At 38.8% G+C, this 144,179-nt stretch overlaps 1 long non-coding RNA gene across 1 annotated transcript; it reads right to left on the reverse strand.

The window, feature by feature from the left end:
• Window positions 1-9,870: 9,870 nt before the first annotated feature.
• LOC134479371 (uncharacterized) lies at window positions 9,871-94,797 on the reverse strand. Its single transcript, XR_010052644.1, has 3 exons — window positions 94,591-94,797; window positions 40,922-41,001; window positions 9,871-10,430 (listed from the first exon to the last, which is right to left on the reverse strand). It is a non-coding gene; the product is annotated as an uncharacterized LOC134479371 (long non-coding RNA).
• Window positions 94,798-144,179: the final 49,382 nt, after the last annotated feature.

Below are 144,179 nucleotides of genomic sequence, written 5' to 3' on the forward strand. Positions count from 1 at the left end.
CTCATCTAGCACAAGTTATTGAACTGTCACAAACAGGAGCAGTTAGTCTAAAACACAAAGCTGCATTGCCTGGAAGAAAGGTTCTTACAATAAAAACTCCCGTCATAAAGTCAGATGAAAACTCTTCAACTGTGTGAACATGTAACCCATTGACAGTTTATTCTAGAGAACTCTTTGGACCAGTAATTCGATTTAAAAACTACTGAAGGTAGAAGTAAAAACACTAGGATATTTAGTGAGGAACATAAGACCCTTCGTAGTGTGTTCATTACCTGCCTCTGAGACTCATTCAATATGTTTGCTTTCAGTTACTCATGTTCACCCCCATTTTATATAAATACAAACCAGAACTTCTTTCTAAATTATTATTGGTGTTCTAATATGTTGCAGCAAATATTAACAAAATGGATAAACTTTTATCCCCCACTAGCCTCAGCACTGGTGCGGCTGTATGGCACTGCAGGGTACTTTTATTTCAATGGCTCCACACTGCCCCCAAGTACTCTCTGACCCAGACAGTCCATGAGCTCTTCCAGCATGGCACCTTGCCATGCTGATTCCTAGAGTCATTTCCAGCACTCGTGGGCCATATGGAACTAACCATAATTTATCTCTGGTTAGTATCTCTCCTGGCAGCTCTATACTAGTCATGAACTCTCTGGTTCCAGCTACCCAATTAAATCAAGACTCAACAAACTGCAACCCAACAATCAGATTTATATGTTAAATTCTCAATTCACAATACATCCAAACAATGAACTCCCAACCAATTGATAAGGTTATAAACCACCCACCTAGATAAGATAAATTGACCTATAGAAATCCATCCCTTAAGAAATATGCATAACTACCTAGGGTCATACAAGACCACCCAGATCTTCTCCATCTCAGTCTTAATTCTCCTTCTCCTTCCCCTTCTCTCTCACCTTACAAAAGCTTTGTCCCTGCCTTATTTTTTACTGTCCAATCATGGCCTTGACCTAACTTGTGCCAGCCCTCGTCTGCATATAGACATCAACCTACACTAAAATATTTAGCATTTAGCAATGAATCCTCAAAAATCCAGCTTGTACATGTCTTCATGTAAGACTCTATTCATGGCCTCATGCCATACCATTTCCCTTTGTAAACTTTCTGCTTATGACACATTTGCACTGCATGTTTTGCCTATTGCCATCACAAACTCTGGTCTCTTAGGGGAAAGACATATTTTTTTTTTCCGGAGCTGGGGACCAAACCCAGGGCCTTGCGCTTCCTAGGCAAGCGCTCTACCACTGAGCTAAATCCCCAACCCCGGAAAGACATATTTTATTCTTTGGGAATGGCTCCATCTTCTAAAAGAGCTCCAAGTATGGAACAGTTATTCATGATGTATTTTTCAAAGGAATCATTTGAAAACAGATAGGCCCATAATTAACTTATAACAATATATTGGCTATTAACAAGAAATTGAGTAATTACCCTTAAAACTATTCTTACCTAATTTTGACATCTATTATTTGGAAGTTTTCTTGTGTACCAGGCATACCTGTAAAGTTTTCTTAAAATTAGGAAATTTAAGCCTCCAGTCTACTGAGTCAGAATCCCTGGGGCTAAAAGCCCTGATGTCCACAGGCTGTTCAGGTGAGCCTAATGCACTGTAGCCTCAAGATTTAACCATAACAACTTTTTGTCTTGGGACAAGTACTAAGTGTGCATTCTTATTTGTTTCCTCTTTGTGAGCATAGACATTGAAGTGCATTACAATGAGGGCAGCAAAAGACAATCAATGTTGGTCACAACTGGCATGCTTCCTTTGATGATGGAGAAGAAATGAAAAAAGCACTCAAAAGTGGAAGGTAAAAGGAGGTCCCGGAAGTCATTTAGACCAGTTCCAGTTGAAAAGCAAAGCAAGAAAATTAGCATCCTGCTGCCAAGAAACTTTATTTTCACGTTTCCTCAGGGCATAAATAATTTATAAGTCAAATAGAATTGTTCTGGCCTTAGTGATTTTGCATAATGGTGCTTAGCATGGTCTATGTGGCTTGTGTTCAGTAGTATTTTCCTCACATTTATTTCCATATTGCCTCGACAACACTATTCCCTAATCATCCCAACAGCTCTGGCCCAGGCCAATATCCTGTGAAATGACAAAATTGAGAAGGCTGGGTATTAAGACAGAAATATCCCATAAGATTGGCCTGCTCACAACTTGAGTGCTTGTTGCCAGTCTACAGATTTTCTCTTAGGTCAAGAAGAGAGTGAGTTTAACTCCTGGATTCGCTCTTTTTCTAGACTGTTATTTACTCATGAATTTAATTCTTCTTATTATTGCCTTTATCTTCCATATTTTGTTTATGTATTCCTTACCTCTGTAAATATCCTAGCCATGGAAGTGTCTCATTTGCACAGAGATTCAGTGGGAAATACTGTCAAACACAGAGCTGATTGACAACTCTACTTGCTGCCTTTTTGATTCATTGTCTTCCTGCTCTCAGACAATGAATCAGCACTTATTTCTATCTTGAAGGGTCATGTTCTCCACAGAGCTGAGACTTGTCAGAATCTCACAGAACTTTTGATATTTTTCTATCCAAGTCTTCCCCAACTCTTTCTGTGCATGCATGTTAAACTCCAAGGTGGTGGGAGGTCACTCTGACTTACTTGGTTTTTAATCCTTCACAAATATTTTCTCTCAATAACTTGAACATCCAATTGCATTGACCTCCTGAGGGGCCTGTTTTTGCTGTGTTAAAGCAAATTCACCTGGGTATGGCTCTTCACTCCTCTCATCCCACCATTAGGAAGGCTAAGTCAGGAGGATTGTCATGGACTCAAGGCGTGAGCTACATAGTGAATTTCTGTCCAACTAAATTACATCACAAACAAAAGATTAATACATATTATTCATAGTTCTTTGAAAAAGGTATAAATGCCAGAGGTGACCTTTCAGCCATCCACATCAGGGGTTTAGAAGTGTAAATGTAAATGAAACCTTCCAAACCCTTACATCTGTCAGCTGAATTCTTCCAAGCCATCTCTTTCATCAGTGCAGACATCCAATACAACCAAGCTTCCTCTGATTCTTTTTTTTTAAATAGGGTCACATTTTAATTCCTGAATTTTACAGTTTAGCAGTAATACTACCACATGTATACAAATGGTGTAAAACAAGTACAGTGGTATTTTTAATACAAAATAAACATCTGTTTTATGGAAAAACTATACTTCATATCTACACAAGTTTCCTCTGATTCTTAAGTCATATAATTTAGAGGTGAAATGTCAAAGCAGTCTTTTTAGACACTCATTGTGGAGTTGTTAAAAGCAATAGCTATCTAAAATAGATGGTCCTTATTTTATTTCCTTGATGTTTCTCTCCTATTTAACTGAATCTAAGTACCTTGTTCCAGGGAAATGGTTCAGTGTTTGTCACCAAGTCTGATGACCTAGGATGAGAGCATAACAATTTGGCAAGTAATTCTTTGATCTACACACACGACATCCACACAGACACACAGTAAAAAATTATTTTAAAAGTTATTTTTAATACTCATCATATTATTTATAAAATTTCATTTCAAAATGGAAATGTTTTAAAGCCCATCTGAGAGTTTTCTACATTCTCCCCTGCTATGAGAAACGAATGTAAAATTACAAATTTTCAGATCTGACCTATTGGGTGAAATGGAAGCTACTTCATGACTCCAGGTTCTCAAGAGTTCCTTTTAATAGTTGCCCTGCCTTGCATCTTTAATTTATTGGCTCGTTTTTCATCTTTACTTTATAGAAACCAACTCAGTAATCTCCCAGTTAGTACCTAATTCTGCAAGAGCTTAAATGCTTAAAGAAAGTGGGGGCAGTACAGTGGGAAGCCTTTCAAACATTTGAACTGGTGGGGGAAAAAAGTATGCTTCTACAGGCTGACTTGAAATGGAACACTGATTTTATTTTGATCAATAAATCCAGATAACACAAGGGATTACCATTCTCAAACACTGTGGTTTTTGCTTCATTTTAACTGAATATGTCTGGTGGAATCTTCCTTTAGTTCCATAAAACAGAATGACAATTTTTCCCCAGCCTATCTGAAATCAATCTTTTAGCATAGCAAACACATTGTAAATTGTAAGGCAATGTGTATACTAAAGCAAGTGTCATAGTTAATTTTAACAATTATTTAAAAGCTTGTCAGGATTTTGATAATAGTAGAGAGATGAGAACTTCTTACACAGTATGCCAGATCAGCACAGTTTCCAATTTGGGATTATAGGCCTTCGACTAACATCTCATCAAGTTCACACACTATTTATGGTCAATATGCTCAAGAAATTAAAAGCACTCAATCTTACACACAGCGAATGACTGAAAGAAAAGAGCTGAAGATACATCAATTGTGATAAATATGCGACTTCAATAGATATATCAAGTCTTTTCCTTGTAAGCTAGCACCTGCTGTTAAGTCATATGCTTCTGGAAACTTCCCCTACAAATATCCCTTTGAGTTAGCAACAGTCCAGATCATTCCAGTAATCTTATCTTCTACCTAAATTAATTGATCACATAAGAGTGTATAATTATTTCCACTTATTGTACCTTCTTTTAAGATGTTTTGTTAATTTATTTACTTAGAATGGGAAGAGAGAGAGAGAGAGAGAGAGAGAGAGAGAGAGAGAGAAACCATGATACATGTATGTATGTGTAGAGAGCAGAGATATATGAGCGAGTCATTTCTTTCCGATCAACATGTAGGGATTGAAGAGACATCAGGGACATCAGGTATGGTAGCAAGTGTCCTTACTCACTGAGTTACCTCAATGGACTTATTTAAAACATTTTTCCATTGCTATGTCTCAAAACTGAAGGGACTCTACCAGTCGTCAAATGGCAAGCATGGCTCTGGCATGCCTTGTCCTTCTTCCCCATTCCCTTCCCCTTGCTAAGAACTGTTAGATTACATTCCAAAAGCTAGCCACTAAGGTCTATTCCCTTATTTGGCCACTTCCTCCTCCTGACTGCCTACAAAAGTCCACCTTCCAAAGTACTGAAGTGCAGCAATCAAAAGCCCCCTCGGACTTAACTAACACGCTAAATTAAAATTAAAGATCGCATCCCAGCACGGGGTTTCCCCTTTTACCTTAATAAACTGCCATTTGTCTATGGGCCACATCTGTTCTTAAATATAGGGGTAGTCCTTTGTGGTCTCCCTCTATCCCACCACAGTCCCCTACCCCTCTGCCCCTAAGACAAAATCACTTTGCCTTGTTCCTTTCCTCCTTCTCCCTTGCCCTTTATCTCCTGTCTTTGTCTCTTATTCTCCACCCTTTGTCCTTTTGGGGATAAATAATTCTCCTTTATGCTGACAAGTTGGCCTTGGGGTGTTCTGTGCTAATACTGTTCCCTATAAAATCCCCTGTTCTTTTAAAGTGTAATCCACACATTCATATATTCACACATCTATGCATCCCATATGTTTGAAGAAAGCTTTAAAAAGTAGAAGACAGTGACTTAACCGGTATAAATTGTTTTATTTTTTATATGGGAGCAATATAGTATGATTATGTCTTTGATAATGAGATTTTCTTTTTTGGCCTAAGAGTGGTGCTATGTTGTCGCACACCTAATGTCCCGCCAGCAAGAACGACGCGCGGCAACAGGATTCTTCTGCGAACAAGCCTTTACTGTGTTACAGCTCTTCTTAGTGTTACAGCTCTTCTTAGTGTTACAGCTCTCTTGAACAGGGACTTCGAGCAGCAAAGTCGCTCGACTTATATACACAACAGTATGCTAATTATCTCTCAGGGATTGGTGGGGCTTGGATCACCCCACTACTTGTCCTCCAGGATTGGCGGAGAATGAATCACCTTATTAGCATATTAACGGTCAACTAACACCTGGTGCATAAACCGCACATGTGCAGTACCGCTGTTCACCACTAGAGAGAGCCCTAGCAAGGGGACAAGCCTGCACATGCGCAGTAAGTCATTTATATCCAGACAAGGCTGGATGTCGGCGCCATCTTTGTTTCGCCGCACCGCTCTCTACATCTCCCCCTTTTTTGTTTAATAAAATGACTGGTCTAGATCTGGGTGTCACGTCAATCTTGTCATTGCTCCTGTCTTAGGTCGTTCTCATCCAAACTCGGCCTTACCCATCAAAGAGTTACCCTATCGCCACCGGGCCCCGTGTCTTAGGTTGGTCCGAGTTCGAGGAAAGTTGCCCGTCCCTGGATACAATGACCCCACATGACTGTGACAGAAATGATCTAGGGCGAACTCTTGATCTTTCAAAGAGGCCAGCCATATGTTGGGAGAAGCACCTTTTTTAATGGTGGTCATAGCCTGGTAAACAACCACTTTGTGTCTGGCATGTTCTCTTTTTAAACGGCCAATAAGCCAGAGACCTACTCCGCATCCCAGGAGGACAATAGCTCCCCGGGACAAACATGCCCACCCACTCCTTAACAAGGGAGAAAGCATTGGTAATCCATGAGGTAAAGTCTTCAACTGTGATGGGGTCCAGTCTAGTGCTGTTGAGGACAGCAATCTGCATCAGCAATTGTCTTGATAGTTACTCTGCTTTCATGGACCAGTTTCCTTTCAGATAATTCGAGATTTCTTTGTTCTGTTGAAAATTCTGAGAAAAGTTAGCTCGCAAAAGAATAATGCCTAAACCTCGAAGGGAGGAAACACAAGATAGCTGTGTCATATGATACAGTGCTTCAATTGTTCTTGAACTAAATCTATCCTTTGATTGGCTAATAAAAGGCCAGATGCCAAATGGGTATTAAATTCTTCTTGTATCTCTAGCGCCACTGCAGTTCTGATTGACAGTCTCAGCCGTCTGTATTTGATTGGTCATAGTGATTGCAGCTGTGGTAGCTGTGGCAGCAGACAGCACAATGGCTGAAATTATGGCTGCCATAATTCCAAAATCTCTTTTGGCTCTCAGCAAATTAAGAATAGGAAAGCTATCTGGGTTTGCCTCCACTGGGATTGGCACAAAGGAGGGAATCTTAACCATCACTGTGGTGTCATTGGTGCCATCCCAGCATTCAGCTAAATAGCAGACCACATCAGAGCTATTACAATTTAAAGCACCACTGCTTACATTAGTGCTTATCAGAAAAAAGGTGATCTAGCACATACTGAAGTACTAGTGGCAGTATTATTTACCAAGAGGTTATTATATTGAATATTGATCAACCTGGTATCACCTTTTTCTGGTAACTGAAACATTATACAGCACGAAGTTCTCTCCCATCAACCTAGCAAAGGGGGTCAGGGATGTATATGCCCCTTGCTCATTGGACAGCACCCATAGAAACCAAGGCCAGAGATTATGTTTGCCAGTCTTATTCTCAAAACAGTAGAATTGCTATGAACTGACATGGGTACTGGCCAGGATCTGGCAATAGCCCACAGGGTGAGCAAATTAACCTGTATTACCATTTCCAGTAGTAATAGTAGGGTTCGTAGTCTCATCTTCAGGAAGAGCAGAAGACAATCTTCGAGTCAAACGCTCAGGTACCCAAATTGGATTTTCTTGATTCTGCGGAAAAACACAAATCGCTCCCCTAGATCTCGAAATCACGGGATCTGGGCCACACCATTCATCAGTTAAGACATCCTTCCACTTTACTTCTGCATTAGTTATAGGTGTAGTAGCAGCATGGCAATCCACAGCAGAGCGGCCATGCGCATCCAAAATTAAGAAATTTAGAGTAAAAAGAGCCAAAGAAAGTTGTCCTTTTGGTGTTTGGCCACTGGCAATTCCCTCTTTTTGTTTTTGTATAAGATCTTTTAAGGTACGATGTACTCTTTCCACAATTCCTTGACCTTGGGGATTGTATGGTAATCTTGTAGTATGTTTGACCTGCATTGTCTGGCAAAATGCCTGAAAGGACTTTGCAGTGTAGGCAGGCCTGTTGTCTGTCTTGAGACTATCAGGCTTTCCCCAGGCTGCCCATGCCTCTAAGCAATGGCTAATGGCATTATGAGCCTTTTCACCAGTCATCAGAGTAGCGTGTATAATACCGGAACAGGTATCAACAGAAACATGAGCATATTTTAAATTTTACCAGTTTTATGTCAACTTTCTGTTATCAATGTTACATTTTTTAAACCATATCCAATAACTTAAAAGCCAATAGTCCATAACCAAGGCATGTACAGAATATTTATACATTTAAAACCAATCAGAAAACAAAATTGAAGTGGCTACACATATCTTAGCTACAGGTGCAAGGCTCCAAGGGCCGATTGAAACTGCTTTTTTAAGAGAAGCACCTTGTCACTTGCTAAATCTCCTTGAGACTAGGAATCCAAGTAGGCACACTCAAGTTTATCTTTTTGTTTGATTCTCCTGAATAAATTTTCAGGCGGTCTACCTCTATCAAATCTGATCAGTATGACTCTGTGAAGTTTCCAGAGCCTAATCACATACCTAGCAATAGCCTCAACTTGAGCCACAACAAAAGCTGCACTGACCCCATTTTTTATCTCTACCTTCTCTCTGTTCCTTTTATCTCCTTTTCTTTTCTTTTTTTCTTTCGAGACCTTTTCTCCCTCTGACATACTTTCTTGTTGCTCTGCAAGGACCCTCTGACCTGTCCTAACAGCTTCCTCACATTGTTTATCCTCTAAGCAGGCAGGGACCATTTGCCAAAGAGGTTTTGGTCCGGGCTTAAGCTTGCTGTCTGTGGCTTCTCTATCCCACACAAAGAAAAAAAGAAACAAAATTACCAGCCTTGCCCACAAAGGATCCATAACTTTAGGTTTCTTCACAGTGGCTCTCCACCTAGGCCCATATCTTTCTTCCTCATATATGGCTGCCTCTTCCTCTAATTCCTCTTCCTCCCACTCTGACAACTCTTGCTCAGAGTCACTACCAGTCAGTTCTAAGGCTTCTGATTCTTTTAATGGATACAAAGTATCCTCTCCGGATGACTTGTACTTCATCCTCTAGGGCACACTTATTTTTTCCTCCAGCAGCATTTCTTCCGCCTTTTGTATCTCTTTCACTTTTGTTTTAGTAACCTTTTCCTTTTTTGCGCGCTCCTAATTTCTCACTCTGCTCCGTTTCTGACATTCTCTCTTGAATGTTCTGTCCTGCCTTGACTATGTCCTCACATTTTAACACAACTAGTAAGAAGACAACAGTCACTATAAAAAAGAGCAACAATCCCTCCACGGCAAGACTAAATCCAAAAAGGGGCATGCCTCTTGGAGCTTGCCTTTTAATTTACCTTCTCGCAGTTGTGAATCCTCTTCAGCACACTGAAGGGTCCCCTCGGCACTGGCGATGTTGGTTTCCGGGTTTCGGCACCACTTGTCGCGCGCCCAATGTCCCGCCAGCAAGAACGATGCGCGGCAACAGGATTCTTCTGCGAGCAAGCCTTTACTGTGTTACAGTTCTTCTTAGTGTTACAGCTCTTCTTAGTGTTACAGCTCTCTTGAACAGGGACTTCGAGCAGCAAAGTCACTCAACTTATATACACAACAGTATGCTAATTATCTCTCAGGGATTGATGGGGCTTGGATCACCCCACTACTTGTCCTCCAGGGATTGGCGGAGAATGAATCACCTCATTAGCATATTAATGGTCAACTAACACCTGGTGCATAAACCGCACATGTGCAGTACCGCTGTTCACCACTAGAGGGAGCCCTAGCAAGGGGACAAGCCTGCACATGCGCAGTAAGTCGTTTATATCCAGACAAGGCTGGATGTCGGCGCCATCTTTGTTTCGCCGCACCGCTCTCTACACTATGTGCCTTTATTCCCAGCTCTTTGGACTCAGAAGAAGGAGGATTAGGAATTCAAACCTAGTCTCAACTACATATCATGTTTGAAGCCAGATTGGACTACATGTCTCAAAAATCTATAAAAAAAAAGTTGTATGACTATTTTTTATTGGATATTTTATTTATTTACATTTCAAATGTTATCCTCTTTCCCAGTTTCACATCTGGAAACCCCTATCCTTTTCCCCCACCCACCCATTGACTCCCACCTCACCACCCTAGCATTCCCTTACACTGGTGTATCGAGCCTTCACAGGACCAAGGGCCTCTCTTTCAATGATGCCCAACAAGGCCATCCTCTACTACACATGTGGCTGGAGCTCTGAGATGTCTAAATGGTTGATGTTGTTTTTCTTCCTACAGGGTTCCAAATCCCTTCAGCTCATTCAGTCCTTTCTCTAACTCCTCCATTAGGGACCCCATGCTCAGTCCAATGATTGGTTGTAAGCATCTGCCTCTGTATTTGTCAGGCTCTTGTAGAGTCTCTCAGAAGATAGCTATATCAGACTCTTGTCATCAAGCCCTTCTTGGCATCAGCAATAGTGTCTGGGTTTGTTGTCTGTACATGGGATGGATCCCCAGATGCGGCAGTCTCTGGATGGCCTTTCCTTCAGTCTATGTTCCATACTTTGTCTCCATATTTCCCTAAGGCAGGAAAAATTCTGGTTAAAAATTTGGAGATGAGTGAGGCCTCGCCTAACCTCTGGATATGGACTGTATAGGCTCTCCCTCCCCTTTGTTGGCCTTTCAGCTAATCCCATTCCTGTTGTGTCCTGGGAGCTTCTTGCTTTCCTGGCCTCTGGGTCTTGCTGGTAACTACCTCAGTTCCCCATCCCCCAGTGCTACATAACTCTGTTCAACTTCCTAACCCTCTGTATACCATCACTGTCTTCTCCTATACCTGATCTTGCCCATCATTTTCCCTCTCCCCCTCCTCTCTTCTTCCCAAGTCCCTCCCACCTTCTCCTCCTGTGAGTATTTTGTTCCCCATCCTAAGAAGGACTGAAGCACCCACACTTCCATCTTCTTGAGTTTCATGTGGTCTGTGAATTGCATATTAGCAATTCCAAGCTTTTGGGCTAATATCCAATTATCAGTGAGTGCAATCTCCCTCCACTCCCCCCAGTCCTTCTGTCAGCTCCCCAACTAGGTTCCCTGAGTTTAGTCTGATGGTTAGCTCCAAGCATCTACATCTGCATTGGTCAGTTGTTGGCCAGACTTCCTTAGAAAACTCTATACTAGTTTCCTGTGAGCAAGTGGTTCTTGACCACAGCAAAAATATTGGATTCGGTATCTGCAGACATGATAGATCCCCAGGTGGGGCAGTCCCTGGTTGGGCTTTCCTTCATTCACTGTTCCATTTTTTGTCTCTGTTCTTCTTTTGCACAAGAACATTTCTGGGTTAAAAACTTTAAGATGGGTGGATCGATTTGCATTCTTCTACATGCTGACCTCCAATTGAACCAGCACCACTTGTTGAAAATGCTATCTTTTTTCTGTTGGATGGTTTCAGCTCCTTTGTCAAAGATAAAAGTGACCATAGGTGTGTGGGTTCATTTCTGGGTCTTCAATTCTATTCTATTGACCTACTTACCTGTCTCTGTACAATACCATGTAGTTTTTATCAATATTGCTCTGTAATACAGCTTGAAGTGAGGGATGGTGATTCCCCCAAAAGTTCTTTTGTTGTTGAGAATAATTTTCGCTATCCTGTTTTTTTGTTATTTCAAATGAATTTGCAAATTGTTATTTCTAACTTTATGAAGAATTGAGTTGGGATTTTGATGGGGATTGCATTGAATCTGTAGATTGCTTTTGGCAAGATGGCCATTTTTTACTATATTAATCCTGCCAATCCATGAGCATGGGAGATCTTTCCATCTTCTTCAATTTCTTTCTTCAGAGACTTGAAGTTCTTGTCATATAGATTTTTCACTTGTGTGGTTAAAGTCACACCAAGGTATTTTATATTATTCATGAGTATTGTGAAGTGTGTTGTTTCCCTAATTTCTTTCTCAGCCTCTTTTTCCATTGAGTAGAGAAAGGTTACTGATTTGGTGTGACATATTTTTAAAATTGATTTATTCTTCCCAAATCTCATACATTTCTGAGACCTACATAATTGACCAAGCTGTCCCAAAAGGAATGACCTGGGGCAATGGAACATGAAGAAATGATATACATACATACATACATACATACATACATACATACATATGTACAGACATAAAGAAAATCTGGAATTGGGTGGGCCATACACTCTGATGGAAATGTACTGGAGCATCACATATATTTTATGCATATGAACAGAGGAGTATGTTTATTGTATACAGATAAACAAGGAAGCAAGTTTAGATAACCTAGGTAGAGAGTCTCTATAAGGTAGCAATGTCAGGCTATAAACATCCTAGAGAAGAAAGCTTCAGCTGACATTTTCTAGAAACAAGGTCAATCTGCATGTGGACCAGGAGAAGGCTAGGTCTGAGGTACTGGTTCCTTGAACGACCTTTCCCATTTCAACAACACACAGTCAGCCAGGGCTTCCTCTGCACTCCATAATACATATGTAATATACTTTGACCATTTGATAATGTGAATTACTAAAAACTCTATTTTATTGTACTAAAAATATTAGATTTACCCAATTTATTAAAAATGGTAAGTATGCCATGGTATCTTATTGTTTAATATAGGTACAATGTTATATGAAAAAACTCTAATGTCATGTGACTGTATCTTCATGTCAAATGACTGCCAACTCCCTATTCTATTTTACTTCTCATTACCAGTTTGTCTAGCCATCAGGTTTGAAGACTGATAATTCCTATTTAAAATGCACAGACTAAGGGATCAATTCTCCTATCCCGTTCATGCTCTCCCTCCTGCTGCATCCTTTACCTTTCAATTTACATGCCCTAGCAGATGACACCCTCTTGTTTGCAACTCAAACTTGGACATCATTTCTAAGCCTCAATCCTCTTCAGTCTATGGCCATTCAACACATAGTGCTCATTACCATCCAATACCCAGGAAATAAAATATTCAATATACAAATTTTATTTTTCATAAGTAAAAACTGAGTCCTGAGTAGCTTAGTGGATGTTTTATCACTGTCTGCTAGAAACAAAACAGTAATTAAAACTGTTTCTCTAGAGAACATCATGCCATCAAAGGTATATTCTTTGAGATTACTAAAAAAACTTGAAAACTCTTCGATTTACCAAGAAAAACAAAGAACAACCAAAAGGGTACTTCAAAAATGATTGCTATTCGAAAAATGATTAATTTTTAGTTCTCAAATTCCCATTAAGTCCTTACTTTGGATTCCAGTTTTTAGTAAAGTATCATCTTCTCCTCTTTTTTTCCTGAATATAGTCTCCAGCATAATTTTCGCTCATAGTAGCTGAGTCAATAGTGCACGTTTGTGTTTTTGTGTTGTTGAGTTGTCCCCATGGTCATCTCCAGTAATGGATCAAGACAGTGTACATGAACATCTTGGTTAGCTCTCCCTTTCCACAGTGAGGTCTGGGGCTGCTCTTCTGCTTTGTGTAACAAATGCTCTTCCCTTATGGGTCATCTTACAGGCCCCAGTATATAAGCTAGCTGTTTGAGCTGCTGTCTTGACTTCCCTAAAATGACAACACCAAAACTTAAAACCATAAACATAAAAAAACCCACTCCAACACTGTCTTACTTTTGTCAGCATATTTTACACAGAAAAAAAAAAGAAACTAGAATGCTCTGAAGGCTCTTGTGTAAACAGAGATACATGAAAGAAAACTAGAAATTGTGTTTTGAATAAGGGAACAATGAGGACTGTCAACCAAGAGGTGGTTTGGTCTCCAAATAACCACCATGGCACACTTTTTTCTGAACACACACACACACACACACACACACACACAACTTGTAAATAATGGAGGTTCCAATTTGTTATACAAATGGTGATATTGAGTAGATAGTAGAATATAGATATCAGTGGTTCAAATTAATACAATATGGAGGCATGAGTTTGTGGGTAGTTTCCTAGACATTAGAGCACCATTAACCTCCTTTACCATCCTTCCTCACAGAGGACTCTGTATGCAAACTGAAGTCTGATATGTATATCTTAAAATAAATAATATGTGGGTGCAGTTATATGAAAAAGGTCCCCATCATTACTAAACCCTCCACTCTTATATCAATTCAGGTGATAGGAAAGGATTTAAGGACAATAATGAAAAAGGAGAGGAAAGTATGAAATACACATTAAAAGACATTCAAAGGATGTGTTTGTAATATTAACTCATTTCTAAATGGACAGACAAATCTATCAGGAAGCTATGCATGTGGCTCTAACCTTCATTGTATCCACAATTTATCTTGTTAACACCTATGACCTTTATTTGTTTAACTTACTCAAAACCTTATGAAGAAAAAGGAATAAAATTTCTTTTATAAACTTTGGGATCCCTAAGTCTGCTTTAAAAACTCATTCCTTTCCTATGCACTCCCATTACTCTCTCATTTATTATTATATAAACATCATTTTACAGGATTCACTCAGGACAAAATCACAGTCACAAAGGTTGAAAACTGGGTAGCTGTACCTTTTAAACTTTTCAAAGATTCAAATCACCTTTGTGAGGAACAATGCTGAGTAAAATTATTTTTATCTTCTTACATTATTCCCTTATCTAGTTTCTGATCAAGGGTAAGCCAGAGCCAACACTGTCTCCACCATCCCTGTGTGATGCACTTTTGCTTCAAGCCTGGATTATCTCAGAAGCCTCTGTTATCACTTTTCTTGATTTTTATGTAGCTCGTTGCCAATATCTGTATAACAGGCAGACTAATCTTCTAGAACACATACTAATCACATCACTCCCTGATGAAGAATCTACTTTGATCTGCCACTATATAAATTTATTTTATTTTTAACACTCTGTCCTTGTCTCTAATTCCAATTTCCCTAATGTGTTATAAAACAAAACTTCAATCTTGCTTATATTTTATTTTATTTCATAATGCTTTCATATGACTTATAATGCACCTTAATGCTTGTGTATAATGTATGGTGTGTTTCATACCAGTTTCCTAAAGTACTAACTTACAAATATTGTCATTGAGACCACTCAGGTGAGTCTTTAGAAAACAAGCACTTATTTCATAACTCCAGCATTTCTCTTACTTTCCTGTGGCATGACCATGGGACAATCATTTCTTTTCTTTGTACTTCAATTTTGTCATTTGCAAAAACACAGGGTTGAATTCAATAGTCTCTCTGGTCCTTGTAATTTTCATGCTTTTTGAGGCCTTTGCATCTCCAGTAGAAGAACAAATGAATGACTAAAGATAATAGCTTATAGGAAGTCTACATTTGAAACAATCTAATAAACTAGATGGCATAACACTCAACAGATATATATAAACTAGCAGTGTATCTTGATGGAGATTTTTGTTTCGCCATTTTGTAATTTGTGCAAAGTGTTTTGGTTTTGTTTACCAACTAACACAGTCCACCTCTGACTGCTTTACACAACCCTAGTGTTTTTAGACAATCCCCCTTGCTTGGAATCTTCTCATATCTGGTTACAATAAAGATAAAGTTGGGATAACATTCCTAAAAGAAGTTAAAATTACCCCAAAAACAAAAGACAGTGACATAATAATAGAGATTGCTGCATCTGGTAAGGAAAAAGTGCAACAAATTATGGTAGATAATCCACATCTTGGTCATTTTTCGCTCTAAACTTTGCCCAGACTCTCACTCACCTAAGTTGCTTAGTATCATGACATCAGTTCAAATCTATTTTTTTCTCAAAGCCAGGTTACAAACTCACTTCATTAGCCCAGCCTTCCTATCACTTCCTTATTCTTCGTGGAACATAGGTCTCTGCATATTTTCTGAATTCTTGCTTTACATTCAACATCTGCAATCAAAAGCATCATTCCCGGTTATTTAGCAAGGCTTTTAAACATGATCACTCTAACACTTCCAGAGCCACACTAATAGACTCTATAACTGTATACTGGTAAATGAGTCTAGAGAGCAGGTATGTATATTAATTACATCAATAATTTACTATGAAGAATATATAAGCTATAATGAAAGTCCATTTATTGAATCCCTAAATTAATTCAATTTGTTGGCACATGGCATAGTGTTGGACATTGTCAACAATAAAATGAGGGAGGCCTCATGGGGTTTTGTAAGGAATACATTATTCACTAGAACTGACTATTAAGTAGCTATTACCACTTAACTGTTTCTCTTAAGAGAATCCTTATGTGAGCACACAATACCTCAAACTAAGAAGTTATATGGCTAATATCAAAACCTATGCTTAGTGAATTTTTATTCAATTATACTTATACAAATAAAATAACCAAGAATAAGTCAATCAGCATATATTCAAATATATTATAAAGAAAGATAATAGAAAACATGGAAGATTATCCACAAAATTTAAAAAAAGAAAGAAAGAAAGAAAGAAAGAAAGAAAGAAAGAAAGGAAGGAAGAAAGAAAGCTCACAACAGATCCAGAATAGAACATTCCCTTGGCATCCAAATCCTCAGTTCCCACTCATACAGCGTATCACATTCGATTACTTCACATATTGACATAAAGTATATTTAATATGATTAACATTTATAATTCATAAATATTGGCTCAGATACTCAATCTTACTTAATGATGTTGTTTGTAAATCTAGATGAATGGGCTGTTGTATGACAGTTTCCTCCAAACTGAAACATTCCTTGCATGGAAAAAGGTTCATGAGACCCCGGGGGATAAAATAGATTGACATGTCTAAGAAAGCTAAAACTTGCACAACGCATAGGTCCTCTCACCAGAGTTATAGAAGCAGTAAGCAATTACTGGGAGTGGAAACTCTAACGAGCAAAAGTACTGCAAGGATATGTCTCAGACATGTAGAGTCTACCTCTAAGCCAAGCAAGAACTCCAAAAATGCAGCTTTTGAGAAAGGTCAGCCATGATGGGCAGGCTTTTTGATAATGCAACTGCATTTGAGTTACCCCTGTTCCTATAGCAACCCCTTTCTCTGCACTTTGATACCTATAAGTTCTCCCAGTAAAAAGTCATTGGTTAACTAAGCTGGACTTTGGTAAGCTCATTACCTTGGTCTGTGGTGAGTTTCCTTTCTGGAGTGAATAAGTCTCTCTCTGTCTCTCTATCTCTGTCTCTGTCTCTCTGTCTCTGGTTCTATCTCTGTCTCTGTCTCTCTGTCTCTGTCTCTGTCTGTCTGTCTGTCTGTCTCTCTCTCTCTCTCTCTCTCTCTCTCTCTCTGTTTGTGTGTGTGTGTGTGTGTGTGTGTGTGTGTGTGTGTGTGTGTGTTTCTGTTGGCATTTCCATTGGAAAAATCTTTCATACAACACAGAGGCACATAAATGAATCTTTTACAATCTTATTAGAAGTACCATTAGAAGCTAGGATTAGAAGCTAGGCTGACAGATAAAGGCATGGAGCCTTCTAACAGAATAGTGTTTCAACAAGGTTCATTGCCAGTTGTGCTTCTTATGCAAATGCACCACACTCTGAATGTCCTATGAATAATGACAGATGCACTGGAAGACATAATTTTAAGGTGCCAGCCTATTGGTTCACATATCCCACTAGTCTCTTTCCAGATTTCTGCTACTCTCTTTATCACCTTCCCTGTGGCAGCTCCAAACCCTCTTCTTGTTCACTAATCAGAACTCACAGACTAACTATGGAGTCACTGGGGAGAGCTGTCATCTTTGAAAGAGCTGCCTTTTTTCTGTCTTGAAGGCATAGATGACAGCTTATATGGCCCCTACTTTCTGCCTTCCTCACATATATTACAGTAATTCATTGTCCTGATTTTTCTCTTGTCTAAAACACACATTACAATGGTTAATTTTTTACCCGTCATCAGCTTGCTTGGATTCAGAATCACCATGGAAACGTAACTCTCTGGGTGTATTCAGAAAGGTTTGACTGAGGAGGAAAGGCTTGCCTTAAATATGGGTGACACAATTCCATGGGCTTAGGCACCATACTGAAGAGAAGGGATAAAGCAGGCTGCACATTAGTATCCATCCCTTTCTATACCTGACTGTGGATAACTCATTCTTCTACAACCATGCTCTCCCAATCACAATGGGCTGCTTTTTTAAAGCTATAAACAATAAACTTTTTTTTTTCTGGTGGATTGCTCCGTATCAGGTATTTTATAGCAATAAGCAAAGTAACTAATACAAAGATATTGTTTTACTTCTATGCCTTGTTTACCCTTCCGTTCATGCCATATGTCCTCAATCATTAGTGTTAGGCATTAACATCGGGGAAATGTGTGTTCCTGCTACTTATTTGATATATGAATTAAAAAGTCAGCTAAAACTCTACAATTTAATGATAGTACTAATCGTTAAATTGTACTAGTTATGAGAAACACTGGAATTTTTGTAGAAAAGAGAATAAATATTATTCTTATTTTTGTTCTTTATAAAGAAGGACCATGAAACTGACAGCAGACTTTACCTTATCATCTTCATCACCACTTCTGAGCTTTAGAAAAGACAATGAGGATATTCCCCACAGTGTTCCTTTGCAACTTGACTAACCATCTCATAGAAACAAGAATAATGAAAATGTAGTCCTTAGGCTATAAATGAGTAAATAAGTCATTTATACCTGGTGAGAAGTCTCAGCAGCAGGCATTAGCACAAGGATAGACTCCTGAAGTAGTGTACTCTGATCTATAAAGAAGAGATTAGGCTATCCAGACTGCACCAGAATCTGAACGAACCGGTCAAACAGCTCCTTGCACCCAAATCCTGTGGGAGGGAAAGCTAGACTTTCAGAGGGGCAGACATGACTGGGAAACCAGAGGAGACTATTACTCTTTGCCCATATTTCTGATTGTAGAGGAAAACACTTAGCACCATCTGAGCCCCCTGCGCACAGGGACCCAAAGAAGTAGGGGCAGACCCTTGTGGTTGCTGCCCTCATAGAAAACTGAAACCCAGCTCTGAGGAGCGACTTCAGGCCCAAGACCAGAGGTAAGACCAACTTTTCTGCTCCAAGTGACCTGCCTGGTGGACTCAGGACACAGACCACAGGAACAACTGAAAGCTTGTGGACAAGAACGACTACGTGCCTGAAAGCAGAACATTCTATTCCTATAACTGGCTGAAAGAAAAGAGGTCTACAGCACTCCTAATACATAGGCCTATAGGATAGTCAAGCCACTGTCAGAAATGGCAAAACAAGGTAATACCAGAGACAACCTGATGATGAGAAGAAGCACAGAAAACAAGACTACATGGCATCATCAGAGCCCAATTCTCCCACCAAAGCAAACACTGAATATGCAAACACACCAGAAAAGCAAGATCTAGATTTAAAATCACATTTGATCATGATGATGAGGAACGTTAAGAAAGACAAAGAATTCCCTTACAGAAATGCAGGAAAACACAAGTAAACAAGGAGAAGCCCTTAGAGAGGAAACACAAAAGTCCCTGAAAGAATTACAGGAAAACATAATCAAACAGGTGAAGGAATTGAAAAATGGAAATATAAATGATAAAGAAAGCACAAAGGGAGAAAAACCCTGGATATAGAAAGGCAAAAGAAGAGACAAGGAGCCATAGATGCAAGCAACAACAACAGGATACAAGATATAGAAGAGAGAATCTCAGGAGCAAAAGATTCCATAGAAATCATTGACACAACTGTCAAAGATAATGGAAAATGGAAAAAGCTACTGGCCCAAAACATACAGGAAACCCAGGACACAATGAGAAGATCAAACCTAAGGATAATAGGTATAGAAGACAGTGAAGACTCCCAACTCAAAAAACCAGTAGATATCTTCAACAAAATCATAAAAGAAAACTTCCCTAACCTAAAGAAAGAGATCCCCATAAACATACAAGAAGCCTACAGAACTCAAAATAGATTGGACCAGAAAAAAAAAAAAAAAAAACTCGTGTCACATAATAGTCAAAACACCAAATGAACAAGACAAAGAAAGAATATTAAAGGCAGTAAGGGAAAAAGGTCAAGTAACTTACAGAGACAGACCTATCAGAATTACACCAGACTTCTCAGTAGAGACTATGAGAGCCAGAAAATCCTGGACAGATGTCATACAAACCCTAAGAGAACACAAATGCCAGCCCAGGTTACTGTATCCAGCAAAACTCTTAACTAACATAGATGGAGAAACCAAGATATTCCATGAGAAAACCAAATTTATACAATAACTTTATACAAATCCAGCCCTACAAAGGATAATAAGTGGTAAAGCCCAACACAAGGAGGCAAACTACACCCTAGAAAAAGCAAGAAACTAATCGTTTTGCAACAAAACAAAGAGAAGACAAGCACACAAACATAATCTCACCTCAAAATACAAAGATGACAGGAAGCAATAATCACTATTCCTTAATATTTCTCAGCATCAATGGACTCAATTCCCTAATTAAAAGAAACAGATTAACAAACAGGATATGTAATGAGGACTCAGCATTTTGCTGCGTACAGGAAACCCAATTCAGAAACAAAGACAGACACTACCTCAGAGGAAAAGCTGGAAAACAAATTTCCAAGCAAATGATCTAAAGAAGCAAGGTGGAGTAGCCATTCTAATATCAAATAAAGTTGATTTCCAACCAAACGTCATCAAAAAAGATAAGGAAGGTCACTTCATATTCATGAAAGGAAAAATCCACCAAGATGAACTCTCAATCCTAAATATCTATACTCCAAATACAAGGGCATCTACATATATAAAAGAAATCTTACTAAAACTCAAAGCACACATTACATCTCAAACAGTAATAGGAGGAGATTTCAACACCCCACTCTCATTAATGGACAGATCATGGAAAAATAAATTAAACAGAGACATAGACAGACTAACAGAAGTTTTGAACCAAATGGATTTAACAGATATTTATAGATCATTCTATCCTAAGACAAAAAGATATACCTTCTTGTCACCACCTCATGGTACTTTCTCCAAAATTGACCACATAATCAGGCACAAAACAGGCCTCAACAGATACAGAAAAATAGAAATAATCCCATTCATCCTATCAGACCACCACAGGCTAAAGCTGGTCTTCAAAAAAATAAGGAAAGAACACCCACATATACATGGAAGTTGAACAATGCTCTATTCAATGATAACCTGGTCAAGAAAGAAATAAAAAAAGAAATTAAAGACTTCTTAGAATTTAATGAAAATGAAGGTACAACATACCCAACCTTATGGAACACAATGAAAGCTGTGCTAAGAAGAAAACTCATAGCTCTGAGTGCCTGCAGAAAGAAACAGGAGAGAGCATATATCAGCAGCTTGACAGCACACCTAAAATCTCTAGAGCAAAAAGAAGCAAATATACCCAGGAGGAGTAGAAGGCAGGAAATAATAAAACTCAGAGCTAAAATCAAACAAGTAGAAACACAAAGGGCTATACAGAGAGTCAACAGAACCAAAAGCTGGTTCTTTGAGAAAATCAACAAGATAGATGAACCCTTAGCCAGACTAACCAGAGGACACAGAGTGTGTGCAAATTAACAAAATCAGAAATCAAAAGGGAGACATAACTACAGAATCAGAGGAAATTCCAAAAATCATTAGATCCTAATACAAAAGCCTATATTCAACAAAACTTGAAAGTCTGGATGAAATGGACTATCTCCTAGACAGATACCAGGTACCAAAGTTAAATCAGACACAGATAAACCTCTTAAACAACCCCATAACTCCTAAGGAAATAGAAGCAGTCATTAAAAGTCTCCCAACCAAAAAGAGCCCAGGTCCAGATGGGTTCAGTGCAGAATTCTATGAGAACTTCATAGAAGAACTCATACCAATACTATCCAAACTATTCCTCAAAATTGAAAGAAATGGAGCACTACTGAATTCCTTCTATGAAACCACAATTACTCTTATACCTAAACCATACAAAGGCCCAACAAAGAAAGAGAACTTCAGACCAATATAACTTATGAATATCAACACAAAAATACTCGACGAAATTCTTGAAAACCAAATCCAAGAACACATCAAATTAATCATCCATCATGATCAAGTAGGCTTCATCCCAGGTATGCATGGGTTTAATATACATTGATGGTCTAATATACGGAAAACTATCAACGGATTCCACTATATAAACAAACTGAAAGATAAAAACCACATGATCATTTCATTAGATGCTGAGAAAGCATTTGACAAAATTCAACACCCCTTCATGGTAAAAGTCCTGGAAAGAACAGGAATTCAAGGCCCATACCTAAACACAGTAACAGCCATATACAGCAAAACAGTAGCTAACATTAAACTAAATGGAGAGAAACTTGAAGCAATCCCACTAAAATGAGGGCCTAGACAAGGCTGTCCACTCTCCACCTACTTATTCAATATAGCTCTCAAAGTCCTAGCCAGAGCAATCAGACAACAAAAAGAGATCAAAGGGATACAGATTGGAAAGGAAAAAGTCAAAATATCACTATTTGAAGATGATATGATAGTATATTTAAGCGATCTCAAAAGTTGCACCAGAAAACTACTAAACCTGATAAACACCTTCAACAAAGTGGCTGGGTATAAAATTAACTCAAATACATCGGTAGCCTTCTTCTACACAAAAGAAAAACTAGCTGAGAAAGAAATTAAGGAAACAACACCCTTCATAACAGTCCCAAATAATATAAAATACCTCAGTGTGACTTTAGCCAAGCAAGTGAAAGATCTGTATGATAAGAACTTCAAGAAAGAAATTGAAGAAGATCTCACAATATGGAAAGATTTCCATGCTCATGGATTGGCAGCATTAATATAGTAAAAATGGCCATTTTATCAAAAACAATCTACAGATTCAATGCAATCCCCATCAACATTCCAATTCAATTCTTCATAGAGTTAGACAGAACAATTTGCAAATTCATCTAGAATAACAAAAAATCCAGGATAGCTAAAACTATCCTCAGCAATAAAAGGACTTCCAGGGGAATCACTATCCCTGAACTCAAGCAGTATTACAGAGCAATTGTCACAAAAAAAAAAACTGTATGGTATTGGTACAGAGATAAACAGATAGACCAGTGGAGTAGAATTGAAGACCCAGAAATGAACCCACACACCTATGGTCACTTGATTTTTGACAAAGGAGCCAAAACCATCCAATGGGAAAAAGATAGCAGTTTCAGCAAATGGTGCTGGTTTCAACTGGAGGTCAGCATGTAGAAGAATGCAGATCGATCCATTCTTATCACCCTGTACAATGCTTAAGTCCAAGTGGATCAAGGACCTCCACATCTGGGGAAGCATCTCGAACACATGGGCACTGGAGAAAATTTCCTGAACAAAATGTCAATGGCTTGTGGTCGAAGATCAAGAATCGACAAATGGGATCTCATAAAACTGCAAAGCTTCTGTAAGGCAAAGCACACTGTTGTTAGGACAAAATAGCAACCAACAGATTGGGAAAAGATCTTTACCAATCCTACATCTGATAGAGGGCTTATATCCAAAATATACAAAGAACTCATGAAGTTAGACTGCAGAGAGACAAATACCCCTATTAAAAATGGGGTTCAGAGCTAAACAAAGAGTTCACAGCTGAGGAATGCCGAATGGCTGAGAAGCACCTAAAGAAATGTTCAACACCTTTAGTCATAAGGGAAATAAATGCAAAGCAAAACAACCCTGAGATTCCAGCTCACACCAGTCAGAATGCCTAAGACCAGAAACTCTGGTGACAGAGGATGCAGTCGAGGATGTGTAGAAAGTGGAACACTCTTCCATTTTTGATGGGATTGCAGACTGGTACAACCATTCTAGAAATCAGTCTGGGGGTTCCTCAGAAAATTGGACATTGAACTGCCTGAGGACCCAGCTATACCTCTCTTGGGCATATACCCAAAAGATGCTCCAACATACAACAAAGACACATGCTCCACTGTATTCGCTGCAGCCTTATTTATAATGGCTGGATGCTGGAAAGAACCCAGATGTCCTTCAACAGAGGAATGGATAAAGAAAATGTGGTACATCTACACAATGGAAAACTACTCACCTATTAAAAAGAGTGACTTTATGAAATTCATAGGCAAATGGATGGAACTGAAAAATATCATCCTGAGTGAGGTAACCCAATCACAGAAAAACACACATGGTATGCACTCATTGATAAGTGGATATTAGCCCAAATGCTCGAATTACCCTAAGTGAACAGAACACATGAAACTCAAGAAGGATGACCAAAATGTGAATGCTTCATTCCTTCTTTAAAAGGGGAACAAGAATATACTTAGGAGGGGATAGGGAGGCAAAGTTTAGAATAGAGGCTGAAGCAATGCCCATTCGGAGTTTGCCCACATATATATATATATATATATATATATATATATATATATATATATATATATATATATATATATATATATATATATATACAGCCCGTAAATATACAGCCACCAAACTAGATAAGATGGATAAAACAAAGAAGTGCAGGCTGACAAGAACTGAATGTAGATCTCTCCTGAGAGACACAGCCAGAATATGGCAAATATATAGGCAAATGCCAGCAGCAAACCACTGTACTAAGAAGGGGACCCCTGTTGAAGGAATCTTAGAAAGGACTGAAAGAGCTGAAGGGGCTTTAGACCCCATACAAACAACAATGCCAACAAACCAGGGCTTCCAAGGACTAAGCCACTACCCAAAGACTATACATGGACTGACCCTGGGCTCCAACTGCATAGGTAGCAATGAATAGCCTTGTAAGGGCACCAGTGGAAGGGGAAGCCCTTGGTCCTGCCAAGGCTGAATCCCCAGTGAATGGGATTCTTGGGGGGCGGGCCGTAATGGGGGGAGTATGGGGAGGGGAACACCCATATAGAAGGGGAAGAGGAGGAGTAGGGGGATCTTGGCCTGGCAACCGGAAAGGGAATAATATTTGAAATGTAAATAAGAAATACTCAATTTAATAAAGATGGGGAAAAGAGATTATAGTTTCAATGTAAGAAATTCCTTGATAGGGAGGGGAACACCCATCAGGAAGGGGAGGGAGGAGGGGGATGTTTGCCCGGAAACCGGGAAAGGGAATAACACTCGAAATGTATATAAGAAATACTCAAGTTAATAAAAAAAAAGAAAAAAAAAAGAAATTCCTTGATGAATTTTGACAAACATACTCAACTCTGTTCCTCATAATAGAAATATATATCACTGCCTCTCTCAGAGCTCCTGTAACCTCTTTAAGTCAGTCTAGATCAACCATGGTACAACTCTGTTCTAATTAATATCACCATGAATTACTTTAATTCCTCATTAGTAGAATTAAGCAGTGCAAATTCATGTCTGAATACTAACATAAGGTTTCAGATTTGAATATATTTTATTAATATTCTACCATATGGATTTATGTATGGGTATGTTACTCTTTGTTCTGTATATCCAAGCACCAATTGTCTCACGCGGCTAATGCATGGGATTTTACAAGCCTGGGTTGAGAAATAGGGAACGTATTTTGTACTGAACCTGAAATAATAGACCAGGTCAAAATTATAGCATGTGGCTCCTCAGAGACCTTAGTCATTTTTATGCTAATGGCAATAAATAGCAAATGAAGATTTCCAGGGTTAGGAAGCATACCAGCAGGTATGGATACCCAGTAATCACTTAGAGTTCATATTTAGTTCTGTGCCTTTAAAAGTATTCTTTAGAATATCCGATGACTCTCCTCTGCAGAATAGCCTGATGGTCTTGTTGTGAGTCCAATGCTCTGGCTGCCTTCTGATAAGAATGACAGATAAACATTGAATGTCTTAAACATTTGCTCTGTTTATGAAAATGTTATGTTATGTTTATGGAAAACACAAATGCCATGACTAGAATCATAGCTAAAAGCAGGTCTTCCCACATGATGCATGTTCACAGCTGTAAGAGATAGAAACATTTAAACCTTTTCTGCTCACTGTGTCAGGAACTGCAGGTGCCCATCAGACTCCCAGTTGTAGTGATTCTGAGAACTGTTTGACAGATGATCTGTGTCTTTTCATGGAACTTGATCCTACAGTGCAGTTGCCCATTATAGCCTGGACTCTATTTCCTCACCACAGCCCCAACATAAGAAACAAAAAGAGTACCAGCTATTGATTTATCAAGCATTTGAAAACATCCAAAATCACTCTCTTGCTTTATTCTCCTCTATTCAAAACTAACAATTTTTCCCTTGAATACAATTAGTTCAGGAAAAAAATCAAAGTTTTGTGAATACAATTATTTTATTTCAGAAAAATATCCCACTCTGTTAGAGGCACTGTATGCTTCATAAAAATGCTTTGTGAGTTGAGTTTTATGTCGGGGAATTTTGGAACGTGGGTTGATAAGAGATGCCAGACATCGGGGAAGAAAGAAAAATAGTTCTGCTATTGTAATTGAGAGAAAAATTGCCATTCTCTTGTCCAAAATGTAAGGTATTTTCTTTTTGCCAGTCCTGAGAATCCTGGAGTTCAAGGAACAAAGAACACAATGAGCATGGGAGAAGCTGACGGTCCCCAGAGGAGAATCTAAGCAGATTTCCTCACAGCAGAAAAAAGCTGGAACCATGAATGCTCAAAGCCTGGAAGCAAGGCAGGTGGCCAAGGCTTCTCTGGTTGGGTGGAACAGAGCAGAAAGACTCACCAGCCAGGCTACCACTGATCACAAGGCAGATGGACATTCAGAAGATGGAATGCTTGGCTAAGTTCTCATTGGCTGGTTCTCAGCCTACAAGTAAAGTGTATGTGATGTTATAAGTGGAACACAATCCTGTAAGAGTATAATTTATGGCTCACCATAAAATGTCTTTGTCTTCATTACTATTGAAGCAGAGGACAGGATTCACGTTGTTTACTGCAGCTCTTTGTTGCCATCCTGACAGTTTTTATAAGCTCAGCCCTTTGAACAAAATAAATTTGAAAGGAGAAAGATATCCCCAAAATGTTCCCTCAGACTAAAAGGGGATTGGGATCTACACTCAACTTCCATTTTAGGAAATGGATTTGTGACTAACCTGCATCTCCAGGATTGCAGAGAGTCCTATCTTCCTAGCACAGCCTAAGAAAAAGACTTAGAACTTGATCAAAAGAGAAAAGCAGATGCAGGAATGGCGTTTAATGATTTCCCTTTCCTTACATCTAAAATCTACTTGAAATCTGTAGGCCAATAATGAAGAACACAATCAATAGTTACAGATGCTCACTGCCAACCCTCGGCATGGTAGCAGCTAAGGAGGCACAACGGATTTTGAGTCCAAGATGTTTTTTATGGAGGTGAATGGGAAGCACAGGTTGATAGCCACTGAGATGTCATCATGCTTTTGGGCACCAGCTTTCAAAGTTTTAAAATCAGTGTAATCCTTCTGTAGTTAACAAGTCGTGGGAGTCATTTCACCTTTTCTCTGCAATGTGAATCAATTTTCCCCTGGACTTCTCTGAAACTGTGATACCATGTAACCCTCTACCTTACTGTTTGTTTTTCTACAGTCCCCTTCCTACTCCCCATTCAGTCTTTAATGGGTTCTTTTAATGTAGAGAAACTACCAGCTTTCAAATCCCATAGAGACTTAGTTTTCACAATAGAAACCATAAAGTCCTTTTATAAGCTTTCTCACCCAAAAGAATAGCAGATCCACTATTTTCTTGAATGGAGATAAAAAAGGAATTTTCCTCATCATAAAACTCCTATAAGATAAAGGCCTCTTGCCAGGTCATCCAAGAATAGAAAGTGTGTGGTTTATAGCATTGGAACGTGAATGTTTTCAGAATAAGCCAGAACAGTGTACAATCTTTTCTCTTCCACTGTAAAGAAAGAGTGGCTTAAAGAAGTTTTCTGCATCTCACATGTCTCTTGTAGAAACAAACCCTGGCTTCATGCCTAGGGTGTCTGACCACAGAAACAAATGTTCTTTAATAAAGTCTAGTGCTTTAGCCCACCTAACTATCTCACTGCCATTGATGGCACTTTGTATGGGAAACAATTGCTGTGAGGAAAAGTTGCATAATGGTAGTGTGTTTTAGTATTGGGGTATCTAAAAAGTTTCATTGACCCTCCGCAATGCTGTTAATGACATTTGTTAATACTATCCATTTGCCAATCATACTAAAATGAATAAGAGTTTATAACTTTACTTTGTCTCTAAGATAGTCTCCCTAACTATTGCACATGCAATTTCCAGGCTAGAATCCCCTCTTCAAAAGGATAAAAGCAAAAGAAAAACAGATTGAGAAGCTGCTGTCACTGAGAATATGAAAGTAGGTTGATCTATTAGATGAGGTCACCCTTAAGGTTCTATGGGAAATTTGTGGACACCCACAATGCATCCAGAAGTGCCTGGAAGCAGCCTGGTGAATAAAGCAGGGTACCTCTAATATACTCCACTTGGTGAATAAATTATTTCATAATTGTGGCAAGTGTACCACAAGGAAATTGATATATTCTAGGAAGCAAGGTGAATCAGACAAGAGACTGGAAAAATATTATTTTTTAATGAATTTAACTTCTGGTAATTAGGATTGGCAGTAGAAATTACCATAAACACACCATCCAAATGATAATGTAACTAGAACACTGTTATAAATTCTTAATGCCTCTATTAAGAATAGAAAATGACAACTCATCAAAGAACAATTTATCAGGGTTCACTGAGCACTGACCCAGCTCTTCATTGCTCTGATCTGCAGGACCCATTCCAATTTTACCAGGCAAAATGCTTAGTGTAGTTAAAGAGAAATTTCATATAATAATAGTAAAAATTGGTAGGGTTCAAATTTCCTTAGCTGAAGAAAATTATTTTTTTTCCCAAAAAGAATGACTAGGCAGAAATATACTGCAATAACTACTAGTAGCAATAACAACAGTTAGCACATTTGCACACTTGGAACTTTTTAAATGTATGTATCCGTCTATTCAAATGTCACATTATAACCTGACGGTAGGTGATACTAGTATCTCTAGTGTCACATGAAGAAAGAGACACTGAGCTCAAGTCAACTGCATGTATGAGCAAGTGTGTGGTGGAAGGGCTCAGATTCCAGGAGGTAGATCTCAGCATCCCAGTCACACCCTACCTACACCAATGCAAACTGGTTAAACGGATGCGGTAGAATTGCTTTGGGTGGGAAGAAATGATTGGGATAGACAACTCCCAAATGTGGTCTTCTGTTCTGTGTGAAATTTCCTTTGGAACCTGTCATAAATAAACATCTATAAAAGCACCTTTGCTTTGATTAACTAGGTGGAATTCTCTTCTTTCATCAATTAATATTTTTAAGTTCACATAACCTTTGTATGTTTAACTTCCTCAAGTTGTATCTAAAATGCACATGTGTCTAAATGAGATAAAAATCAGTGTCTTGACATTTCTATTCTTGAGCAGAAGTACAGTATCAAACATAAACAGCCCTGCGACAGCAAGAGATGTTCAGAACTATCACATATAACTGCAATAGAGGTGCCATGATGGTGGGGAAATATGATCACGTGACACTCCTTTACATAACCAAGAAATGCCTGGCAATCACAGTGGACAAAAGCATGCACTCAAGAGGCAATGAATTTGGTTTTCATGTGGTAGGTACCATGACTTATGGTTTTTTCCAGGACAACGTTTGCATTTTTAGGCACAATAAACTCCCTTACACAGGAACGGCCCTTTTCCCCTTCTGAGGGTCTTTCTTTTCATATTATTATGAAATAAAGTATATTGTGCTCCTTATCCCAGCCTTCTCTCTTCAAGCAATGCAGGCAACCAACATAGAAGAGCAAGAGAACATAATCTAACCATCACCAAATCCAACTGCCCTGGGAGATGCTTAAATTTATGACACTACATGTACCACACTAAGATATTTTCTTACTAAAATCATGGCATAATTTTTCATAAACAGAATTATAGACCTCATAATAGTAGCAAAGAAACACCAACATATATTTTTAAATTCCTTTTATAACATAACTGTCTATCCAGCTCCTCTCTTACTAACACATACAAGAAAAAGGTGACAAACTGCCCAGTGAGACTGAGGTGGCAAGTGTATAATATCATCTGCTCAGAAGAACACTTTTGATCCTTATTGTTCATTTAGAAACTATCTGTCACTCACCTGTACTCTGATAGAGATGAAATTATCCTTATATACTCATCACACCACAAGGAGCTACATCCATGACTTCCTCAAGGAGTCACTGTAGGGAGGAAGTTACCAGTCATTTCATCCCCACAGAAACAGCTCCAGAGGGGTACACTATTCCAGGATAGGCCTAGATTAGTATTTAATCCAGCAGAGAGCTAAACAACTTTACTAGCATTTGTGGACAAGTTTAGAATACTAACTTTAACAATATCCATTTACATATGTAAAGGTTTAATAGGGAAAAATTGGCTATCCTAGAAGAAATTCCTCTATTGCAGGAATAGTATAGAAATAAAATAAATTAAATAGGATGAAGGCATTGAAGGGAGATCTCTATTCAGGTTTAAATCAGCAAAGTTCTATGTTTGCAGTTAAATAGACAGAAAAGTAAAAATATTGGAGCAGAAAATGAGGTTTCCAATGCTAAAGATCAGTCTTTTATAAGAAGTTCAACTTATTAACAATCTTTGCAAAAAAAAGAAAAAAGCATAAACGAGGAACATGCATCAGTTCATAATGGCACTGTTTGGTTTGAGATTTTTAAAGCTTATTATTTAAATATGCAGCTAGATAACTATTATCCCTGCTGTGATCAGAGATTATAAAATATGCAAGGATGAGATTGCTGTGCTTCACTGATTACCTTTTCTTACGTTTAATCTTACTTTTCTTGTGCAAAAACAGATGCACGTTCAGCCCCTTGATCAAATGTAACTAACATAATGTCAGGAGTTCATAGAAGAAAGTTTATAATTGATGACAATAATCTAGTAGCACTTTTTCTAAAAGTTGATGAAATTGCTGCACAACAAGAAGGCGCAGAAGATGTAAGATTTTGCAGTCATTTACAGAGGAACATAAAAATAAAGTACCTATTTTTCCCAAGAGAAATGGAAATGTAATTTCCTAAGTAAAATCTATTCATGGTGGAATTTTTATTAGCTTTCTATAATGGAAAGGCTATTAAATATATATTGTTTTGTTCTTCTGAATAGTTTCCATATCTTTGTAAGTGAAGTCAGGATCAGCAATGCATTATGAAAAGCACCATTCATGAATTGTAGCCAGTTCCCAATGCAATGGTTGGATAAGGCAAAATAATTTCCAAAACCTAAATGGAGAAAATGTGTTCCAATGAATGATAGCTCCATTACTTACTCCATAGATGCCATGGAGAAGAACACAGAAAACTTCAGTTTCATGATAGCCTTTAAGCCAATGTTCTTTAAAGCCATTTGTTTGAAAATTCAGTGACATCCTGTGGCTGATACAGCTCATCACCACGGGCTCCCTTGCTCAGGGAGAGACCCCCATTTTAACACACTCCAAGATCAGAGAAGTCTGGCATTTTTGGTGGACCTGAAAATTCTTTATGCTATTAAGAAAACCTACTCATATTTACTAATTCAGAGCTAACAGAATGAGAACAGAATGGCTATCTGAGCATAGAAGAGCACGGTCTTCCAATCTTTGTGTTTCTGGGTTACCTTTTTCAATGACCCTAGACAGAAAGTCTTTAGAATCTCCCCCATTTCAGTCAGGATGAGAAAATAAGTCAAACTTTGTATTTTTTTCTATGCTCTACCATGTGATCCATAAAAATTTAGTCTTAATCCAATCCCATCCCAGGTGAAATAAAAAGCGGTAGCTACAGTATTTTCAACTCCCTCCTCTTCTCTAAAAAGCTCATCTAGTAACAGTCTGAAACATTTAGTGAGATACGTTTAGGGTACTTTCTAGGAAGCTACTAAGAAGCCTATAAACATATATGCATAATTTATATTAGCTGTTTAGTCTAACTTTAATGTTAAACAAGTCATCTACTGAGTATGACACTATAAATTCTATTTCGTCTATGGGGGATGATTTAAGAAAATGTGAGATTTCATCTAAAACAATGATTACATGGTTTTATACTTGGAACTGGGATTTTTTTATTTTGTGTGTTTTTGCTCTGATTGTGATTATGTATATGTGTGTATCTGCATGTAGGCTTGTTCAAAAGAGGCCATAGTGGCCCTGCAGCTGTTGATTTTAAGACACCATGTGGATGCTGGGTACTGATCTCAGATCTTCTTAAATATTATCATTCTTTTTTTTTTTTGGTTCTTTTTTTCGGAGCTGGGGACCGAACCCAGGGCCTTGCGAAATATTATCATTCTTAACCACTGATTTTCCAACCCCATATTCCTCACTCTTAATTCTTAGTCAACAAAGTCACTCAAAATTCTTAGTGTATAATACTAAATCTCAAACACACTATTAAGCACAAAGGAATACAAACTCCAAATATGTCAGAAATTATAATCTTGTTCTTAGTCTGATAAATAATGAGGATTTAGAACAGTTCTTCGGCCAAGGCAAGGGATATGTAAATTTTATGAAAAAAGGGATAAAGAACTAGATAGAAAGGGAGGAAAATATTATCAGTGAAGAAAGCCTTCCCTAAACAGGTGACATTGGCACTGACCTAGAGATGGTGGGTACAGAGGCCAATGATGGAAAACTGTAGGATGCTGGGGACAGGAGAGGCTCAGGGAAAAGCATGGGGAGTAGGTAAAGACAAGTGTGGAAAAAAGTTACAGTTCATTATGTGGAAAGCGAGTCTTTCAATATAAATTTCATACTATAGACATACTTAGACACTTTTGAAGGCTTTTATAGAGGAAAGTATAATATTTAATTGGAATTTTTAGAAATATTGCCTTCTCTAAAGGATAAGGCAGGGATTCCCTGAGACCTGCTAAAGTTACAGAAAAGTTTCTAGAATACAGAATTCCATTCTGTGAAGATTAAGTAAAACCCACCTATTTTTACCTCATATTGGGGAAGAAGAGTCATGTCCTTCTTGAGTATCTCACAAGGAAATTGATCATTTTTTAGCATCATAGCATCACTTCTAGTATTTTTGGGTCTTTCCAAGGAAACATAAGCACTTTAAGAGAAAGAAAATGGAAATATAAAGCCAACAGTGGTAAGAATTCTCTAAGTTTCCCTATCCAATTGTCCCTAGCAATCTAATCTGCCGAGATAGGGTTTCCCCTAGAACTACAATCTCCAGGGGTTAAGAAGGTACACGAAGTCCACAGTAAGACAGCTATGCCCAGCATGTGGAGAACTTTTAAGCCATATAGCAATCCTGCTAGGCACGTGCCAATGGCTTTTATTCTTTTAGGACATAGAAAAGAAGAAAAATTCCTCAGATTCCCACTGTGTTCTACTCAGAATCATGCTGACTGATCTTGCTGAGAGAGTCTGAAGATGTGGCCATTCCTTCAAACAAAACAAACTCAGAAAAGTGAGCACAAGGCTGACTGGACCACTGAAAGACTGTCAGAAAGACGACTTTGCTTTTATTTATTACCTGTATGTACACATAGCAGGAAGGCAGGAGGGGGTAGCCTTATACAATAACAGTGTAAGGAAGTTATGATAACCAAACCAGTTGCAATTTCCAAGAGAAGGAGAAATTTTGTGGGCCTACAGAATGGAATGGGAAATTTTAACTCAACTTTATAAACATCTAAGACAATATGTTGAATAAGGCTCAGTGACCTATGAGTAAGAGAATGCAGAGACCTGGGAAAACATAAAATGCATCCCACACATCTAGCAAAGAATAAAGCTTAGTAATGATAGCATCACCAACTTTGTAAGTGCCAGAGGAGCAAAGCAACAAATGCAAGGTAAAAGAAAGGAGATTAATTATGTTCAAAATAGACTGAATTTTCTGTAGGATAATTCTGTACAGCTAATTTTCTGTAGCTGCCATGTAGGCTAGACTCTCTAGGTATAAGAACAAAAGCTGAGCTGGCGACCTGAGGTAGCTTTTGAATGTCAAATCAATCTCAGAGGATATTGAACAAAACGGAAGAAATGCCCAATGGTCTTATTTTTTTAGATTCTACCTCCTCCTTTAAGAAGCAAGGGATAAGGAACAAACCACCATATGCCATAGATACTTTTTATTTTTCTTTCTATTTTCTTTTTCTTGCCTTAGAAAATTCCTCTTTTTAAAATTAATATATATATATTTTATATCCCTAGAGTTTCCCCCCTTTCCTCTCCTCCCAACCCATAACCCCCAACCCCTCCATTCACTCCTCCTCTGTATATCTCTTTAGAAAAGGCCAGGCCTCTCATGGACATCAACTACTCATGGCATATACATTTGCAGTAAGATTAGGCACCTTCTTCATATTAAGACTGGATCCAGTAAAAGGAAAGGTTCCCAAAAGCAGAAAACAGAGTCAGAGACATCCCCTTCTCCCACTGTTAGGAGTGCCGCATGAAGACCAAGCTATACAACTATAATAATATATGTGCAGAGACCCTAGGTCAATTCTATGCATGTTTTCTTGTCACTTCAGTCACTATGATCCCCTTATGAACCCAGGTTAATTGACTTTCGTAGGTTTCCTTGTGGTGTTCTTGAACTCTCTGGCTCCTACAATTTTTTCCATTCTTCTGCAGGATTCTCCAAGGTGCACATATTTGGCTTTGGATCTCTGCATCTGTCTCAATCAGTTGCTGTGCAAATACTCTCTGATAACTGGTCTAGGTGTCAATCTATTAGGATAGCAGAATACCATAGGAATAATTTCATTAATTTTTTTTGACAGTCATGTTTGGTTCTATCTTATGTCTCTGGGCTATCTAGTCTCTGGGCTCTGGCTCTGCAGGCAGTGTGAGGGTTGCATCCCTCTCATGGCATGGTCCTCAAGCTAGAGCAGTCACTGTTGGCCACTCACAATTTCTGCACCACCTTTACCCCAGCACATCTTATAGCCAAGATAGATTGGAAGTCAAAGTTTGTGTGGCTTGGTTGGTATTCCAATGTCTCCACTGGAAGTCTTTCTTAGTTATAGGAGATGGCCTGTTCAGCTCCATATCCCCCATTGCTAGAAATCTTAGCAAGGATCACCCCAATACATCCCTGGGAGTTTCCATTGCACTAGGTTTCTAGCTCATCCCAGAGATGGCCCCCATTTCCAGTGTTCTCTCCTTCCATGAGATCCTTGCCTGATCCTTCCTGTTCCCATCCCTACCACAACCCCTCCCAGATATCCACATGCAATATCTATTGTATTTCTCCTTCACAGTAAGACTCACGCATGTCCCTTGGTCCATCCTTGATACTTAGTTTCTCTGAGCTGTGAATTTTAGCGTGGTTATCCTTTATTTTATGGATCATATCCATGAATCTTTGTCTTCTCAGTATGGAGTTTATCATCCTGGTAAACATGATCAGTCATACATGCACACAGTCCTTCTCGGAACCTATTTAGAGTTTTTAGCAGAGGAATCCAGCTGTGATAGGTACATTCTTAACCAAGAAGGCAGCTTTGGGGAGAACATACATGAGAAAGGATAGAAACACCTACCTAGCAAGCCAGATCAGTCAAGTCAACTTTGATGACCACTGGGGCAATAAATGCTGTAGCCTGATGCCCCCACACCCCACATTTTCTCTTTTGAATGGACCCTGGAGAAGCTTTTCACTTTGTTCTGCTCTATAAAACAATCTTGAGAAGCAGAAACAATGACAGTCAGATTTATGTTTCTACTTCCACATCCTGTCTCTCATGGTAAAAAGCATCAAGGTAAAAAGGATATGTGAATTACTAGGAAGCATTGGATGGCAGATAATTATACTACATCCACAAGTTCCTTATCCTAAATCAGTCTTGCATCTTCTACATGACTTCAAAAAGTCTGGAATATTCTGGATTTTCACTAAATATTTATTATATGGTTATCAAATTCAAATTTTGACAGTAAATGTTAATCTAGACCATATAGCCTTTCTGATATCATTAACATCAAATTAAGCAATCAAAAAAAAATCACATAACCTGTTGAGATGAGGCAATGCCCTACTCTGAGTCACTCCATATTATATAATCACAGTGTTTTTTCAGGCTGTATCTTGCCCCAGGAGACTCATTTTAACAAGCAGCTTTGACTTCATTTTGAGAGAGAATAATGACTAGAGAAGCTGGATGGACCCCAAAGAAGCACATTCTGTCAGGCACCAACCAAACAAAAGACAGATAAATGACTTATCCTTGGAAATAGAAAGGAAGCTACACCACAAATGTAATGATGTTATTGAGACTCTAGGGTCACATGGGAATTTTAAAATCTCTCTGTCCCTCTCCCTCCTGTCTTCCTTCCCTCTCTCTCCCTTACTTCTTAGACCCCTTGAACTATCTACCACCTTAAAGTAAATATATCTATAAACTTATATGTACCAATATGGTTTACAGATTTGTGAAGGGGTGAGAAATGAAAGTCATAGCTGGCTCAGTTTCCACCAGGTACACCTGCAAAGGAATCTCACTAAAGTATGGAAGTGCAGAATAGGAGAATAGCTAAGAAAGAACAAGAGCTAGGTATGTGACCTCTTAGACAGCCCAAGACCAAGAAATGAAGATGATATTGAATGCTTAGTCCTAAGTCTGTCTGAGGATAGAGTTCAGTGGAAATCAACATGGTTGCCTGCACAGCAATGGACATGGAATAGTACTAGCCATTACATACCAGTATGATTAATATCAACTTCTAAAGTCCTCCGAAAACAAAGAAATTTTGATGAAGATTGAAAAACAATGGGCCAAAAAAGTCGGAGTGCAGTGACCGAAGCCATATACTGCTTGGCAATGGTAAATACCACCCAGGACTTCAGAAGATTAGCAGCTGGGACATGGCAATGTGGGGCTATCAAGAACTTTCAAGACATGGAGCTTTGGCAGTAAAGAATATGTGAGTCCTGGGGAGGTTGAAGGAGTCTGAAGTAGTGAACATATATGCATCTTTATAATTTGGCTACAGAGAATATTGAGAAGTATGGGCCTGGGAATCAGAAAGTGCTGCAGCTTTTATATATTGACAAGCTGATAAGGGGCTAGTGAAGAAGAAACGTCCAAGGATCTCAAAGAAGTAGTGAAGTGGATGAGTGTGGAGACAGTAATCACGACTAACAGGGCTTGAGTTCTGCATATGGGTTTTCCTTTTGTTTATTTCAATCTCTCAGTATCTTCCGAATACCTTCAATTCACTTGTGCTATGAGCCAGTGCTAAATTCTTTTAAACACATAGATGATTCTTCCCAGGCTGTCATCTTGTATGGTCCCTTCAGATACACAAGTCACTGTTTTTGCAATGTCAAGTAACCCACGTTCCCAAATCAAGGGGTTTGGCAGATGGTAGTTACCTAGTTCCAGAGCATGGCACCTGCCTAAAGCCCTCCCTCCTGCTCTTCTTGCCAGATCTTTTATTTAAAGCTGTTTCACTTGCTGTATATCTTATAAAGTGCTTTCAGAATAAAGCACTCTCTTGTTAATTCCCTCTTCACATAGTTCAGGATTTATCCCACCCACTCCCAATAAACTGGCATGATTTATGGCATGTAGTCAACTTTTTCCCATTATAGACATCAAATGCTGGCTCTGAAGGCTTTCCAATCCTTGTTAAAGCCAAGCCCCTCTCTGTTCCCAATTATTTCACAAAATACCTTAGAATGGAGAAGTAACCCAATTTTATCTCTAACAGTTCCAGGCTTCCCCTTTAAAATGCTCTATTCACAAAATAGAGTACAACTGTTTCATTTGTTTGCTTGCTTGAGCCAGGATTTTGTGTAGTTCAGGTTGGCCATAAGCCTGCTATAATGCCTGAGAATAATCTTGATCTGATTCTCCTCCCTGTTCTCCAGAGTGTTGGAATCGCAGACACGTAATTCACATTCAATTTTGTGCTACATTGGGACCTGCTAACAAGACACTCTACCAAATAAACTAAAACCACAGACCTTGTTTTACCTTTATTTTGAATATGTATCTCATATTGAGTTGGAATGGAGTTTTCTGTGTATCTTTTCACATACAAGTCATAACACTTCCATCAGAAAATGCATTCCAAATAACATCAGAGACTCACTTCTCCTAACAATTAGAATTTAGGTGTAGTTAGTGACTCAAGGCAAGAAGGAATACTCAATAACTTTTAATTTCCTTCCTAAAGACTAGAAGAGCCAGAGGGATTTGGTGTGAGATTGTGTCTCCTGGTAAAATCAGAAGCAACACCTATGAATGCTCATCAACACGACTGATGAACAAATGAGAGATGAACAAGGATGACACCAATGGACAAAGAAAAGTTCATGAAGCCTCAACCCTATACAAAGAACTATAGGCAAGAAGGAAAACTGGGAGAGATGGTCTTCCCTAGAGAACAGCACACCAGTTGGTTGTTCAGTACCAAAAGGATAGCCCTGCAAATATTTGCAAATAGCATTAAATGTCTGAACAGGTTATATTTAGAAACATATATGTATATACATACAGGCATGCCATAACAATTAGTTAAAAAAGAAATCATGAATTTAAAAGAGGGTGGGGAAGGCTATAGTGGAGGGTTTGGAAGAAGGAAAGGGAAGGAAGACATTATTATATTTTAATATTTATAATAAAATATTAACAGGGAAACAAAAATATGTCCTAGATGTACCATAATTAATACAATTATGGAGAAATGTAGGATAAGTTTCTAGGTATTTACTGCAAGTCTCAACATTCATTCTTAAGTACCTCCTGGTATTCCCGTCTTCCAAATTAGGATCATATTTCCATCAGACTAATAGGAAAACATGTCAGTAGAAGTAGAATTCCTGTACCAATTTACTATTGTAAGAAGTATTTTAGATAACAATAATCCTTTCTTCTTATGACAATAGAAATTAACAGCTTTCTCCAGACTAAAGTAGGGCCACTTCTGCTGTCCTATGATGAAGGAAAATAATGATTATTCTTATCTCACAACCATGAACTCATAATATTTCCTTAACAGAAATTTTTCTTATATCACAGTTTGTCAATGAATATAGACATCTGTATTCAAACTCTTTATAAACAATGTATTGTATGATGTAGCAAGATTCCTCGCTGTCTTCAGAAATCATAACCCCACATAAATAGCTCTACTTTATCTATCTATCTATCTATCTATCTATCTATCTATCTATCTATCTATCATCTATCCATCCATCCATCTATCCATCTATCAACTATCTATCAATCCAATCATCTATTTTACCTATCAACTGGGCAGGGGTCCTTGGGTGCCATTGGGCATGTGTGGAGGTCAGAAGACAGTTTTGCAAGTGTCTGTCCTCTCCTGCAGTGAAGGCTCCTGGAGTTGAATTTAGGTCATCAAGCTTGAGAGTAAGTTGTTTCACCTGTGGAGCCATCTAACCAATTCTAACTAGTTTTGGATGATACCTTTTAACATGAGAACATGCTATTGAGACAGAACACAATGTGACAAAGAATTTCAGGAGTAAAAATCTAGATCTAGGCTCCAACACTGCATCCAACTCTATAAAAAATCAGTTTCTTAATTTATGATAAAAAATACATTGTCTCTAAATTTTTAGAGACTTGCTTTTCTTGTCACAAGAGAATTTAACTTGTTCATAAATACCATAACTATTTACTAACACTTCCTTCATGAAAGAACTTCATCAAAATTAAAACAACATGCAGAAGTGTACTAATAACTTTTCCTATTTTTAAGTTATCTTTAATTGCAGCCACAGTCAGACTGTTTAATAGAAAGGGTGAATGGTGACAGTTCTGGTGTTTGGAAAACTGAATGTGTTCTGATGTCTTAATTTGCATAAGAATTATATACAGCTTCTTGTATCTGTCCCACTGCAGTGTCTTTCTTGAAGCACATAGGTGTGTTGACATTAAGAGCCACAAAATGTACAGAAAGACAAATACCGTCTCAGTCTACTCCAGTCACACAGCATTTCTTCCTGTGGTGAACATTTTCTGAAGAGTCATTAAAACACTATTTTCACTGCATAACTAATAGCATCGTGGGGTTAAAACCAATGAATAAATGACTACATGGAGATCATTTTCTCAGTGAAATTGTTTTCTTGTATTTATCTACAGCTTGTGAATTGTCTGGTATTTGTCTGACCCACCATCGTTTTTTAAAAATTAGGAAGAAGACAGCACATGCACACACTCGTACTCATTTATACATCACACAGAAGAAAACGGGACATGAAATAGAAAGACAAAGATGTGAAACTCAAACCTGGAGTTCTTGTAAGTAACATAGATAATTAACCTCATGCTTATCGTATCCCATCCTCACTGTGACATTACCATTCATTCATTCAAGTAGCTAGAATATTGTTTTTCTGGCAAAATACTAAGACCATTTAATGCCAGCCCCTGTGGTCAAGGGCTTCCTGACTTATAACAAAGTAGCTATGACCAGCACTGCATGGGAGCATTATAACAAAGGTATGTTCTGGAGTTCAACAGAAGCATCTGGGGTGAATGGCCTTCAGTTGTCCTTAAGAAGCTCCCTTCTCAACCTCCCTGGAGTGCTTAGTGTCCCCAAGAAGCAGATGTTATGCAGCTTTAGCCGCTGTAAATTCTATTTCCATATTGGGCACAGACACAGGGAGAAAGATTTACCCCCAGATCCTTCTTAAGGGGAAACTACAAGTCATATAGTAGGCCATGTCTCTTGTAAGGAGAAATCACAGGCACTACTCTCTCCCCAGCAAAAGAGCTAATAATGATGCTCAGTGTCTGCTCATGTCAGCATCCTAATCTATTTGTGATTCCCTTAATTTGATATACATCTTTATAAGTAAGCTCAATACTAAACTCTACTCAAATTTCTAACTGTGTTATTTTCTACTGACACTGTTCTTTTTTAAAGATTGATGTTTATTATTTTAAATCTTATATATGCATGTGTTCTTGTATATATGTTTGGGCAAGTAAATTCAGATGTTTGTGTATGCCAGTCTGAGTTATGAATGGGTTTCAACTACTCATTCTAGGAACTAGAAATCTGACTCTGCTTCTGTTCAAGAGCAACACAAGCTCTTAATGACTAATTCATCTTTCTATCCCCTCCTCTGAATTCCAAAACTATTACCTGATTTAGAGTAGGTTGGGAAATACCACAGGGCTGAAGAATAGTGTGGAAAACAGTCTTTGTGTTGGGAGGAACTGCATCTACAAAAAAATGTAGAGAATGTTGAGTATCAGATGTGCCTGGGCATCAAGAGACACAGAAAAGCAATAGAACAAGTAGCCAAAGAAGAGGATAGAAATGCTAGTCAAGGAGATCGAGTCTTCTTATGAGCATGACATTATGATTGCCTGAAGTGTTTCCTCGGGCAGTCCCAAATTATCACAACAGTAAGATATGGGAGTCAGAGAAGAAGTGAAATTGGAGATAAGAAGAGTCTCAATTTATAGTCTCAATGCTGCCAAAAGTTAATAAGCATCTGGACTAAAGTTGTTATAGATAGATGGATAACACTGAAAGCAGGTCATAGAGAGGTATGTATTTGATAGCTCTGTGACCAAGTATTGGAATAAACCTGATTATGTTTGACAACATCAATTGGGGGAGGGGTTATATGAACTGACTTGCTTGTGCTTCCAGGTAAATCCATACATACTTAGCATTTTATTGTTGTAATAAAACACCACAATCAATGGCAGCTTGGTGAAGAAAATATTCATTTCAACTCCTATGTCCCAATCACAGCTTATCATGAAAGGGAATTTGGGCAAGAACTTAATCAGAAACCTGAGGCAGAAATTGAAACAGGGGCCAGAAAGGAAAGTGGTTGACTGACTTGCTCCCCACATCTTTCTCAGTTTGCTTTATTATACCATACAGGACCACCTGCCCGCGGGTGGCACAACGCAATGTGCTTGGTGCTTCTATATCAATCATCCATTAAGTAAATGGCCTACAGGTTTACCTAGAAGCTAAAATGAGGGGGGGTTTTCTCAACTAAGGTTCCCTCTTCTTGAATGACACCAGCTGTGTCAAGTTGACAAAAAGCTAACTATCATATGCCTGAAGATATTTTATCCTTCTTTTCCAAACACAGCAATTAGAGTACAAAGAATAACATGTGTGTCACCCAGGTAATAACATAGGGTAGAAAAATTATAGAAGGAGCTTTTATAAAAACAAATGTATAAACTCAGACTGGTATGTCTTATTCTTGGTAGTAAGATGTTCAAGTGATCAAGCATGATAAGAGGTTAGATATACTAGCCTGCAGGCAATTCAGGAAGAAAGTGGCTAGAGAGAAAACATTGTCAACACATTTTTCATAACTGAATATTTGAAAGAGTATGCATCTCTGGGGAAATTATGCAAAAGAAATAGTTAGAGGTTATAGACTAAAGCAGTGCCAATATTTGAAGACTGGGAAAAGAGAGATAAGAACAATAGAGGCCACATGCCCGTCATGTCCTCAATCTCCTATCTTCACGATCACCAGAAGCCATTATATATCTTACTCCCTATTGATATCAATGATTTCATTCTAGGAATGAAAAATGTCATTTGTCTGTATCATATGGTGGGACTCTCTGTTTCTTTAATCAATATGTATTTTTGCTATTATCTGTCTTTGCTCTGCCACCACTCAATATCAATATATCTCCAAACATATAAAGACCATATATATATATATATATATATATATGTATATATATATATATATGTATAATATATTCTTATTTTACATTTCATGGTTTCTAGAGTAGTGCTGTGGCCATGGTGGCTATTTTGTAAATGATATGCATTCCCTGGTTTGGTGTTCATGGGACTGCATGCTACATATGTTTATGAGTGCATTCTTTATGCTCTAGAGACTAAAACAGTTCCTTTAATATTCGTGCCTTCATTTCTCTCAGATGATCAATGTCATGTAGGAGCACCTTCTCCTTGAGAAAGTATTGTGGCTTCTGTATCTTTTCTGGCCTATTCCTAATCATACTCTTCTGGCCACAATCCCACCCTTGCAAAATCATCATTTTTTTGTGAATTGATGTCAGCTTTCATCTAAAAGCAATGTACTAACGCTGCAAGGGGCATCGCTACTATGAATTTAGATACTTCAGAACACATTTCAAAAAAGATAGGTTTGTTATTTACTTAAACTCTTCCATAACCTAACTACTTCTAGGATTTTGAACTAAAATCTATCAAAATGTTACCATGTTAGGAGAAGACATTTCCCATCTTAAAACTCAACACAATAATTTTCCACATTTCTTTACCTGACTTTGGACAAAAATTAGGAATAAAGTGCAGTTCACATAAAGCGTACACTAAAAAAGCATGGGCCATCACATATGTTTGGTATAAATGAACCATCCACTTGTACCAACTTTAAATCCTATGGGTCTAATGTATTCAAGTTCAAATTGATGTTGGCTTTCACATAATGTTCTTGCATCTTGATAATACACCACTGTTTATGGATTGTTAAAATGGTATGTGTAAGTGATGATATTAATAAAATAGTGATTTGTGCTCTAAGTGATGTCCCACTGATAGACAAATGTTACTTCTTAGCATCTTGACATTATTTGCTTATTGCAAAAATTGTTTGATAAAATAATCGTATAAAGTTATCTTTTTCATATTAGTCTAAGAAAATAATTGTAACTGTATAAATAGATATAAATGTCTAGAACTAATATAGTTTGTTTTAAATGTCACTTTTCACTAATTAGCTTTCCAACTGAGGAACTAAACTTCTTCTTAACTCCTCTTTACCTTTTAGGGAATAAATGTAACACTTAAGTACTGTACATGGCTTTGTCTACTTTAAATTGCTGCATGGGTGTGGAATTATCAAAAGCTCTAAGTGCTAGGAAGTAGGTTTGAATTTTATTTTTATTACTTTACCAGCTCTAGCTATTAAATCATGATTTTCTCACCTGTAAACTGGGGACCTTAATAACATATAAATTATAACCTTTGGAGATTCAATTAGCTATTAAGTGTAAAGCTAAAGTGTTCCTAACTGGAAAAATCCTGTATAAATGTAATTTACCAGCATCATTCCAGGTCTACAAAGAGCTCAATAATTCAATGAGGGAGAATTGAGGGAAGTTAAGTTTGGAAGCTCAACACGACTTCCCAGCTATGAAAGCTTGAATCATTTACTTCTTATGTAACTTCCAAAAAGTCTCAGGTGTTGAAGTGACTTTCACCAAAGATGGAGAAAGGTGCAAAATAGTATCACTTCAAAGCCATCATTCCTGCAAAAAGAGAAGAAAATGACATGAAAACACTTACAAAATCATAACGTTTTATGAGTTAGGAAAAAAGTCAAAGTCACTGGGCCAACAAATGAAATGAATCTCAGGCAGTGACAGCCCCCAAAGGGAGCAGGACACAGAAGCTGATTCAACTTTGGCAGACCTGGAGAAGTTCCAATAGTAGGACATTAAAAACCAAAGTGACCATTTGGAACAAATGAGAAGCATTCACAATTTAGAGCACACAAATGTCAGAAAAGGCAGGAAGGAGAGTGCACCTCCAGAGAACAGAGGTATGTGTGAAAAGACCAGTAATTCTTAGATACAAGGCTGAAATCCTACCAGCTTCCCTAATACCCTTCTCTCATACCAAGAAACATCCTTTCCTTGCCTGGGAAGGTGGTACAGCAAGCCCTAGGAAACTTGTATCCACACACAGAGAAGGCCCAATTTCCCTCCGTCCATAGGTCTGCGGCAGCAATCAAGGAAGATTTTCTAAAGAAATGTTCAACATCCTTAGTCATCAGGGAAATGCAAATTAAAACAACCCAGAGATTCCACCTCACACCAGTCAGAATGGCTAAGATTAAAAAAAAACTCAGATGACAGCAAATGCTGGCAAGGATGTGGAGAAAGAGGAACATTCCTCCATTGTTGGGATTACAAGCTGGAACAACCACTCTGGAAATTAGTCTGGAGGTTCCTCAGAAAATTTGGCATTGTGCTACCTGAGGACCCAGGTATACCACTCATGGGCACATACCCAAAGATGCTCCAACAAACAAAAAAGACACATGCTCCACTAGGGTCATAGCAGCCTTATTTATAATAGCCAGAAGCCGGAAAGAACCTAGATGCCCTTCAACAGAAGAATGGATACAGAAAATGTAGTGCATTTACACAATGAAGTACTACTCAGCTGTTAAAAACTGTGACTACATTAAATACTTAAACAAATGGATGGAACTAGAAAATATTATCCTGAGTGAGGTAACCGAATCACAAAAGAACACACATGGCATGCACTCACTGATAAGTGGATATTAGCCAAAGAGCTCGAATTATCCAAGATACAATTCACAGTCCACATGAAGCTCAAGAAGGACGACCAAAATGTGGATGCTTCAGTCCTTCTTAGAGGGTGGAACAAAAATATTAATAGAGAGGAAATACCAAGACAAAGTTTGGAACAGAGGCTGAAGGAAAGGCCATCCGGAGACTGCCCCACCTGGGGATCCAGCCTATATACATACAGCCACCAAACACAGATACTATTGCTGATGCCATGAAGTGCATACTGACAGGAGCCTGATATAGCTGACTCCTGAGAGGTTCTGCCAGAGCATGATAAATACAGAGGGGAATGCTAGCAGTCAAACATTGAATTGAGAACAGGGTCCCCACTGGAGGAGTTAGAGAAAGGATTAAAGGAGCTGAAGAGGTTTGCAACCCCATAAGAACAACGATACCAACCAGAGCTCCCAGGAACTAAACCATCATCCGAAGAGTACACATGGACAGACCCATGGCTCGGGCTGCATATATAGCAGAGGGTGGCTTTGTGGGCAACAACAGGAGGAGAAGCCATTGGTCCTGCCAAGGCTGGACTCTCCCCACCCTGCACACAGTGTAAGGGAATATCAGGGCAGGTACCCGGGAAGGGGTGGGTGGATGGGTTGGGGAACACCCTCATAGAAGAAGGGGGAGGGGAAGGGGATAGGGGGTTTATGGAGGGAAAACCAGAACAAAAAGATAACATTTGAAATATAAATTTTAAAACCTCAATAAAAAAATGCTGCAGAGAGAGGCAGAGGAGTGGTCGAAGAGAGGGGGGAGGGGAGGGGGTGTCTTTTCTACCTTGTGGGTTCTTTTTTATTCCACCCTTCTTCACTCCTTTTCTTCCACTCTTTTAACACCCTGATACTAGATAAGAGACAAAAGGTTAGAGACAAAAGTAGTAGGTCTGAAAAGGGCAATGTTATCATTAGACTGATTAAAGGTATCGAATTCCTTTGAGAAAGTTTGATCTTCACCATCAGAATATCTAATTTCTTCTTGTTATTTCCTCTTTGCACACTCCTTAACAAACAAGAAACAGGGGCCAGCAGCAACCAACAACCAACTAATATACAACCCCAAATGCCTCTCAGAGCCCTAGCATTTACATTCACTTTGAAAAGCCCCCATAATTTTAAATGTCACACAATTGTAGAAACTATCTACAGCTGGCAAAATCACATCCCTGCTAAAGCACGAGGCAAATCGTAACCAGCTGTTGTGGACAATCTGGAGCAGCCCTATTTCTGTGTTTTTAAAGCAACCAACCAGAACTGTCAACACACACACACACACACACACACACACACACACACACACACACACACACACACACACTATTCTGGGTGTCTGGAGTATGGAAGAGTACATAAAAGGTTACATATTTAGCTTAGGTTATAAAAGGTAATTACATGGAAAGTCTAAGCTATCATAAGGTTGGTTACACTGCTTTCATAAAGGATAGTTAAATTTAAACAGGCTGAATATACAGTAGGGAAACTGACTTGAGTACGTAGTTTTAAATGGTCTCAAAGCATATTGTTATCTTTGTTACAAGGTCTGGTCAAAGCTCAGTTTCTGAAGGGTTTTTCAGAAAAGTCTATTCTCACCACAAAAAAAGAGGAGATATTTTTATTACTGACACAAATTTATTGCCAGAACTGGACACATAATTACATGTATAATTCTTGCTACTATGAACTCAGGGTTACTAGAAAGTTAACAAGTGCCAAGAGATTGTTACAAGTAGTGACAATTTCTTGAGGTCCTGATGTATACCAGGAACTGCAAGGTTTAATATTCTTACAAAGAATATTATTATTTAATAATAAAATACATGATAGAGTAGACATTGTCAGCCTGATTTTAGAGAAAGAATTTGGGGTTGGAGATATGAGGACATAGTTGCCAATCACCTGTACCTTTAACCTAATACTTTTTTACTTTATAACATTGCTTGGTTAATGCATTTGAAGTTCTTAATTCACATTAATAATTTATAACTACATAATGAAGTATACTTTAAAGAGCTCATAGTACCCTAGACTAATAGTCATTGATATACACAGCCTCCTAAACTGTGTCTTTGTATTCCTCCTTCTTAGTCTCCTCCAACCAAGTGGACTACTGTTTACATTTTGAGATCTTCATATCATAGGTGTCCCTCACTTCTCAGTGCAGGAAACTCCATCTTGATATGAGGCACACTGCTTTTCAAGTGTAAGTCTCCATGCATATGGCCCTGGACCACACAGTATTTCTAATTAGTCATACCCTTACCTTCTAACTCAGAGAGCTTTCAGTCCCGAAGGGCTGTTGACACCTTTGGTGATTACCTCCCCTTTCCTTGGCTAGGTATGGCTACTAGCCTAGAGCCTTCATCAACCTCAAACAATATTCTTTTCCAGAAAGATTGTTGCAGCTTTACAACAGTCATATTATAGACACAACTTTATCTGCTTCCAGAACTAACTTAACTGAGTGCAGATCCTATCTGTGGCCAAATATTCCCTTATATAACTGATCTTTTCCCTCATAAAAGCCAAACCCCTTTCAGTTGGTTCCCAGACTGTAGAGAGGAAGGCAGTGATACCTGGAAGGCCATCATAGCAGTACACTAATTATTTAATAGAGGAAAGGAGTATGCAGCTGAGGATTTTACAAAAGGAGCAAAACTTGTTTATCCTCCGAAAAACTACATATGCATTTTATTTAACTCGATAGAATTTAGAATACTAGCTGAAACCCTTTGGTAATCTGCTTCCCCAAGATACCAAATGTTCTACCACATATTGTTTATCAAAGATTCTGTCTTTCACTTTATCCAATTTTATTCTACAATATTCTTGAGGAAACATACAATTAAAATTGGTGGGCTGTTCAAGAGAGGTTAATCACCCCAGACCCTGTGAGAGAGAGACCCAACCGCCTGGTCAGGTGGGCACTCCTGAGGCTGCAGAGCGGGAGAGACCACCAACACTGCTCACCCCTGCCCACATCCCTGGCCCAAGAGGAAACTGTATAAGGCCTCTGGGCTCCCGTGGGGGAGGGCCCAGGAGCGGCAGGACCCCTGCCTGAGACACCGCCGGAACCTGAGGGAAACAGACCGGATAAACAGTTCTCTGCACCCAAATCCCGTGGGAGGGAGAGCTGAACCTTCAGAGAAGCAGACAAGCCTGGGAAACCAGAAGAGACTGCTCTCTGCACACACATCTCGGACGCCAGAGGAAAAAGCCAAAGACCATCTGGAACCCTGGTGCACTGAAGCTCCCGGAAACGGCGGCACAGGTCTTCCTGGTTGCTGCCAATGCAGAGAGCCCGTGGGCAGCACCCCACGAGCGAACTTGAGCCCCGGGACCACAGGTAAGACCAACTTTTCTGCTGCAAGAAAGCTGCCTGGTGAACTCAAGACACAGGCCCACAGGAACAGCTGAAGACCTGTAGAGAGGAAAAACTACACGCCGGAAAGCAAAACACTCTGTCCCCATAACTGACTGAAAGAGAGGAAAACAGGTCTACAGCACCCCTGACACACAGGCTTATAGGACAGTCTAGCCACTGTCAGAAATAGCAGAACAAAGTAACACTAGAGATAAACTGATGGCGAGAGGCAAGCGCAGGAACCCAAGCAACAGAAACCAAGACTACATGGCACCATCGGAGCACAATTCTCCCATCAAAACAAACATGGAATATCCAAACACACCAGAAAAGCAAGATCTAGTTTCAAAATCATTTTTGATCATGATGCTGGAGGGCTTCAAGAAAGACGTGAAGAACTCCCTTAGAGAACAAGTAGAAGCCTACAGAGAGGAATCGCAAAAATGCCTAAAAGAATAGCAAAAATCCCTGAAAGAATTCCAGGAAAACATAAATAAACAAGTAGAAGCCCATAGAGAGGAGACACAAATATCCCTGAAAGAAATCCAGGAAAACATAAATAAACAAGTAGAAGCCCATAGAGAGGAGACACAAAAATCCCTGAAAGAATTCCAGGAAAACACAATCAAACAGTTGAAGGAATTAAAAATGGAAATAGAAGCAATCAAGAAAGAACACATGGAAACAACCCTGGATATAGAAAACCAAAAGAAGAGACAAGGAGCTGTAGATACAAGCTTCACCAACAGAATACAAGAGATGGAAGAGAGAATCTCAGGAGCAGAAGATTCCATAGAAATCATTGACTCAACTGTCAAAGATAATGTAAAGCAGAAAAAGCTACTGGTCCAAAACATACAGGAAATCCAGGACTCAATGAGAAGATCAAACCTAAGGATAATAGGTATAGAAGAGAGTGAAGACTCCCAGCTCAAAGGACCAGTAAATATCTTCAACAAAATCATAGAAGAAAACTTCCCTAACCTAAAAAAAGAGATACCCATAGGCATACAAGAAGCCTACAGAACTCCAAATAGATTGGACCAGAAAAGAAACACCTCCCGTCACATAATTGTCAAAACACCAAACGCACAAAATAAAGAAAGAATATTAAAAGCAGTAAGGGAAAAAGGTCAAGTAACATATAAAGGGAGACCTATCAGAATCACACCAGACTTCTCGCCAGAAACTATGAAGGCCAGAAGATCCTGGACAGATGTCATACAGACCCTAAGAGAACACAAATGCCAGCCCAGGTTACTGTATCCAGCAAGACTCTCAATTAACATTGATGGAGAAACCAAGATATTCCATGACAAAACCAAATTTACACAATATCTTTCTACAAATCCAGCACTACAAAGGATAATAAATGGTAAAGCCCAACATAAGGAGGCAAGCTATACCCTAGAAGAAGCAAGAAACTAATCGTCTTGGCAACAAAACAAAGAGAATGAAAGCACACAAACATAACCTCACATCCAAATATGAATATAACGGGAAGCAATAATCACTATTCCTTAATATCTCTCAATATCAATGGCCTCAACTCCCCAATAAAAAGACATAGATTAACAAACTGGATACGCAACGAGGACCCTGCATTCTGCTGCCTACAGGAAACACACCTCAGACACAAAGACAGACACTACCTCAGAGTGAAAGGCTGGAAAACAACTTTCCAAGCAAATGGTCAGAAGAAGCAAGCTGGAGTAGCCATTCTAATATCAAATAAAATCAATTTCCAACTAAAAGTAATCAAAAAAGATAAGGAAGGACACTTCATATTCATCAAAGGAAAAATCCACCAAGATGAACTCTCAATCCTAAATATCTATGCCCCAAATACAAGAGCACCTACATACATAAAAGAAACCTTAATAAAGCTCAAAACACATATGGCACCTCACCACAATAATAGTAGGAGATTTCAACACCCCACTCTCATCAATGGACAGATCATGGAAACAGAAATTAAACAGAGACGTAGACAGACTAAGAGAAGTCATGAGGCAAATGGACTTAACAGATATTTATAGAACATTCTATCCTAAAGCAAAGGGATATACCTTCTTCTCAGCTCCTCATGGTACTTTCTCCAAAATTGACCATATAATTGGTCAAAAAACGGGCCTCAACAGGTACAGAATGATAGAAATAATCCCATGCGTCCTATCAGACCACCACGGCCTAAAGCTGGTCTTCAATAACAATAAAGGAAGAATGCCCACATATACGTGGAAATTGAACAATGCTCTACAACAAGGAAGAAATAAAGAAAGAAATTAAAGACTTTTTAGAATTTAATGAAAATGAAGGTACAACATACCCAAACTTATGGAACACAATGAAAGCTGTGCTAAGAGGAAAACTCATAGCGCTGAGTGCCTGCAGAAAGAAACAGGAGAGAGCATATCTCAGCAGCTTGACAGCACACCTAAAAGCTCTAGAACAAAAAGAAGCAAATACACCTAGGAGGAGTAGAAGGGAGAAAACAATCAAACTCAGAGCTGAAATCAACCAAGTAGAAACAAAAAGGACCATAGAAAGAATCAACAGAACCAAAAGTTGGTTCTTTGAGAAAATCAACAAGATAGATGAATCCTTAGCCGGACTAACCAGAGGACACAGAGAGTGTGTCCAAATTAACAAAATCAGAAATGAAAAGGGAGACATAACTACAGATTCAGAGGAAATTCAAAAGATCATCAGATCTTACTATAAAAACCTATATTCAACAAAACTTGAAAATCTTCAGGAAATGGACAATTTCGTAGACAGATACCAGGTATCGAAGTTAAATCAGGAACAGATAAACCAGTTAAACAACCCCATAACTCCTAAGGAAATAGAAGCAGTCATTAAAGGTCTCCCAACCAAAAAGAGTCCAGGTCCAGACAGGTTTAGTGCAGAATTCTATCAAACCTTCATAGAAGACCTCATACCAATATTATCCAAACTATTCCACAAAATTGAAACAGATGGAGCCCTACCGAATTCCTTCTACGAAGCCAGAATTACTCTTATACCTAAACCACACAAAGACACAACAAAGAAAGAGAACTTCAGACCAATTTCCCTTATGAATATCGACGCAAAAATACTCAATAAAATTCTGGCAAACCGAATCCAAGAGCACATCAAAACAATCATCCACCATGACCAAGTAGGCTTCATCCCAGGCATGCAGGGATGGTTTAATATACGGAAAACCATCAACGTGATCCATTATATAAACAAACTGAAAGAACAGAACCACATGATTATTTCATTAGATGCTGAGAAAGCATTTGACAAAATTCAACACCCCTTCATGATAAAAGTCCTGGAAAGAATAGGAATTCAAGGCCCATACCTAAACATAGTAAAAGCCATATACAGCAAACCAGTTGCTAACATTAAACTAAATGGAGAGAAACTTGAAGCAATCCCACTAAAATCAGGGACTAGACAAGGCTGCCCACTCTCTCGCTACTTATTCAATATAGTTCTTGAAGTTCTAGCCAGAGCAATCAGACAACAAAAGGAGATCAAGGGGATACAGATCGGAAAAGAAGAGGTCAAAATATCACTATTTGCAGATGACATGATAGTATATTTAAGTGATCCCAAAAGTTCCACCAGAGAACTACTAAAGCTGATAAACAACTTCAGCAAAGTGGCTGGGTATAAAATTAACTCAAATAAATCAGTTGCCTTCCTCTATACAAAAGAGAAACAAGCCGAGAAAGAAATTAGGGAAACGACACCCTTCATAATAGACACAAATAATATAAAGTACCTCGGTGTGACTTTAACCAAGCAAGTAAAAGATCTGTACAATAAGAACTTCAAGACACTGAGGAAAGAAATTGAAGAAGACCTCAGAAGATGGAAAGATCTCCCATGCTCATGGATTGGCAGGATTAATATAGTAAAAATGGCCATTTTACCAAAAGCAATCTACAGATTCAATGCAATCCCCATCAAAATACCAATCCAATTCTTCAAAGAGTTAGAACAATTTGCAAATTCATCTGGAATAACAAAAAACCCAGGATAGCTAAAGCTATCCTCAACAATAAAAGGACTTCAGGGGGAATCACTATCCCTGAACTCAAGCAGTATTACAGAGCAATAGTGATAAAAACTGCATGGTATTGGTACAGAGACAGACAGATAGACCAATGGAATAGAATTGAAGACCCAGAAATGAACCCACACACCTACGGTCACTTGATTTTTGACAAAGGAGCCAAAACCATTCAATGGAAAAAAGATAGCATTTTCAGCAAATGGTGCTGGTTCAACTGGAGGGCAACATGTAGAAGAATGCAGATCGATCCATGCTTATCACCCTGTACAAAGCTTAAGTCCAAGTGGATCAAGGACCTCCACATCAAACCAGACACACTCAAACTAATAGAAGAAAAACTAGGGAAGCATCTGGAACACATGGGCACTGGAAAAAATTTCCTGAACAAAACACCAATGGCTTATGCTCTAAGATCAAGAATCGACAAATGGGATCTCATAAAACTGCAAAGCTTCTGTAAGGCAAAGGACACTGTGGTTAGGACAAAACGGCAACCAACAGATTGGGAAAAGATCTTTACCAATCCTACAACAGATAGAGGCCTTATATCCAAAATATACAAAGAACTCAAGAAGTTAGACCGCAGGGAAACAAATAACCCTATTAAAAAATGGGGTTCAGAGCTAAACAAAGAATTCACAGCTGAGGAATGCCGAATGGCTGAGAAACACCTAAAGAAATGTTCAACATCTTTAGTCATAAGGGAAATGCAAATCAAAACAACCCTGAGATTTCACCTCACACCAGTGAGAATGGCTAAGATCAAAAACTCAGGTGACAGCAGATGCTGGCGAGGATGTGGAGAAAGAGGAACACTCCTCCATTGTTGGTGGGATTGCAGACTGGTAAAACCATTCTGGAAATCAGTCTGGAGGTTCCTCAGAAAATTGGACATTGAACTGCCTGAGGATCCAGCTATACCTCTCTTGGGCATATACCCAAAAGATGCCTCAACATATAAAAGAGACACGTGCTCCACTATGTTCATCGCAGCCTTATTTATAATAGCCAGAAAATGGAAAGAACCCAGATGCCCTTCAACAGAGGAATGGATACAGAAAATGTGGTACATCTACACAATGGAATATTACTCAGCTATCAAAAACAACGACTTTATGAAATTCGTAGGCAAATGGTTGGAACTGGAAAATATCATCCTGAGTGAGCTAACCCAATCACAGAAAGACATACATGTTATGCACTCATTGATAAGTGGCTATTAGCCCAAATGCTTGAATTACCCTAGATCCCTAGAACAAACTAAACTCAAGACGGATGATCAAAATGTGAATGCTTCACTCCTTCTTTAAATGAGGAAAAAGAATACCCTTGGCAGGGAAGGGAGAGGCAAAGATTAAAACAGAGACTGAAGGAACACCCATTCAGAGCCTGCCCCACATGTGGCCCATACATATACAGCCACCCAATTAGACAAGATGGATGAAGCAAAGAAGTGCAGACCAACAGGAGCCGGATGTAGATAGCTCCTGAGAGACACAGCCAGAATACAGCAAATACAGAGGCAAATGCCAGCAGCAAACCACTGAACTGAGAATAGGTCCCCCGTTGAAGGAATCAGAGAAAGAACTGGAAGAGCTTGAAGGGGCTCGAGACCCCAAAAGTACAACAATGCCAAGCAACCAGAGCTTCCAGGGACTAAGCCACTACCTAAATACTATACATGGACTGACCCTGGACTCTGACCCCATAGGTAGCAATGAATATCCTAGTAAGAGCACCAGTGGAAGGGGAAGCCCTGGGTCCTGCTAAGACTGAACCCCCAGTGAACTAGACTATGGGGGGAGGGCGGCAATGGGGGGAGGGTTGGGTGGGGAACACCCATAAGGAAGGGGAGGTGGGAGGGGGATGTTTGCCCGGAAACCGGGAAAGGGAATAACACTTGAAATGTATATAAGAAATACTCAAGTTAATAAAAAAAAAAAAGAGAGGTTAATCACCTTGAAAAAACAATGTTTACTGATTTTTTTCCCTATGACAGCACAAAAACAACATTGTGTTTGATGTACCACTTTTGGTGGAAATTATGAAGAATTGAATCAATACCAAAGGAAGTATAATCTGCTTCTGTATTCAAATAGTCATTATCTTAACAGAATTGATCAATTTTAACTAAGAACACCAAAATTCATTTACTAAACTAACATATGGACTTCTTTCAAAATATGACTTAAATTATTTAGTTTATTATTCAAAAGTAAGTTATTTCTTTTATCATCCATATTAATATTTCATGACAAAAAATGGCCTTTCATTTAATGAGCAGTAACAAACAGCCTAATTGGTTTTATTTTTTTTACAGCAAAACACTGTATTGGACCAAAAGGTCTAATGTCTCAAAAGAGATCAGAAGAACTTGAAACCAGGTCTTTGAAGAATGCTGCAGCCTTAACTTTTCAAGTATCCATGTCATACCTCCTATTTCATCTCAAATATCAGATTCATGCGGGTTAAATGTTAGAAGTCTATAAGTAGTAAGATAAAGGTCTTGCATCTATAAATGCATTAAGCAGCCACACAGAAAAGAAGTATTTTTTTAATGTTAAGAAAAAATGGGAACCTTAGAAAAGAAAGCAATAGCCGCCATTGCCCTTATGCTGACATGGAAATAATTGAACCCTGAATCTTTTTCTAGTCAATACTTAAGACTAGAATGTATTTGACTTGAAAGAAGGCATTCTCCTTCAAATGAGCATAATTCACATTCCAAAAAAAACCCTTTAAATTCAAAAATGAAAATATGGGATAACTCCTTATGGGATGCTCACACTGTCCTTGGTACAATACCAAGGCAAGCAGTGAAATGGTTTCTACCCAAGGGACTTACTAAGAAATACAAAGCCATTTGCACACAGTCAAAAAAACAGTGTTTTAGTTGAATGTCATAGAAGCAGAGAATATAAAGTGGCTTTTGACTTTTTTTCCCTTTTTTTGTCATTTCATTCCCCTATGCTTTTATTTTTCTCTGTTCTTCCTTTAGGTTTTTTTTCACCAAAGATTTTCATACAAATACAAAAACTGTAAGGACACAAAAAGAAAGAAAGAGGCTAGTTCTACACCCAAAGATCTTCCAAAAGAACTCAATAATACAAAAGTGTATAGGAAAGAATCCTTCTTGGACATGAGAGACTTGGAAGAGTCAAGAAGCCTAAGAGGTGGAACCAATTTATTTGCTTGTTCTCTAATCCTAAAACAGACATAGATATTCAGTCACGTCTAGTCTTCTTTGGGGCATTGGGATGACTGAAGGAAAAGAAATTGTAGAAAAATAAGTTCGACACTACATTCTTTAAACTCTTTTCCACTGGGACTTTGTATAACATGTATGAAGAATTAACATGACCACTTATTAAATCCATTCTTCCACTGATTTGTTTTTATAGAATGGACTATATTTTTAAAATTCAGCCATTCAAAATCTACCCATAGACAAAAATAATCCCATAATAGTCAGCATGGACGGAAAGTAAATGAAGAGAAAGTACAGAGGTTTCTTGATTTGAATCTGAAACATCCTTCAGAAGTTCATGTGTGGAATCCTCAGCCCCAAAGGCAATGTCCAGCATGGAACCACTGATTGGTAATTGGAACAATGAGGACCCTAATTCTATGAATAGATAAGTCCATCAATGAAGTAGGTCATAGGAAACTTGTCTCCAAACTTTCACTTCCTCAGCACCATAGGAAACCTACCACACTTTATTTTCTATTCATTTGCTAATATGCTACACCTTTTAGTCTTAAGTAAACATCAGAATAGGTGGATACTCTTGTCAACATTACTAAGCCAAACACATGACTATGTCGATTCCTATGACCCTGCACAGTGTCTTCAAATGCATAGAAAGGAAGAGGTAATTTAAAGCAAATAAGGCAAGGTTGTCTTAGAGAAAACAGCTAGAAATTGCTTGGAAACACAGTATATAGCTTTCCATATGTTAACATATATGGATGGGTTACCAACTAAAACTACTTTTAGTTATCATAAACTTTTATAATTGAACAATCCTACAGAAGTCAATTAGTGCAACCTTAACTTGATCTCTGTGTTAAAGCTCAATCTACCAATGGCTAGAGAATCCACTTATTATCTTTATTTATCTTGAAATGGACATTTATTTATTTTAAAATGTAACATTATCCTTACTTTTCACGAATCATACACAATAAGACACTCTTAAGTGCATGAATTTTGCTAGAGTAGCTAAATTCCTGGTCCATTCAAGAGATTGTATATACAGCCCACTTAATTTATTTTTTATAATGTAATCCAATTGTTTGAAGCCAAGATATAAACATATGAGCTGATATGAATAATTGGTTCCACATCACAGTTAGGTCAGGATGTGCAATCATCCCATGTCCTCAGAATGCAATAAAGATATAATTTCAAATGTTATGTTTCTCCCTGCTTTGAGCTATATCCATATTAGTGAATTTAGGCACATTTATATGTTTGATAAGTAGTTATTTCTACACATTTTTCACAATCACATGTACATTTTTCATATTTCTATAAAACACAAAATCACAAAATACTTTAAAAATGAGATTTTTTTCCATTAAGATGGGCTGTAGAAATTGACATTAAATCAAAAGCTAATTGGACTTAACCCGGCCTGTCCATTAGAAACCCAAATAACTGAATCCTCAGGAAAAGAGAAGAAGCTTCTTTATTAAGGGCACATGCTTGATGAAATTTACTTTCTCTTAGAAAACAGAATTGTTAATCACAGACCCTTTCAACTACTCCCAAGCCTCTTTCTCACTCCTTTGCACTTGATGTTCACAGTTCACCGAGAAACTTAACCTGTTCTAAAAGAAGCCCTGGGTCCTGCTAAGACTGAACCCCCAGTGAACTAGACTGTTGGGGGGAGGGCGGCAATGGGGGGAGGGTTGGATGGGGAACACCCATAAGGAAAGGGAGGGGGAAGGGGATGTTTGCCCGGAAACCAAAGAATTATTATTAAGTATTAAATAAATTTTTAAAAAAAAGGTGTATGCAAAGGTAGATGTCAGAGTGGAGCAGATTTGGAGAATGCTTGCTAGATTAGGATTAGCATTGGTTTTAGGATAACCTTCACAGATTTATTTATGTAACTCTTATACTATTGCATCCACTAGGAGTGGTTGGATTTGAAAGGTAGAAGTTAATCAGCCAAATGTGGAAAATATTTATTATGCATAGGAATCCCAGTAGAGCTCTGTGTATCAAGTCATAGCTGAGTTTCCTCACCTTAGTCCATAAATCCTATTTGTGCACATGAGGAGTTTGCACCTTAAATTATTTTGTTTAGTTTTGTACTTCATTTTCCATGCCTGCTTAACAAGAATGAAATTCTTACCCCTGAAGTGATGTATATGAGATTGAAAATAAATTCCAATTACTATAAAAAAAATAAAAAATAATAAAAGAAGGCCAAATCTCAGTGTCTCTCTCTCTCTCTCTCTCTCTCTCTCTCTCTCTCTCTCTCTCTCTCACTTTCTCAAGAAAATTTATTCTGTACATTTTTTCAGTGCCTTTTTCTCTCAAGTAGATTCTTATCAACATAAAAAAGCCTGCATTATAATATATATAAAGAAGAAAAGGAGAGAGAAAGACAAAAGAAAATTTAAAAGTGTGGGGAAAGATAGAGGGTGAAGGAGGAAAAAGAAAGGAGAAGCGAAATTGGTTCAGAGATGCTCCCTGCACCTGTACGTGGCCTCTCTCATTTACAAGGCTCACGTTTCCCATACTAACTTCCTTTAGGCTGAGCACCAGGAAAAGGATTGCTGTCCTCCAGAACTCTTTTAGAACTCAGGATCGAGTGCATGTAATCATTATTACCTGCTCAACAAAAGGCTTGACCCCCAGACCTGTTATCAATCAAGGAAAGAAGTGAAAGAACCTAGGCCATGACCAATGAACTCCAACATTCCCAGATTATGTCAGTCCCTGCGGGTTCCAGTGCCAGTCCTGGAGTCCAGCTGACACTAAGACCGAGTAGATCTCTGTATTCTACTTTAAATACAGTGGGCATTGTGACTGGTGGTTGGTTGGTTGGTTGGTTAGGTGGTTGGTTGGTTGGTTGGTTCGCTGGTTGGTTGGTTGGCGAATTGGTTTATTTTCAGTGCTGTGGTTAGGCATCCAGTCCAGGGGCTCACACATCCAAGTCCTCTCCATCAAGTAACATCTTCTAGATAAAGTGACTGTGTACTTTTGATACTGTGTGTCCCTTTATGTTCCCTTCAAGAGACTGACCCGGGATACTTGCTATGTATGTTACCTAACTATTTACTCAATGGTACCATTCCAACAGTACCATTGTTCCAATAGTGCCATCTTCCTGTTTATAAAAAAAAAAACCTTAAAAGATATGATCAAAATTTGCTGTGTATTTTTAACATTATTCCCTTCTTACTACACAACAGACAGGCCTTACAATATGCTCTCTGAACGAGTCGCAATATGCTCGACAATAAGCCCCATTTCCGGATCCCATCCTTTTTCATAAGACCACCAAGGGCTTATGACTTTGCATATCCCTTCCTCCTTCTAGAAGAGTTATATCACTTGGCCTTTAAAATACTACTCCTTTTGGTGGTTTTTGTACCTCAGTCATCTTACATCTTCTTACTCTTCACTGCTGAGCTTCCAACCTGCGATTTGCCAAACAGTCCAGAATTCAGCTCTCTGAACTTCCTCAGGAGGACTTTGCCTGCCTTGTTCTGTGTTGTACCCCAGGATCTAGGACAATATCAACTATACTATAAGTGTTCATTGCATATTTGTTGAATGAGTAAATCAATATACTTGGGAAATGAATAAATAAAGCCATTTTCTTCTACCTCAATCCATTTTATGAAAATCACCATTGTTAATATTCTAGTGAGAAACTTCTACTAGTCATGCAAGAGATTTCTCTAAGGTAGCTGATTAAATTTCTCATTTCAAAACCTAAATTCTGATCCTTGGGACACTATTTTCAAACAACCTTACAGGTCTCTTGAAAGAACCCAACACAAATTATTATTTACTCTTTTCATTACTTCATGATATTCTCAATGACCAAGTGAAAAACACATGTCAAAGCAATCTCTCCCTGTTTCTTGTGATTAAAATCAATATTCTTCTCGCTCTTAATAGCAGTAAAAATCACTACAATGGTTTCTGTTAACTTAACGGAATGTCAAGTGATATCTCTGTGTATTGTTACCAGCAGGGATGTCAACACAATATTACCAAAAGCCTATAATCACTGCTGCTTTTATTATCTACAAAATGTCATGTGTGCATATGGCATTTCACCAAACAACACAGTGAAAACAAGAACCCTGTCTCAAACAGCTTAGAGATTGTTTAGACAAAGATCCAAAGAATAGAGAAGTGAAATGTAAGAGGAGGACCTGCTGTTAGAAAGAAAAGAAAAGAATCAATCTGAGTAGTTAGGACCGAAAGGTAAGTCACATTCACAAATAACAGATGTAACTCTAATGGAATTTTCAAAACCTGCTCCCTATTGATCATAGAGAAGATCACTTGGAATATAACCACTGTGAGAAAAACAAAACAATAAAATACTAATAAACAACACATCTCACCATTAATTGCTTAACAACATCTTATGACATTTTAATTGTTAAAAAAATCTGCCCTTAACTAAGATAACTCCATAAAAACCATATTGAGCATGAATTGGGTCTAATTTGAATTTTTGTTTATACATCTTGCAACACCTAGCCTAATCTAGTATTTACAGGGCCACTAAAATATTTGTAATGAAGGAAAGTAACAAATATGAAATGAAGCACTTGTATATGGGGAAAGTGGTAGTGAAAGGTGATGTATTGTGCCATAAAGGTCATCTAAGGACGCAGATGTCCCTCAGAAAGGCTGATAATACAGAGAAAGATATACTCTATGATGCCCATGTTATAACCATCCAAAGGAAGCTAAAATCTTTGTGTGCAATTCTCTAAGTTTAACCAATTACAGTACCATATTATGTCATCAAAACTAAATAGTCATAGGCAAAATTCAGCCATGTATAAAAATTAACTTAAAAATACAGTCTCAAATGACTCTACATCTTTAGATATTTTATATAAACTTAGTGAAGATAAATGAGATTATTTTATCTTAGCCAAAACACTCTATGTACGTCCTGACTATTTGAAGTACATAGAGTAAAGGCTCAGACTTCTCTCTCTTTATCTATTGCCAGGACCACTCAGGCTATTCAGAGAGGCTATTCACTGCAAAGAATAAAATGGGGCAGCATTCTTAAAGGGCAAATTATAAAGATCAGGATATTCTTTTTTTTTTCATCTTTATTAACTCGAGTATTTCTTATTTACATTTCGATTGTTATTCCCTTTCCCGGTTTCCAGGCCAACATCCCCCTAACCTCTCCCCCTCCTCTTCTCTATGGGTGTTCCCCTCCCCATCCTCCCCCCACTACCGCCCTCCCCCCAACAATCATGTTCACTGGGGGTTCAGTCTTAGCAGGACCAAGGGCTTCCCCTTCCACTGGTGCTCTTACTAGGCTATTCATTGCTACCTATGAGGTTCAAGCCCAGGGTCAGTCCATGTATAGTCTTTGGGTAGTGGCTTAGTCCCTGGAAGCTCTGGTTGGTTGGCATTGTTGTACATATGGGGTCTCAAGCCCCTTCGAGCTCTTTCAGTCCTTTCTAAGATTCCTTCAACGGGGGTCCCGTTCTCAGTTTAGTGGGTTAATGATGGCATTCGCCTATGTATTTGCTGTATTTGAGCTGTGTCTCTCAGGAGAGATCTACATCTGGTTCCTGTCGGCCTGCACTTCTTTGCTTCATCCACCTTATCTAGTTTGGTGGCTGTATATGTAAGATCAGGATATTCTTAATTCTTCTCTCCTGATGAGTTTACAGATATTAACAAACACTAGGATTTTCTGTCTAGTAGCAAGGCATACCTATAGTAAAGTCTATGAAGGAGTAACCATCCGAGGAAACTCCACTATACACCAAATGTAGGAAAGCACTTCACATGGTAACTTCTTCACAGGGGCAATGTAGATTTGGAGTGCTTACATGGCAAATAATGAGTCATCTCATGATAATGCTGAATATTTTGGTTAGTTTCAAAATAAATTTGCCTTAACAAGCAACAATCCTTGAGCATATCCTATCGGAATAATTAAATACTGTGGCAGCATAGTGCTATTTTTCCACTTTGGAAAATTTACCATCTCTTGGTGTCAATTAGAAGTTAGTGTCCAATTGTCATTCCACTACCTGAGGACCCAGCTATACCACTCATGGTCATATACCCAAAAAATGCTCCAACATACAACAAAGACACGTGCTCCACTATGTTCATAGTAGCCTTATTTATAATAGCAAGAAACTGGAAAGAACCCAGATGCCCTTCAACAGAGGAATGGATACAGAAAATGTGGTACATCTATACAATGGAGACTACTCAGCTATCAAAAACAATGACTTCATGAAATTCATAGGCAAATGGAACAAACTAGAAAATATCATCCTGTGTGAGGTAACCCAATCACAGAAAAACACACTTGGTATGCACTCATTGATAAGTGGATATTAGCCCAAAAGCTCGAATTATCCAAGATGTAATCTACAGACCACAAGAAGCTCAAGAAGAAGGATGACCAAAATGTGGATGCTCCCATTCCTTCTTAAAAGGGGGAACAAAAATATCCATAGGAGGGGATATGGAGGCAAAGTTTAGAGCAGAGACTGAAGGAACAGCCATTCTGAGCTGGCCCCACATGTGGCCCATATATATACAGCCACCAAAACTAGATAAGATGGATGAAGCTAAAAAACACTTGCCAATAGGAACTGGATATAGATCTCTCCTGAGAGACACATCCAGAGCATGTCCAATATAGAGGTCAATGCTAGCAGCAAACCACTGAACTGAGAATAGGACCCTCTTAGGGAGAATTAGAGGAAGGATTGAAAGAGTTGAAGGAGCTTGCAACCCAATAAGAACAACAATGCCAACCAACCAGAGCTTCTAGGGACTAAACCACTACCCAAATAGTACACATGGACTGACCCTGGGCTCCAACTGCATATGTAGCAGAGAATAGTCTTTGGGACACCAGTGGAAGGGGAAACCCTTGGTCCTGCCAAGATCGGACCCCCAGTACAGGGAAATGTCGTAGGGGGGGAGTGGTAAGGGGGGCGGATGGGGGGAGGACACCGTATGGGGGAGTGGGGGTGGGGTCTTTATGGACAGGAAACCAGGAAAGGGAATAGCACTTAAAATGTAAATAAATATATCTAATATAAAAAAATAAAATTAAAAAAAAGAAAATAAAAAATGAATTACTGTCCAATTGTATGTTTTCCCAGCCAGGCTTCCTTGTACTTTTTTTTTTAACTGTTATTAACCATTATGTAGCTCAGTGAAATGTTCCTCAGGATTTGATAAATTCTTCCCTCCCATTGTCTCTGTCTATTTTCAAATACTCACCAATTAGTGTGTTAGAGCTCATTGTTGTTCTCCTATGCACTAATTCTCATTTTGTTTTTAGCACATTCTATTGACCTTAGTGATGTCATTTCCTTCCACATGAGCTTTCCCATAACTATTCAATATATTCATGTATATTTCATTGAGTAACACTTTCACTGCCTGCCAGACATTCTACTGTCATTTTATAAGAGTAACACTCAGGTAAGTTTGAAGTTATTAGTAAAATACATATTTATTGTACTTCAGTCCCCTGAACTACCTATGTCTCCCTTTATGACTCTTGGTCATTTTCATCATCTTGGTTTTTCTCTTTAAACTACTGGTGAGTGCTGGATCACCACTAACAAGTAGTTATGGATGAAAAGGCATGTTTGTGAGCATGCTTTCATGTTGTTTTTTGAAGCCTACCTTTAGTGCTTTATATTTGGTGCCTTACATTATCTCAGGGTTATTCTTGTACTCCTCCATCCCTTTTTCTTTTTGCTTTTACTCCCTCAAATCCTCTGCCTTGAATAGGAGCTTTGGCCATAAGCCCTGTGTTAGTGAAAGCCTGGGTCAAAGCCAGGGCATCCCTGGCATATAGACCAAGCTAAGCTGACAGTCATACAAAAGGCTCATGGTGATCCGTACATAAACTGAACTTTACTTCAGGAAGAGACTATCCTGGGATTTTTGTTCTTGTTATTTCTCTCTGGGTTTTTTTTTATTTGATTTGGTGTTCTACTTGAGGTCCCTTGAGACAAACTCCTTTACCTCTGATGTTCCAGATTCAAGGCCTCTTTCTTGAGCTACTCTAATCCTACAGTCTCTAGAAATATCTTTTTAGAAGATGTATTTAATGTTGGTTCCCATAGTTTTCTTTCTGAACATCAATTGTTTAGCTTCTTTCCTGAAGTGTTTCCTAGTTAATTTCACCACATGTCTGAGCAAAATAGCCTTGTGCTGAGGCCAGTATCCTAACCCACAAATCTCTGAGAAGCCAAGCCACTGCTTTCTGTCATCTATATACGACACAGTCATATATAAATGCTATATATGACACATACATGCTATATATGACACAGTCAAACTGAATGCACCTACAGGGGCTACCTATGTTCTACCCACCTTTTTCATCTTCACTTCTCTTTTAGTTAGGGTTTTACTGCTGTGAACAGACACCATGACCAAGGCAACTCTTATTAGGACAATATTTAATTGGGGCTGGCTTACAGGTCCAGAGGCTCAGTCCATCATCATCAAGGCATCCAAGCAAGCAGAGTAGAGGAGAAGCTGAGATTTCTACATTTTCATCTGAAGCCTACTAGCAGAATATTCACTTATAGGCAGCTAGGATGAAGGTCTTAAGGCCCACACCCACAATGACACGCCTACTCCAACAAGCCACACCTCCCTGGACTGAACATATACAAACCATCACAAATTCCATAAACCTTGTCCAAAAAACCCAAAGGTTTCACACAAAGGGAAATAACACTTATAATAAGCGAACTATGTCAATCCTTCGCCATTCCAATATCAGATAACACAAACAGTAGACCTTTGTGAAGACAAATATTGTTGACTAAGTTTTCTGTCTTATTTCATATCAAAAGCAGAATAACCTAAAATGTGCAAGTCAGAACTATAATAAAATATGTCACCATTCCCATCCTTTAAAAAACTGTTTAAAACTGTTTTAGCATTTACTTCAATCACTAAGGAAGAAAATATTGTACAAATATATAAAAGTATTCACAGAAGGGACAGACAATCATGAGAAGACAAAAAACTAAACATCCCACCTAGTTATGTTATATATGTACAGTCTCATATTTGAATACATAACATATACATATAGAACACACATATGTTCCTATATATAATACATAGGCATTTAAACATACATGTGGTGTGTGAATATCTATAGATAACACAAATATACCTCGTGTATGACAGACAGGAGACAATGAAGAAGGGCAAAGACAATCAAATAAAGAAGAGAAGCCCTCATTAGACTGAATAGAGAAAATATTTGAAAAATGGAGAGTGTTCAACCAAGATAGAACTCATTCAATCCAGATAGAATGAGATGCATATATCAACTCTCTCTCTCTCTCTCTCTCTCTCTCTCTCTCTCTCTCTCTCTCTCTCTCTCAAATTTACAGCTTGATTAATCCCAAAGCTTGTTTCCGAAAACAAAAAAAAAGGAACTTTAGAACCTAAACACTGAAATAAACAAACTATATATGTGGGAATAAACAAGTAAAACCCTCAGATTTTTATGTATAAAATTTTCAGTCATCCTTTAAAATCCCAGATGTTTTAGAATCTAGTTACTTAATAATATATCTTGGCATGGTTAATAAGAAAAAACTGACAAGCTTGTCTTATAAGTGTCTTTAATTTATTCTATAAGACACAGTGTAGGCCAACAGAGCAGTATATTTCTGACTCGGAATATCATTTCCATATGAAAACAGCATGTACATATTCACATTTCGTCTCTGCCTTAAATCTCTGAACTTCAAAGCTTTGAAGCAATTTCAACACATCTAAGCAAGAACAAAGGTAATCATCACCATGTCACCCAAAATCAGGAATAGGAGGACATTTTTTAGAGAGAAACAGAATTCTTGATCAGAATTAGGTAGTTCTTCAAGGTAGCTCCTGAGACAGATCCAAAGTAAGCAGAAGTCTGAAACTTGGCCCCAATGCTTTAGCAAAGATTATAAAATACATACACAGAATAAAATAAGGTACTCTGTGGTTCAAGAGTATCTACTACACTAAAGGAAATTAATTAGTCTGAAGAGCAAAGCTAAAGATAATTATTTGGTATAAAAAATACTATGAAAGTTATATTTCTATGTTTAAAAGTCAATAGCTATTAATTCACAGAAACTGGAAATCAATATTATAGAAAAATGAATGGTTTTCTGTAACTTTAACTTTTTCAAACCTTATTTTTAATGATGATTCTTAATCAATTCACACTCTCTTGTAGCTCAACACTGACCAGAGTTAGTGGAGAAGAAGGAGTGGGGCTTGGGAGAAGGGGACCTGTTTAGAAAGGTTCTTTGGAGCAGCTCCAATCTGTGTTGTCTGGAAATCAGTTCACAGGCTAGCAGCAGCAGTTCCATCCACTCACAAACACTTCGGGATAGCAAACAGGAATCAGCAGGGGTGGCACAACCTAGCACAGACAGCCAGGCCTCAGCCTAGGCTTGATACAGCAGGAGGGACTAGCGGGAACATTACAAGAAGTTGTAGGCTGTGCCTCTCTCAGAGAAACAAAATTCAGCAAAGACACAAAACCCACCAGCTTTGCACAGCTAGCTATACCAGCAAGCAAAGTTCTGTCTCTGCCACTTTGTGGAATGTAAGCGACGGTGTCTGAGGGGTACCTGGAAGAGAATGGGGGACAAGAGATGCGAAGAAGGACGCCAAGACAAGAATCTGATCAAGGTGACAATTTTATTTTTTCCCAAGGCGGAATTTATACCATAACATGGGTAACAGAGAGAGGGGGGAAGTGTGAAACATTTAAGCAGACCAAGGACACAATATTCGTGTGGTCAGGGAATCGGCTGATGTTGACAGGATGTTAGAAAGGTCACGGGTTTGTCATATTATTAGTCAGCAGGAGAACTTTATTTATTATTATTATCTATCTTGACCACAGCATCACAAACAGAGTGGTCTCAAGGCTTATCTCTACCAAGTGTTGTCTACTTATTTGGTATATCTCAGTCACGCCCATTAGTATGACTTGCTCATATCCTGATAATTAGTATTGTAGTGTTTGAATAAGAATTACATTAATAAGGTCTTATGTTTGAATCCTTGATCCCCAACTGGTGAAATTGTTTGGGGTGAATTAGGAATATGGCATGTTGGAACAATTGTGTCACTATTGGTGGGCTTTGACATTTAAAAAGCACATGCCATTCCTACTAGCACTCTCTCTCTCTCTCTCTCTCTCTCTCTCTCTCTCTCTCTCTCTCTCTCTCTCTCTCTGTCACACACACACACACACACACACACACACACACGTATGTATAAATATATAAGTTCTCAGTCACTGCTCCAGAAGCATTCCTTCCTCTCTGCTGCCATGATTCCCGTCCTGATGGTTATGGATTCACCCTCCTAAACTCTAAGACTCCCAATAAACTCTACTATAAGTTGGCTAGCTCATGGTGTTTGTCATCCAATAGAAAGTAACTAAGATAAGAATTTATATCCAATAAAAGGCTAATAGCTAATACATACAAAGAACTCAAGAAATCAGAGAATCAAATAATCCTATTAAAAATGGAGTACAACCACAGTTCTCTGTATCCAGATCCCAAGGGGAGAGAGCTGGGGTCTCGAAGTGCAGACAATCCTGAGAATACAGGGAAGACCACCATTTATATTTATATTCATATTCCTGGCCCAAAAGGAATCTGCCTGGAGCCATCTGGACACAGGATCTAGGAGCAGTAAGGGACATGATCCTACCAGTTTCTACCTGCACATAGCTCTCTGTACCCAGATCATATGGGGAGAGAGCAGGACTCTCAGAAGTGCAGAATTTCCTGAGAGCACAAAGGAGACCACCAGTTCTACTCACATTCCTGGCCCAAGAGAAACCCGTCTAGTGTCCTCTGTGTCCTCTGGGCAAAGGAACCTAGGAGCAGTCAGGGGCAAGATGCTTCTGGTTTCTGCCAATGCCCAAATATGAAAACCAGTCATGAGGAGCTACGACACACCTGAGAGCAGAGGTAAAACGATCTTTTCTGCTCCAAGCAACCCACCTGGAGGCCTTAGGACAAACAAAATCAGGAGCAGTCTGAGACAGGACACTTCTGGTTTTTGCCTGTACCTGTAGATGACCCGGTCCCACAGATCTCTATATCCAGACTTAGCTGAAAGAAAACAGGTACACAGGAGTGCTGGCACATGGGCTTACAGGAGGGAAAGCCACTGTCAGAAACAGCAAGACAAGCTAAAACCATACATAACCTGATGGCAAGAGGCAAACACAGGAACCTAAGCAACAGAAAGCAAGACTTAGCATCATCAGAAACCAGTTCTCCAACAAAAGCAAATACTGGATATCCCAATGCATTGGAAAAGTAAGATACGGGTTTAAAATCACTTCTATAATGATGATAGAAGACTTATAAGGGACATAAACAACCCCCCTTAAAGAAATATAAGATAACACAAGTAAACAAGTAGAAGCCCTTAAAGGGGAAACACAAAATCCCATAAAGAATTACAGGAAAACAGAACCAAGCAGGTGAAGAAACTGAACAAAACCATCCAGGATCTAAAAATGGAAATAGAAACAATAAAGAAATCACAAAGGGAGACAAATCTGGAGATAGAAAACCTAGGAAAGCTGCACCCAAATCCCGTGGGGAAGAGAGCAGACCAACCAGGAGTGCAGACATCCTGAGACCGCAGGACAGACTGCCACCTCTGCACACCCTGGTCCACATCCCTGATCCAAGGGGAAACTGCACAGTGCCTCTGAACACAGAGAGATAGGAACAGAGAGCCTCCAGTACCCTCAATTATGGTTTGCGCCCAGGACCGAACTGAACTGGCCAGACAGCTCCCTGCACCCAAATCTCATGGGGGAGAGAGCTGGACCTGCAGGAGTGTGGATACCCCTGAGAAGTCAGAGGAAAAGACACTCTGCCCACAGTCCAGACCAAAGAGAGAATCATGTACTGCCAACTGTGCCAATTGGGTGCAAGAACCGACACGAGCAATCAGGGGCAGGAACCTTTATTTCCTGTCTATGCCCAGAGCTGGAAGACAGTCTCCAGAAGTGCCAACATATCTGAAATCAGAGCACCTGTTCTCAGGAAAGGCTGAAAGAAAACAGGAAAACAGTTCTACAGGAGTGCTAACACAGAGACCTATAGCAGAGTCAAGTCACTCTCAGAAACAGCAAAACAAGCAAACAACAGAGACAACCCAATGGCTAGAGGCAAGCACAGGAACCTAAGCAACAAAAACTGTGACTACTTGGCATCATCAGAGCCCAGTTCTCCCACCAAAGAAAATACTGGATATCCAAACACACCAGAAAAGCAAGATCTAGATTTAAAATCACACTTTTTGATAATGATGGAGGACTTTAAGAAAGCCATAAAGAACTCCCTTAGAGAAATGCAGGAAAAGACAAATAAACAAGTAGAAACTCTTAGATAGGAAACATAAAAATCCATGAAAGAATTACAGGAAAATACAATGAAACAGGTGAAGGAATTGAAAATGGAAATAGAAACAATAAAGAATGAACAAAGGGAGACAACCCTGGATATAGAAAGCCAAAGGAAGAGACAAGGAGCCGTAGATACAAGCATCACCAATAGAATACAAGAGATAGAAGAGAGAATCTCAGCGGTAGAGAATACCATAGAAAATATCAACACAACTGTCAAAGATAGTGAAAAATGCAAAAAGCTCCTAGACCAAAACATACAGGAAATCCAGGACACAATGAGAAGATCAAAACTAAAGATAATAGGTATAGAAGAAAGTGAAGACTCCCAAATTAAAGGACCAGTAAATATATTCAACAAAATTATAGAAGAAAACTTCACTAACCTAAAGAAAGAGATGCCCATAAACATACAAGAAGCCTACAGAACTCAAAATAGATTGGACCAGAAGAGAAGTTCCTCCTGTCACATAATAGTTAAAACACCAAATGTTATTAGAATATTAAAAGCAGTAAGGGAAAAAGGTCAAGTGACATACAAAGGTAGACCTATAAAACTTACACCAGACTTCTCAACAGAGACTATGAAAGCCAAAAGATCCTGGAAAGATGTCATAAAGACCCTAAGAGAACACAAATGCCAGCCCAAGTTACTGTATCCAGCAAAACTTTTAAATTAACATAGATGGAGAAACCAAGATATTCCATGACAAAACCAAATTTACGCAATATCTTTCTACAAATCCAGCCCTACAAAGAATAATAGATGGAAAACTCCAACACAAGGTGAGAAACTACACCATACAGAAAGCAAGAATATAATTTCCTTGCAAGGAAACCAAACAAACATAATTCCACCTCTAAGGACGAAAATAACAGGAAGCGACAATCACTATTCCTTAATATCTCTCAACATCAACGAACAAAATTCCCCAATAAAAAAATACACTAACAGAATAGATACATAAAGAGGACCCAGCATTTTATTGCATGCAAGAAAAACACCTCAGAGACAAAGACAGACACTACCTCAGAGTAAATGGCTGGAAAATAAACTTTCCAAGCAAATGGCCCAAAGAAACAATCTGGGGATGCCATTCTAATATCAAATAAAATTGACTTCCAACCAAAAGTCATTAAAAAAGATAAGGAAGGACACTTCATATTCATCAAAGAAAAAAATCCACTAAGATGAACTCTCAATCCTAAATATCTATGCTCCAAATACAAGGACATCAACATTCATAAAAGAAACCTTACTAAAGCTCAAAGCACACATTGCACCTCGCACGATAATAGTAGGAGATTTCAACACCCCACTCTCATCACTGGACAGATCATGGAAACAGAAATTAAACAGAGACATAGACAGACTAAGAGAAGTCATGAACCAAATGGATTTAACATATTTATAGAACATTTCATCCTAAAACAAAAGGCTATACCTTCTTCTCACCACCTTATGTTACTTTCTCCAAAATTGACCATATAATCGGTCACAAAATAGGCCTCAACAGATACAGGAAGATAGAAATAGTCTTATGAATCCTATCAGATCACCACGTACTAAGACTGGTCTTCAAAAACAACAATAATGACAGAAAGTCCACATACACATGGAAGTTGAACAATGCTCTACTCAGTGAGAACTTGGTCAAGGAAGAAATAAAAAAAGAAATTAAAGACTTCTTAGAATTTAATGAAAATGAAGGTATAACATTCCCAAACTTATGGGGCACAATGAAAGTGGTACTAAGAGGAAAACTCATAGCGCTGAGTGCCTGCAAAAAGAAGCAGGAAAGAGCATATGTCAGCAGCTTTACAGCATACCTAAAAGCTCTAGAACAAAAAGAAATAAATACACCCAGGAGGAGTAGAAGGCAGGAAATAATCAAACTCGGGGCTGATATCAATCAAATAGAAATGAAAAGGACTATAGAAAGAATCAACAAAACCGGGAGCTGGTTCTTTGAGAAAATCAACAAGATAGATACACCCTGAGACAGACTAACCAGAGGTCACAGAGAGTGTATCCAAATTAGGAAAACCAGAAATGAAAAGGGAGACATAACTACAGAGTCTGAAGAAATTAAAAAATTATCAGATCCTACTACAAAAGCTTATATTCAACTAAACTGGAAAATCTGGAGGAAATGAACAATTTTCTAGATAGATACCAGGTGCCAAAGTTAAATCAGGAACAAATAAATCATCTAAACAACCCTGTAACTCCTAAAGAAATAGATGCAATCATTAAAAGTCTCCCAACCAAAAAGAGCCCAGGTGCAGATGGGTTCAGTGCAGAATTCAATCAGACCTTCATAGAAGACCTCATACCAATATTGTCCAAACAATTCCATAAAATTGAAATAGGCGGAGCACTACCAAATTCCTTCTATGAAGCCACAATTACTCTTATACCAAAAACACAAAGACCCAACAAAGAAAGAGAAGGTCAGACCAAATTCCCTTATGAGTATCAACGAAAAATACTGAATAAAATTATTTTTTTCTTTTTATTTTCCTCCATTTTCATTAACTTGGGTTTTTCTTATTTACATTTCAATTGTTATTCCCTTTCCAGGTTTACCGGCCAACATCCCCCTTGCCCCTCCCTCTCCCCTTCTATATGGGTGTTCCCCTCCCCATCCTTCCCCCATTATCGCCCTCCCCCTAATAATCACGTTCACTGGGGGTTCAGCCTTGGCAGGACCAAGGGCTTTTCCTTCCACTGGTGTTCTTACTAGGCTATTCATTAATACCTATGAGGTTGGAGCCCAGTGTCAGTCCATGTATAGTCTTTGGGTAGTGGCTTAGTCCCTGGAACTTCTGGTTGCTTGGCATTGTTGTTCATATGAGGTCTTGAGCCCCTTCAAGCTCTTTCGGTCCTTTCTCTGATTCCTTCAACAGGGGTCTGTTCTCAGTTCAGTGTTTGCTGCTGGCATTCGCCTATGTATTTGCCATATTCTGGCTGTGTCTCTCAGGAGAAATCTACATCCAGTTCCTGTCTGCCTGCCCTTATTTGCTTCATCCATCTTATCTAGTTTGGTGGCTGTATATGCATGGGCCACATGTGGGGCAGGCTCTGAATGGGTGTTCCTTCTGCCTCTGTACTAAACTTTGACTCCCTATTCCCTCCCAAGGATATTCTTGTCCCCCTTTTAAAGAAGGACTGAAGCATCTGAACTTTGATCATCCTTCATGAGTTTCATGTGTTCTGTGCATCTAGGGTAATTCAAGCATTTGGGCTAATATCCACTTAACAATGAGTGCATACCATGTAGGTATTTCTGTGATTGGGTTACCTCGCTCAGGATGATATTTTCCAGTTCCATCCATTTGCCTATGAATTTCATAAAGTCATTCTTTTTGATAGCTGAGTAGTATTCCATTGTGTAGATATACCACATTTTCTGTATCCATTCCTTTGTTGAAGGGCATCTAGGTTCTTTCCAGCTTCTGGCTATTATAAATAAGGCTGCGAAGAACATAGTGGAGCATGTGTCTTTGTTATATGTTGGGGCAACTTTTGGGTATATGCCCAAGAGAGGTATAGCTGGATCCTCAGGTAGTTCAATATCCAATTTTCTGAGGAACCTCCAGACTGATTTCCAGAATGGTTGTACCAGTCTGCAATCCCACCAACAATGGAGGAGTATTCCTCTTTCTCCATATCCTTGTCAGCATCTGCTGTCACCTGAGTTTTTTATTTTAGTCATTCTCACTGGTGTGAGGTGGAATTTCAGGATTGTTTTGATTTGCATTTCCCTTATCACTAATGATGTTGAACATTTCTTTAGGTGTTTCTCAGCCATTCAGCATTCCTCAGCTTTGAATTCTTTGTTTAGCTCTGAGCCCCATTTTTTAGTAGGGTTATTTGTCTCCCTGCGGTCTAACTTTGTGAGTTCTTTGTACATTTTGGATATAAGCCCTCTATCAGTTGTAGGGTTGGTAAAGATCTTTTCCAAATCTGTTGGTTGCCGTTTTGTCCTAACAACAGTGTCCTTTGCCTTACAGAAGCTTTGCAGTTTTATGAGATCCCATTTGTCGATTCTTGATCTTAGAGCATAAGCCATTGGTGTTTTGTTCAGGAAAATTTCTCCAGTGCCCATGTGTTCAAGATGCTTCCCCACTTTTTCTTCTGTTAGTTTGAGTGTATCTGGTCTGATGTGGAGGTCCTTGATCAACCTGGACTTAAGCTTTGTACAGGGTGATAAGGATGGATCGATCTGCATTCTTCTACATGTTGCCCTCCAGTTGAACCAGCACCATTTGCTGAAAATGCTATCTTTTTTCCATTTGATGGTTTTGGCTCCTTTGCAAAAATCAAGTGACCATAGGTGTGTGGGTTCATTTCTGGGTCTTCAATTCTATTCCATTGGTCTATCTGTCTGTCTCTGTACCAATACCATGCAGTTTTTATCACTATTGCTCTGTAATACTGCTTGAGTTCAGGGATAGTGATTCCCCCTGAAGTCTTTTTATTGTTGAGGATAGTTTCAGCTATCCTGAGTTTTTTGTTATTCCAGATGAATTTGCAAATTGTTCTGTCTAACTCTGTGAAGAATTGGGTTGGAATTTTGTTGGGGATTGCATTGAATCTGTAGATCACTTTTGGTAAAATGGCCATTTTAATATATTAATTCTGCCAATCCATGAGCATGGGAGATCTTTCCATCTTCTGAGTTCTTCTTCGATTTCTTTCTTCAGAGACTTGAGTTCTTATTATACAGATCTTTCACTTGCTTGGTTAAAGTCATACTGAGGTATTTTATATTATTTGGGACTATTATGAAGGATGTCATTTCCCTTATTTCTTTCTCAGCTTGTTTCTCTTTTGTGTACAGGAAGGCTACTGATTTGTTTGAGTTAATTTTATACCCAGCCACTTTGCTGAAGGTATTTATCAGGTTTAGTAGTCTCTTGTGAAACCTTTGGGATCACTTAAATATACAATCATATCATCTGCAAATAGTGATATTTTGACTTCTTCCTTTCCAATCTGTATCCCTTTGACCTCCTTTTGTTGTCTGATTGCTCTGGCTAGAACTTCAAGAACTATATTGAATAAGTAGGGAGAGAGTGGGAAGTCTTGTCTAGTCCCTGACTTTAGTGGGATTGCTTCAAGTTTCTCTCCATTTAGTTTAATATTAGCTACTGGTTTGCTGTATATGGCTTTTCTTATTTGTTTTCTGTCTTTGATTATTGATGTGTAAGCTTAGACAATATATGGCCTCTGTGCTTCCTTCAGGCCCCTACTAGAAAATAGAAAGTAAAATTAATCAACTACCTCTTTCATTCAGCAAGCATTTGTCACAATATTCACTCTGTCGGGTGGACAAGATAATGTGCCAGTTCTCACTAAGACTACAGTCTAGGGATGCAGTCATGAATGTAAACATCTAAATTTTGCAAGAGCATAGTGAAATATTATAATTAGAGCTACCAATGCTATCATTACCCAGAAGAAATTGAGCAAAAGGATCCAGAGGCAAATCTCTCAGAACTGCAGTTTGGTGGCACAAAAGAAAGTATGTGTTGTATGTTTGTGGAATAACGACCAATGGAGTATCACTAGGGCTATACTAAGAGCAACAGCCCTGCAGAACATCTACTGTCTAATATTATTTAAGGCCTAGAATTATCTATCCACACACCTGCACATGCCTTTAAGCCTTTAATAGTTTTGAAGAACACAGAGTTATAGTTTCTTCATTTTTCAAAGTGTTTCACACAGTAATATGTTTCTTACAGGCAATACCTCTCATTGAAAAAATGTCGGGGAACAAGTAAGACTGCCTATAATTTCAAGTCAAAGAGTTGATGAAGAGTTCCTTAGCATTCCTTTCCTCTCTCACTCTCTAAGCCTTTTTCTTCATCTAGAAATAAAATGAGCTTGCAGAGACCCTACATAGCTCATGACAAGAGGGCCACACTGAAAGAACAAGGATGCAGAGGGAAAGATAGAAGGTATTGTTCAAGACAGAAAGAGGAATTAAAGGTTTTCCACTGGTATAACAAATATTTGAGAAACATAAGTTTTGACAAAGAAAGTTTTATTTGGGCTCACAGTATTATCTGTTTTAGAGCAGAGCCAACTGCCTCATAGCTTTTGGTCTCAGGAATAGGGAGAAAAAGCAAAGGGCAAAGGAAGCCCTTGTAACAGACAGAAAGTAAACAGAGAATAGGGGACACAGTTTCAATGCCATTTTGAAGGGCACCTCAATGGCCTCATCACCCAATAAGCTCCACCTCTTTGGTTCCATCACCTGCCAGTGGAGTCACAGTCAACTCTGTAGCACATAAGCCTTTCACAGACTCTGCTCCCAATTCCCAGGCACAGCAAATCTTCCTGAAGAAATGACTTTTAAGACATGAAAAACAAGGAATCCAGCCTTGGATTCATGGGGATGGGAATAGAGATAGCATTCAAGTCCTACTTTCATTCTCGAATATAATTATCAGAAAGCAAATCTGGCCTGTGGATAAGTTTCAGTTCTATATTCAAAGAGTCTTCAGAGGAAGCTCCACTCCCTTCGCCCCTCTGCGGGGAATTTCTGTTGTTTTCTTTCTCCGAGTCAATTTTCACCTTATTCTAGGAACATTCCCCAGATTGCCTTTTAGGCAGCCATCTCTCACAGCTTAGACATAGCTGAGAAAATGAAATCAGTGCTGGGCTGATGGCTAAATGGAGGACAGATATGAAATGCCTTAAGACATGGTATGAGCTTGAGGTAATATCCCTTATTATTTTTCCTTTTTCATTTCAGAACATTAATCTTGCTTTTATCCGCCAGAGTTGTATTAGCTGTTATTAATAAAACAGCCCTTTAAAATTAATTTGGAAGAGCTCAAAAAATATATTTGATCTCAAGGAAGAAACAAAGTACTACTTTGTACAGAGGGAGATTGATGCACATCTCTTAGGTATCTCCCCTGGACAGGTGTTATAATGGTAATTTCCCAACACATTTTAGCACCTTAGCACCATAGCTTTCACCCCAGACTGATTGCTATGGCATTTTGCAAAGATGTCTTATTAGTGTCTGCTCTTCAACCCCAGATAATAGATTTTTTAATGCATACTTCCTTTTGCTGATAATGGTAAAACTAAATAAGAAAAAAAAAGGTTTTCATCTTAGCCACTCCCAGTCTCCTTTTCCACTTCCATAAGATAAAAGAACAGACAAGACAATTTATGATGTTCGGTCAACTTCAACAATCCATGATATGAACACACACTAAAGGGTTCACTTGGCTGAGCTAAGAAGTGCAATGACCATCTTACATGGCCATTTAGAGATAACTATAGCTTTGAACAATAGCTTCAAAGTAAGGATGGATATGGCACAAGAGAAGCTGACTTCACCTCTGGGACTGTAGCTAGTGTAGATACCCTGAGGTCGCTGTGGCCTACAGAAACGAGCACCCATGAGCAAAGGCATTATGATTCATAGGCAGTAATCTAAACTTAGGAAAGGAGGGGCTCTTAACTCTTCTGTAAATATAAAGCAGCTCTTACAAATCTTGTCTAGCAAACATCTATAATCATAATGACATGCCTAGGAATCCCATAAAAGACACAAAGGACAACCAGACCCTTTTGTAGTGGTCTTCTACTATAAAATAAGTGACCTAATGAAATTTGAGGTTGACAAAAGTGAATACAATAGATAAAATAAGTCAAAATAACAAAGATGAAACAAAGTAAAAGTCCAAAGAACAGGCCCAGTATTTAAGAGAACACTCTTGAAACTGATTGCTGGAATTCAGTGACTCTCACAGGTCCTATTTATATCAGTGCTTTGGCTTGAGTCATGAAGCAGAGAATTTACATGGACCAGTCAGGTAAGATAGTGTAGCAAAGAAATTCTTCTCACCATTGCTTACTAACATTTATCTGGATATTTTCTTTTAAATGGAGTAAGTTTTCCTTACAATTTCCTCAGAACTTAGCTACTTTTTCTCCAATTCTATTGCCTCTCCCCTAGACAAAACCAGATTTTGTCTTATTGGATCATTTTAATAGCACTAAGACATTTGGCTTTCTCCTGCCCCCCCCCCCTATTTTTTTTGCTACAGTGTATACAATCATATTTTTATAACATTAGATCATTTCTCCACCCTCTCTCATACTAGTTAATAGAAGTCCTACTTTACCTCAGATTCAGTGCCCCACAATGACAGTAGCAAAATCATTTGAATGTTTGTTGGATATGAAAACTCTCAGGCCTCTCCCCACAATTGCCAAATTATAAACTCTAGGGACCAGACACATGTTTTCAATCACCCTCCTGAACAAAGCTCAAGACTGAAAGAATCGGCCTCAGAAAACTATGTCTTCTCTCCCTTCCATGATCTGTAATCATCTCCTTGTGTTTTCCTGTTTGCATTCTTTGCTCAGATTCAGATAAAAATCCTTAAATATACCTCAAGCTCGGGTATTTTGCACATGTTGTCACTTCTGTTCAGAAACCTCTTAGCCCTGACGTCCATGTAGCTTGAATCCATCTTGGTTCCATATATACATCATCTTGCAGGAGCATCCTGCCCTGACCACCCTTGTAAACAGTAAGCACTCAGAGTCCCATGTTCTCCTTCCCTTACACTTTTCTCCTTTGCATTCCTTATTCACTGACACCCAGCATTTGTCTACTTATAATCTCTCCCAGCCACTAGAATATACACTCCATAAAGACGGAAGTCCTTGTTATTTACATATGACCACATTGAGATCATTTGTTAACATGGAACAGATACTCCAAAAAATTATTGAATGAATGAATTCAGTTCCTAGATTTGAGGAAAATGGAAAACATGACTAACATATGAAGGTAATTTAAACATGTACAATAAACTTCTATTTTTAAAAGTCTAATATTAAAGAACTTATTAAAGGAGAATGCATTTTAACAAGTAAAAGCAATATCAGAAGTACATGTATCTAATTACACAGAACATAAAGCATGTGCCACATAGTGTATATACTTCTCTGCACGGAGGATAATATGGAGGTGGCAGAAAGGCTAAAAGGTTCTAGTACAGTCCATTCTAGTGGGGTTCTTTGTCAAGAAACAGATCAGTGGAGAAATAGTGTGGAGCTTCTACATGATGAGAACAAATGAAAGTACACTAACCACTAACATTTATGGCGTACACATGACTTTAGACATCATGAACCTGGATGAGAGAATAAATATATTTGGTGCCAAAATCATAAACCAAGTAAATAGGACAACAGACTAAACTTAATCATATAAATTTGTAAACATACAAAGAAACTTAGCAGTGAGGTATCTGAAAACAAAATTAGGGTTTAGTTGACTATAAACATGAAAATGTTAGAAGCCTACTAAAAAGTTTCTGGGGAAATAAGATGAAGTTTAAAACGTATTTGCAGAAAGAAAAAATAATAAGTGATCCCATCATTATGCTAGTAAAAATAGGGTAAAATGTAGTGAAAAAGACATTGACTTAGTCAACCTCAAATTTAGCTGAAAGGTGAGTAGGACACAGCCATGTCAGTCAACTCACATCAGTTGAGAAAGACTCAAGATGAAGAGAAGACTCCTAAGAGACATCTTTTTTGACAATTCTAAAAACATATTATTATATAAAAGCAGAAGTGAATTTCTTCTATGTGTCCTAAAGGGTAAAAAGCTAAAATAAATCAGTGAATTTTCAAGATGGTTCTAATAAAGATAAAATTGGAGTCACTGCTCCAAGGTAATACAAAATAATCCGGGAGGTATTTAAAATCTGACTTACACTAAGTAGCCAGGTCTCTGCTTATACAATTATATCATCCTAGTGTATCTCCTGTTCTCCAGCCTTATTCATTTAACATGTAGAGCTTTTCTAATACCTCTTTACTTAAAGTCTTTCAAACATGTTCTTTGCCTTCAGGGTAAAACCCTGACAGCTCTACATTTTCAACCCCCTAGGTTACAGCCCTGCACTTGTATGCTGGACTTCAGCTCTACCATCAGGCCATGCTTACGTCACCTTCAGACCTGACCACTTATTAATGCTTCTACACACAACACATCGGCTTCCCAGAGTCTGCACATAAGGAGCTTTTGTCCTTCAGCTCCCTGCTGTGATATGCAATTCTAATCTACTTGATTTATCTTCCCTGACCACACAAGCTAAATTCACCCTTTATGTTACATAGGCTGGCAAGAAGAACGAAGTCATGTGCTCTCTTAAATCCTGAGTCCACAGTACCTCACAACTCTGCTTTGAACCTTCTTAGAGCTTGAAGTCACATTTAGAGCAAAATTCTCTTCCCTGTCTGAAAAGTTTTGGGATTGAATGCAGCTCCTCCTAGTTTCACATCCACTGGCCTCCCCTGCTCATCATTGAATAAAATTTCACCTACAAATTCCCCCATCTATAATAAAGTTTTCCCACATATTTGTAGGAATTGATTCATTAGATCAAGCAGAATTCTAGTTGACCGTCACTACCCTAGGAAGCCTTTGTTCCCCCCACCCCACTCTATCAAACATATCCTTCCCCCTTTTCTGCCTTTTACTTTTCTAATCATTAGTACACCCAACCTTGCATCAGACCATTCTTCCTTATATATGGCTTCTTTCCTCTAATAAATGTAAGCAAAACGGTATAAGAAAAGGAGGTTTTGCCTCGTGCTGTTCTCTCTATATCTAGCACTTATACCAATGTAAGTATAATACATGAAGATAATGAAATTCTCATATGATGAATAAATGATCATGGTTTTCTACATAGCATTCAGTCCTTTTTATTGGATATTTTATTTATTGACATTTCAAATGCTATTCCCTTTCCCTGTTTCCCCTCTGGAAATCCCCTATCCCATCCTCCCTCCTGCTTTTATGAGGGCGCTCCCACACCCACACACGCAATTCCACCTCCCTGCCCTGGCATTTCCCTACACTGGGGCATCAAGCCTTCACAGGAACAAGAGCTTTTCCTGCCATTGATACTCGACAAGGCCATCCTCTGCTACATATGCAGCTGGAGTCATGGGTTCCTTCATGTGTACTCTTTGGTTAGTGATTTAGTCCCTGGGAGCTCTGAGAGGTCTAGTTGGTTGCTCTTGTTTTCTTCTTATGTGTTGCAAAACTTTTCAGCTCATTCAGTCCTTTCACTAACTCTTCCACTGGGGACCCCATGGTCAGTCTAATGGTTGGTTGTGAGCATACACAACTGTATTTGTCGAGCTCTGGCAGAGCCTCTCAGGAGACAACTGTATCAGGCTCTTGTCAGCATGCACTTCTTGGCATCCGCAATAGTGTCTGGGTTTGATGTCTGTATATGGGACGGATCCCAGTTGGGGCAGTCACTGGATGGCCTTTCCTTCAGCCTCTGCTCCAAACTTTCCTCCATGTTTCCTCCCTTGAGTATTTTGTTCCCCATTCTAAGGGCTGAACCATCCACACTTTCATCTTTCTTCTTCTTGAGTTTCATGTGGCCTGTGAATTGTATCTTGGGAATTCTGAGTTTTTGGGCTAATATCTACTTATCAGTGAGTGCATACCATGGCTTTTGTGGCCAGGTTACTTCACAGAGTTTGGTATTATCTAGTTCCATACATTTATCTATGAATTTAATGAAGTCATTGTTTTTATAGCTGAGTAAGTACTCCATTGTGTAAATGTACCACATTTTCTGTATCCATTCCTCTATTTAAGAACATCTTGGTTCTTTCCATCTTCTGGCTGTTATAAATAAGGCTACATGAATATAGTGGAGCATGTGTCCTTGCTATATGTTGGGGCATCTTTTGGGTATTTGCCCAGGAGTGGTATAGCTGGGTCCTCAGGTAGTACAATGTCCAATTTTATGAGGAACCGCCAGACTGATTTCCAGAGTGGTTGTACCAGTCTGCAATCCCACTAACAATGGAGGAGTGTTCCTCTTTCTCCACATCCTTGCCAGTATCTGTTGTCACCTGAGTTTTTGATCTTAGACACTCTGACTGGTGTGAGGTAGAATCTCAGGGTCATTTTGATTTGTATTTCCCTGATGATTAAGGATATTGAACATTTCTTTAGGTGCTTCTCAGACAGTCAGTATTCCTCGGTTGAAAATTCTTTGTATTGTTCTGTACCCCATTTCTAAAATTTGTCTTGCTCATTTACTGCTAGATATTTCCTCTTTCTCCACTTTGTAGGCCGAATGAAAATTCTATACAACTTCATTAGAACAAATGAAAATGGGGGAAAATTGGGGAAAGGTAAATTAATATATGATCTAAGATGGCACTAAATCTCAGAAACATCTTCAACATTTCCACTTTACAATTTTGTTTTCCTTAAAATAATCTACCTGTATAGTAGTGGTGGCTTGAAAAAAAAGGGCACCCATAGACTCATATACTTGAATGCTTAGTGAGTGCTTTTAGAAAGTGTGGTCTTGTGGAATGTGTGTGGCCTTATTGGAAGAAGTATGTCATCTAACTCTCCAGCACAATGTCTGCAGGCCAACATGTTTCCCACCATGACAATAATAGACTAAACCTCTGAACTGTAAGCCAGCCCCTCAAAAAGGGTTTCCCTTTATAAGAGTTTCCGTAATCATGGAATCTCTTCACAGAAATAAATGCCCTAAGACAGAAGTGGGTACCAGGAGTTGGGTATTTTTGTGACATGCATGACCTATGTTTCTTTTTGGCAGAATGTAGATTTTGGGACTTCGGATTAGGAAAGCAGTTGAACACTTTTAGTGGGTCTTAATGGGCCCTACTAGTAGGAGCAGGCAAGACAGTGGTACTGAGAACAATATAGATTATGATGGCCTGGTGTTGTGTGTAATATTAAAAAATAATCCATGATATTTCTGGCTATGCTCTAGTAAAGCAATCTCCCTACCCCCATGGTCCCCATGTGGTAGCCACCCAACTCGTGGTTTGCTTGCTGCAAAACCTGCTCACATTCCCAATCATCTGCCCCTACAGTTAACTGTCACAAATCCCTGTAACCCAGTAACATCAAAACTCTAGAGGCTTGTAATTTATCAATCATATTTACATCAATAAATTTTCAACCTACAAAGTGTCCACACAATGGACTCAGAACCAATTAATACTGATACAAGCTGACCACTTAGATTGAACAAATTGTCCTCTATTATTCTATCCCTTTTATGTTATTCATAGCTACCTGTGGCTATTTAATGCCATGTGGATCAGGTTCATTCTCCCTCCATCTTCTCTGTCTTTCTGTCCTTTCTGTCTCTCCCTGTCCCATCTCTAAAACCCTCAGCCTGCCTTCTTTTTCTAGTGCCGGATCACAGGCCCCACCCTTTTCTTGTGCCTGCACTCACCTGCACAATAGACAGCAACCCACAGCCTTGTTCAAGTGGTTTCAGGGGAGAAGAATATTAGTAAGTAGCCTAGAGTTCATTTTTGTGATATTTTAGAGAAGAATGTGGTTCCTTTTTATCCTTGTCGAAAATTCTAATTGAGGATAAATTTAAGAGTTTTGGCATTGGTAGAAGAAATTTCAAAATGGCCTCATATTGACTGTATCACACAATTATTTCTGGCTAGGCTTATGTAGATCTATAATGAAAAGGTGCAAAGTAAAATATAAAGTATATAGTTTGAAGAGAAAGGGGGCACCAGGAAGCATAATGGAGCTAAGTCCATTGCTCAAGGAGATAAACAATTTTTAAAGAAAAGTCTTGTTTTAAATAGAATAAAGGGTGGTAACTTCTGAGCAAAACTCCACCCAGTTAAGCTTCTAACTTGTGAAAATGAATTTTAAAAAAGTTTAGGGTTGGGCATGGTGGCAGATGCCTTTCATTCCAGTATTCAGAAGGCAGAGGCAGGTAGATCTCTGAGTTTAAGACCAGTTTGGTCTGCAGGGTAAGTTCCAGAACAGACAAGCTGAGACAGTGAAGGAAACCATTGTAAACGGAAGACTGGTGAAAATGTGTTTGAACATTTCTAGCCCCAGCATAGCCATGTTCTAGCCCCAGCAAGCAACAGAACTTGACCATGTGGTTCTGTCTTTGGAGTCAGGATATAAAAAAAGATTATGGAATCCCCTTCATGACTAAGGAAAGATGCCAAGGTCAGATATATGTCATGGGTTGTCCCAGAGACGTCACTGTGTGGTGCTGTGAAGGTGAAGCCTGTATTGCCTTAGAAACCCCAAGATGTCATAGATGCCAAATTCATGAGATACCTGCCAAGGAAATCTGCTCAATGGGAGTAGAATCAGCTTAAGAGAAAAAATGTATTACAGTCAATAAAGTTGAAAAGATTTGAATGCTGAATAGCACCTTGACATCAAGCATGAAGATGAAGAGGTTGAAGTTTGCACTGATAATTTTGGTCTTGCTTTGGTTCAGTATTTCCTCACTGTACTCCCTCTCATCCCTTTTGGAATTTTGGGATGTGATCTGTTTTTTTACTTTGATTTTATAGGGCATTACAGTTAAAATACCGCCATGAGTCTCAAAAACAATTTTAACTTTGTTCTTTTAAGACAGTCTGGAGACTATGTTAGATTATGCATGGGGACTTTTGAAGTTAGACTGAATGCATTTCTGCATTATGATATGGCTATAAGATTATGGAGGGTAGGGAGTGGAATATGGTGGTTTGAATAAGAATGGCTTCTGTAGGCTCATAATTGAATGCTTAAGGAATGGAGTTAGGATAGGTGTCTTTGGCAGGGTATGGTGTTACACACCTATAATCCCAGTAGCTTGGGAGGCTGGGGCAGGATCATACTTGAGAGTTCAAGGCATCCTGGGTATCAGGATATGTGTGCTTGTTGAAGTAGGTGTGGCCTTGTTGGAGGACACATGTAACTAGGGGTGGGCTTTAGGGTTTCAAATGCTCAAGCAAGATGTAGTGTCTCTCTCTTCCTGCTGTCTGCTGATCTAGATTCTGAACTCTCAGCTACCTTTACAGCACATTGCCTGCCTGCATGTCACCATGCTTCCCACAATAATGAACTAAATCTATGAACTATAAGCCAGCCCCAATTAAGAATTTTTCTTTGTAAGAATTGCCATGACCAAAGCTGTTGCATATCCGAGGGATATGTTCATGTAGCTGGTCTGCCTTTTCTGGCCTCGGTGGGATAGGATGTGCCAAGGACAGGGGGTACTCATGGGAGCCCCTACCCACTCAGAATAGAAGGGGAAGAGGATAGAGGGAAGGTTGTGGGAGGGGGTAACTGGGAGCAGGCATGAGTGGAATGTGAAGTAAATAAATAAAAATAAATAAGTAAATAAAATTAAAAGAGTTGCCACAGTCATGATATCTCTTCACAGCAATAGAAACCCTATGTAACTCAATAGCCTTCATGAAATCCCCCCCTTTTTTTTACCTGAGTTTTAGGCTCCCTTCCTGCCAACACCCTATGGAATAGCAGAAAATACTGTCCTTTTCTTGGAGGCATCTCTTGCCAAACATTTTATTCCCCTGCATAGCTGCATGCAGTCCAGAACCCTCTATGAAGTTCCAGCTAGCATGTCTAGCAAAGTCCTCTCCATACCAATGTGATAGCTCATAACAAGCTAGACGGATAAAGGGGCTATGTGTGTTGCGTTTCATATAATTCCTTCACTAATCTTCCAGAAATCCAAGTTGGTTCTAAAGCTATGATTCAATTGGGAATTTACATGTCCAGATGCTGAAGGTCCTTGTACCCAATTATTTTTTTGACTTATCAATAAAGATGCCAACATCAATAACTAGGCACAGGGTAGGACACTGAGAATTGCACAGGTAGGATCCAGAAAGGAACAGAGAATCACCATGACTTGGGGTAGAAGGGTGGGAAGGAGATAAAGCAACCCAACCATGTGAGACTTCTGCTTAGTGGCCACTGACCACTGCCCTGATTATGCCTGGGGTAGCAGGGAAATGTTTAGGAATGTCCATCCTTTGAGTTGCCCAAGGTACTTTAAAATTAACTTGTGTGTGTGTGTGTGTGTGTGTGTGTGTGTGTGTGTGTGTGTGTGTGTGTGTGTGTGTTTTCCATTAGCAAATCCAGATAGCTCCTGGGCAGGTATGTGCATGCGATCTGCTGGGAGCACAAGCAGGTGTAGCCAAAAACTCACTGCTATAGCTAGCTCTAACTTTTTATTCCTCGTATAAATTCTCTTATAACACGTGACTAAATTTTAATCTCTTTAAGAGGAAGCAACATCCTTCCTAACACCCCACCTACTTCATACTTTGTTGCTTGAACTATCTGGTCTTATTCTTCAGAAAGAATTCAAAAATCCATACTATCAAGCTTTACACCCTGGTTTATAATGGGCCATTAATCTCATATTTCTTCTGTACTAACAAAGCCACCCCTGAAGATACAGCCCAGTTCTCTCTTCTCTGTGAATCTCACTTCGTATCTTCAGTTATAATCTGACTCCTAATCAAACTCTCCTAGTCCCATGTGATTTTCATAACTCCTACAGTAGAAGTTCTTGTTTCTCTATTTCTTCCATATTTTCAAGCACAACTAATTTTCAGACTGGATTAAAAATCTTTGTGAAGCTAAGAGCATAAAATCTTGAGTTGGTCAGGAAGAGAATTTCAAAGTATTTTAACGGAGATAATTAACCAAAAGACTATAGGACATGAAAGATGGCTGTAAAGTATGTCTATGTGTTGACTGAATTCTGTATTTGAAAAATTCAAACAAATAATTCAAGATGCTATGAAACTTTAGTGTTTACATCTGGTTCCCAATACTAGATTCTTTGATGGTGACACATGGATAAGTTTCCTACAGTTACATTTTACAGGAATATAAATTGACAGGATGTGCTTTGGTGATATATCCTCCTGTACACTGGATTAAAAGTCATTATAGATGTGACACAAAAGAACACATTTACCTACAAAGGCTAAACTGAAGAAATTTCAGGTGTAAAAGAGAATTCAATCACACTGATGTATAGAGTAACAACACTTCAAGAATTATGATGATGATAACCCCATCAGAGTTGTACATGATGGAAAAAGTACATTGTTCAGGCAGAATTTTGTGCCAAGCATTATGACACATACATGTAGCACAATATTCAAGAGTAAAGAGAAGGACTGAAAATTTGTGGACAGCCTGGAATATATAGTAAGATCCTGTCTCAAAATAAAGAAATAAAATGTACAGAAAATTATCTGTGGTGAAATGGCTACTAGCACCATTTGGTTTGAATCCCCCAAAATCTACACTAAAAAGCCAGGGATGGTGGCACTGGCCTACAATATCAGCACTAGAGAGCACAGAAAAGCAGTTCCACGAGACTCATTGGCCACCCAGCCTATTCAAGTCAGTGAAATTCTTATTTAATGAGCGAGTCTGCCTCAAAAGAGAGAATGATCAAGAAAAGCTGCTGACAACAAACTTGGGCCTACACATGCATGTGCACACATATGAGTACAATCTTACAGTAATAAGAATTTATGACATATGTGCATACAAAGATTAAGACATAATAAAATAAAAAGAACATCATTTTGTCAGCCAGAAAACCAAACTTTATAAGCCTAATAAAATGCGGATATCTATCTAGCAATGTGAGAGAATGTCAAACTGGAAACTGAGTCTCATTCCCAGCATAGTTATACACCCAAGTTTTTTAAATGTAAAGTCAAACCCTGAGGGGAGGTAGACTGGCTTGATGGTCTCAAGGCATTGTCTGGGTCTATAGATCATGACTGGATTCCAAGGATGTGAAACAACTGCCCTTACACTAGACAGGTGTTGGAACACTGAGATGGATAATGATACTCAGAAACTTGAGAAAAACACACTTTTCCAAGGTCTGGAAAAAGACCAATTCCCTATCAGAATATGTCATAGATAAAGAATAGAACGGATGAGAAGCAGAAAGGAAAGTGTTTCCACGGCCTCTGATTATAGCATTGCTTTCAGTGCACATATATTTTCTGAAGCATTTTCCCCTTGTATCCAAAGTTACAATAGTAGTAAACAAATAAGCAGTCCTTCACCATCAGAGAATCAAAGCAAGTCAGACAGAAATATTAAAATCAAAGATTTTATCTTTTAGAGGACCACATGTGTTGACACTGTGTTGTTTAATCTACCCATAGAAGGTTTTCTGTGCCAACAAAAGAACAAAGTACCCAAAACTATTTCCATATTCCACCATTCACCTTATCACAAAACTGCATAAAGATGTGCTCAATATTCGCTAAAGTGGAAGATGAAATTATCCTCATCTTTCCTGTAGTTCCTGTTATGCAAAATGTGTGAAGATGATATTGGATGGAACAATGAGAGAATTTCTGTGTTCTATTTTCATTCACAGATTCAACTCCTATTTCTCAATTTGGTAGCATTAGAGGATAGGTTTTGGTAGGTATTAGGTCATGGGGGTGAGTCCTTATGAATGGGAAAGATTCAGAGTCCTTATGAATGGAAATGAGCAAAGACTTCAGAGATTTCCCTTGCTTTGTTCCACCATGTAATGATACCACAAGAAGACAACAATCTGAAACCCAGAAAATTGACCTCAGTAAAGCCCAACTTCATTAGCACCCTGAAACCCAAAGGATTCTGAGAAACAAATTCCAGCTGCTTAAGCCTTTCAGTCTGCAATGCTTTGTTATAGCAAGGCAAAGTGATTAAGACAGGTTCTGCAAAATCATAGCTTTAGCACATGAGAAGCCTTGAATCTGCTTCTTTGTAGCTATATTATCTTGTCTTGGAAAAATATGGTCATCTGAAATGAGAATGTACTAAGACAGCTACAGGATATCTGTAAGGAGTGTCTATAAGAATTGTGGATGCTGATGCAGATAAAGCACCTAATACATCATAGGCTCTGAACAAATATTAGGATTTTCTTTTTCCCTCTAAACTGACACCTCTATTTACAAACAAATAGTATTTGTGAAGAACTATTAAGTTGGAGTTTATAGTTCTCATTCATTGGAGTAAATTCAGTTAAAAGTTAGCCTATCAAGAGACATAGACACCCAGTGCTTAATTAACTGCCATTGCTCCACAGACTAACGAAGTTAAAGCCTTCCTTTAGCCTGATCATACTTATCTAGTGGATGTATCAGCACCAAACAAGGGCCGGAGCCAGGACTAGGAAGAATCAGTACAATGTTATGAGGTTTTACTTAAGAGACAAAGTTATTTTGTCAGTAATAAAAGAAGAGATTAGAAGCGAAGTAACAACTCCCCTTTCAAACATTACACCTAATTTACAACACAGTGGCAGCAAGGAGAGCTGTCCTATAGATAAAAAGTAATTTGATAAAATAATGGCTGCCATTTTTCTACTGCAATTGCTCTGCAACATAATTTATAGAAACCATATTTCTCCTCCCTATTTTTTGATGACAGCTAATGGGAAAACATTCAGAAGAAACCTCTGATAGCAAGTTAAGACCATTTGGAGCAATGAGACTGAGCCATTTTTAACTGTTTCCTCAAATTTTTTGGCAAGTCTTATCCCCGTTTCATCAAGGATAGTCATGGATGACTTTTTTAAAACTTTCCTAAAACTGAGGATTTTAGATTAAAAATGGCAATAAAATTTGTTACGATCCGATATTGCAAAGCTGCTGATTCATCTGCACGGTCGAGATGCTCATAAATCAGTCTATAGTTCATCACTGTGAGCATTAAAATATGCAATTCAAAATTATATGCATAACTCCACAGAGAATGTACTCATGTTTTTTTTATTAATTGACATTCTGCCTTATTTGTTCCAAATAAATCTTATAGTAATTTAAGTAGTACCACAGAAAAAAAAAATGAGACTGATCATCTAAAGGACCCAGATCAAATACCACTTCTAATAACACCTGAGCTACACACCCTCATTTCTAAATTTACTGTGAAATTGTTATAATAAAGAATAAAACAACAATATATTACTTTTCATTTTTAGCCACTCTTCTTACAATTTCGAGTTTTCTATAGATGTGTATTTCTTCTTTTTTATCTTGGTTTGGAGATTCCATGCGATAACAATAACCTGAAAGTTCATCTTGATTGTCAGTTTCATGGGATTGAAAGTCACCATGATAACAAACTTCTGGGTCTGTCTGTGGGTGAGTTTCTAGATTACATTAATACATATGGTAGGCTGCACATGGATGGTATCCTTTCACGGTTGGGGAGAGGGATCTGAATGAATAAAGGAAAAGTGAGTTAAGTGAGCAGTGCTCCCAGATGTCTGTGGATGTAATGTGAGCAGCCTGCTGCAATGCCTCCCACATTCCCTTCCCTACCTAATAGGCTATAGCTCTTCACCCATAAGCCACTTCCTCCTTCAGGTAGCTTCTTGTCAGGTATTTGTTCATAGCAGTAAGAACAAATAAATAAATATGCTGTTTGTTTATGGTCTCTGCAGTTGCTGATGCAGTACCTTTCCATCTCAGCACATGCCCCACCTATTTGTAGTTATTCTGTACATGTGTCTGTGTGTCTGTCATTTCTTCATTCCCTCATCACCCTAATCAACTCAATACTTAAGCCATATAGTGTTTTTCAAAGTTATACATGTTGAAGTTTTCTATTAACCTGGCTAGTATCCAATAATTGAGACAGGACTGTTTCATTTATTTAACCGCTTTAAGGCACAACAACTGAGCAGAATTAATCTATTTTAAGCCTTTAAACTAATCTGGCTGCCTTGCATTGTATGGCTCTCTCTGTTCCAGATCTTTTCTTCCAATGTCTCCTGAACCATCTCCTCATGGCTGAATTCCCACTTCCTCTCCCTCTCCCTCGTCTGCCCCTGGCTGAGAGGAAGTCCATCCCTATTCTCTCCCCTGCTCAGTCATTGAGACAGGAGAGTCTCAGAACAAGAATTGCAGCCAGACATGGGGGCACAGAAACTAGCATTCAAATAGTACATGGATAATCTTGACACCATTCACAATAACATTAGGCCTACAATATAGAGGGCAGCAAGGCATCATAAAACTTGAGGTAACTTGGACTACTATTTTCCAAGGTATCCACATAGAAAAAGTATTGGAGTGACAGCCTGAATGTAACTATATTCAACAGACAAATCAGTTCATTCCATTAATGAAATGGGGCAGAAAAAGGGGCAGAAAGAGTGTAGAAGAATGTGAAAGATGTTGAAGAGGTCTGATGCAGTGAAGTGTCTTCTACACACCAGAGGGACATTGTACACATGAACTCAGACAAGATTTGGCTACAAGATTTGGCTATCTGCACATGATCTGCACAAGATCAAACTAGTCACCATTCAAGCATTGTGAGGGGATAGCATATGAACCCCTAAAGGGATGTGTCCCCTGGTAAGTTGCCCATGTTCCAGGATGGCCCCATACCTATGTCCATATAGGTAGCATCAATTGGACTCAATGGGTTATATATGAAATGTTAAAAAGGAAGAGTGCATGCTGGAATATAGATAATCAAAATACATTGTACATATCTATGAAACTCTTAAATAAATAAATAAGAATTCTTCCTATTTTCTAAGGTACAACATTAGAAAAAAATGCTAATGCATAAGTCAGAGAAGTACTAGCTAAAACAGAGTTCTATACAGTCTCACAATGTCTTTATTTTGGTTTTAGCAATGATATTTTAAAACTGAAAAAATGATAATCTAGGATTGGATTCTTAGTACAACTAGGTCAATATATGGTTCCTAAATATTCAATAAGGGATTTTTTTATAGGTCACTTAATCATTATATAGTCTCTAATTATTTTGACACTTTTCTAATTAATATGAAGTTGTTTTGTGTAATGGTCAATAATAAAAACATGTTATTAAATCCAGGTTTTTATTTAAAATACAATGTGGGAAATAATGACTCAACACTTCGAAGCTAACTGAATTTAATAAAGGGATCTTCACTGTGAAATAGGCATAAAATTAAGTTTAATTCAGAATATGTTGACAATCAGAGAGCATTGAACAGGGGGGAAAATGATATTGCCATGCATTCTTCCCTTGAAATTTTGTTCAGTGTGGCCAGCAAGGTGCTAATGTGTAACTACATGGCAAGAGCATTCCTGTCATATATGCCCCTCAGCCAGGCTCTCGAGGTTTTCTAAAGAACTTTTCAGCAGTTACAAATGCATTCCTTGGCCCTAGTTGGCTACTTCAAAAGAGGAAATTCCAGACTGTCCTATGTATTAGTCATCAGAAAATTGCTTTGCTCTGAAAATGTACAACAGATTTTTTTGTCTCTCAAATTAATACAGTTCTCTTAATCTCTTAATGCTTTCTCTTTCAACTCCATTTTTACCTTTGTCCTATACTCCATCTACCAACTCAAATACTAACACTTAATGTTTGTTTGTTTGTTAGTTTGTTTGTTTTGTTTGTTTTAGGGGAAGCACTTAAGCCACAGCGTGTTCACAGACCCAGAGGACAAGATGCAGAAGTCAATTGTCATATATATCCTTGGGTACATGGTCCTTATATCATGAAAACTGGGGATCAAACTCAGGTTCTTGGGTTTGCTAGCAAGCATCTTTACCTACTAAGTCTCCTCACTGGTCCACTAAATAATATTTGGATGGACATTTTCACTCAAAATGACTGTCGAAGTCTAAATAAATATACCCACATGTCTCTGGGTTCTTTTTTACTACTCTAGACACTGAAGCACTGTTCTTAACCTTAATTGATCCTTGTAAATCTGATAAAAAAAAACCTAGAGTCTCACCCCCTCACCCCCATTTAAAAAGAAAAAAGAAAAAGGAAAAAACACACCCATAAATTTTACAAAATCATTAACTATATTAAACAAACCATTGTATTCCCTTAACCAAGTAAGAGTCCCAAGTTGATACTGAATTACATATTTCCCTAAGGCAGTCACAACCACGACATGGTAAATACATACAAGCTTACACTCCAAGTCATTTATAGATGTTAGACCCCTCCTTTTCTGCTGTCAGTTAAACGTGTAGCAAGAATGATCTATTTCTATTAAATGTGTCTTAAAAGTGGATTTAAAAAAAAAGACAAGTAGGCCTCTCCTACTCTTTAGAGAATTCAATGTTTTTTAAGTTTTTAAGCCTTTCAAAGGCTTCTGTAAACTTGCATATGACATTCTCAAGATACTATTATCCAACGGTTCTGTCTTCCCATAGTGCTTTGCAAACAATGAAGTCAATAAATCAACTCTATTTCTATACTTGAATCTAATCACGTTATATGTTAAACTCTCTTCTTTCACATCACAGATGAAGGCTCACCAAAGCCCAAAAATATCTCCAGTGTGAAGTCAGTCTACTCAGGCTTTTCTCCTTCAGTGTTTCCTTTCCAGTTTAGTAAATGTTCAAGTTAATGGTGAGACAAAGATGGGAATCATCTTTGATGTACTCAATTATACCATCACATCTTTTAAATGTTCAGCATCAATGCATTACATTTGAATCCACACAGCAAACAAGTGGCCATGTTGAGATCCTGAATAATTCCTTAAAAAAGGAAGGAAGGAAGGAAGGAAGGAAGGAAGGAAGGAAGGAAGGAAGGAAGGAAGGAAGGAAGGGAGGAAGGGAGGAAGGGAAGAAGGAAGGAAGGAAGGAAGGAAGGGAGGAAGGGAGGAAGGGAGGAAGGGAGGAAGGGAGGAAGGAAGGAAGGAAGGGAGGAAGGGAGGAAGGAAGGAAGAAAACAAAAGCACTCAGCCTTGTTTCTTAATTTGCTTTGACCAGGTAAAAACCTTAAGTGCTTTCTAGTGAAATCTATATAAAATCCTATTTCTCTTAATCCTGTGAATGCTAAATAATCATGGATATATTAAATGTTCATTGTTGAATTGACATAGATGTTTATTTACATTTAAGTTATCCTGCACAAGTACTTATATCTCATAATATCTGATTTTTAAAACGTAGTTGACATAACCATCCTACAGAAAGCCCTCAGCAAGGTCACTTATCTGGGTAGTGTCCTGGTGACAGTCTCCATAGCATTGTGACAACTTTTGTCCTGACTACCTTTCCAAGAATGATTGCATGTCAAATAGTCCTGAAAAGATAAAAATAGAGTGTCCCTCTGGGGAAGCAGAAGGTTTATATAACAACCAAACTCCCTTTACAATATGTCCTTACATGACAAAGTTTGACAAATTAGCTGGCAGCCTCTTTTATAAGCCTAGGGCTCCAGATCCCTCAGTTGTTGCAAGGGTCCACTGTGGGCACACCACCCACATCTACCACTGCACACAGCACTATACAAGTCAAGACAACAAGAGGAAATTTTGAGAGCAGCAAGTTCAAGTTGGTAAGACTCTGATGTCTTCTCCCTGCACGCTAAACTATGGCAAACTTACTTCCTGTGTTAGATGCAAGGCAAAGTCTCAGAACCTTTACAATTTTCCCACTAAGCTGGATAAGAAAAACCAACAAGATAGCAAAGAGTACCTAAGGCCTTCTCCGTCTGACTAAGATGGAGAAAGACCCCAAATGAATTCCCATGCCTAGACCAGTGAAAAAAATGTATAAAATCAACATTGAACATGAGGTCACATAAGACTGTACTCTTTAAGGGAAAGGAAACAAAGAATGCTCAGAAAGAGTATCTAGGCTATAAGAAAGGGAACCCACAAAGAGCTCTGTGATCTACCTATGGAAAGACAGCAGAGCTGAGAATCCCAGGAGGCCAGGTCACTTAGTATCCAGTTGAAGAAGAACAACAACAAGCAATAGTCCACACTTTTAATAGCCAGTGTAGAAAACTCATGGTTGACAGAGCACACCAGGTGAGCTGTTTTTGGTTCAGTAGTGTTCCCCAGGTAGTTTCCTGGCCCAAAATGTCCCACCTATGCAAAAAGTACACTGTGTCCAATATCTGTCTCCCACAAAATCTTTTCTATAACCAAACCATCTTCAAATCTCTTCAAATGGTTCTCTCTGCTTCTTATGCAACCCTTTCCTTCAAGAGCTCAAATTTTATATCCTGTAGCAAGGGAAAAAATGGATATACCCCCTCATCCCTCATCATTCTCACTTTCAACCCTGGACCCGACCTGGCACTCTCTGATATTTAGGCAGGAGCCATCAGAAAAAATCCACAGCCACAACAAATAATGTGGGTCACTGTGTGACTCATATCAGGATAAAAATGCTACAAGATACAATATCTTTAAGATAATCTATTCAGGCTTTACATTTCTTCAATGTGGCCTTTGGTGTCTGCTTCAAATTACTAATGAATATCTTACTATTATCTTCATAGGAAGCTTTGGTGTATTATAGTTACTATAATTCTATTGTGATAGATCCTTTAGAAGTTGGCAGATAAGAAAGCAGTAACTCCCCTTTTCCTAGAAGATAGCACCTCCACCCCTGTATACATACATGGATATTTTCATACCTACCCTATATCAGTGAGACCTGCAAGGGTGCCAACACTTTCACAGCTAGAACTGCTTCTCCTTCCCAGGGTTGATTCTTTGCTCGCAAAGTGGTTTCTGTGCTCAGTTTTAACTGTCACTATTTCCAAGCCACTGGATTATCAGCGCTGACAGGAAATTTGTGCTGCATAGAGATAATTTCCCTGGCTTTGGCCACTTGAACAGTCCAGTTCCTTCCCTAAATAGAAGGATAATTAAAGAAAGGCAAGCAAAAAAGAAGTATGGCCAGGGCAAACACCTCCCACCCAGAAGATTAGCTGGTGCTAAGAACATATCAGTCAACTTAGTGATTTAGAATCATATCATAAGGAAACAGTTTGTACAAGCAAACCCTGAACTTCTTTGCCATTGGCTCTGAGCTGCAAAAGGATTCAGTCCAGATAAGATGAAAATGTAAGCTGTCTGTAAAAGGGGAACATTAGGAGCTCTGCATAATAAAACACCACTCCTGAAAATATATTTCAAGTATGTGCCATCATGTGTGCCAAAACAGAAAAGCAACATACTTGGGAACATCCTTCTTCCATAAGCACATTGATAATGTAGAAACCTATATGCCCAGAACACTTTCTTTAAAAAAAAGATAAAAAAAAAAAAAGATAAGATCACATGTAGACAAAAGTCTTGTGGATGCTTGTCAAAAACTGAATAATTCACTCATTGCCCATCCACATCTGGAGTCGCAATGAGATTGTTTATTTTTCTTGAGATTTGAATAAAAATCCAAAGTCCTATTTCAGTATCCAGAACCCGAGTCCCCTTGGGATGGGTGTCAAGAACCATCATTAAAATTGGCAGTGATTGCTGTTATGGTGACAGTGGAGACTGGCAGGGCAGGCTCGGGAGAATCAGCACCTTTAATCCCCATGAGCACATGCAGCTAGCTCAGTGCTGGAGTGGGGATTCAGGGAACCCTACAGTAAGAATGCCTTGTCATTCATGTACTGTGAGGACAAAGGAAAAGACAGGACTTTTGATCCAGCACTTCCAGCAAACACTATTTACTGTCTTTGCTTCTGTGTACTTCGCTTCCCTTCTCAAGCTGAACGGATAGGTAGGCATTCAGAAGCAATGAAAGCTTGGCTCTGATCAGTGATCCATGTATGGCAGGTGCTGAGAGGCCCACAGCAACACTCAGCTGCATTTGGCATTATGACAGGCCCTCAAGACTGTGATGCTAATGAAGCCCCTGAAGCGGCATGCATCTTCCAGCACTCAAAGTACCACATACCTGAGAGCAAGGAATCTTCATGGGCTCATTGTTCACTCCTGGTGCACATGGTAAAAACTCATCCCATTGCTAATTCTGTTTTATTCACATCTTACTATTGGCATCTGGAAGGGCACTTGGCCTCTTTCCACCATAGCTCCCATATTCCTCCAAACTGATGCAACTGCTTGAGCTGTAATACGGTATCTGAATCTTCAATATACACCCCAAAAATCACTGACTACTTGTGCTTTTATTATGCCTACTCACAAAGTAGCAAAACTGCTTCTGGCTTGAATACTACCTAAGCACAATTTTATACCAATATAATGATTAAGAAAAAGAAACAGGAAAAAGGAAATGCTTTAAAATCTTTGATGTACTAAAGGAGATGCTCAAAATACAAAGGAAACAATTTCAAAAGCAAGCATTGAGCAACCACTGAGAAACAATGAGCCATCAACACTCCACAGTGAATGCATACATACAAGGAAGTGCCTTCAGAAAAGCAGGTGTGATGCATCTGTATGCGCTGGAGGCTTTGCTTTGTTCTTATTTATTCTAAATTTATCCCGGGTGCATAGAACTGCAGAATTCACATGCCATTCTGGAAGTCTCTCCATTCATCCCACTATCTCTATATAAAGACTGGCAGGTGGGAACCTGGGGTGATAACATACCTGGGGTGATAGCAGTGGATTTTGCCACATGCGTCTGGTCTACTATGCACATTTTTTTGAAGTCAGAAGAAATACCCTTAGAAGCAAAAAGCATCTCATTAGTAGAAAAGAAATTATAAATAAGTATCAGATTTTTCCCCCAAAATAGTAGCCAACTAATGATATTTAAAACAGGATTTTACTTTCCACTAATTGTGAAGTTTATTTAGAATTGTACTAAATCAAGAGTGGAGAGACAGCTTTATTGAATTATCCACTAGAGATTTATGAAGGGAAAGTTAAACCAACATTTAAGTTAGCATCAAATAAAATAAGTACAACAGTTAGAAATATATGACAACCTCGCAACAAAAATCCACACTGGAATTTTACATTAAAAGTAAGTATTCATGGTTTAAATCTGACTTGCTAGAGAGATGGCTCATTGGGTAAGAGCATTTGTTACTGTTGCAAAGGATACAAATTCAGTTCCTAGCACCCACATGGTGCCTCAGAATCATCCATAAATCGAGTTCCAGGAAATCTAATCCCTATGACCTCTGTGGCCAGCAGACATGCACATAATGTAAGGCATGCATGTGGGTGAAATATTAATACACATAAAATAAGACATCTTTAAAATAAAAAATAAAGACATCTGACACTTAGTCCAGATGACAAATGCTAATAATTTTTCAAATATGGTTGTCAGCATAGCAGAATTCAAAGTTTCAAAGTACCCAGAATTTTAGAGGGCTACAATGATAGTTGAAAAATAATGGTTAATTCAATAATCCAATATTCAAAGAATAAAGACAGTCAGCATTCTGTCATTTCCTTAGGCAAAAAAAGAAGAGACAATTTAGGAATACAGATTTAAATGCCCTCTTCAAAATTAGTATCCTCTGTCTCTTATTGCCTTACTGATGCTGATGATTAATAACAAAGGCATTGAGAGGGTAGGAAAAGCTCTACAAGTGATCTGAGATGATTTCCCTTGAGGCAGCTGTTGGTTTTCTAGATTCAGATCAAATCTTAGCAATAAGAATTTGTTCTTTCCTTTTCATGATGTGACAACTAGGCCAAGAATGGTAAAGAGACCTTCCAACGTCATTCAACTAGCTTTCCAGAAACAGTCTCTCCATTTAAGGTCTTTGTTCTTACTGCAAACTCTATTTTTACATTGCTAGTAAGTTAAGCAGCGTTCTGTCACTAGGACAAAATACCTGACAGAAATAATCAAAAGAAGGAAAAATTACGCTAGTTCATGATTTCCAAGGCTTTGGGTGGAGATTTGTCTATATCCATTGGTTTGAGCCAAGGCAGGGCAGGGTATCAGTGTAGAAGGAACATATGGAAGCTGCTTATGTTACAGTGGTGAGAAAGCAGAATAACAGAAGGGGCAAAGAACAAAACACACCATCTGAAAACTCCTTCCTCCAATAGATCTCTGCTAGTTGTCCAACACCTTTCAATTGTGCCATTGATTTATAGATCCACAATCATTTAAAACATTAAGGTGGAACTTTGGTGATCCAATCAACTCTCAGTGATTGGGTCCACCAACTGGAGATTAGCCCTTCAACCCATGAGCCCTCGGATGAAGGTGGGGTGGGGGTCGACTTTCTATCCAGCGGGTCATGTGCATGCCTTCAAGAGGAGTATAATCTTCACAGAAGATATGCATTGACAAAAGAGCATGATGTGTAGGTCAGACAGGGAAGAGTTTTCCCCATAGGCTCCAGTCTATAACCTAAAAGAAACCATGCTGGAAATTTACATTAAATGTATTTTTAAAAACTGACTTGCTGGAGAGATGGCTTAGCAGTTAAAAACATTTGTTGCAAAGGATATAAGTTCAGTTCCCAGCAGCTACATGTAACTCACAACCATCCATAACTCCAGTTCTAGATCTGTTACCCTCCTCTGACTTCTTCAGGTGCCAGACTAGAAGAGTCATAGCCTCACTGATCCATATTTGATAACCTTCTCCATGTCCTAGACAGAGCTGGTTAGAAATGACAGCACTTCAAAGAAGCAAAAAGAAAAACTGCCCAACATCAATGCATGCCCAACAGAAGTCCAAATACAGAGCCATCTGATTGAAATCTGAAGGTCAGACATCTCTATTGGAAGCATGAATATTCAAGTGAGTGACTTCTGGGGCCAGATACCCAGTTAGGCATTAGGAATACAAAGTAATTAACAGATACAACTTCTGTCTCAGCTTCTCACTTCCAAATAGAAAGGTAACTGGGTTGCCATTGGCCATAGTGTTTCTGGAAAAAAAAAAAACAGTGAATTTGACAGGCTAACCATAAAAATCTATGATTTTTCTGCCCCTGCTCCCAAGAAGGAAGAAGCACTGAGTGAGTACAGGGTTTAGGAATCATAGGTAAATCCCAGACCCCCTTAGCAACACTTTCATATATAGATCCCACCCAGTAGGATGATCTCTTTGTGTCCACGTAATCACTAAATGGAATTTAAGGTCTCATAGCTGATTGTCTACTTATCATGTAAGGAAATCCAGATTCCTATGAAAATCTCTCAGAACATCAACTGTCAAATTTAGTTCTTATTGGATATAAGTTATAAGTCATCATGGAGTGCACATGATTGCTAATCTGGGCTAGGGCCTACAAAGCATATACTTATCAGAGATTGGTGTGAAGGGGCAGAAGCTAGGCATAAATTCTTAATACCATGCTTTTAATAAATTCTGACACTGGAAAGGAGTGTGCTTCAATACTGCAGCAAATAGCTCACAACATATTCAGAGTTGAAAGCTAAGGCTGTGAATGGCAACCTATTATTCACACTATGTGCGCTCAGAGGAACTCTAGAGACTGAGAAATCCATGTTCAGGTGTAGTCCCACAACGACAGCTCTTAAAAGGCTGCCTTTAAGATACTCCAACATATAACAAGGACACATGCTCCACTATGTTCATAGCAGCCTTATTTATAGTATCCAGAAGCTGGAAACAACCCAGATGTTCCTCAAAAGAGGAATGGATACAGAAAATGTGGTACATTTATACAATGAAATACTACTCAACTATTAAAAACAATGATTTCATGAAATTCTCAGGAAAATGAATAGAACTTGAAAATATCATTCTAAGTGAGGTAACCCAGTCACAAAACACATGGTATGTACTCACTGATAAGTGGATATTAGCCAAAAAGAAGCTCAGATTACCCAAGATACAACTCACAAACCTTATGAAACTCAAGAACAAAGAAGATCACACCAAAGTGTGGATGCTACAGTACTACCCAGTAGGGAGGAAGAAAATAATCTCTGGGAAGTAGAAGGATAGAGGGACCTGGGAGGAAGAGGAGAGGAGGAGGGAAAAAAAGGGCCAGTTCAGATATAGGAGGAGATGGGGGAGAAGTACAGTAGATCAGGAATTTGAAAGTAGGTATAGCAGTGGGGGAGGGCGAACTGGGGATAGCCACTAGAAAGTCTCAGATGCCAGGGTCCTAAGAGGTTCCCAGGATCCAAAAGGGAAAACTTTAGCCAAAATACCCAACAAAGGGGAGATAGATAGAACCTGTAGAGACCATATCTAGTGGATAGTCACGGCCCCCAGTTGAGAGATGGGGCTACCTACCCACTTCAGAAATATTAATCCAGAATTCCTCCTGCCAAAAGGAAATGCAGGGACAAAGAGTAGAACAGAAACTGAAGGAAAGGCCATCCACAGACTGCCCCACCTAGGGATCCATCCCATCTGCAAACACCAAACCCAGACAGATTTCTTGCTGATGCCAAGAAGTGCTTACTGGCAGGAGTCTGGTATGGCTGTCCCCTGAGAGGCTCTGCCAGAGCTGGACCAATACAGATGTGGATGTACACAGCCAAACATTGGACTGAGCACACGGACCCCCATGGGGAAGTTAGGGCAAGGACTGTAGAAGCTAAAGGGGTGTGCAACTTAATAGGAAGAACAACAATATCAACCAATCCAAACCCCCAATGTTCCCAGGGACTAAACCATCAACCAATGAGTACACCGGGGATACCCATGGCTCCAGCTGGATTTGTAGCAGAGGACTCTCTTATCTGGCTTCACTGGGAAAGGAGTGCCTTGGTGCTTTGAAGGAACCCAGGATAGGGGAACGCTATGCTACTGAGGCACAACTGGGTGGGCAGGAGGAGGAGCACGACAGGGTGACGGAAGAGGGGATAGAGGGCTTGTGGAGGAAAAACTGGAAAGGAAGATGTCATTTGAAATGTAAATAAATAAAATAACCAATTAAAAAAATAAAATAAAAAGTCTACCTATATTCTGGTAGCTCTCATGACAGCAGAAATAGATCTTTGAGAAAGAACAATTGAAGAGAAAAGTCTCAGGATTAAAAATAGTAATAATAAACTGATGTAATGTAAGAGACAAGAGTCCCTTAAATAGAAGGGAAGTTGTGTCTATAAACACAAGTAGACACAGCTTTGGGAAACTTAAGCCAGAATATCATCATGCACAGCGAAGTTCAGCAAACGAGCTTAAAGCAGTCAGATGCTAGACACCCTTCTCTTCCCAGGGAGCCTTAGGTGGCAAGAAGGAAAATTTGGTATTGCTACCAGAATCCCCACTAACAATACCTGTGAGGAGATAGAGTAGTGAGTTATAAAAAGACAAATCTGTTAAGTTTTATCTGACCAAGAGCCGACTTTAATGAAAATGTGCTCTGTAGGGTCTCAGATGGAGGGTTGTCAGTACTTTTAAGTGCCTTTTGATTTGATGATAAAAGGAGACCAGAGGAAGAACAGGACTCTATGGGAAAATAAAACAGAATCTTACATGATTTTTATACCAGACTTTCCTTTCCTTGAATATAGAAATATATTCTCAAGAACCCTATAAAACATGAATATAATAAAAATTATGAAAATAAAAGTATAGTGGTCTTTACCGATACAGCAAGAGTGATCTTCCAATAGAGAGTCCTCACTGAGAAGACCAGGATAAATGATACCCCGAGAGATTAGCAGAAAGAGTCCTTACCATGGAGTGTAGGCAAATGAAAACCATGGTCCTGGGCAGAGGAAAAACCATATGTAAAGGCTCTGTGATCAGACAAAGTAGGATGTTTACATATTTAGAATAGTCCAGTGACATATATACAAGGGACAAGAGATTTGGCTCATCATATGGACAGGGTCCTAACAGCCAAATCAAGGGGCCTTGATTTTATACTCAGGATAACGGAAAACATGAAAACATTTCAAGCTTTATCATATTACCCTAACTAATTGTTTACTAGAATCAGGAAAATGTATCAAGAGTTTTTTGTGGAACTCTAAGTACAGGATGATGACCTGGATAAGGGACCAGTAATGGGTACCTAAAGAAGGATTTAACTACATGCTTGATATCACCTGATGGAGCAGGCATATTATAATGTCTTCTGAAATAAAACAAACTTAAAGTTTTGCTAGATACCATCAATTTTTCCAAGCTTTGTAAAGACATAATCAATCTCTCAGTAGTAGAAGTCAGAGACATGAGAAACACACAAAATTTTTCCTTTGTATTTATCCTGATTGCCACCCATCACCATAGCCAACCCTTTCTCGATTGTTTACAAATCCCATACCTAACAATACTGTGTTGTCCTTGGTTCAGATTAGAAACAGGCTTTGAGGAAAAGATTTGTATCCAAGTGATTAATTAGGATACACTCACTGCAGTCTCTCTAATTGAACAGGAAGGCACCATGGGAGTGGCGGAAGTGAAATAGCAAAGTGCTTGCAAAAGAGATCTGACCTGATCCCACAGGAAGCTCAGGTTCTTCTGATTTGTCTCACTAAGACAAGAGTTCTAGCATACCTACTCTTTCATTGCTAAAAGTGGTCAATCCAGAGCTATCACCTTGGATAAGGCACAGCCATTGGCAAAGGGCCATCTTAGAAGTAGGCTATGATGTCAAAGAGAGAACCTAATGGCTCAGCATAGAATCCACACCACAATCTTTCTGTCTCCTCCCTGTAGTTATGAACATTGTTCCAAACCATTACCCAAGCTATTACCTTCTCTCACCTTGACAATGAATCTCCCTCAACTAGTTTTCTTTGCCTCCCTTTTGTTGCTCTCAAAATCTATTCTCTAGTAAATAGCCAGAATAATCTTCATGATCTGGGAGACTGACTATGTCATTCTTCAACTTTCAGTGTCATCCCTGTTGTGGTGAGCATAAAATGCAAGTCCTAGTCCTGCCTCTGTCTGCTAGCTCCCAGCATATCTTTGAACAGAAAGTTAACTTCTAACTCACTGGGTCCTTCCATTCACTCTGAGTTCTCAGCATCGGCAAAACCTTTTCCACAGTGTTTAAGCAGTTCGTGTGAACTTCTCATCCCCAAATATAAGTCAAACAAATAACATCTCTCAGAATAAAATCATGAGATTCCTTCTGAGATTTAGAAAGTTGCATATAAAGGGAGAAATAAAAAGGAGAGAAGTAACCATTAAAAGGAGAAAATAACCCTTGCCCTTTGGACAACAAAGTTGAAGGCTAGTCTGTGACTTTAGAATGCTGACCTCATTGAGAACCACCAACGACCTCACTAATGTTATCTGTGACTGCCCACAGATGCTTGCTTATTTGCGAGCCTGTATTCAAAGAAAAGCACACAAAATCAGTATTTGAATTCCAGTAATGCTCATGCTTCATTTTTTATGATCCCAAATGTTTGCATTTAATTCACATCACAAACCTATAGCAGACTGTTTATGCAACAGACATCTGTGTTTAGGCCAATTTGCAGCTAACCTTCCTGTTTTGAATTCGATGTTATGGTTAATCTCAAAGTGACAACTTAATTTTTTTTAAATGTAGCTCTTACTGTCATGTAAAATTTTAGCTGTGCATTTGCCTTTCCTACATCTATTTTCTGTAAGTTTTCTGTGATTTAATGGTCATCACAGTTAGATACTCACTCACATCACAAGAGAAGTCCAGAATCAGACTGAATAGTTTCAGCCATTTGTTTATTAGATGGTGGGTCCAAAATTTGAGACTCACTGAAAGCATCCTGTAGAAGTACCTCATGGAATTCAGTGTATTCAATGGGAAAACTCAGTGTAGCACTAAAGCCACATGCTCTGAATATTTTCATGATTCAGTGAATGTTTAGAGAATTTAAAAACTACTGACCTTTTAACATTATGCACAAGATGATGTCAGTTGCTCTTTACACAACATTTAAAACATTTTCAGGTTATCAGGAGCATACTCCACATACAGAACAAAAGACTGAGATACATACCATGGATAGCTGCTGTTTGTTTATTAGTGTGAATTTAATCTCAGTCCTTCTGTAGGCATTGTTATGGAAGTCTAGTTTGAGGATCCTCTCAGCTAAGCCCCAAGGCAGTCTGGCTTAAGTAGAGCTTGGCCAATGGGCACCACTGATGGGCACCACCAAAGGAAACTGGAGGTTGGGGAGGAGAGAGGAGTGACTCTGCTCTGTTCATACTTTGGCCTATGCTACCTCCAGGTCATGTTCCACTGCAACTAGGACAAACAGGAATTCTGTCCCTTCTTCAAAGCGCTAGTCTCATAAGGCTTCAGTTATATTGTTTTCCATTCAGGAATAGTGGGGCTTCCTTTTTGTTAGTGTTTAGGGCTACCTTCATGGTGATTTCTTTAACATTCACCTCCTATGAATGTTAAAGAAACTGAAGAAACTGATTTTTCCACCCATTTTTCATCCTGTTTCTGGAAATTGTTTGACATATGGGTACTTAGAGTATAATTATTTATGCTATGATGACTCATTTAAGTTTTCAGTTCTGAAGCTGCAAACAGATATACATAACTATAATTATCTGGATCTTTATTTAAAAAAGGGCCTAATAGAAGTGGCTTTTAGGTTTGTTTAGAAGCTGAATCTACTGCATACGTCTCAGGATGCTGAGAGAAGAGGAACAAAAGTTAGAAGAGGCCAGGTTGGGCTGCATAGTGAGTTCAAGGTCAGTTAGGTAGTGAGAACCCACCTCAAATAGAAAGTTTACCCAGTAGATATTGCCTGCACCTCTCATCATAAAAAATTAAAAGATGCTGATAATAAAACTATAGAACCCAAGTCAGGAGAGGGCATATAAACAGAGAAAGACAAATTCAGTCATCTGAGAAGGTGTCACCTCTCTCTCTAAGCTGGGACTTATGAACAAGCTGAAATTCTCAGAAGCACCAATCAAATAACAGTAGCAATAATTAGATATAAAACATTGATATTATCAGAAAATGCCAGAACCATGTCTGAAAAATTGCTACATTTACCTGCAAGTCCCTGACAGCTCAATTTGATGCTAAAGTGTTTTCACCAAAACAATGGCCTAATCACTCCATTACAGGCCAAATCACTACACTAACTGATAAGCCTTGCAGTCTGCCATCTCTTATCCTCGTCTGCAGGGGACAGGTCAACCCATAAGAGGGTGACTACAAAGAATATACATCATAAATCCATTATTGGAAAAACTACTGACTTCAGCAGCCACTGCCTTCCCCAGGGGCCATGCTCACCTGTAGATTAGGAGACACAAATAGGTATATTTTATTTAAAAGTTTGGGCGAATTTATAAGCCAGTGTTACTACCTTGCATAATCTTCCCAAAAGCACAAATTGTGAAATTGCCTTTGAAACATTTATAGAGAATACCAACAAATTGTCATATTAAACAAAGAAATCTAAGCCTTACTCAGACTTAAGCTCCCACACAACTCTCTGAGAAATTCTGGCTTGGATGTTATTCTGCATCCATTTACTTATTGATTCATTTATGTATGTTATTAGAATTATGCAAATGAGGCTTAGAATGGTTGTGCTGGGCCAACAGTGTTCTACCAAGCACAACCTGGAGAAAGGAAGGTCTTTTGATTCCAAAGACAGAATGCATTTACTTCTACCAAAATTACTTGCATTTGTTTAGGCTATTAAAAAACAATATCTCTCATAATCAGATGATAATAATTCTACTCAACTGGATTTCTAAGATATATCCCATATGACATTTATCCCCTACTTCATTGCTATTACTCTTTCAAATACCCACCTTCCTGGACTTCTCCAAAATACTCCCTAGTCACCTCTGCTAACCTTGCCCAAGATTATGCACACATTCCACAATCCATGCAGCCTCAAGAGATTGTTTTAATCTATGCAATTCCATGACATGAAAGTATAAAAATTTTTATCAAAATCTGGACTCCTGAGATAGCCTGCACACCCCATGTAATAACTGTCTTCGTTCTAAGGGTGAATCACCATTACTGATATTCAAATTAATAGTCTTTGAGCAAGTATGTTCATGTCACAATTCCTTTTCATTTACTTATATCATTGTCTAAAATGTCTTCCCTCTTCTTCACAGATTTCTCTTGTTTATCATTTGAATGTCAAGTACAGAGTCATCTTTTTCCTTACTCCATACGTAAAAGAAAGCCCTCCCTCTAATCTAACATTCTCTATCCCATTCATATATATATCTATGTATATATATATATATACACATTATAGATGAACATATCATATATGTATATGTTAAATATAACATATGTGTATATGTTATCATATACTACATATATAACATAAATACATATATATCTGAAATTTACCCATACATACTTTGATTATGTTTTAGGTATATTGGATTATTTCCTGCAAAAAAAGTTCAGTCTTGTTCACACTCCTCCCTGTGGGAGGTACATACTTGTTGACCTGACTTGTCCTGCTTGGCCACTGAAAATGACTGTAAGTGACAATAAGCCTCACAGACTATCATGAACCTCACCATGTTCTTCCAAGTATTACTAGAAATTATAGGAAATTTAAACGTCAACATATATGAGATGTTAAAGGACAAAATACTTTAATGTTTAAATAAAGGCAATTTGCTAAATTTAATTTAGTAGTTGATAATAAAAGTTTTTTTAATATTCTTTAAAATAAAGCCAATTGAGGGGATTTGTAGCTGGCTCTGTTTGTAAATGGTATACTGTGTAAACACAAGGACCTATGCTCAGATGTTTGATACTGTCATAAAATTTGTGCATGATGGCATATGCATGTAACCCTCCTGCCAGGAGAATGGATACCTACAGGCCTCTTGAATCACTGCCCAACTAGCAAAGCAGAATCAATGAGCTCCAGGGTCAATGAAAAATCCTATCTCAAAAAGATAAGATGAAGAGACATACAGGAAGACTTTCTGATATCAACCTCTGGCCTCCACAGGTACTCACACCTATATGCAAGGTACAGAGTGAACGCTCCCACACATATTCACACACAAAAGCAAACCATTAACAACGAAAGCAACTGAATTGTAAGTATGTTACATAGTAAAGGGGAGCACCTTGAACCTCTTTTCTAAGAGGAGCAAAGGAGTTTCTGTGTGCTCAGAGTGTCTTTTGTTCAAAAGCTAAAGCAACATTGACTTTGGATTCCTCTTGTACCTGACTTACACTTACTCTCCAAACTACACCCTGATCCTTGCTCTTCTTTCCTGCCTTTGAGTCTGGCCCACAGTCTTTCTTTGTTGTGTGCAGTGCCCTTGCCCAATTCTATGTTGTGAGATTATAGCAATTCATCAGATGCCAACTCTTTGTAATGTCCTTTCTGTCTTTGTCATATAGAATTAATCTTCCCCTCTGATTGTAGGGCTATTTGTGTCTCCTATGTAGCATTGATCACATCCTGCATTTCTTCCAGACCTCTAGTAAACTATGTGATGATAGGAATCATCTTATTCATTGCAACTGTCCTGGAAAAAAAAGATATTTTTAACAAATATTTGTCACTGTGAAAGATGTATTAACGTTTCCAAACATCCCTTAGCACCATAGTATGCACTTGGACTGCAGAAAAGTGAAAAACCTACATTGCTAACAAAGATTTTTCTCAGACTGGGACAGTTGCTGAGGAAGAAAGAAAGGTCAGACCTCTGCTTATTTCTGTGAACTCAAATATTCAAGAACAGGATGGGATCCGATGCTCATGGCAACATCCATAGTTAAGAATCAGCAAGTTGGTTTTGAAACATTTCTTATGTACTCCTGATTTTTCTACTACATAATATTTATAAAGCTTATTATTTTCTTTTATGAAAGAAACCAGTTGAAGATTTAGACATTCAATCCAGGCCGGCTTGTAGGAAAAGGAATAATCATGTGCATTATTTCGTCTGATTAGAAAAACATGAGGATGCACCCACTCAGAGCAAGACCTCTTCCTTGCTTCATTCCTTCAAAGTAATACATTTCCTCTTTTAAAATTGAGACACACTTGAGATAGTTCATACCGTAAGTTCAATAACAGGTATTCACACACTAATTGAATGAATTTAATGAGATTTCTCCTCTTCTGAGAGCCAGTAATAAATTGTGAACTGAAAAAGAATATATGCAAAATCAGCAAGGAAGGAGGGAAAGCTTTGTTACAAAAAAAACTTCTGTTACAATGGCTCACGGGACTCTTACTGGGCCTAGCATAACAGCTTCATGGTATTAATAACCCAGGAACCCGGCTGGCGCAAAGAAAGAAAGAAAAAGAAAGGAAGGAAGGAAGGTAAGAAGGAAGGAAGGAAGGAAGGAAGGAAGGAAGGAAGGAAGGAAGGAGGGAGGGAGGGAGGGAGGGAGGGAGGGAGGGAGGGAGGGAGGAAGGAAGGAAGGAAGGAAGGAAGGAAGGAAGGAAGAAAGAAAGAAAGAAAGAAAGAAAGAAAGAAAGAAAGAAAGAAAGAGGGAAGTAAAAGGGAGGGAGGGAGGGGCCAAGATGGAAGGGAAATAAAGGGAAGATTCAGGATACTGATTAAATGAAAACTTTCCCAAGATTTCCTGGAACAACACTGTTCAGTAGCTGAGTTTATATCATGCCAGGCAAGTCCCTGAGGTTTATTGCATTTTTTGTCCACCATAGGGAAAATTAACACTACTTACTCCAAGATATCACAGACTCTGGGTTTAAAAGATAGAAAAAAGATAAATGAAGATTAAAGGACTTTGAGTCAGATGTCAAAAATCTACCAGTTGAATCAAAAGCAAATACTTAACATGAAGGTTTGACATCACCCAAAATGTCAACTTAATTTCAATTCAAACAGTTGAAATCCTATGATGCTACAGAAATGAAATTAGAAATAGAGATTTTTCTAACTTTTTCAAAGACCTTGCAGTAAACTGAGAAAGGGTTAGGTAGGCAAGGCAAGGCAAGAGGAAAGTAAGCCCACACTGAGAAAGCACTTGAGCGGACTCCTGGGAGACACGCTATTAGTTCTGCCCACACTATAGAATGATAAAAGTTCAGGCTAACTACATGTGTTGAGACAAACTCCAGGAGCCATGCCTGACACATTCTACATTTTGAGTCTCTTCCTAAGGGAAAGAAGGCTTTGGGAGATAAGTAGCAGGAAAATGAAATGTATAAATGTACAAATTTCTATTAATATCATTCCTGCATTGATTATGCACACATTATAAGCTAAAATTAAACTGGGGTGCTACAGCAATAATTAAGGTGAGATACGACAGAAGTGTGAAATGTGGCATGGGCAGTAGAGATGAGAAAGAACCAGGTAAGATGGCGATAATGTGATGGATCACGGGAGGCCCTGAGAATAATGGTTTTTGCCATATTATAAAGTACACATAGAAAATTATATGCCTCTTTCCAAACTATTTAAGGTGGAAGGAAAAGGAGCTTATGATATTTGTGAGTTGAAACTTGATCAGTACAAATAAGTAGAATGATCTGGAATGAAAGTCATCCTATAAAGCCATGTGTGTCATGCTCTGAGCAATGACCCCACTGAGGGAGAAAAGGTAAAATCAAAACCCAATGATCTAAGCTCACCAAGAAGGATACAACCCAAGAGAAGGTTGTTTCTTTCAATATTGCACAAGAGCCCAACGAGGAAGAGGGAGGTCTAAGCTCTGCACATATAACTCCAGGTTTTCTGACTTCAGCACAAAGATGAATGATGATGTCATCAATCATGACTTCAGTACAATAACATCATCAATGATATCTGCAATACAAGAAGTGAGCTATCACTCCTTCTCTAAAAGGGGAACAAGAATACCCTTGGCAGGGAAGAGAGAGGCAAAGATTAAAACAGAGACTGAAGGAACACCCATTCAGAGCCTGCCCCACATTTGGCCCATACATATACAGCCACCCAATTAGACAAGATGGATGAAGCAAAGAAGTGCAGGCCGACAGGAGCCGGATGTAGATCGCTCCTGAGAGACACAGCCAGAATACAGCAAATACAGAGGCGAATGCCAGCAGCAAACCACTGAACTGAGAATAGGATCCCCGTTGAAGGAATCAGAGAAAGAACTGGAAGAGCTTGAAGGGGCTCGAGACCCCATATGTACAACAATGTCAAGCAACCAGAGCTTCCAGGGACTAAGCCACTACCTAAAGACTATACATGGACTGACCCTGGACTCTGACCTCATAGGTAGCAATGAATATCCTAGTAAGAGCACCAGTGGAAGGGGAAGCCCTTGGTCCTGCTAAGACTGAACCCCCAGTGAACTAGACTGGTGGGGGGAGGGCGGCAATGGGGGGAGGGTTGGGAGGGGAACACCCATAAGGAAGGGGAGGGGGGAGGGGGATGTTTGCCCGGAAACCAAAGAATTATTATTAAGTATTAAATAAATAAAAAAAAATTAAAAATACAAAAAAAAAGTGAGCTATATTGTGCTTCTTGAGCAGTGCAAGAAGAACAGAACGAAAATTATAAAATACAGTGTCAGGCTTATGTAGGATATCCAAGTGAAGCTGTACACAGGAATATATAGCTGTAATCCTCACGGTCAGGAAGGTGTCAAAGCTGGATACAAACCAGAAACAAAGTCAAATGACTTATATACAAATAAAAGCATAAAACAGCAGAGTGGTGACTATGCATAGAGCTAAGCATCCCTTAACATGGCAAATATGGGCCCAAGAAAATGAACCTTAGGTCTGTTCCTCTGGCCAGTTAATATTCCCTAATAATGCATATTATTGACATTGTATTGACCTTTAAATTTTCTTGAAAACTTAGACCTCTTTTCCTACAACGATGCTGTTCCATCTCCTAAAGCCTCAGCAAGACCACTTCTCATCAACATTAAAGCTTTTAACTGTGTTCTTATCTCATCTTGAGAAACAACTGATTGCCTGTCATTGGCTTATACTTTCCAAGATGGATTCTGTAAAAGGTATTTTATCTTACACATTGCCTATGTCAACCAAGAATATATTGCCTCATGTTTCAAGATACATCCAATTCAAAACTGAAATGTAAGCCTTTGTCTCTTGCACTTTATCCTTTTTGCTCCTACGGAAAATGGAATTTTAGATATACTTTGTGTGACATTCTTGCCATTCACATGTCCTAAATATTTTTAAAGCAACATTGTCATGTCATATCTTATTAAATAAAGAGAAGTTGGAAATGGAATTCCATAATACTCCAAAATAGTTACACTAGGACTGTCCACAAAGATGATAGTGAATGGTTCAGAGCCAAATGCAACTAGACTATCCAATTAACACAGCTTTGACTATTGTCAGTTACACTTCCCTGTGAAGAGAATAAAGGCAGACTTTTTCTTAGGCTCAACAACACAAAGGAGAATAGCACATTATAATTGTACTTTAGATGTTCATTTCAGATGCTCTAACCTAGCAATTAGAAGTTTCTTTAGTTTTATTATCTGAGTAAATATGGAGATATCCTTATCACACGTAAAACTTACTTTACTAGAATATGTTACTTCATGATCCAATTTATTCCATTTCTGTATCATTTCTTCCCTACGTTTTCAGTTTCAATTTTCTAAAATAAAGCAGACTAATAAAACGTGTTATTTATGATACTTTAATATATTTATCACCATTCAAGGTAAATGCCATATGAAAGGAAATAAATTATATGCCCAGGAAGGCTGCAGTTCATAATTTCTGATCTCTTGAGTGTCAGTGAGCTCTGGGCAGATTTCTCAGGGACAAACCAGCAGTTAGAATACATTATGTGGATTCAACCTTGACTATCATTTTATGACCCAGGAGCTCCAAGACCTCCAAGCCTAAATTACAAGTCAATTTAGTAGCAATTATCTTTATTTTAACTACCTGATTATACCCTAAAAACTACATAAAAGGTCTATTATAGTATATCACATCATTTTGCTCTTTTTAAAAATAACAGAGCAAGCACTTGTCTGTTCATACAACAAGCAATATAATGGAATACACAGTGAGAAGTCTGCATATTAGTTACAAATGCCATCTATGCTGCTGAATAATGCAGTCCCTGACTACTAAGAAGCATAATATATCTCTATCAGATTTCTTTGTAAAACGTTGGGAACTCTGAAAAGGTAAGTTTTTTTATCTCCTGAAAAGATTTCTGGGTAGAGTTGGAAGGACTACAAGTCAGAGCTATGTGCCAGGATGGATTTATCTTAAATTGGGTTTATTTTAGTAAAGTCAGTGCACATGGCTTGACATAGCCAAAAGTTACAAAGGTGAGCACTATCTAGAGTTCAATTAGAATTGAGACTGGTATATATCTTAAAGGTTTCACAATGTGATTAAAGAGGACTCAGAATCCACAGTCAGTTTTTCCTGACAAATGTAAAACCAAAGAGCACTAGAAGGTTGAGTTGAATGTCAGGGTAGATGGAGCATCTGTTGGACAAAACTTAAACATTGCTCCATTTCTTTCATTTTCCTGCCATATTCCTGACGCTCTCCTATAGGTAGAAAAAGAAGCATCCATTCCTAATCCTCTTCACCCTTCACAGAGCATATCTAGGTACACAACTGCCCTTGAGTTTCTTTTCTATTCCCCAGAGAATATTTTTCTTAATTCGTTCCCCTCCCTCCCACTCTTTCTTCTACCCTCTTGTCTGACACACACACACACACACACACACACACACACACACACACACACACACACTGGAACTAAACTTCTTTCTCTGCCTAGTATTCAAAAGAAGCTGAATTAAAAATAGGATAATTGTAGGAAATGAGATAAGTCAAATTAAAAAATGATGACACATTAGGTAAAACATGAAACAGGCTCACAGTTCAACTAGGTTCAAAGAAGCTTTGCCCTATTCATGGCAGATTGTTCAATCCATTAAATCTGCCTATTGGCTAGCTTCCCTTTGTCAGCTATCATCTATGATGAGTCAATTTATAAACTTTGTTGTTTGCTTCATCTATATTTGGCACTACTGGCTAGAACAAAGCATTAAACTGTGTTTATAGACTCCTCCCTGTTGAACTCAAAAAATGGTACTTTCTAAACATAATACATGATTAATATCAAGACAAAATACTTTTTTAAACATTTTGTTTAACAAAAAAGGATGGCACTACTCTACTTTAAAAGTATTGCTAGCAAGGCATGGTGACATATCCCTTTAATCTCAGTACTCAGGGGCAAAGACTGTTATGTCTCTACAAGTATGAAGCCATTCTAGTCTACATAACGACTTCTAGACCAGCCAAGGATACATGGTTAGATCCAAGAACCAAAAGCTTGTCAAAAACAAATATTGGTATATTCCAAAGTTCCATAGTAATTTATAGCTGAGAAGGGAGTGTGTGTGTGTGTGTGTGTGTGTGTGTGTGTGTGTGTGTAAATATATATCTTGTGATTTTAGAAATGGATGTGCATAAAAAAATTAATCATTTCACCTCTTTTCTTTTTAAACATTCACAGACCCATCCTCATAAAGTCAGTCATTTTAATTAAATCCAATCCTGATACAGCAGGATTGGCCAAAGGTAGCAGGAAGAAAAGGGCCAAGTGAAGACAGCCATGTTGTTTTGCACTAATTGTATTGGAATCGGGACTAGAAGTCACCAATCAGGTTCTGTTGGCCACCGTGATGTTTTAAAGGGGTTCAGAGAGATCGTCTTTCACCTTATGCAAACAGACAAAGTGGACATAAATAAAGTGGGTTGACATAAAGAGAGAAAGTCAGTTTACATAAGAGTGAAAGAATGAAATGAATACAAACTATGGCAAGGATGGAGGCCCTGAAGGAGGAGAAGCAAAGAAAGTGACTGTCTTCAATTTTGATGATTTTCCTTTAACAGTGGGTCACACTGCATCTCTTGCCTTTAGGCTCCATAAATCACATTTTCCTTTTGGCTTTGCATATTTTAACAGGCTCTCTTTCTTATGGTCAAATCATCTTTTATAAAGTCATTGATTCTTTTTTTTTTTTTCCGGAGCTGGGGACCAAACCCAGGGCCTTATGCTTCCTAGGCAAGCGCTCTACCACTGAGCTAAATCCCCAACCCCTGATTCTTTTTAAGTACCATAGAAAAAGCAAATCTGACAAGATTTATCAGAAGACTGATTCTGCCTTATCGTAAAAATTAGTATCTACATAGCACACGTGGTTGCTTCAAAGGGTCACATGATCTTCAAGAAGTCCTACCTCTGAGCCTCTTTACCTTTGAAATATGGTAGACAAACTTCACATTTGGTGCCATGACAGAACAGACACCCAGAACAAGCTTTTTGAATAAAATAAGATGTCATATCGTGTCATATCATTTTGACATTTGTGGTTTGTGGTTTGTTTTTTGGTTTTTTTTTTTTTCATTGCTGGCCATGGAATCCCAGGCCTAACAGGCAAGATCTCAAACACTGAGCTATACAGACTCTAGCTGAGGAAATTTTCAATTCATCATTAAGATATTACAAAAGTACATTAGAAGGAAGTAACCAGGGATTGCAGAAAAAGGAAAAGTACCTTAGAAGGAAGCAACCAGAAAGTTGAGAACAAATGAGTCCCCAGGCTGACTTTTAACCTAAAGTTTGATACAGAAGACATGAGTCTTGAACTTCCATTTTGGCACCTGTTTATATAGACAAGAATGTGAGGATCATCTCAGAACTCTTCAGGGCAGGTAATCTACAAAGTGATCCCTTCTGCACCCACCATGCAAGAGTGAGTAAAATATCAATCCCTGCTGCATGGAAAGGAACAGAAATGAAACATGCCTGTCCCATCCAAACTGTCCTGGAGTTGAAAAAAAAGTATTCTGCCCTGGTAAATCATAACTATCACTGTTGGTGTGATTTTGAAAAAAAAATTGAAGAAATAACTTCAGCTTGTGATTCTAGATTAGTGACAGCATGGTGGACAGAAAGAGTAAATGTCAATCTCCCATGAAGTTTTTGGTGGATTTTTTAACCACCTAATTAAACAAATATTAATATAAACTAGGTTGTAAATTAGATCAAATGCTATTTCTAACTGTACAACTGAGCATTTCACTCCACTGTTTAAAAGATTCTTTTGCCTTCCAAACATCAAGTTTAGTTACTACCCCCCCCCATACACAAAATAACCTGGCACAAAGTATTTTGTCTCACAGCACCACAAACCGTGGTTGTTCAAGAGCTTTTGCCACTCAAGAGAGAGAATTCTCACATAACAAAGGAGTTTCTCCCATGGGCAACCTAACAATAAACTAGTGTAAATGGAAGCTACAACTCTTGCTTGGCTATTCAGGCATTCTCATACCACTGGGAGAACAGGGAAAATAAACAAACCCCAGGTAACTCCTTGGACCAGCATCTTTTACCACTGTGGTTTGTGGTAAGAACTAATAAAACCAGAGTTCTAAATGGGGCAAAAGTATATCCCTGAACAAACCACCCCCTTCCCACTGAGCAAAGGAAATCAAAAGAGGTAGTACAGAAGAAATCATAAAGGCAAGAAGTGAAAACTCTCTCGCTTGTAATCTGAGGAGTCGATTTTTTTTTCATTTAGTATCTTTCCAGTTCTTTCTCAGCAATTTCCACCCTTATGTTTAGTGTTGGCCCTTACCCTTGCTGTGAAGCCATAATGTGAATATTGTCAGGATGGAACTGATCGCAAGAACAGAGCATGAGAAATAAGATCATTCTCTTGTGATGCTTCCTCTTTGGTTGCCTACCTGACACGATGTCAAATCAGCTGGCAAGGAGTCTCCATGGGGAACTATGGAGATTAGGTTGGGCTGTGTGCACGCCTGTGAGATATTTATTTACTTGGGTTAATTGAGATAGGAACAAGCACCCAAACATGGTCAGCACAAATTCATGGGCTGAGCTCTGGACTAAGTGGAAAGGAGAGAGAAACTGAGCACTATTGCACAAGAGTATTAATGGTGGATATCTGGTTTTGACAATGCATGTAACACGAGTAGCAGTTTCAAGTCCCTGTGACTTCAACTACCCTGCAGTGATCAGTTATAACCTAGAATCGTGAGCAAACTGTATCCTTAGTCTGAAGTTGCTTGTTTTCAGCAATGGGGAAAAACTCTGAGCCACCCCAGAACAGAGCACCATGGATGGAGCACAGCATAAGAGTGATTACAAGTTTGAGCTAGCTCCCTTTGGGAAATGGTTAGAGGGACGTTTTTGAAATTCTGTGTCAGTTTTTCTAAACCTTTTATTATTCTCCTTCAAAAAGAGAAATTAAACTCCAGTTCTCCCTAATGAGAATTTTGCTGTACCAGACTCCATTTTGGAGGAACATAACCTATTGAAATACTGTGTTTCCTCTTCATGAACTAATAAACTACAACTACTTAGCAGCTCAAAGCACATAATTTAATTCACAGTGTTATAAGTCCAAAATGGTCTTCACTGGGCTAAAATTAAGACTTTTTTTTATTTTTGAGACAAAGTTTAACCATGGTTGGCCTCAAGTTCAGTTTTCCTCCTCATAGCAAAAATCAAGGTATTAACATCCACTCAACATACTCTATTTTTGTTTGAGTTGGCTACTATATATATATATATATATATATATATATATATATATATATATATATACCCTAAAAAAATAAACAAACAGAAAGTCCTAATGTTTATAGTTTGGATTTGAAGTATCAACTTTCCCAAATCTCACATGTTGAGTTTTTGTTTCCAGGTGGTGGGATTACTAAAATGGATTTTAAGATGCTCACTCAGTGAACTAACCGACAGAGTTAAGGGAAGGTGCGACCTCAGAGGAGAAAATGTCACTGGAGATATGGTTTTGAAAGAGATATCTTTTCTTCAGGCCATTTCCCCCAACATACCTCTCTCTACTTGCTAAAGGCATAAAAAAATGAAGCTGAAAGAACCCTAGAGCGGGGAGACCCTCACTCAAGTCTCGGAATGACACAACCCTCCAAGAACTCATGAGAGACCGATCTTGATGCAATCAACAAGAGGTTTATTGATAGGGACGACAGAAACCAGTGCACTTGGGTCAACTCATATCCCATGCAGGGGTAGAGGAGTTCGACCTCGAGCGGTTGGAAGAAAGGATATTTAAAGGAAAAGCCATACCGAATCAAAAGGAAGAACCTCCTGTTTCTCATGATTGTTCTTTAAAATTTTAATCTAACTTTATGGTTAACCAGTTCCTGCTACTATGGTCAGCTGCTATTATGGTCAGCTGCTATTATGGTTAGCAGTTTCTGGAACAAAGTGGCTGAACCAGCTTGTGCAATTACTCTTTCTGTGATCAGCTAGTTTCTGGAATAGGCAGTTCCAGGGCCCACTTTTGGCTTCAACTTTTGTCTAGGGGCCAATTTTAAACTTTTTCCTTTCAGAGCCAACTGACCATAGAGTAAAACCTTGGAAACTGAGAGCAAAAATTAACCTTTCTTCCCTCAAACTATTAACCTCATGAGTTTTTCACTGCAACAAAAAGCTAAAAGAGACATTCAAAATATTGTAATTTATGCTATTAATGTAATACTTTGGGTAGACTGGGGATGGCTCCACTGATAAAGTGCTTGCTTTACAAGCAAGAACACCTGAGTCCAATTCTCAAAACCCAAATAAAAATCCCTGTGTGCTGGTTAGTATACACTTGTAATCCTAGCTCTGAGAAGTGGAGAAAGGAGGATCCCAGGAACTTACTGGCTAGCCAGACAAGACTAATTATTAAGATCCAGAACAATGAGACATTCTGTCTCAAGGGAGATAGGCAGTGTTCCTGAGGATGCTAACCAAGGTTATCCTACACATACATCTCCATGCATATTTACATATATCCACATATGCATACACATACACACACATGTATGTATACATATTTGTATGTTGTGATACACATTACACATATGTGTGTATATATATGTACACACAAATATATATATACACACACACACACACACATATATATATAATTTATTTATCCCAGATGTGGGAATATATGGGGCTGCTTCACATCAGCTGACTATGAATTGTCTCATGCTCTAGCCGAGGCACAGTTTATCAGCTGCAGGTGGTTTCTTCAATTGTGTGATGTTTGGAATTCTGGGAACTTTTCGGAGGGTATAAGTGCTAGAGTCCTGATAGGTGAGGTGGGTGCTGGTTGCAGTTTGTTAGTAGTACTCAAAGAAGAAACAAGAAAAAAGAAATTCGGTTCAGTGATTTATACATGTATGTATGTGTGTATGTATGTATGTGTGTATGCCTGTATGTATGTATGTATCCCACACACAGAAAATAATTATATAAATAATAGTTTAAAGTCTAAGATTTCGGGAATAAAATGAATAACATCTAAAGTCATTTTGCTTTCATTTTTGATTAAAGAAATCGGGCAATGAATAGGTAAGTAGTGTAGCACCATCTAGCACCATTTACTGTAATGACTGAAATGCCCTCTCCCTCTGCTGCCCACTGCCTAAGCAAAAGCTACTAGCTACAGAAGTACTCAGGAACCGAATTTATAATTTTATTTAGCACTTACTAGCCTTAACTCAAATGTCCTTTATGGTTAATTCTTATTTTAAAACGGAAGAACTTGAGTGCCTGTACTTTTATGAGTAATAATACTCCTGTGTGATTACCCAGTGTTTCTACAGGTCGGATGTTGGAACTTTCATTGCCAGCTGGAGGAGGCATCTTGGGAGGTTGGATCTAGGTGGAAGATATGTCCACTGGACCTACACTTTTGAAAGGTATAGCCAATTCCTGGCCCCTCCCCTCCTTCTGCTTTGTTATACTATGAAGTGGTTGGGCAGCTCCTATGCCACGTACTACCACCACTATGACGTTCTGCCAAAGGTCATGAAGTCGAGCAACTATAAACCTGCAGAAACCATGAGCCAACATAAACACTCCCTCTGTTTAAGATGTGCACACTGGAAATGTTATTGGTGAGGATAGTAGACTTACTTATGAGAAAGAAGATTAAATTATTAGTAAATTAATTACTCTAATTCTCACAAATATTCTTGAATTTCATAACAGCAATCTAAAGGCAGTGTCTCAGGGTCCTGGAACCCTATGGAATCAGGTCTATCTTTCTCTTTACAACCTCCAGCTCCTTAAGCTGACATGTATAGATTATAAAAAAGGACCCCATCACTCTCTGTTTGGTCTCTGAAAATTTTCTACAGAAAGAAGGAAAAAAGAAGAGTAACACTGAGCAATTTGCTTCAAGCAAGTTTGTACAAACTAGCAATTTCCCTCAACCACTGACCATAGCTCCTTTCAGCTTACTACCTCCAAATGTTCTCTGTCTCCAAGTTCTAAAATCTTTCCCACTTTCCTCCTTCAAGCCTAAGACAGTGATGGCACTGGGATGTTCTTAGTTCCTAGAGTTATTCTGTGTCATGTCTCAGTTCTAGTGCCTTCTTATTTATTATTATTCTGTTACTCAGTACGAGTATTCTGCCTGTTTTACTTACTGATAAAATTGGTCAACTTTTTTTTCAGAATAAGGTTTAAAAATACAAATTAACAAATAAATAGGTTTTAACATAGGCCTTAAAGAGTACCATAATCAGGACTAGAGAGATTGGCTCAGCAGTTAAGAGTCTTGACTGCTCTTCCAGAGGTTCTGAGTTCAATTCCCATCAACCACATGGAGGTTCACAACCATCTATAATGGGATCCAGTACCCTCCTCTGGTGTGTCTGAAAAGAGCAACAGTATACTCACATACAAACAAACAAACAAACATACATACATACATACATACATACATACATACATACATACATCTTTATTTTAAAAAGAGTACTGTAGGGGCTGGAGAGATGGCTCAGTGGTTAAGAGCACCGACTGCTCTTCCAGAGGTCCTGAGTTCAATTCCCAGCAATCACATGGTGGCTCACAACCATCTGTAATGGGATCTGGTGTCCTCTTCTGGTGTGTCTGAAGACAGTTACAGTATACATATACATTAGATAAATACAAAAAAAATTTAAAAAAAGAGTACTGTAACAAAATGTACTATGAATAATTGCTGTAGATAATAGTCATCACATAGGAATTTATTTCTACTTAGACTCATAACAGTAGTAACAATATTTCCATCATTAAAATCAGGTGGAAGATTCTTCTTCAAAACTAATTATAAAAATGTTGACACTGTTCTTATATAGTAATTTAGTCAAACTCCTGGGAACTTGAATGTTTTCAAATACAGGTCCCTTAGAAAAGAAGATAAAGAATCATCAGATTCCCATAAGTCCAGTCTCATTAGTTTAGTATAAATCAAAAAGTAAAGTGGAAACAGAATTCAGTGATATTTGTCAAGTACACAGAGTAAGAAACAAGAAATAAAAAAAAAACTTGTTATATTTTTCTAAGTTAATGAGATTGTGTTCCATTCAAATCAACTTGAGAGCTCGTGAAGTCCAGACTGTGATGTGAGGGCCTTTCTGCGTTTCGTGGCTACTCCAGAGCCTTCCTTAATATTACAGGATTACCAACTGCGAATTTCAAGGTGCCGATCCCTGGGAGGAAGTTGAACTTGCCACACCACTTGTAGCTCTACTCTGAGGCCAGCACTGCGGCAGGAGGCTCCATGTTCCTACCACTCTTCTATGGTGTACCCCTCTCAGCATGGCTCCCCGGGAGTAGATGCTAGACTCCTGTGGGGACATGCTGGCTTTTCTCTGCCACACTCTGGTTCCCTGTGCTCTGCTTGCTGGTGAATGACCGCTGTACCTAGCCATGCCCATTCACCTTATCTGTGCCATAAAGTGTTGTTTGGGAAGAAAGTGGATCAAGTGGGCATCCTGTGTTGAGTCATCTGAGTCCACCTTACCCCATGAACAACACTGCTGGAGCCCAGCGTCTGCCAGCAACATGCATGCCTCCCAGTCCCTCCACAGCAGCAGGGTACCTGGGGATTTTACCCAAAGGACCCTGTTGGCATCTCCAGCTTCATGCAGTGGTCTTGTCTCCCAACACAGGTCTTTAGCACTTCTAAGGTTTGGAGATGAAACAAGGTTCTGTACAATTTTTAGCACATTCGTGTCTTTTCTATGTTGGATGTCTGGGTCTCTCTGTATCTGTGTGTGTCCTCACGTGGCCAAATGTTTGCAGGTGATAATGGTTCACAGGAGCTCAGGACAGGGCTGATACCCAACATGAATCATTTGCCCTGGGGCCACTCTTCCACCTCTGTGTCTAAGCTTTTTCTAGGCTGTGGTTGGTGGGGCTGCGGAGCTACTCCTGTCCAGGTGAGAACAGGAGTGTAGGTGCCTGACCTCTGGTTTTGCTATGCTTGTTCAGACCCACACAGCTCTAGGCACAGCCTTAACACCGCTTGGAAACCTACGCTTCCCCTTCCCATATGGAGCATCTTCAGACCAGATCCCCAGGGCTGATGGGAGTGTATGATTGCTCATGGATAGTCTGTCCCATGTCTGAACCCACAGACCAGTTGCTACGGACGTCCCTTTGCCAAAGGGCTCTTGCCCGCTACATCCATTGCTAAGAACAGCAGGAAGTTCATCATGCCTCCAACAAGTACTAAGTACTGGGCACTGGGCAGCCATACTTCAGAGCAACAGTTGCGAATTGTATTGGTGCCAGGCCACCCAAAAGAGCCCTAAAGACCACACAGAATCCCCACTTAAGTTCTAGCCTCAGAAGACTATATGTACAGGCTAGAACTTAAGTGGGGATCAAATGGCTGTTGGGGTTGAGAATAGGAGGCCCAGGTGGAGAGGGTGATCTAAAGTGGACTAGTGCTGCAGAGGTGGGCCTGTCAAAATTGCGGAGATCCCCACCCTCATACCTTCAGGGTGCATGGAAGGCCTATGTTTGGGGCTGTTCAGACTATTGCTATTCCAGTTCCAAGCACCAGGGTCTGCCACCTTACTGGCAAATAATCCCAAATTCAGGATTTGCTGAGTTTTGTACTTCCTTGCCCATCCCATAAGGCCCCAGAGGGACAGGCTCCTAGGAGGCCCCTTTCCCAGGCCTGCCTTGCCACTCTTCTGAGAGGCCAGATGCCCTCTACCTGCCTTGAAGTGGAATTTGATACTGTAAATTGTCTCAATTCCTGTTTTCACATGTTCATTACATTAAAGGTTTTAGTTTGGGTTCACTTTTGGTACAGTTGCCATTGATCCTTTCTTAAGGTGCTGTGAGAACCATTTCACCCAATGCCAAATAAACTTGTGTTATGGAAAAAATATTATAAGATTACTTTACCCACCTTCATTTTAAAAAAATGCAACCTGAACTTAAGTTGTTTCCTATTCAAAACCCTCTTTCTACTTACCATTGACTAATTTGGTCCTCTGTAAGGTAAATAAATTCTTTGGCTATCAAACATCTTGCCCATCAATCCACTTTGCTCTAGGACTTTCCCATTGCTATTATTATTATATTCCAAACATGGCAGTTAAAATATCGAGTATTATTTTTACAGACGTAGGTATAATGTGTGTGTGTGTGTGTGTGTGTGTGTGTGTGAAGGTTTTATAGATACTACATATCCATCACACATATATTTATTTGTACATGTTCAAGGATCTTTCATTTAGCTAGTGTAGAGTCAAATGTTTAAACAGTTGCTGACAGATAAAAGAGGTGCTTGGTTCTATACAACCAGACCCCTAAATGTGTATCAAATTCAATGGGATTTCATTTCCAGCTGGAAAGGTGACCCTATCAGTAGGACTGTCTTCCTCATAGCCATCACATCATTTCTTGTCACAGTCAATTCGGTCTCAGGGGTGTACTGAACTGTAAGCAAAAGTAGGAAATGAATATAGCTGTGTGCATGGAAGTAAAAGTGACTGATTAGAGATTTGGAAATAAATGATAGTCTCTCCCATAGTGGTATTGAGTCTTTTGCTTTCAACAGTCCCAAGTACATCTAGGAAATGGGGATCAGAATGACTTTCTCTTTTAAAAGGATGTTACTGCAATAGAAGGAAGAATGGACTCCTCTAACCATTCAGACCTAAGGCTACTGTTGAAAGTTCTGAGCTAGAATGAGGCAAAATCAGCTAAAGACCAGGCCTACCCTAGAAAGGAGATCCAAGAGAAATCAGTAATTGACTTAGATCTGACGTTACTCCTCAAACCTGGCTTTATCAAAACTTTGCCTCCAAACACACCATCATCTAAGAAGTGTGTGGACCACAAGGGTCACGTATCTTATGACCTAGAGCAGAAGGGCACAGGCACAGCTGACACTTACTCTTGGGCAGTGGTCAGGGCTAAGTCCTCTACCAAGAATTTAAAAAAAAGAAAAAAAACTACAGTAGTCATTTAAATCACACTTGATTCTCTAAAAACAAAAAATCCTGCAACCCTAGAACTTAACATGTAATGAACTTGTTTATTGTGCATACAAACAAAAGATGGATGATTCTGCTGCTCGGCCAGCTCTCCTCTACAGTCAGATCTTCACTCAGTGTACCCCTTTCTATTTTCAACACATGCTTTCCAAAGTCAGATCAGCAATGTTCATCTAGCCTAAAGGTGGCACAGTAAGGAATAAAGAAGTAATGTTTTCCTTCTTAACATTTTCCTTCTGCAAGTGGCACATGCCATCTCTGCTTACATGCTATTGGCAAGCCCCCTTACCACCAGCACACATAGATAGAAGAGAACTCGAGCACTATACTGTAACAGAAAGAACTGAATTTTGACAACAACCATTTTCTCTGCTACATTGCACAGTACAATCCACAGGTTGTACTTCTTGCTGACTATGTTATTTCTGCTTTCACAGATACTTACAGTCGGACTCCTTTAACCTGGCGCTGCTGAGCTTCGGAGGAGGATGAATGCTTTGAAACATGTGCATATTTACTCAGGTAGGCTGCACTTCATCTTTAAAGACTACAAGTTTCTATATACGATTTTTGAGAGGGTTTCAAGATACTCCAAATGCATTTCAAACCATTCACGAGGGTCAGACTTGTCTTAAACTAGCTCTCTTCTTCTAGTCTTCATACCATAACTCCTCACCTTTGAACTAAGTTATAAAATACACTGATATTCTTTGAATATGTTTTTCAGCAAATTCATTGACAAATAAGATTGCAACGGAACTTATTAGACAGTCTGAATATATATACATATACATATATGTATATATGTATGTATAGATATATACATATGAAAAATAGGTAACTGATGGACAGATGATAGATGATGGGTAGATGTTTGAGAGAGAGAGAGAGAGAGAGAGAGAGAGAGAGAGAGAGAGAGAGATCTTTAAGATCTCCACAGAGCCATTGTCCTTTCTCCTTGAGTTCACCCCAACAGGTACACTTCCTATTAAAGTGAGCTAAAGACATTTAACTAATGTTGCAGGGATAAGCAGTCCCCACTTAAAATGTCCCTGGCTTTCCTGTCATCCGTGCCTGGCTCCCTCATTGTGTCTATCAGCCTTTACTTTATTTATCAGACCCATTTTCCATTGCACACCTCATGCTCATCACTTCGTGATTCATGTCAAGTTTGTGACAACCTACAGGCAGATGAACAAACCAGGCCTTCAAGATCTGTATCATATGTACCATGTCCCAGGACTAGTAACATGCTAGACATGGATTTATACTTCAGTGTCTGATCCCAACCTATTTGATTAGTTCAGGAACCTGTTTTAATCCCACCTCCTCATCAGACCATTACAGAACATTTTGTGGTTTTATTATTGATTATTTTTATCTCAGCCATTGTTGTTCTCTCTGTGCTATTTCTTTAGGTTCTTTCTCCAATTTAAAAATTTAATTTTAAGTAGCCTATATGCTAAAAAGAGAAAGAGAGAAAGAGAGAGAGAGAGAGAGAGAGAGGAAGAGAGAGAGAGAGAGAGAGAGAGAGAGAGAGAGAGAGAAGAGAAGAGAAGAGAAGAGAAGAGAAGAGAAGAGAAGAGAAGAGAAGAGAAGAGAAGAGAAGAGAAGAGAAGAGAAAAGCAAACACTCTGGAAGTCTCCCAGTGGTGACAATGCATATATTATTTGTCATCAATATTTCAAGGGAGAAGCAGCAAGAGAAGAAGATGTGAAGCACTTTAGATCTTATTGGGATGCCAGGTAATGCTGTTCAAGCAGAAAGAGGAAAATGTTGGCTGCTACAAGTCTACAGTGCTCCTTGGAGCTTTGATTACAACATGCACAGCTGAGTAAGGCTTCTAATGACAAACACTCCAAAAAATAATTAACTGCTATATCTGACTACATGTCTCAAGAAACCCAAGGAACCATATCAGAAATTTGTGTTAAGATTGTAAATTATTTTGCGGCAGATGGCACATGACTATAGCCGTAATTCATTATGCATAATTGCCCAATGCTATGTCTCTCCAAGTCCCTATCTCTGCTGACATGGTATGCCTTACCTCCACTGGCATCTAAAAAGCAAGTTGAGGATGGTTGAAACACCATAAGGAAGCAGTTACAACTTCTGAAACAACAGAAAGTTCCTGATCATTAGAACTTCCTGTCTTTAATTTTCCCGTTGAGTAATCCACTTGCATCAGTATTGGGAGAGATAGGTGTGTTTGGTAAATCATTTTGCTCAGGAAAATGTTAGAATTTTTTCTCTAATTAGTATCCCTTCCCCCGGGGTAAATTGGAAAGCCAAGGAGAAAAATATGCATAAAACATCAGTCAGGGACATGAAGTTTTGAATTTCTCTAAAATGTTAAGCAGGAAAAAATGGTTAAAAGAGGCATAAATTAGTTTTTTGGCTTTGTGAAGACTTTAGTTGTCTCTGTCATCTCTGAATACCATTACAGACAAGAAAAAAGAGAAAAAAGAAAATGTCATTATCTGTAATAAAGATCTGCAACAGAAAAACTTGGCAAATGTATCCATACATAATAAACAAATTAAAATTAATCAGATAATAAACTTCATATATAATGACTATTTCATAATGATATCTTATAGTTAACACAGTTAACTGTAACATACCAGGAGCTCACTATTATTGTCAACTCTCCTCCACACCATCTTTTTCTGAGCCTGTAAATCATTTAGTCCTCTTGGATTTTCCACACTTTCAGCTAAGAAACTTCTCCAAATATCAGTGTCTTCCTTGGCCTAAACCCTAAGATTGCTTCTTTCCTTGTCTAGACGCCTCTGGAGAACATTCTAGTATGGCTACATGGTGTTCTTAATGCCCCCAGTTTCTCTTTATCTCTCAACTATGGAAATCTGTGTTTTATAATCTACTTCATAACTGTCTCAGTTCTTCCAAAACTGCTACTACTGATCACAACCACTATATAAAATCTATCAATTATCTCTCCTCAACTTTTATTAGTTTTTTTTTCTGTCCCATCTGAAAGTAGTGAAAACACACTCAGCAAGTAAAGATGTATGGTACGAAGGCTGATGGTCTGAGTTCAATACAAAGGACCTAGCAATAGAAAGATCCACCTCTCAGAATTTGTCCTCTGATCTCCATATATATACATATATATATGTATATATATATATATACACACACACATATATATATGCACAAAAATACAGATAGATGGGGTGATGAATGGATAGATTGATGATGATGATGATGATGATGATGAAGATAGCTACATAGATACATAGATACATAAATAGATACACAGATAGATACATAGATAGATGACAGGTAGATCAGATAAATAAACAAAATTGTGTTTCCTCATTATTATTATCTCCTAGCTTTACCTCCAGTCAAAGTACTCCAACTTTCACATATTTTTCTCTCCTCTGTTGGTTCTTTAAATTGTTTATTTACTCAATTTCTTCTGTTCTCTTCTCTAAATGTAGCATTCTTATTTGAACTAAAGGTCTAAATTCTCACTTATGTGCTAATGACAACCAAAGCTTGTTCTATATCCCTGCCCTCTGTCTTTCTTTTTTTCTCTCATTTGATTTCTTTTTTTTTAATTGAATACTTTTCTTATTTACATTTCAAATGTTATCCCTTTCCCCTTTTCCCATCCATAAACCCTCTATCCCATCCTTCCTCCCCTTTCTGGTATGAGGGTTTTCCCCCACCCAACTGCCCACCCCTTCCTGCCTCCCCACCTGACATTCTCCTACACTGGAGGGTGCAGCCTTGGCAGGACCAAGGACTTCTCCTCCCTTTGGTGCCCAACAAGGCCATCCTCTGCTACATATGCAACTGGAGCCATAGGTCTGTCCATGTGTACTCTTTGGATGGTGGTTTAGTCCCTGGAAGCTCTGGTTGGTTGATATTATTGTTCTTACGGGGTTACAAACCCCTTCAACTCCTTCAATCATGTCTCTAACTCCTCCAATGAGGACCCCATTCTCAATTCAGTGGTTGGCTGTGAGCATTCACTTCTGTATTTGTCATGCTCTGGCAGAGCCTCTCAGGAGACAGCTACATCAGGCTCCTGTCAGCATGTACTTCTTGGTATCAGCAATATTGTCTGGGTCTGGTGGCTGCATGTATATGGGCTGGATCCCTAGGTGGGGCAGGTTCTGAATGGCCATTCCTTCAGTCTCTGCTCCTCCTATAAATATTTTTGTTACCCCTTTTAAGAAGGACTGAAGCATCCACACTTTGGTTGTCCTTCTTCTTGAGTTTCATGTGGTCTGTGGATTGTATCCTGAGTAATCCAAGCTTTTAGGCTAATATCTGCTTATCAGTGAGTGAATGCCATGTGTTTATTTTTATGATTGCATTACCTCACTCAGGATATTTTCTAGTTCTATCCATTTGCCTATGAATTTCATGAAGCCCTCTGTCTTGAGCTTCAGAGTTAGCAAACCCATGCTCTAATGATATTCATTTGACTGTCAATAGTTACTCCTTGCTCAGTGCAAGCAATCCCAAACACAGTATCTCCCCCTCCCTCCAGTATAAGGAGTACTCTGGTTCAATCTTCCTTGTCACTCAGTAGAATTTTTTGATAACATTATTGTTTGGGGGTAAGACCTCAGCCATAATCCAAAAAAAAAAAATCTGACCTTTAATCCCTGCTAAGATGACAGATGGCCATTTAATTTCCTCATCCTGAAGTCTACGGGACCAGAATAAAGAAAGATACAGACATTTGAAGTAATCCAAGTTCCCAGGATGGTTGAATACAAGATCTTGTCACTAAAACTCAAAGATGATACAGAATTACGAATCACACTAGTGAAGCTTAGTAGTCTCTGACTCCTGTCCTAGGAAAAGTCTACCTGTGCTTGGCACAGCTGAAAGAAGGTTCAGGTTCTCATAAAAAAAATACTCCTGACCAACAATATAATTAAAAACACAGTTACATGTCAATCAAACTGATCTCAACATTTAAAGAGAGTCTCGGTGAGGTTTGTACCCATGTCTGGCACCTAGCCTCTCATTGACAAATCAACAGAAATGACTGCAATTATACCATGACTTTCTAGATCCATTTAGTCACATGAAATCCTAAGCAACGTATTGTCTTGATTCCAATACCTTTCTTAGCAGCTGCTCCAGATCTGAAATATCAAATGTAAATTATTAAAGAATGTGTTTAACAAGTCATTCCCATTCGTTTCCAGAATTTCTGAGGCTGTGTTTTTGCTGTTTTAATACTCCTCGTTAAAATTCTACTTGTCAGATTATTTTCAAAAATTTTAAATGCTGTTGCACATGGTACACAAATAATGGATGAAATGCCCCTTCAGATGCCTTCTCTTGGACTGCATCAAAGAAGCCAGTATAGCCATGGATTTAAGGAAATGTATATTCTGAGTCCTAGAAAGACATGGCAGGCTTTATTATAAAGAAAATTCAGACACACTGGGTACTGCCAGAAAGCTAGTGAAACATTCACAACCTTTAAGTTAAAAACATTTTGCATAGATTCTCTTCCTCTCAGGATAAAATGGAGTCCCTTTCTGAAGTGAGCCTAGGCTTGACTATTCTTTGGCAAGTAGAGAGCAGAAATGATTATCTAAGGTGAAAGCACATCAGCACAGGTGCAGCTGGGCAGTCAGCATCTGTAGCCTTTCCATTCTGAAATGGTGTTTCATTAAAGCAAGCATTAATATGGTTTTACCCCAACTAGGTGGCTCACAATAAAATTATAAATACAATCAGCACCACCTTCCCTGACAGAACCCTACAAGTGAAATACATGATCTCCCTGTCTAATGTTCAGAAGTCTCAATTGGTCATTTTATTCTTATTCCCATCTCAGTGAACAAGGCTTTCAGTTTTATCATGAAAACTATAAATAGTTAAATGCCTAGTCTTTCCAACAACTGTGATCCACCATGAGTCATGACAGAGGGGTAAACAAAGTGGAGAGGACAAAGCTGAGCTTCTCTGATTCAGTCAGCTCCTCCGGTATTCCTTAAGATTTTGAAAGTTGCCTGGAGCCATAATACTAAAAGATGAATTCCATATACAAAAGGAAGTTGTAAAAGCAAAAAAAATAGTTCAACAAATGTCCATTAAACTTTTCCTTTTGTGCTCTTAAAGACATAGGATAACTGGGTTCTGATTTATTCATCTGAGCTCAGCTGACAGGCAGGGAAATTATTTTTACTAAGGTGACAGTCTTCTTTTGTCCCCTTATGGTTATTGTAATCTTAGTTTTCAATGTGGAGATGTGAGGGTTTGTCAACATAGCACTAAATCACCTGCCAAGATTTTCTACAAGCCATCCTAGGAGTTAAATGGTTCATGTTCGTGTTTTGCACAAATTTTAGTAAGAACATAAATTTCTGACTGAACAAAATGAACAAAACTGGATCATGAAAGCTGGCTGTCAAATAACATGAGATAATTAAATTAAATTTCCCACTAATGTTGCATATGCTGCTTTGAAATTTCAGAAGAATTCAAATTACCAGTGTTCTTGAACTTATAATGGAAATATATTCCAATAAAGCCATTCCAAGATGAACACACTACACTGACAATGTGTAACATTGTCAATCTGTATACCTCAAAACACCACATTAAGTTCAGTAACACAGCACACTGCAGAGGCTGAGAAGTTTCCCTCTTGATCCATGACTGACTCTTAACAGTGGCTCCTTTATATTCCCTAGCATTCTAAGAGTGTGTGCCTCACAATAACACTTGCCTATGAAAAATAAAAATTCACATTTTAATGTAAAGTTTCTATTGACTGCAATTGCTGTTCTATGCTTGTAAAATGTGTGTGTGTGTGTGCTTGTGTGTGCATGTGTGTGTAACCACAGTATGTTAACAATTGCCTGTATGTGATGTAAGTTTTTTATATACACACACTGATATATACACAGACACAAAATGATATGTATTCTCTTGTATACAGGACAGTAGCAGACTGTCAAATTATAAAATGTATGATTTGTATTCTGATAATGCTGTATATTTAAGCAATCTGGGAGGATAGTGCCTTGTGAGTAAAGAAAAGAGTACTGTTTATCATTTATAAAAGTATTTCTGAATATCAGAAGAAATACTTTAAACTATACATAAAATGTAATTTTAAGATCTGTCTCTGTGAAGCCCTTGGTCCTGCCAAGGTTGGACCCCCAGTGTAGGAGATTCATGGTGGGGGAGATAAGGGGGGTAGTGGATGGGCAGGGGAACACCCTTATAGAAGGGGAGGGGGAAGGGTTAGGGGGCTGATGGACAGAATATCGGGAAAGAGAATAACATATGAAATGTATAAGAAATGCCCAATTTTTAAAAATGGAAAAAATAAATAAATAAATAAAGTATAAAATGGAAAAAAGATCTGTCTCTGTGCCCTTCTATTTAATTGAAGAGACACAAACTGTGGAGACATATGAAAATAATTTGAGTGCCAAAGAATGTGGGTGGAGCTGGTTGAATTAAAGGGGAAGACCTCGTCACATAAAACAAGATGGAGAATACTAGAGAAAACACTTGATGTCAACCTCTGACCTCCACAAGCACACACATACATACAAATGCCTCTCCCTCTCTCTCTCTCTCTCTCTCTCTCTCTCTCTCTCTCTCTCTCTCTCTCTCTGTCACACACACACACACACACACACACACACACACACACACACCACCACCACCACCACCACCACCATCACCACCAAAACACCGAAAAGAAGAAAAAGCAAAGAAGGAAGGAAGGAAAAGAATGAGTAAAAACAAAATGCTAAGAGATGAACTGAGATGGAAATACTATTGATAAAATCTCAGTTTGAGCTTGCAATGATGGCTCTGCTATGGTTTGAGCATGAAATGTACCCTACCTGCTCATGTGTTTGAACTTGGTCCACAGTTATGGGGCTATTATGGGAGATGTTGGAAATGATTGACTTTGCTCTTCCATGCCCTCCCTACCTCAATAATCTACCCCAGCATGAACCCACCAACAGCAAAGATGGTCATCATAGACTAAGGCTCTCAAGCTGTGAACCTGAATAAATCTTCCCTGATTTTAAATTGTTTCTGTCGGGTGTTCTAATACAGAGTTGAAAAGTATATAACAGATACCTGATGAAACACAGACACTTAGTGGGATTCCTACAGTTCAGAGCCTGACCTCCACAGCATACAGGGAGAATATCAATTGTCAGATAGCTAATATCATAAATCTGCTTCAATAGCTGACCTCACAATATTCTGCATCGAGGATGCCAAAGCATACCATTACAAGTACATATATAACAGCCTGGTATATTAAATGTTTTATCGACACTGTGGCAAAGCTATATGGGAAGTCAAATAACAATCAAAAGGCTGAAGCAGCAAGCAGAACATGAACAACTGTGATTTCAGTGACAGTGGCAGTAAATATGGAAGGCGGAGTGGGTATTAAATCCAGAGACAAGATAGAGATACTTAAGTAGTGTGAAAATGACCCCCCCACACACAAGATGCTCTTTCTCCTTCTCCTCCATCTTTGTTTTTATGCCACCGGCTGATTCCATTGGAACTTTCTTCCCCTGGCCGTATTAAATGCCATTGATTTATTCTTCCAAATTTAGTTCTGGGAGATATAATGTCTCAAATCATTGCATATAGATTTTATTTTTCTAATTTCTAGAAATCTGGAGAAAAACCTTAATTTTGCTACCTAATGAACAGAATTGGAAATAAGAAGGCAGAGAGTTGAAGCAAAGTGCATATTCACAATTAATAAAAGGACAATTTATATGGACCTGATAAGGATAAAAATTGTGATGTATTACATATTCACCTTTTTAGCCTCCCTCTTCCTTTATCAAACCCCTGGCCACAAGTCAAGCGCTATTAATTTGTATTATTTGTATAGTATGCTAGGGTCTAAGGATTTGAGAATAATCCACCGTGAAAATCAAGTTCAAGGCAACAAAATTTTCTTTATTCAAAAACTAATATAATAGGAAGATGACCAGGGTGGGGATCCAAACTCTTAATGGGGAAGGGGCATGGGAGTGCAGAACAGCAGAACAGACCAACCTTTTAAAGAAATACACACACACACACACACACACACACACACACACACACACACACACACACTAGGTGGGGTGTGGGAAAGAGTAGAGGCAACCAACTGGGTCCACGCATATGTTGTATGTTTAAACTGTTTTCACACCTGGCACCTCAAGTGAGTTATTACCTGTCAAGTACCTCAGATGGCTTTTCTTGATAATTTGGACCAGAGCAGGACCAGCCAATCAGAGCCAATTAGCAGCTTCTGGGTTTCAAACCCAACTGGGTGCTAATCAACAAAGCATAGAGATATTATGGTCTAGTTCATACGGGCCACCTGGGGCTAGAAGCCATTTCCGGGAATTCAGTTGTTTCTTAGAATTTAGTTAAGCACAAAATGAAAACTATATATGAGATGAAGTCCCTGAAGCTAAGAAGGCCCCCAACAGGAATGTGCACATACATTTCATTATATACCCTTATATAGCATATGTCTTCAAGAGCTTATTTACTTGCCTTTGCTTACTCACAGGGAGTATGTTAGATGGGGTGAAACCTGTCTTCTCTTCCAGTGACTTATCTCTTAGACTCTCTTCTCACTGTAATTCCATCCCAAAGCTCTGAACTATCCTTGAAGCCACAGTATTTATGCTACTTCATGAGATTAATCATGCTTCCATTTCAACCAGATATCACTTCAAGAAGATGAAATCAATACTTTGATTTTGAACATTTGAAATAGGGACAAAATGTCGTGGTAGCCTGCCGAGACAGCTTCTTTGAGGGTTGCTGTTGAGTTAAAAAGGGGAAGAGACTGTGCTTCCTAATTGTGGGATTTAAACGTAAGTCAGTGGAATTAAAGTCTTAGTTTATACTAAGATATGAAAATGTATTAAGATATCATACACATTTATGTTTATTTAGAACTGGTGAGCTCATAAGTGACACTGAGCTTTTAAAAATCACTTTGTATCTAAGCATAGCTATATCAGTAACCATTTCTAAGAGGCTGGTGTGATTCACCTAAACCTTGGTTCAGAGAAGTTGTGTTCGTAAATCCAGGTTCCAAATTCCAAGTCCTCCACTCAGTTGCTGCTTGGGTTACAAGTTTGTTTGAGGAGTGCTTGAGCCATGAACTCACTGATGGACTCTCCTCTGGGCTACTTTGCTGCTCTGTTTTCTCTGATGTCCATGCAGCAGTTATCATAGACATTGACCATTATGCTTTCTACATACTCTATTGAGGACCTCTGACAGAACCTTTCTAATGTTCCAAAGTCCAACACTTCAAGTACACAAAGCATGTCATAAACAAATGGCAACAGCCTTCTAGTGTTTTCTCAAACCAACTGTATGTTGTGTTAAACCTTGACACACACAGCCTTTTCCATTTTCAACAATTGCTACCTCTGGTCTTCAGAATACATTCAGGTGCTGTGTATAGTAGTGTGGGTTTGTTCCTAGAAAGTTATCAACATCTATCTTTCTCATAAACATATAAATAAAGAAGCACTGATGGTCTCAGATGATTTCCAGAATTCCTCAACACTTTTTAAATAATTCTAGTGTCTAAGATATCATTTCTTATTTTTATTTTATATATTCTTATTTTAGTTGTGTATTTATGAAAAATCATATTATATAATTCAAGTCTACTGCCCCTAGGTGATTAGTATATTTATTTTAATGCTTTCATGCTAAGTATGGTAGTACATAACTATGATACAGGTCCTTAGAAGGGCAGTATCAGGAGGGTTTCAGGTTCAAGGCTAGCCTGGGCTATGCACAGACCTTTAAAAAGTCGTTATTACTTTAGAGAAAACAGACATCTAAATTTCTATCAAATACTTAAGAAGTTCAGAACATGACTGGATATTTTCTGCATAATAAAAATAATCTTGGAGCCCTCTCTCTTTAGAAATCCACACATTTGTGTTAAATGAATGCTGTCCTTTTTTTAGACTCGCCAATGTCTACCTCCCCCACCTCATCTCTTTCTCTCCCTCCTTCCTTCCTTTACTCCCCATGCCTAAATCTATATGTTAAGGCTGTTTCTTAATAAGTTACAACTAGGCTTTGCGTCCTGGGTTGTCATTCTACAATCTCGTAAGTTTTTCATTTGAATAAATAAAATCACTGCTAGATAACCAAGTTACTAATCAATACTCTATTCTAGTTTCAATTTTGCTCCGATATAGTCATATCTGAAGAATTTAGATAAATACCTCATAAGCCAGTAAGTAAGGTTATAAGGAAAAAGGGGGTACTAAGAATAAACTTGCTCTGAAAGCCAAAACAGCATATTTCCATTTATTAGCTAATTTCTTGCCCACTCAACATTGTTTATAGACTTTCCCAACATTTTAAGTGAGGATGAAGAGAACAGAAATCAGTTTCTGCTTTTGAAAAACTAGAGCTGTAGGCCTGCAGTTCTTGCTCATTTTACAGACACCTCATTGTTTAGCTCTCTTCTCACTGAGAAAATTGGTGAAGTTAAAAACCTGCTGGGACTTTGATTTGAAGTAAGATGAAACAACTATTATTCAAAAAGCAAGTCTTAATGTGTGAGGCTCCAGCAGCACTTGTAAGAAGTCCGTTGTTCTGTCCATGCCTACATCCGCAAAACACAGATAATCACACCTAGCTTGGGTGTTGAGAAGCACAAATGAAAAGGCCTGGTGCTGTGATGGCTATGTGTGCAGCTGTTACTTCTGGGTGATACTTTGGGGTGTGAAAATTGAAGAAAGCACTGCCTTGAGCAAATAAAAGCTTTGCCTAGAAATGAATCCAACCAGAATCCACACTCTTTATACATGGCAAAGTTGAGAAAAATCCATAAATATTCCATGTGAGCATAGAAAATTGTTTCTGTATGTACTCCCTTATGGTATGGCATAAATAGGTAAGGCAAGCCTATTCCTTTAAGTAAAATGTTTCTTTGAGTCTTCAGGTGTTCATTACTTACTGTTTTGCAAAATGGTCACCTCTGGAGCATGGGGTTCAAGCACATGTAGAGTTTTCTTTTAAGGCACCAACTCTTAGCATCACCTTAAGCAGTTCTGCCCTGTAAGTTTCAGGCTGTATTCTCTCATAAACAAGCATGTTAAGGTCCACAACATTAACATACCTAGAAACAAAGTACCAGCTTTACTCTTGAAGATCTAATTACCAGCCCTTCTGAGGACAGCTAGAAGGAAAGAAGCAATCCCATTTATGGGCAGATACTGAAGGAAATAGTAAGTCAAAGAGACAAATCTACCCCCGTGATGCTGTGTGACAGCCACAACACACATATATCTGCTTGCCCAGAAAGGAAACTCATGTCAAACCAAATCCCAACTTGATGAATCATTTATGTTAATTATTAACAGAAATATGAGAAAGAGGTTACTTACTGGAACAGAAATGACTCAAAAGCAATTGTTTGACAGAAAATTCCACCAACCCCAGAAGGATGAGAACTCACAGACTCTTCAGACTCTTCAACCCTGGAGCTGTCGGCATGACTTTCAGGAGAATAGAGTCAGCTGGACAAGCCTAGAAAATTCGTTACCAGAAGTTTGGCTTGTCAGAGTCTCCTCCCCCAGCAATTGTTTACAGCTTCTGTGAAGCTGGAAAGAGGTAGCCCAAAAACTTCCAAGGATCCAGATGTGCAACCTTTTGTTTACAGCTCTAAAGTCTCAAGAGCTACCTTCTCCTTTCTGGAGAGAATGTTTCAACTCCAAGGAAACTGCTAACACAACAAATGTTCTTTGTAACAATATTTATAATAGCCAAGATAAGGAAACACCTACGTCTTTCCATAAGTAAGAAAGAAATCACTATGTGTGTATGTAGTAAATATATCTATGCACCTATATGCATATTTCCGCATATAGTACAATATGATACAACTTTTAAAGTCAGGGCTGTGGTGATGATAACTCAATGGGTAAGGTAATGGCTGCACAAGCATGAGGGTCTGAACCCAGATTCCTAGGTCCCATCTAAGGGATGGGTATGGCATTGTATGTCTGAAACCTTGATGCTGCAACAGTGGGAGAGACTGTTAGTTCCCTAGGGCTTGATAGCCGGACAAAATAGTGTGATAAGTCAAACCTAGTCTCAAAATATAAGGTAGAAGAGTGACAAAGATATCTAACATTGACTTCTGGCCTCCACAGGTGCCCACATGGGAGTACAGCAGGCTTCTCAGGAAGATTCAGAGTGTCCCTTAATAAAATGAGGGTGGGGTGGGGTGGGATCTAGCTTAGGTGGGTGCCAAACAATCAAACCACATAAGATGCTTTCTTTGAATACACCTAGATTTGAACATCAACACATGTTCTGCTACCATAAGGAAAACAAAAGTAACCTGTACTCTAGCCCTCGAAGTCTTCTACACTATTCCCACTGGACCACTCTATACTGCAGGCTTGATCTCATAAGCCATAATTTCAATATCTAATTTCACTGCATACCTCAGTTATGATTTTCTGCTTAATCTCACTGATTGACAGCTCAAATATGAATCATACTAATTCTTTGACACCACACTTTCTTCAAATCAAACTGTCACGATTTACAAGAACCCAGACTAAAGAACAAGAGGAGCTGAGTGTAGAATCCTATTTCAGGTTCTGAAAGAAACATGAGTCAGACCCACTTCTTACCTGGAGTTCCCATACTTGGGAGTGACAGTGCCTTCCTCAGAGATAGGAGGCATTAACAATAGAGCAGAGTACCTAAGTAGCAGGAAGTACTGGCCTTGCTTTCTGAAGGGAGCAAGACATTCTGTATAGGTTCTCCCTCCCCCTTTGTTGAATATTTCAGCTAATGTCATCCCCCATTGGGTCCTGGGAGCCTCTTGCTTTCCTGGCATCTGGGACTTTCTGGTGGCTACCCCTAGTTCTTCATACCCCATTGAAACACACCTCTGTTCAATTTCCTGACCCTCTGCACATCACACATCTCCACCCATACCTGATCCTCCTCCCTTTTTCCTCTCCCCCTCTCTCTTCTTCACAAGTCCCTCCCACCCTCTAGGTTTCAAGGCCCATGGGTGCTCTGGGCAGCAACATAGTAATGAAAGTTTGTCAGCATGACTTCAGAAAAACAGCAAATCGGTTCCAGAGCCATAGCATGGTTGCCTTAGTTAGGGTTTACTGCTGTGAAAAAAACACCATGATCAATGCAAGTCTTATAAAGGACAACATTTAATTGGGGCTATCTTGCAGGTTCAGAGGTTCACTCCATTATCATCAAGGCAGGAGCATGGCAGCATCCAAGCATGCATGGTACAGGAGGCCCTGAGAGTTCTACATCTTCTGGTGGCTGCTAGAAGAATACTGGCTCCCAGGCAGTTAAAGTGAGGGTCTTAATCCCATACCCACAGTGATACACCTATTCCAACAAGGCCACACCTCCTAATAGTGCCATTACCTGGGCCAAGCACAGATAAACCATAACGTTCCACTCCCCTGCCTTCATAGGCTTGTTCAAACACATGAATCTATGGGGACCATACCTAAACATACCATAATGCAAGATACATTTAGTCCAACTTCCAAAGTCCCCATAGTCTATAGTAGTCTCAACAATGTTAAAAGTCGAAAGATCAAGGTATCTTCTAAGATTCATCTAATCACTTAACTGTAATCCCAAAAGCAAGACAAGAAACCAGTTGGACAAACTAAATTCTGCATCTCCATGTCTGACATCAAAGCAGTCTTTGGATCTCCAACTCCATTTTCATCTTTGTTGACTGCAACAAACTTCCTTCTCCTGAACTAGTTGTACTCCCTGTTAGCAACTTTTCTCAGCAGATAGCCCACAGCCATGAACATCCTGGGGTCTCCACGGCAACTTCAGTGTTACAGCTTCTTGTTTCAATATCTGAGATCCACACATGATCTTCTGGGCTCCTTCCAAAGGGCTGACATCACTTCTTCAGCTCTGTAGCACTCTAAGCTCAGATTGAACCACTTCACTGCTACTACTGTTCTTGGTGATCAACCCATGGTACTGGTATCTCCAATACACTGGGGTCTTCTGCTACAACTAGGCTTCATCAATAGCCTCTCATAGGCTCTCTTCATGGTGCCAAGCCTCAAATCTTTTAGATGACCCCTTCAATCCTGGGCCATCAAATGCAACTGGGGCTGCTCTTTCAGCAGTGGCCTTCTATGGCCTCTCACAGTTGCTAAGCCTCAGCTATTGTTCATGATGTCTTCATGCCTTCAAAACCAGTACCATCTGGGTGATTCTTTTTTTTTTTTCTTTTTTTCGGAGCTGGGGACCGAACCCAGGGCCTTGTGCTCGCTAGGCAAGTGCTCTACCGCTGAGCTAAATCCCCAACCCCCATCTGGGTGATTCGTACACATTACCATGTACAACTGTAGCACAAAGTATAACCTTGGCTATCTCTGAAACATAGCTTCTTTGTGTTCTCAGAAAACACTTCCTAGAAGATTTCACCTCAATGAGCTGGTCTTTTCTTAATCACTGCCAATTTCTTAGCTCCAGCTAACCAGCATCAATTTTCCCACTAGTCCCTTCTATTCTTGACTCTAAAGCCAGAGCCAAATGGCCAAAACTACTGGGTTCTGCTGCTTGCTAGGGCTGGAATATGCCCCCTTCTTGTTCAACTTTATCAATGCTGGAATTAAAGGTGTGCACCACCATACCTCAACTTAAGCTTTTCTTCACCTAGAACTTGCTCTGTCTCGGGCTGAAATTGAAATCAAAAATCTGTCTGAGTATATCTCCCAGGCTTAAAGGTGTGCACCACCATGCATAGATCTAAATTTATCTGGGTAAGATCTTGCCCCAAAGTCCTACTCCCTTAATCTGCTATCTCCTATAACATAGAATTCAGCTCCATTCTACTTGCTGGTGCCACTTTAATATTTAAAATATATATTTTATAGTTTTCCTTTCTAAGCTTGCTATGATTGTTCAAAATGTTCTTCATGAGACTTAAACAGAGAGCAAAATTTATGCTGGGTATTTCCGAGACTTCCTTTGTCAATGCAATTAATCTCTTCACCTTGGCCTCAGGCAGACTCTTCAAATAAGGGCAAAAAGGAGCCACATTCGTCAACCAAAATATTACAAAAACAGTCTCTAGGCCACATACTAACATTCTTCTTCTTTGAAACCTCTAGAACCAGGCTTCTACAATTCAAATCACCCTCAGAAACAAAGTCTTCCTTATTCCTCCTAGGATAAACTATTAAGCCCCATTTAAAGCATTCCATTGCTTTCCAAATCCAAAGTCCCAAAACCCGCATTCTTCCAAACAAAAGCATGGTCAGGACACAGCAATACCCCAGTTCCGGGTACCAACTTCCGTCTTAGTTAGGGTTTACTGCTGTGAAAAGACACCATGACCAATGCAAGTCTGATAAATGATAACATTTAATTAGAGCTGCCTTACAGGATCAGAGGTTCACTCTATTATCATCAAGGCAAAATCATGGCAGCATCCAGGCATGCATGGTACAGGAGGACCTGAGAATTCTACATCTTCTTCTGAAGGCTGCTGGAAGAATACTGGCTCCCAGGCAGCTAGGGTGAGGGTCTTAATCCCATACCCACAGTGACACACCTATTCCAAAAGGCCACACCTTCTAATAGAGTCACTCCCTGGGCCAATCATATATAAACCATCACGATGGTCTACCCCAAGAAAACCCCAAGACTGCCCAGGAAGAAGTCACAGGGGAAAGGGAACAAGGGAACGAGATCAGATTACAGGGGTGTTTTGTTTTGTTTTGTTTTGTTTTGTTTTTGGTGTTGTAGTTTTGACAGTGACTATGGTGCCTGCTTCTTCAGGATAGAAACACACTAATGCCACATATTACATAATTCCTCAGCTAATTAGCTTCTGTGTGTATACCACTCAGCTCCCAAGATGCTGCCACTACAAAGAAGAAAAAAATAAAATCTTATATCGGTGTATGCAATTAACTCTTACAGAAAGCAGTGTTAGTCCTACTGAGAGACATCCATGTTGCCTTCCGTTTATGAAAAAATCATAAAAGTGTTCCTTGCTGAGTCATGCCCTAAAATCTTTGAAGAAAACTTAGGTCTCTGTGGATTTGCGTTACTCCCTTGAAGTCTCTAAAACTGCAAGGAACGATAAGACTATGTAAATGATAAAGACTGCAAGGAACGATGAAATATTCTGTTCATATATCTACTACTTTATACACATAGAAGAGTGAGACTAACACTCATTATTACTTGTTTATAATATGAATATTCTTAATATTTTGAAGTGGGTGTTTTACTGATGGAAGGCATTTTTTAGACATTTCACATTTTCCTACTTGTTAACTTATTCTAACTAGGAAATGCATTCCATGACTTCTCCTCTCCACAAAGTTCATTGAGGCACAAGACTATCACCTCTGATACCCCCATGACCACAATTAATAATCTTCAAAACCATGATGGGTTAAGACCCCACAGAACTGTCTCAGAAAAAGTCAGTTAAAAGTGGACTGTAGCTGGATGCTGCCGCCGCTGAGACCTCGTAGTCAGCACCCCACGAGCAAACTTGAGCCTCGGGACCACAGGTAAGACCAACTTTTCTACTGCAAGTGACCTGCCTGATGAACTCCAGACACAGGCCCACAGGAACAGATGAAGACCTGTACATAGGAAAAACTACACACCCGAAAGCAGAACACTCTGTCCCCATAACTGGCTGAAAGAAAACAGGAAAACAGGTCTACAGCACTCCTGACACACAGGCTTATAGGACAGTCTAGCCACTGTCAGAAATAGCAGAACAAAGTAACACTAGAGATAATCTGATGGCGAGAGGCAAGCACAGGAACCCAAGCAACAAAAACCAAGACTACATGGCATCATCGGACCCCAATTCTCCCACCAAAGCAAACACGGAATATCCAAACACACCAGAAAAGCAAGATCTAGTTTCAAAATCATATTTGATCATGATGCTGGAGGACTTCAAGAAAGACGTGAAGAACTCACTTAGAGAAACACAGGAAAATATTAATAAACAAGTTGAAGCCTACAGAGAAGAATTGCAAAAATTCCTGAAAGAATTCCAGGAAAACAAAATCAAACAGTTGAAGGAATTAAAAATGGAAATAGAAGCAATCAAGAAAGAACACATGGAAACAACCCTGGATATAGAAAACCAAAAGAAGAAACAAGGAGCTGGAGATACGAGCTTCACCAACAGAATACAAGAGATGGAAGAGAGAATCTCAGGAGCAGAAGATTCCATAGAGATCATTGACTCAACTGTCAAAGATAATGTAAAGCAGAAAAAGCTACTGGTCCAAAACATACAGGAAATCCAGGACTCAATGAGAAGATCAAACCTAAGGATAATAGGTATAGAAGAGAGTGAAGACTCCCAGCTCAAAGGACCAGTAAATATCTTCAACAAAATCATAGAAGAAAACTGCCCTAACCTAAAAACAGAGATACCCATAGGCATACAAGAAGCCTACAGAACTCCAAATAGATTGGACCAGAAAAGAAACACCTCCCGTCACATAATAGTCAAAACACCAAACGCACAAAATAAAGAAAGAATATTAAAAGCAGTAAGGGAAAAAGGTAAAGTAACATATAAAGGAAGACCTATCAGAATCACACCAGACTTTTCGCCAGAAACTAAGAAGGCCAGAAGATCCTCGACATATGTCATACAGACCCTAAGATAACACAAATGCCAGCCCAGGTTACTGTATCCTGAAAAACTCTCAATTAACATAGACAGAGAAACCAAGACATTCCATGATAAAACCAAATTTACACAATATCTTTCTACAAATCCAGCACTACAAAGCCCAACATAAGGAGGCAAGCTATACCCTAGAAGAAGCAAGAAACTAATCGCCTTGGCAACAAAACAAAGAGAAGAAAAGCACACAAAAATAACCTCATATCCAAATATGAATATAACAGGAAGCAATAATCACTATTCCTTAATATCTCTCAACATCAATGGCCTCAATCCCCAATAAAAAGACATAGATTAACAAACTGGATACGCAACGAGGACCCTGCATTCTGCTGCCTACAGGAAACACACCTCAGACACAAAGACAGACACTACCTCAGAGTGAAAGGCTGGAAAACAACTTTCCAAGCAAATGGTCGGAAGAAGCAAGCTGGAGTTGCCATTCTAATATCAGATAAAATCAATTTTCAACTAAAAGTCATCAAAAAAGATAAGGAAGGACACTTCATATTCATCAAAGGAAAAATCCACCATGATGAACTCTCAATCCTAAATATCTATGCCCCAAATACAAGAGCACCTACATACATAAAAGAAACCTTAATAAAGCTCAAAACACATATGGCACCTCACCACAATAATAGTAGGAGATTTCAACACCCCACTCTCATCAATGGACAGATCATGGAAACAGAAATTAAACAGAGACGTAGACAGACTAAGAGAAGTCATGAGCCAAATGGACTTAACAGATATTTATAGAACATTCTATCCTAAAGCAAAGGGATATACCTTCTTCTCAGCTCCTCATGGTACTTTCTCCAAAATTGACCATATAATTGGTCAAAAAACGGGCCTCAACAGGTACAGAATGATAGAAATAATCCCATGCGTCCTATCAGACCACCACGGCCTAAAGCTGGTCTTCAATAACAATAAGGGAAGAATGCCCACATATACGTGGAAATTGAACAATGCTCTACTCAATGATAACCTGGTCAAGGAAGAAATAAAGGAAGAAATTAAAGACTTTTTAGAATTTAATGAAAATGAAGGTACAACATACCCAAACTTATGGGACACAATGAAAGCTGTGCTAAGAGGAAAACTCATAGCGCTGAGTGCCTGCAGAAAGAAACAGGAGAGAGCATATCTCAGCAGCTTGACAGCACACCTAAAAGTTCTAGAACAAAAAGAAGCAAATACACCTAGGAGGAGTAGAAGGGAGAAAACAATCAAACTCAGAGCTGAAATCAACCAAGTAGAAACAAAAAGGACCATAGAAAGAATCAACAGAACCAAAAGTTGGTTCTTTGAGAAAATCAACAAGATAGATGAATCCTTAGCCAGACTAACCAGAGGACACAGAGAGTGTGTCCAAATTAACAAAATCAGAAATGAAAAGGGAGACATATCTACAGATTCAGAGGAAATTCAAAAAATCATCAGATCTTACTATAAAAGCCTATATTCAACAAAACTTGAAAATCTGCAGGAAATGGACAATTTCCTAGACAGATACCAGGTACCAAAGTTAAATCAGGAACAGATAAACCAGTTAAACAACCCCATAACTCCTAAGGAAATAGAAGCAGTCATTAAAGGTCTCCCAACCAAAAAGAGCCCAGGTCCAGACGGGTTTAGTGCAGAATTCTATCAGACCTTCATAGAAGACCTCATACCAATATTATCCAAACTATTCCACAAAATTGAAACAGATGGAGCACTACCGAATTCCTTCTATGAAGCCACAATTACTCTTATACCTAAACCACACAAAGACACAACAAAGAAAGAGAACTTCAGACCAATTTCCCTTATGAATATCGACGCAAAAATTCTCAATAAAATTCTGGCAAACCGAATTCAAGAGCACATCAAAACAATCATCCACCATGATCAAGTAGGCTTCTTCCCAGGCATGCAGGGATGGTTTAATATATGGAAAACCATCAACGTGATCCATTATATAAACAAACTGAAAGAACAAAACCACATGATCATTTCATTAGATGCTGAGAAAGCATTTGACAAAATTCAACACCCCTTCATGATAAAAGTCCTGAAAAGAATAGGAATTCAAGGCCCATACCTAAACATAGTAAAAGCCATATACAGCAAACCAGTTGCTAACATTAAACTAAATGGAGAGAAACTTGAAGCAATCCCACTAAAATCAGGGACTAGACAAGGCTGCCCACTCTCTCCCTACTTATTCAATATAATTCTTGAAGTTCTAGACAGAGCAATCAGACAACAAACGGAGGTCAAGGGGATACAGATCGGAAAAGAAGAAGTCAAAATATCACTATTTGCAGATGATATGATAGTATATTTAAGTGACCCCAAAAGT

The sequence above is a fragment of the Rattus norvegicus genome, chromosome 6 (assembly GCF_036323735.1).
Source record: "Rattus norvegicus strain BN/NHsdMcwi chromosome 6, GRCr8, whole genome shotgun sequence".
Classification (NCBI taxonomy): domain Eukaryota; kingdom Metazoa; phylum Chordata; class Mammalia; order Rodentia; family Muridae; genus Rattus; species Rattus norvegicus.